Below are 144179 nucleotides of genomic sequence, written 5' to 3' on the forward strand. Positions count from 1 at the left end.
GCCTCAGTCCTAATGGATATACACAATAGCACCCTTTATAGACACCAATGTACTTTTTCCTTATCCTCAATCCACCACCTACATATACAGTCTCAGAATAAAAATACCATTGACATTGTGATTACTAAAAACTTTTTTCTGGGGGAGGGAGGAAGATAAAGAAGGCAGGGTAGGTCTTTTTTGTATTTTTTGGTACAGAGTCAGTACTTTAAAATCTTGTAAAATATCCACTGGGAACCAACTTATTGAATGGTTCAGTTCATTTGCTTTGCTTCCAATTTTTTAGGGATTATTTTCTGAAAAGTTAATTTTGCTTACTAATCATGTAAAATATTAAAATGATTCCAAAATAAGGCCCTTTCAGATAAGTTTAGTTTTTATCCAATCTTCCTCCCTTGCATGGTAGGTAGATATTAAAATATGCATCATTTATTTTTCCATTTAAAAAATATAAACATATTTCTTCGTTTTTCCTAAGATAACTGATAACATACTATGATGGTTAATTTTATGTGTAAACTTGACTGGGTCATAAAGTACTCAGATATTTGGTCCAAAATTATTTTGGATGATCCTATACATGTAGTTTTGGAAGAGACTGACATTTAAGTTGGTAGTCTGACTACAGCAGACTGCCCTGCCTACTGTGAGTGGGCTCATCCCATCAGTTGAAGGCCTGAACCAAAAAGCCTGGCCCCTTTTCCCTTACAAAGAAAATTTCTTGTGCCTCACTGCTTTGAACTGGAACATTGTCTTTCTCCTGACTTAGGATGTGAATAGAAACATTGGTTCTTCCTGGCCTACAGCCTGCCTATAATTACACTGTCAGCAATCCTGGGTCTTTGACTTACCTACTCATCCTGAAGTCATGGGGGTTTGTCAACCTCTTGAATATCATGTGATCTAATTCCTTAATTTAGAGAGAGAGAGAGAGAGAGAGAGAGAGAGAGAGAGAGAGAGAGCGAGCGCATTCCTGAGATAAGACCAAATAAGAAATTATGAGCCAATTAGGAGAAATTAAAATATATGTTTCATGACTTAAAAGAATTAGTTTAGCTTTACAAAGGGTTTGTGTTCAAAATCAAATCGGTACTTGCTGAAATTATTTTCCATCATCTGGGCAAGAAAAAGTGAGAAGTAAGGTTTAAAGCTATTATGTAAAGATGATTTTATGTTTTCTTAATTTACATTTTACAAAAAGATTTGCCACCTCCCACTGTAGATCTCATCTTACACAGTAAATAAGATGTAAAATACACTAAAATGCACTACCCTTGACTTATGAAATGATCAAGTTTCAGAATAAATTAGTGAGCTTCTAAATATCAAAAGCATGATAACATATTAAATAAATCAACATTAACAACTGCTTAACAGTGATAAAATATACTTTTATTTACTTTGTTGAGTCAGAGGGTCATAAAAAAAATTATTGCTAAAGTAGATATCAGGCAAACAGACAGGTGCTTTAGAAGTCCAGTTACCTTGGAATTTATTTAAACTAAGAGAAAAAGGTCATAATGTTTTCATGCAATACACACTTGGTTCTTTAAATAACAATTGTGACAAATAGCAGAAAGAATTAGGAATGCTGCACTGATGATCCATACAAAACACCAACATTTTAGGTTGTACATAATCAAAGAAATATCTTACTTTTCGAAATACTGTAATAGCCAATACACAGAGGCATGCCTTAGGTGGGCATAGGAATGCAGTTTTAATAAGGAAAAAAAAATCACACTGGAACTACTCAATTTCTTTTAAACCACTGAGCAAGAAAAGCAACATTGAACTTCCATACTGATTTTACACAATTTCTATACAGTACCTTGACTTAAATCCAAGAGCAAAAGTTAAAACTCTCCTCCTCTATTTTTGGTAAACAACTGCACGGTAAACTTAGATGACTTTTCCCCCTGGATTTTACCTGGGAGTGGCCTTTTTAATATTTTATTTAAAAGAGGGCAGGTTTGGCACTTTTATACTGATGTCACCAATGTTAATATTTCTTGGGATCTCAGGAAGATTCATATTCTTTACAGCTGATACAGCACGGGCTGGAGCTCCCGCTAAGCCAGCCTGCATACAGAAGTAAATAAAAGAAAAAGAAAATGTACAACTCAGGTGTAGTTCATCATAAAACACTTATAATGGAAGACAATGAAAAAAGATTTTCACATAACAAGTTTAGAAACCAGATGGTAGTTTGAACTGATATGAGATGGTTACTCTGAATACTAATCTATAAAGAGAAAACAGTTGACACATTTAAAAATACAGTGAATACATGCAATAATAACAATGTAAAGATTTAAATACAAATTAATGGGTACTACCTAGATATGCTAGGCAATATTCACAAAACAAAAGCTAAATCTTTACCTATATTTTGATTTAAGTGACATATAAGCCCAGAGCATAATTTACATTAGTTTCCTTATTAAACATCTCTTGCAAACAATCATGATTTTTTTCTTTTAAAATGGCATTTACTATCAATATGTGCTTCAAAAAATTAATAAATTATACTTTAGTTTCATTATTCAGGGCTAAACCCTTACAAACATTTCAAAACAACAAAATTGTTTTTTTTTAATTGTGGGGGTTCTTCTAAACTTTTATAAAATTTCTAGAACACTAAAAAGGAAAAAAAAATCAGGATTTTTAAATGAAGTCTGAATCCAAAGATAAAAGTTTTACCTAAAGATGAAACTGCAAAAAAAACAAAAGATTTTAACTTTAATGCATCAGTAAAACTTCTAATGATTAAAAATGTTTTATATAGATTCAACATCATATTTAATTTGTAGCATACAGTTATAGAGAAGGAAAAGCATATGTAAATGAATGAAATTTAAAATTTTCAGTCAGTACCACTAGTGCACAATATTTGGCTTTCCACTTAATAGGAATACTTAAAATTTTTGAAATAATTTTGGAAGAAACTATGCTTAAAAATAAAAGAAAAATTCATGTATATCATTTTTCTGAATGTGAAAATCAATAGCATTCATATTTCAGGTATAACTTATATACCAATAAAATTTCAGTACTTTTATGTAGTAAAACATAATAGCACCACTTCAATATAATAAAGCAAAGCCAACAAACTCAAGGGAGTTCAGTGGTATCATCTTGCACAAAAGTAGAAAATTAAGTACTAACAAAAACAAATCTTCCAATTTGTTTAGATTTCATATATGTAAGATAGTATGAGAAATTACGTAGTTTTTAAAGTCCCTTTTCATAATTTTATTTTTTCTTTTATGTAATCCTACCTCTTTTGCTAATTAAAATAATAATAATAATAAAGCTGTTACCTGAGAAAAATCTTGACTGATACAAAATAGGCCAGTGTAAACTATTTGCTGAATAAAGGATACAAACATTGTTAAGCAATGAAATAAAAGCCATGGATCATCAATTCAGAATTGGAAATAGAAAAGTTAGTAAAATAGTGTTAATAATAGATATGGTGCACATAGGCAATAAGAGTTATCTAGATGAATCAAAAACTCCATACCCAAACTAAAGACTATGCAGGGCTGGATAATTCAATTTTTATTATTTAATGGAGTTTAGCTGTTCTTAATATACAACTAAAAATTCGATTGACTTCTATATTTATACCTACCTGAAGCAGAGAAATTTATGTAATACCCCACTTCCCTCCTATTCCTTCAAAAAATGTTTACTTAGGGTAGTAAGCACCATATTCAAAAGTTTCTTTAATTTAATCATTTCAAGTTAAAGGTGTAGCTACCAAAATTTAGAATAGATAGACTACGATCAAAGAAGAATTCAGCTCAAACAGGTTTACCACCCTGTAAACATTCTTTTACCAGAAAGCATGTTGTCTGCCAAAGGAACAAAAATTATTTTACAAACTGCAGACATTATGGAATTAGCATCATTTTTCCAGGTAAAGGGATTTTGTAATTTTTCTAATAAAATGCCAATATTTTTACTTTGCAATTTCCATAAAGATACAAATTATAAGTGGACTATAGAATATATTGATAAAATATTTGGACATAATTATTTTAAAAGTTATGAAGTATTAAAGGATGTTATTGTGAAAAAGAATATGTAGGTGTGTATTTACTGGATTTTATGGTTTACATTTATAAATAGTAAAACATAAATATTTTACTATTAAATTAAATGTCATAAAGCCTTATTTTCCACAATATCCTTTACCATGTATAGCTAAACTAAACTTAAGCAAGGAAAATGAGAATTAAAAAAAATTATCTTGTTATTTCATTAGGTTAAATTGTTTCTTTTTGACTAAAAATGGAGTTTGGTTGTGGATTATTAATAAGAATATATAAATTCAATATAGCAATTGATTTAAATAGCATGTATGTGCCATGTTCTTATTATATACAATCAGAAGTTTCTAAATACAACAATCTATAATTCTTCTAAACATAAGCAGCAAGCCATAGACATGCAAAGGATGGGAACTATTTAGAACACGCAGATGAATTAAGAGAATCAAATTATTTCTCAAGCATGTTCAATACGTTTGTGTAGTATATCATAAATTGAAGTAGTAAGAAATTTAAATATTATAACATATATGTTAAGTTTTATTTGACATTTTAAGAAATCAGATTGTGAAGAATATTAAATGTGAAGAAGAAAAAATAAAGACTGTTGATCAGAAAGCAGATGCTTAAATAAACTGTCAATTTTGATATATAAAAACTATGGCTTAAAAAAAAAGGACTATGTTACTCAGGCAATCAACATCAAAACAGTCATGAAACAAATTTTGTTTTCAGACTTCCATCAAAGTAAAGTCTGAAACATTTTTATTAAAGCATAAAATGTAAAGGAAGTAATCTGCGATTAGAAAATCCATTTGCTAACACTGAGGTATAAAGTAATTTTTATCTTGGTTAAATTTTTTTTCTAGTAAGATATATGCAGAGCAATAGGATAACTTTTACTAAAACTTAACTTTTTTAACACTAAAATTTACAGAAATTATTTACCTGACTTGTTAGTAGTACACACAATTTAAAAATATAAAGGAAGATATTCCTGACAGTACAACATAGTTCTTAAAGATTTAAGATTACATAATTGACATAAAGCAAAAAGAAAAAGAATGAAATTCTACTAGAGAAATAACTTGTTTCGTCTGTTATACTTGAGCACCACCATGGCAGGTAAACTGCAGCAACTCCACTAACAAAAACAAATATATGAATCCAAAGCAGTTAAGAGTATGAAACTGGATGAAAGAATGAAGTACAGTATATAAAAGAATGGGCATGTTTTCTCTCCCATGAGATTAAATTAACAGAATTAAGAGAAAGAAAACAAAATGAAGTCTGCAAGTATACCAAAATGAGGCCAAACAGATAGAAGACTTATACAGACATACTCTTGGAAATTTCAAGCACTTGAATCACAAAGATAGTAATGGATGGATATGATTTGTTTTTTATTTTCTTTTTAAATTGCCAGACCCAAAAATAAACAAAATATGAGCAAGCAAAACTGAAAAAGCAGCATTGCTAAAATATATTTCAAAGAACTGGAAAGCTCCCCTTTCCTCATGCAATAAGCAATTAACTTTCCTGAAGGGAAATGGGAATTAATAATCTTATTTCATCTAAGACATAAAATACCATCTACCACCTTAAAATAGTTTTTGCAAGCTTGAAATATAGTATAATAAGATGGTAGCTGGAATCATTTGTACATACTAAATTCTTTTCTCAACCTTCTGCTGGAAATTGCTAAGTGCGTATTCATAACTTTGACCTAACAGGAAGGTGAAAGAACACCAACATTAATAAATATAATATTAAATGGTTTCAGACTCAAAATCATTAACAAAATAATGTCAGATTTTGAATGCATGCTTTTGAGCAAAACAGAAATTTCAATGTTTTAATTTCTGAATATGAGGCATAATAATTTTTAATCAGGATTTACAATAGGCTTGTTCTGTACTTCAAAGACAGTGCTTTAACACTGTAATTATAAACACATTAAAAATGTTGGTGATGTGAGCAAAAACTAAAGGATTTTATAAACAATTTTATCAAAATTAGAATGTTCAAAAATCTTAAAAAATTACTAGTCATTTTATAAATTATCTTCAGTTATAGTTTTAATTTCTAACAGAATTTGCCTGTATGAGTGAAATAAATATAGCAGACTAATGACATTCCTGGATTTATTACAACTAGTTTGATCGTAAATGGATCTTAAGGGTCCCTCACCATGATTCTGTAGAAGTACAAAATAAATGTGCACATCAAGGGAGAGGGGCAGAATCAACTCATGGCAGACCTTCCCGCCATCTTTATCTTAAGGTCACTTTTCCTACTCTCTACTCTTTGAAATTAATACCTGAATTTTTAAAAAGCCAATTAATAATTGTAACATACCCAAGTGGTTGATGGTTTCTTTGATAGAAAATTGCAGATTAATATAAACTAAATACTGCAACATAGAAATTGGCAGTGCTCTCAATTTATAGAGTGAATAGGTTACCAAGTATTTTCCATAACAGAGACAAAATAAAATTGAACACTGGAACCAAAAACGGTACTCCAGCTTCATGATATAGCCCATAATCTTATTCTAAGATATTACAAAGCCACCTGTATGTTGCTACTTCTCAAACACAAATAATGCAGTAGCTGAAAAGCATGCCAAATTCTCATGTTTTTTCTAATTAGTCAACTGGATAACCTACCTTGTTAAATTTATAAACTGTTTTTCCTCCATAAGACTCAAGTAAGGTATTTTCAACTGAAAGTTCTTATTGGAGGCATATAAATATTTTTATCCTTTCCTGAAATTTCTTGTTGCCAAAAAAACTGCTCATCACCATCTACACAGAACTTTCAAAAATGTAGTTTACTCTAATTTATGGTATGAAACATATACAAAAAACTGAAGAAAAATAATTTTGTAAAGCAAGGACTCTATTAAAAACACTTCCAATATTTGCCAATATACTTTGCAAAATTTTTCAAGCTTCAAGAAATTTAATTGATTCTAATTAGGATATGTTTGGATGTCAGAAGATTTGCTACAGCAGAAATCCAGTGTTTCTTGGTAATATATTTAATCCTATTTTTAGAGCACTTCATCAAGTTTTAAGAGATTTCTGATCTTACTTTTTGTTGGCCACTATTAACATGCACCTGCAGGTCAAAAACTCTAAAGGCAATTCTGTTAAGACTTTGGAACTGAAAACCATTTTGGGGGGAAGAAGTACTATTTAACAGTCATTATTCTAAGACTTTACTGCTTCCCACTTTGTATGCAAAACTCTAAAAGTTCAGCTTTGGGTTTTTAAATTCACAGCTTCCAAAACCCAGCAGGCAATTTTATGTTAGAATCCTAATTTGGAGATGGATAAAACATTTGAAAGTTAAATTAAGATTGGTTCTGTCACATCATGCTCAAAATATACAAAGTAAATTGTCATTTCTACAAATGCAATTTGTCAGTTAAATGACAATATTTTAAAAAGGAACAAAAAATTTAAACTTTCCTTTTACAATGCAGGCAGACAAAACAGAACAAACATGACATCAATGATATACTAGTAAAATACACTAAGTCCAATAAAAGATGAAGAAACTACAAGGAGAAACTAGAATGGAAAATAGGCTACAGGGACTATATGGGTTCATTAACACAAAGAATTTTTGAGTCTGGCCTAAATGATTAATTGCCTTTGACATCATTTTGCTTTCCCTTTGGTAAAGTACATTTTTCTCAAAGTCAGCAATACCTTGTCTACCTGTCCTGTCTGGGAGACTGAAAGATAAAGGTCTGTAAGAGAGAAGAATGGAAAGAGCTAGAAAGATCAGGATGTTCAGAAAAAAAGAGGACTGATTTTTAAAAAAAAAATAGTGACTAAATTCAGACTCATTTATCCATCTTAAGATAACATGAAATATATAAAAGCTAACAAGCCTCCCCACCTCACCCTCTACCTCCGCCCCCAGATAGTCATTTCATTTTTAGGCAGATTCCTGAGTACCTCTTAAACTTACCAAATCCCACCAACCTCCCAGCTTAAACCCTCCTCTCCCAAGATCCCAATGTTATAGTAAACCAGAATAGATGAAAATACATTCAGAGTATTTCTGTTTCTCCTCTTTGAGGATCTGGTAGATCTTTGTTTTTATCTGTTTAGGTGTTGGGAATTAAACTGGAAGTGTATGACCTTTGAACCAATGTAATAAAATCTTTTATTTCTGACAAGCACCTAGATAAATCCACATTATATTCAGAGTGGTTTTTTAAAAGATGAATGCTACTCCTAAAGAACTGCTTAGAATTTTAAAAATATAATTATCAGTTCTTCTCATCAATCATGATATTCAGAATTTTAATTTTCTTTCTTCTTCAGTTTTTGCTTTATAAAAATTATAACAAATTTGGTAAGAGATTAATAAGTCTATACTTTGCTCTCAAATAATTTGGGTTCATCTATAGAGTTATATTTCTTGATAAATCTAACCAGTTGAAGTAAAATAAAAATTAAAAATATATGAAAACTTTTCTCATTTCAATGTGTCTGGAATAAAGCTCAGCCATCTAAACATACTTAAAAATACACACATTGCTGGAAGATTACATTAAGTTGATATATTTTTCAACACTATTTCTTAAACTATGATAAGGACTAAATGGTCTCACTTTGACACACAAAAAGGTATTTCATCATTAAAATATTAGCAGGTACCCTGTGTAGAGAAACACTTGATAAATGTACAACTTTGTGGTTTATTCCCAGATTTAAAACATGCCTTCCTTTAAAGTACAAAAAGAAAAACTAATATGGTCACAGATAACAACAGGTTATATGTGTTAGAATATGATCAGTAGATAAATAATAGAAGCATGCACCAGTGTCTGTTTAAATAGTGCTGTTTCTGCAAAATATTTTTTTAAGTTAGGGCAATTTCATAACTATAATATTCCCATCAAAATGTAAACTGCACTTCACTGCTCTTTATAGATAAGAAAAACTGTTTTATTAAAATATTTTTAATGGACAATCAAAAAGAAAATGCCTATAATGCATTACAGGCCCTTCATGACTTTTGTAAAAACTATACATAGTTAACGCTAAAGAGCAAAAGAAAAAAAGGGGGGGACACCACCAATGGGAGGAGGTAAGTACTTAAAAATGTGAAAATTCCAAACAAGTGGTCAATATATTTTTACAGATAATTATACAAAATTCACAAATTATTCATTCACGTTAGACCTATTATTAATGAATCATGTCACTGCTCCTTTGCATTTAAAATTTATAAGGTACAAGCTTTTTGAAGCAATGTTTAGTAATTTACATACATTTCAAATTGTCATTTTAAGACTTTACAAACTGTAGTGTAGATTTTGCAATGAGTCTTTTACTATACTAAATAGTATATTCAATTGTACTAAATATTTGGAGTCCTTTTCTTTGTTCTAAAACAAAATTTTCTCTATTATCCTACATTATGCTTTCTTCATTCAAACTCCAAAATTTTAAAAACTGGCTACAGAACATACAAAATATATACAGTCACTTAAAACAGTCCTAAGTTTAAGCTCTTTGTCATCACTACAAGCCTCTCCCCTTAGGAAAGTCAATGGGAATTAGCCACTTTAGATGAGGAGAAATACAGGACTATTTTTACTTTAAGAACTCTGGAAAGGGTTTTTCAGAAAGCCTCAATTGTTGCTAACCCTCAAATTTATTTTAATCCATCATCTTTTATTTCCATAATTCAAATGAGCCAGAATTGTGTCAAACTGATTCTTTAAAATGTCAACAGAAAATTTTTCAGAACTCACCTTTTGTACATTAATGCTAGTGTATTAATTAATCCTTTGCTGCTTTTATAGCAATATTTACTTTAAACCAATCAAACATGTGAGCTAAAAGTAGAAAATATAAGAGTATGAAAATTTTCTGATGAAATTTCTAATACAGCATTGAATGAGATATCAAGACACTTTACCTTTCTAAACTTTGGCTAAGATAATAAGACAGCACCAAAATAATGTGAATTTGAGTGGCCTAGCCACAACATGTTCTGCTGACATTCAGCCTAGTTTTTGAGGAAATAGTCACTAGATTTCTAAAGTAAAGTAGGGTTTTATATAACACAGAAGTGTGAGTATCCTTAATTCATGCATTCTAATACTGAATCAAATAACACAAAGTTAGCAAAGTAAACCCAAACTTTCTTTTTATAATGCCATAAAAATCATAAATATCTGTATCAATGTATTAAAATGTGTCTTAACTAATTTGTCAGTGACCTTTGAGAAAGTCCAGAATCTAAAAATTGAGGTACTGAATTTGTTTTTTCAGTGTGCACTCAGACTTTCCAAGCACATAATCTGAAATATTACTTCCTCATAAGAATTCCATCACCTCTCCTTTCCCTTTCCAGAAAGAATTTGGAATTGTGTTTATTAACCAAGGCAGTTACAATTGTGGCTAAAAGAATAATAACATAAAGCTAGTTGTTGGATAATAGTCACAGGACATTTAACATACTAAAATGTGTATATTCCATTTCTAAAACCTGAATAAACAAACCAGCTGTACCTAAAGGGTGATATTGAACGACAAACGGTGAAAGTTACATACCATGCATTATTTATGATCATGCTTAGAACCTTCATTAACTAGAGCAAAATTTTCCCTTCTTACCTCAGATTTCTCCAGTTTATTTTGTGCATCAATTTGTGTAACAATCTCATTCATGTTGGTCTCCAATACCATTCCCCCCATCACCATTTCTGCAAGAATATTGTGAACCTAAAAGAAAAAATATAAAAACATAAAGAAAATCTCACAAATGTTTCATAATTTCAGTAACTTTTGTTTCAAAACTGCTGATTCTATTTTATAAGTAGTAAAAATAATTGAGGGCTCATAATCCACTTTCATCACTCCTGTGAACCTTTAGGCAGTTATATAAGCTCTTTAAGTCTTAGTTTAATGGGCTGAAAATCAGAAACAAGAATATACATTCTACAAAGGACTGTTGAAAGGATTAAATGAGGAAATCCATGGAAATACCCGAAACAAAGTAACTGATAAATACTAACTTTAGTAGTCTTCCCTTATCTATACTTTCACTTCCTTGGTTTTGGTTACCTGCAGATCACTTTGGTCCAAATATATTAAATAGAAAATTATAGAAATAATTTGTAACTTTAAAATTGTATGCCTGATGAAATTCTTAGGCACTCCACTTCATCCTAGCCAGGATGTAAATCATCCCTTTGCCCAGTGTATCTATGCTGTATTATGCCACCCACCCAACATTATGACGACTCTATAATCCAGGATCACCTGAAACAGTTCTGACTTCAGGTCAACAGATCAATAGTAATCTAATGCTACGTCACAACGCCTACATCATTCACTTCATTAAATCTCATCATATAGGCACTTCATTAAATCTCATCATCATAAGGGTGAGTACAGTATATTTTCAGAGTGTTACCATAATAACTTTTATCACTGTATATTGTTATAAGTGTATTACTTTAATATTATAGTTAACTGCTTGTTGTGCCTAATTTATCTTAAATTAAATTAAACTTTATCAAAGGAATGTATGCATATGAAAAATGTAGTATGTAATCTGGATCTAGATTATCTCCCAAAGTTCCACGTATTAAAGGCATATGTTAAAGGCACCAGTTTGTGGCACTTTGGGGAGATGATGCAACCTTTAGGAAGTAGGACCACCTGGAAGGAGGATGAGTCACTAGGGGTACCCCCTTGAAGGGACTATTGGGATCTAGCCCTTTCCTCTTATTCTCTTTGCTTTCTGGCCACCAGGAGGTAAAGAGGTATCTTTCATCACACAATCTATCATGATATACCATGCTGCCACCGGCCCAAAAAATTAGAGCTGAGTGTTCATGGACTGAAATCTCTAAAACTGTAAGCAAAAACCAAACCTTTCCTCCTTTTTTAATTGATTATTTTGTCACAGTGATAGAAAATTAACCAACATAGGTAATATCTGTGGTATAAGGCATCTACTGGGAGGCCTTGGAACATGTGTGAAAAGAGGAGCTACTATGCCACTATTATGATAATATCAAAATGATATTTCAATCAAGGTCAGAGCCAATGAATAGATATTCATTAAAATTTCTATTCTAGAAGTAGAAATACCCCTTCTCTTTGTAAAACAAATTCTTATGAGCACAATTGATAAGGCTCATAAAAGTGCAGTAATTCCCCTACCTATAATAATGTCATATTTAATACTCAAAAAATGATATAGGAAGGCTTTTTATATCAGATTCTTAGTTAATAATTGTTAGGTTACAATATTATACTGTAGGCAATTTAAAAAACAATGAACACACTGGGAAAAAAAGAATTTTCTTTTTATTGTAAGTAATTTAATAGTGTACCCTCAAAACACTCTACATATAAATATTCAGAACTTTTATTATAAATATATCTGAAAATGACTAAAAATAGTGTCTTCCATTTGAAAGTAAAAATATAACCCAGATATTTTTTCATAGTGTTTACTGGACAAAAACATAATGTGATAAGGTTAAGAGTACAGACTCCAAAATTATATAGGTATGAATACTGACTCTACCACTTATTTGTATGAACTTCAGCAGTCACATCACTTCTGAGTCTGTTGTTACCTTATTGACAAAACAGACAAAAACAATACAGTGTTTATAGAGATGAAAACAGTATAGGTATCTTCTAGGGTTAGCCTAACAATTAAATGAATGAGTCATGTAAGCACTTAGCAAAGGACCTATTACATATTTTTTAAAAATTAAGAAAAGCTTTAAATATATTATTCAATTTTAATTCTTGTATAAGATTTCAAACTAAAACTATCCTATCATTTACTCAATTTTCCTTTTACAAAGAAGAACAAATGTACAAATTTTGAAGAAAGATTTATATAAATTACTTTTTTTCCAGGAAATAAAATCAAATCAGAAACCACAATTTTTTTTGAAACTAGTGCTAAATACTATCACTTCTACTACCATCAATACTGCACTAGATATCATTTTTTAAAGAAATGTTCTGATGCTATACTTATGTGATATGATTTTATTCTCACATTTGGTTCAGTTGAGGCACATGATCTAGTATTTGGCAAACCAATAATTCAAACCTAAGTCTAAGCTACCCAAGTCCAATTCCCTGCTTTCTTCACTAATAACTAACAATAATGATTGTAATTGATATAGCTAATTGATTAAAGGTCAAGGTGATTAAACATATAATAAAATTATCTTAATTAATTGCTAATAGGTAGAGGAAAAGTGTTCAGAAAGGCTAGAGCCAATGAATAGATATTCATTAAAATTTCTGCTTTAGAAGTAGAACCACCCCTTTTCTTTGTAAAACAAATTCAAATTCTTATGAGAAAGCACAATTGATAGGCTTATAAAACTGCAGCAATTTCCCTATCTCCTTAGCTCAGTCTCTCTGTGGGTTCATGACCTTCTTATACCTTTATACATTGCACTACTGCTTTTCCAGAAACATCCCACAACACAAGTGATAGATTAGTTAAAAAAAAAAAAACTATACATTTCAGTATTATAGGAAAAATCAAGGAGGTTTAGAATATGGGTGGCCTAAAAATGGGGGTAATGCCCAAGAAATTTGAAGAATATGTGTCAATTTAAGTGATAGGAACTAAGATGCAAATTGATTCTCAAGGCAAAGGCAAAAACAACTAGGACAGCAAATTTAGAAATCCAGAAGAGACAGAAAATAGAAAAGTAGGGTCCAGTGAGTTATATCCTTAAAGAAATATAATCCTATTTATTATTAAGGGGAGGAGGGACAAAGTTTATTATTCCTATAATCTCAACTACACTCCTGTGTCCAAAGATAGGGGTGTGTGTGTGTGTGTGTGTGTGTGTGTGTGTGTGTGTGTTAGATAGGTGGGTGGGTGGTGCAGTTCTTCCCATATGATCAAAGCAAGCATGAATTCCGCAACAACACAGCTGGGTGTCCTCTAATTCAATGCAATGCCGACATCATCTACTGTCAGAGCTCAGTGTATTCTAAAGGGAAAGGGTTCAGTTCCACAAATCAGCCCTCTATTTTAGATGCTTCTGACTGACTGACTATACACTGAGTGTTATGGTTTGAATGTGAGGTGTCCCCCTAAAACTAATGTGTGAGACAAAGTTCAGAGGAGAAATGACAATTATGAGAGTCTTAATCCAATCAGTGAATTAATCCCTTAGGATTAATAGTACCTGAAAGTGGATAGGGTGTGGCCGGAGGAGATGGGGCATTGGAGGTGTGCCTTTGCACCTGGAGAGTGGAATCTCTCTGCTTCCTGATCATTTTGTGAGTTGCTTCCTTCTGTCATACTCTTCGCTCTGTTCTGCCTTACCTTAAGCCCTGAGAAATGGAGCCAGCTGTCGAGACTTAGACCTCTGAAACTGTGAGCCCCCAAATTAACTTTTCCTCCTCTATATCTGTTCTTGTCAGGTCATTTAGTCACAGCAGTGAAAAGCTGCTAAAACCACTGGGGTTCCTCACTACCCTCTCTTGGAGTTCAACTATTTGCTAAAGCAGCCCAGAACTTAGGAATGCACTTTACTTATACTTACTGGCTTATTATAAAGAATATTACAAAAGATATAAAGAGATGGACAGGGAGTTAACAGTACAGGAAGGGCTGCAGAGCTGCTTTGCCCACTATAGGTGCACCATCTTCCAGGAACCTACATGTGTTCATTTATCTGGAAGTTCTAGGAACCCTGTCCTTTAGCATTTATAAAAGCTATATTATGTAGGCAAGATTGACTAAATCTTTGGCCACTGGTGATTAACTAAAACTTCAGTCTCTCTTCCTAAGCTGAAATTATCAACCCTGATTATGTATGGTCTTTCTGATGACCATTCCCCACCCCATCCTGAAGGTAACTAGGGTCTGCAGGGCACCAGTCATCTTACCAATATACAAAAGGCAGTCATCACTCTGGAGATTCCAAGGTTTACAAGAGCTATTTGGCAGGAAAAGAGAACCATGACCAAATACAGTCATCCCTTGGTGTCCTGGGGGTGGGGTGGGGAGAAGGCTGGTTCCAGGACACCTAAGGAAACCAAAGCAGAAACTCAAGTTTTTTGAATAAAATGTAAAAGTATAATCTAGGTACATCTTCCTACACATCCTTCCATGTACTTGCATCATTTCTAGATTACATATAATAATTGATGTAATGCAAATGTCACATTAATCATTGTTATACTGTACTGTTTTGGGAATAATGGTAAAAAAAATCTAAACATGTTAGATATAGATGCAATAAAAAATATTTTGGATCCACAACTGGTTGAAGTCAAGGATGGAACTCATGGACAAAGAGTATATATATCTGAATGTGTTTGTTGTGTGTGTGTGTTTACTATACATCACAATATCACAATTATAAGGATAATAAATGCCTAAAGACAGTATTCTTAATGAAGAGGTAATAAACATTACAGAATATGAAAATTCAGGGGGATAAGCATGTACCAAATGAGAATTATTCATTAGAAGACTATTCCAGTATTATTAAGCATATAGTATCCATAGTGATATATGTCACAAGGAGGAAAAATTGAGAAACTGAATATAATATGTCTAGGGACAGATGAATTCATGTTCCAAGAACTGGAAAGAATTTTTATAAATTTAAATAAGAGAAAGAGAATGACAAAGGATGTGCTTTTAGCTCAGTCCTAACTTATATGGTTGACAAGAGTCTGGTAGTTTGTAATTTTATTTAAAACAGATTTTTGTGGAAATAAAAAGGACAGAGTGGTAACATCTTTATATTAAACTCATATGTTAAACTATTTGGATATTCAGCTAAGATAAGTTAAATGAGTTTTTACCCTTTTTCTGAATTTTTACAAGTTCTCAATTATCTAAGAAAATAGTGCAGTGAGTAAGTTATGTCATTGTTCTAGACTGATATGTTTGTCTTTCCACAATGACAAATTTACTGAATATCAATAAATTCATTAGCTATGTCAGTTTCATCACCTGATTTCACTTGGAACATGAATTCTTCTGTCACTGGACATATTATATTCAGTTTCTCAGTCTTGACCATAGCAACTACAAGTTCTTTATTCCACTGCAATCTTAATTACTAATATCTATAACATTAATACTTCATACTTCACACATCATACTTCAAAAAGTTGTTATTAGGCCACAGAGAGGCTGAGAGAGGGGTAAGATGGCCAAAAGACTTAAAATAGGCACAGTAAAAACAAAGAGCCCACACAAATGAAATCACTGTAGGTGGTTCATATAAGAGGGAAAACCCAAACCCAAGAGTGAGATGTCAAGGCAAAAGGGTCCTGAGGGAAATTTCCAAGTGAGTAGTATTAAAATGGAAGGGGAATGAGGTGAAGAATTGGGACAGAGCCAGTTCATTGCCATGATGATCTTTTGGGCACAGGCCATGATACTTAAACCAGAAAGTAGGATGGGTGAGCCATCTCATAGTCTCAGGCATACCACCTTTTATGGGTTCTAGATGAGGTGATCATATCACCCACTGGTCTGATGTTTCTGATAAGCTCATATGCCTGGTTTCTTTAGTTGATCTTGAGAATCATGGGTCTATGTGCCCCTGATTCTATTTGGTAAGTTCACAGATGACAACTGTTTGTTAGCACAGGTAAGTTATTTATCAGTCTTTGACTTATGATTTGTGACTATGCAATAAGTTTTGTGTGCCCAACATCAAGATGTTATCTACTTGCACAAACAAGGTGCCAAGTCACTCTACCTTAGCATTTGTATTCAAATTGAAGTAACTCAGGGCAAGGCACAGCCTGCTCTTTATGAATGGCAAATATCACATTAAGAATGTATTTCTACTGTGTATGTATGTTTTAAATATATGTTCCATCTACCCACCACATAGCTACTTCTGAACATAGACATAACTTCTGAGTTTCATTTCTATGTTTTAAAAAAATAGCAATACAAGCAAATGATAAAATATTTAAGCCATACAGAAACTTGTGTCAACAATCATAGTCTCTAACACACTCTGCATCTGTTATTAGGTCTCTCTATCCAAAGATATTCAATTAGTTGTATCTTATACATCCTCCTACTAAACTTATTATGTGTGTGTATGAATAACTAATTTACACTAGTGAGATCATACTACACATATATACATATTATACATATATACATATTCTTTCCTACAAGAAAATAAATATGCTATTTTAAGGAGAGAATGAGAAGCTGACTTAAAATTAAAAAAAACTGGTGCCTGATATATGTACAAAAACGATCAATGAAACTGTGTTGACAAGAACATATAACCAAAAAATACAAAATATATGATGGGGACTCTAATCATCATAAAACTAAAAATAGGAGAAATCTATAGATTTTTAAAAATATGACCACTTAGTAAAAACCAATGGAATCAACCAATACCAATGATATGTTCCCACTGAGATTTTTTTTAAAATTATATGATTACAAACTTGGATATGTCCAGAAATGTTTTGGAAAGGCACCCATGCATACCTTTTAATAGCACTTATCTTAAGGATCAGACTAAAGGACTGAGTGAAAAAACACCTTTTATTTTATAGTTTTCTTTTGAAAAAATTTTAACATGTGCACCTATTACTTTAAAAAAAAAAAAAGCTTGCAAAAAAGTAAGAGAGATCACAGCAGTAATTCAGAGGAACAATATAAAGGGCCTAAACTAAAGCAGTGGCCATGCATATATTGAAGTTATTTATAAGGTAGTACAAAGGAGCTGAATATTTGTTGTTGATAAGAAAAATGAAGCATGCCACTTTAAGTATGTCTATGAAGAAAGTGGAAACTTCTGCTTAAAAAACTATATTTAAAGACTAAATGATCTCAATATTATTTTATTAATATTTATATAAAGTACATTTTGGGTATCTAATAAATAGTAAACTTTTTTCTTTTCAAAGTTATTTTTATCAATTAAGTTAAAATTCAAAAGAAATGAACATGGTATTTACTTGTATTAATTAGTTGTCACTACCCCACAATCAGTAAATAATGTGTATTAAATATTTAGATGGAATGCTTCCAGACACTTGAATAAAGCCTACATACATGGTCATTGGACAGTAGAACAAAAGCTAATCACATATATTTCACTTTAAATAGTCAGAAGCCCTCCACTAGACCAAATCAAGAATCTGAAAAAGGATAAAGTAGAAGATCCTATTATACAGATTCCTTTCATTACATTATTACCCATTTTCACAGCCTAAAAGCTATGCACTTTGCTATAATTTTAGCTAAAAATGAGGTCCTCAATACAACAGTGTAAAATTTTACTATTTTAACACCTGACTATGGGGTGGTCAAACAAAATACAGTATGTGCATTCTATTTAATACTTGCCTTAAAAATAAAGACAACATTATGCATTGATATTAAAGGATCTAGAGATAGATGAGTTTAAATAAAGTACGGCATAGAACATAGAAAAAAAGTCTAGAATCCTACCCTTGCTCAAACATTAAGAGATTAAACTTAAGAGATGAAACTTCAGAGAAGCAGTGTGGGTGGCAGTAAGTAGGTATGAGGAGAGGGGAACAAGGTGAAAATGTTCATATTTGATCAAACAGTCTTCAGTATTATTTGACTCTTTCTAAACAAAATACTACTGTTGTAATTTTAAAATAGTAAAATATCTGACTAGGTAACACTAATTTTTCTTTTTTTAAATTCTGGAAGATAAGAGGAAGACAGAGACAAACAGACATTAAAGTTCATGAAACAACAGCAAACTATTTAAGGACAGAGATAAGTCACGTCCTTCACATAATCCTGCTGTATTAAGCATTCAATAAATATTTTAAGATGTGTTTTGCAAAGAACATTTCATTTTGTTTACACAAGGAAACTAAATAGGAGTTAAGAAAAAATGAGACCAAAGCAGAGTGGTAAATCTACTCTAAAAACTAGTAAAGCACAATGCTTTTATTATTAAGACAGAATAGCTAAATGTTATTTTAAATTATTAATTTAAATTACTTATTTATTTGCTTCTGTAAGTCATGACCTTTCTAAATAATCTGATGATAAATGTTTTTAATACATATATACTCATTTGATAATTAATGAGAACTTGCATTTATAATTGTAAATGATCTAAATATTTTTCTTCATATTTTGGATTTTCTTCAAAATCATGCTACCACCGATGATAAAAAAATTGCACCAATTAAATATGGCCAATTAAATCATTACAAGTTATAGAATATAATATGTACCCTAACCTCAGAATATTAAAATATGGAGTAAAATACGCATTTTAGGATCTCAAAATATGGTATTTTTCATGCTTCTTTAGCTCTATAAGAGTTAACAGATGAAATAAAAGCTATGATGAAAAATATTAATAAGAAAATGGGTGTCTTTGGGTTTTACTAAAGTCACTACTGATATTAAGAAAATGTTTAGTTTCTAAAATATATCTCCAAATATCTTTACCTGAATTTTGTTAAATAAAAAAATATTTAGGGCTGGGGATGTGGCTCAAGCCGTAACACGCTCGCCTGGCATGCGCGGAACGCTGGGTTCGATCCTCAGCACCACATAAAAATAAAATAAAGATGTTGTATCCACTGAAAACTGAAAAATAAATATTAAAAATTCTCTCTCTCTCTTTCTCTCTTCTCTCTCTTTAAAAAAATATTTAAAATTTCAGTGTAATTGTTTTCCAAGAAGATACTGGACATATCAAACTGTTACACAACTCAAAATTTTTACTTAATTATGTTTTTTTCAGTACCAGGGATTGAACTCAGGGGCACTCAACCCCCGAGCCAATTTTATATTTTATTTATATCTCGAGATCCTCCTGTTTCAGCTTCCTGAGCCTCTGGCATTAGAGGCGTGCACACTGGGCCCAACACTTAATTATGTTTTTAATTTTAAGAAAGTGTTTGCTAAGTTGGGCATGGTGATGCACTCCTATAATCCTAGGGGTTTGGGAGGCTGAGGCAGGAGGACCATGAATTCAAAGCCAGCCTCAACAACTTAGCAAGACCCTGTCTCAAAATAAAATAGAAAAGGATACAAAAAGCAAAAAGGGCTAGAGATGTGGCTCAGTAGTTAAATGCCCCTAGGTTCAATCTCTAGTACAAAAAAAAAAAAAAAAAAAAAATCAGTTCTATAAGTAACTTGACTAATATTATCTTTTTTCCCCTAGGGCTGAGGATTGAACTCAGGGTCTTGCACATGCTAGGTATATGCTCTGCCACTGAGCTAAATCTCCCAACCCCTTGACTAATATTATCTTGAGATTAATTCAATTTAAAAGGATCTAGTAAAAGATGACTACCCACCCCCCAAAAAAACCCTATATTTTTATTGAGTATTATATTATGAAAGAAACTCCAAGGTATAAAGATTTTGAAAAAAATCCAAAAGGAATCTAAGACTATATTTTATCATTCTATCAAAATTCTGGTAGTATTTTTTTAAAAAAATAGCAAGGGAAAATATATAAAACAGTGGCAATAGTAATAATGAAGACATTTACTAATAACTGAGTGAAGGAAAGCAGAGGGAGACCAATTCAAAGTAACAGATAAAATTTGAAAATGCAAAATATTTAGGTATGACTAAAAAAACTAGAAAGCTGTTCTATTTTCTATTCTGTATCCTGAAAAGCTGCTTATTTATTATGAAAGACACAGGTGTCCATTAAACAAAGAAACAAACAAACAAAAACCTCGGAATATGCCAGCTCTATTTCTACACTTTCTGGCTTATGTGTTATTTTTCACTTATATTTAACATTACAGGTTTTTTTTTTTTTTGCTTGTTTTAATTGCACAAAGGCTATAACTATCAGGGTTCAGTTAGATTATCTACAGATTTATGCTTTCTTTACTCTTCATCTTTTAATATGCTTCTCCTTCATCGCTTGACCTCCTCTGTGCAAATTACCCACTTTAGAATTTCCTTTAGTGAAGACCTACTGGTGGCATATTTCCTCACTATTTGTTTTCTCCATATTCTTGAAAGATATTCTTCTCAATTCCAGAATCACAATTTGGCAGTTATTTTCATTGAACACAATGTCTTCTAACTGCTATTGCTGCTGCTGAGAAATTGGTTGCCAATTTAATAATTATGTCTCCTGTGAAGGAAATTAATCTTTTATTTCTAGGTGCTTTTAGATGCTCTTTCTCTTTTATCCAACTTTGCCATCATTAGTCTAAGTGCAGGTTTCTTTCTATATAGTCTAATGTGATTCTTTTACCTGCAGATTATTATCTTCCATTAATTCTTGAAAATATCAGACTTTAGAAACTCAGATAATGAATGTTTTATTATTTTCTTTTTCTCAAACAAAGAATAAATGTTGATTAGATCTTTCTCACTCTATCCTCTATGACACAAAGGCTATCTTTCACATTTTCCTCTTTTTCTTTTTTTGGGGGGTTCTCTTTATGGTTCATTATAGATAATGTGTACTACTTACTCAAATATGTCTGATATATCACTAAACCTATCCATTGAAACTCTTGTGATATTTCCTCTTAAAATTTTATAAAGTTTTTTTTTAATCACTTGGGTCACTTCTTATACTTTATTCAGTGCAATCTTTATCAGGATTAACACTTATACAGACGCTTCTTTCTCTTCCTTCTTTATTGGGAGTAAACTTTAAAAAAATTATTTCTCTATATATTTTTGGTTGTTGATGGGCCTTTATTTTATTTGTTTATTTTTATGTGGTGCTGAGAATTGAACCCAGTGCCTCACACATGCTAGGCCAGTGCTCTACCAACTGAGCCACAACCCCAATTGGGAACTAAACTTTTTAACAACTTGCTTAGCAGGCAGGGTAGGAGATGGTGTTTCTGTGGTCAATTTTCTGTGCTGGGAGAAAAGGATAGAGACTGGCATACTGACACTAAGCTATCAGGAGTTTGATTACAGAAAGGAAAGACTGAGTAAAACACATCAAAAATAATGGGAATAAAAATATTTATGATAATCAAAGTAAGTTGCAAATATGGCAAAGAAGGTTAGAATAAATTATGTAGTGTTGTACTAGATGGTGAAGTATTAAGAACTAAATGGGCTTGTTTGGTTGGTTGTTTTGTGGTGCTAGGTACGGAATCCAGGGCCTTATGAATGCTAAAACATGTACCTTACCACTGAGCTACAGCCCTACTGCAATGACTTTTAATATATATAAATTTTTTAAAAAGTTTTGTATGTGTGGCATGTGTACATATAAATCTATTTTCCAGCTCAGTACACTAAGAACCAGGAATACCATCACCTCCATAGCAATGAGCAAACATGGTGCCCACATGGTCACTTCCGAACATCCTTTTCCAGTAAGAAGAACCAAGATTCCTTGAGAAATGGCTGTTTGAGGTCTGGAGCAGAAAATATACAAGATACTCCATCCACTGAAAAGGCCTACAACAATGGCCAGCCTTGTAATTATGAACATCTGAAGACTATGGTTTCAGTATATTATCTCCCTGCTAAAAGGAACTAGGGCTACTAGAAGACACAATGGTTCATCTGGAAAAGGGAATGAATAAAACAAGTCTAGAACATCTAACTGTACCAGAATACAAAGCAGCCATCAAGATCTGTGTAGGATCAAGTCAAAAGAACCCAGAGGACAATCTGAAGGGAGTTCTCATGGGTCAAAGATGGACAGTATGAGCACCAAAAGGAATGATATCAGCATTTGATTAAAATAAATTAAAATTAATTAAAATTCTGTCACAAGGACACTAATAACATCAATTATAATGTTTGGTGGGTATTAGGAAAGCAAACCATTAGGGAAACTGTTAAATATAAAGTGAAATACTCTAAAATTTATCCTTCCTTTCCTATATAAACTGTGCTTTTTAAACCCATCATTTCTGCCTTAATGTATTATTTCATTCAAATCACTTTTAGTGTATTAATATTCATATTTTTAATTATATTTTCTCTTTTTCCTTAATATACTTAGTTTGGTTGCATTTTATTTGTTCTATTCCTTCCCTTTTAAATAAGAGATTTTACTGTACTTAAACTTTCCATTAACAATTACTGTCTGGCCTCTCTCTACTAATTGAACACATAAGATTTTATTATTACTTGTAAAACAAATATTAAGTCTTTCTTCACCATTGAGAAATCTTGTTTTCCAACTAAAATGCTCTAGTCATTCCCTAATCTCCTTTCTCCGAAGTGGATAAGATCTTCAAAATACTTTTACAATATACAGTAAATGTACTCTTCAAAGTCTCTACTCTTTTCCTTCATGTTTTCTATCTCTTCATCTTTCAGTCCTGCTTTGAGGTTCTTTCCTCCATCCGATCTTCTAATTTCAGTCTCAATTATGCGACTGTCCTCTTCTTTTAAACATTTTAGTCTGAAAAACATATTTTTAAAACCTTGGAAGAGTTTTCTAGTCTCCTTAAGTACTTTTTTTTTTTTAATCATTTTTAAAATGTCATATGAGTCCCTCTACCTCCTCCAGGAGTTCTTTTTCAATGAAGCCTCTGTTCTGACTGACAGTTTTTCCCCTCTCTCTGGTTGAGACAGTAGTCCTTCTTCTCTGTTGAATTACAAGTATTCAGCTCTAGTTACCAAGCTATTAGTAATGGCTAGACTCCTTTAGAAGTCTGGCCTGTGATTTAAGATCAGGTTGTCAAAACTCCTTACTCACAAGAAATCAGGCTAGAAGAAAACACTCTGCTCTTAAGTCTAAATTTCCCCTGCCTCAATGGTAGGAAAGACACTTATGCCACCCATTAGATCGCGTTCTCTGATCATACGTGAGTGGGCGGAAGAATGCAGATCAGAGAGAGAAAATATATTCAAAGCTGCCACTGTCAAATTCATACACCCTTCAAACCAAGCTCATCCTAGAATTTTCAGCTTTCTTGCTCAATCAACCTGATTTTTTTTTTTTTTTTTTTGTCCCAAGTAGGGGCAACAACCCAGCGTTTTCCAATCAGAGCCTTACTTTTCAGGACATGGGCAGATAACTCAGCTGAGAAAATAAGCAGAACCTCTCAGCAATCTTAAAAGGGACATGTAGTATAAAAAAGAAGGTAAATCAAGTTATCCATATTTGTAAGATTGTAGAGGTTATTAACAAAGCATTAACTTAAGTGTAATAAAGATCCTGACTCAATTCTTTATTTTTAAATATTTTTTAGACGTTGATGGACCTTTATTTTATTCATTTTACTTATATGCAGTGCTGAGGATCGAACCCAGTGCCTCACACATGGTAGGCAAGAGCTCTATTACTGAGCCCCAGTCCCAGCCACCTGACTCATTCTTGATGTTTGATGGCTCATAGCCCTTGAGCCTCATCAGCCTCCCCTCCTCTTTTGTCTACTTCTGGACAAGCTGATTAGGCCTGGGTTCTCCTTCCTTTGCACTGATGGGAAAGCTAAATCACCCAAAACTTGACCCATATGCAGAAACTCTTACTCCAGCCTCATCCCTAACTACCATAAAACTCCTAGCCAATTGTTCCCTGCTCTTACCATAGAACCTCATTATTTGAGTAATAAACTTTTCATATCCTTTCATGCATCACCAGTCTGGATACCCAACTAATTTTGAGTGTGTATGTGTGTGTGTGTGTGTGTGTGTGTGTGTGTGTGTAGTCTGTTCTACTACTTCATGGTGAATGTTAGCTTTTGTGACTAATATAGAAATTAATAAAGATTTTTTTTAATGAGAAACTGGTAACCATCATAAAAGAAAATACATAACACTGGCTTAGGGATTAGGTAGAAGGCCACATGGAAACAGTTATATTGGAGGCTACAAAGTTAGTGATCCATGTTTGTAGTGCTAAACTAAGGGAATGAATTCTCTACAACTTCTCCCTTTCATCCATTGAGTTGTAGCTCAGAAGCAGCCTGAGATGGTATGCAAAACTCTATATTTACCTCTAAGAAAAAACTGAGCTGAGCCAGTGAGAAGATCCCTAACAGATGGAAGTCCAAGGCTGCTTAAAAGTGAAAACAATCCCATTTTCAGACAGAAAAAGTTGAGACAAAAAGTATCTACTTGACTAGTCTCTAACTCTTGGCATCCTGAAATCTACCTCAATACATTGAAAAAAACATTAAAACAAGAGCGCAGCCCAAAGAGAAGAGACACAGCTAATTTTGGCAGGTACCAATACACTAGCAGATTGTTAAATGAAAGGAGAATATATACACAATATATGTGTTCCCGCCTTACTTTTTTTTAAAAGATACATTTGTTTCTGTACATTTGTACAAAAAAATCTAGAAATATATATATTCTACAATGCTAACACTAGGCAATCTCTGTTATCCAGATGGCTTCACTTATTTTTCTCATCTTTATTTTCTGATCTAAAATGAAATCATATTAACATAAAATAGAAGTTTTAAAAACATTGTAAGTCATACATATTAGATATGAGAACTTAATTTCCTTACGGAAAGCTTTCATTCTCTAGTAACAAATATAAGAACTTTACTACTACCACACTTCATAAGAAAATCTTCAATTTACTTAAAAATTGCTAATATATTACCTAAGCTGATGACTTGAGCAGCCATTTTAAATTTTTAACTATGTGCCGGAACATAATTTTGATTACTGTGAGCCCTAAGACCTGAAAACAACAGTAGCCTTTTTAAGTGTGAAAAAAACTTGAGATATATTAGAGAAAAGCAGAACACTAAAAGTAGATTTCTAAAAATATTAAGTTATCTGTTCAAAGTGAGTTCATGTATAAAATCAAATCATTTAGTAAAAGAGAAATTAAAAATTGTATTCTTTTGATTATCACAAATAATAATAAAAAAAATTCTTGTGCTATATCTTGATTGTGGTAGTGGTTACCTAACTATATATATTTGCCAAAACTCAGTTAACCACATACTTATAACTGCTGACTATTAATATATATGTACTACACTTCAATAAAGCCAATGTTTTGTTTTTTGCTAAAAATTTTTATTATTTATAATTTTTATTCAATGGCTTAATCATTCAAAAAGATCAGATTATGCAAACTTAATACAAATAAAACCCTATACCTAAGTAGAATCTCTTCCTACTAACCAATACCCAGCAATATTGTTTAGAAACCTCAGTAAGATTTTTTTCTCATCTTCAGCTTTCAATAAGTCATCAAGTCCTATCAATTCTTTCTTTCATCCCCATCTTAGTGCTTTAGTTAATTTCTTTCTGGAATTTCCAAGAGATTCTTACTCGACTTCCCTATCTAATCTTCTCATTACCGATTCAACCTCCATAATGCAGGAAAAAAATCTCTTGCCAATACACTCCCAAAACAACAATAACAACAAAATAATAATGCCAACAGAAATTTGTTTAAAAGCACCAAATTGTTTCAGAATAAAGTACAAAGTCAATGGCACTAATCATTCTTCAAAATCAGGCCTCTTTCACTTCTCACAAAAAAGCCTGTATGTTGTCTCTGCTGGTAGGGTCATTCTTTCTTTTCGTACTGGTAAGATATCTACTAATTATTTAAAATTCAGTTTAAATGTAATTTCCTCCATTATTTTCTCCCAGACATAGGCAGATAGTGTTCCTAGTAACACTATACACACTTGTTAAAGCCATTTTTTCCTACATTAGATGCAAAAACTCTTTAGGGTCTGAATTTTCACTACCAAGCACAATACCCAGCTCATGATAAAAAATATTTATGAATTAAATAATAAATAATGGAATAAAACAGTATTATTCATTAAGCTCATTTCCACGTTGACAAATACAGATTTATGTTTTTCTTAAAAGTTGAGATTTGACAATATAGAAGTAGTACCTTGTCTACATGGAAAATTAAATCCAGTTCACACACATTTTCAAAACATTTGTCTAAGGTTTCCACGAATACCTACAGAAAAAAACAAAAGAAAAAATGTTGGGTAGGTATATTCAAATTTATTATCTATAAGGCAGGCAATTCTTAATTTCGAACCAAAACTTTTCTAATTATACATTACATTTTCCATTTTAAAACTAAAATCTGTATTAAATATAAAGTTAAAAAACACTTCTTCAAGTAAGCTACATGTAGGCTACTTTTTAATGTACAAATATAAGAAGGATTGGAGGGAAAGAGAGGGAGAATGGGGTTATTAATGATGGTAAAATGTGATGACCATTATTATCCAAAGTACAGGTAAGAAGACACGAATTGGTGTGAATATACTGTGTATACAACCAGAGATACGAAAAATTGTGCTTTATATGTGTAATAAGATTTGTAATGCATTCCACTGTCATATAATAAATATATGTGTATATATATAAATATAAAAACAATCTTTTCTAAAAATTACTAAAACCAAAAAATCTCAGCATCATTTCTTATTTTAAAAATATTTTTTAAAAGTACTTTATACAGGCTCCTTATCTTAAGGTAAACAGGAAAAAAATCTCACTAGAAATAGTTATCAAGAAAGATGAAATTTTTAATTAGCAAATCAGTATAAAATACCACTAAAAATTACATGCAGAAAAGAGTCTAGACCTAAGAATCAGACTTACCTGGGCTTAAACTCTGGCTGGAAAAAACATTATATAACTCGGAGAAGAGTCACCTCAGGAGACCAAGGTTCAAACCCTACACATTTTCCCCAAATGGCCTGTTTTTAGGACTAGACCTTGGCCAACTCCTGAGAACTAATCTGTAAGCATTTGAATGTTCTGTCTAATAAGAGTGTTTTTTTGTATCCCTGAGATCTTGGGCCTTGATGTAGCAGATTGGTGAACACCTGGCTTTTTCTCTGGGGGTCTGGAGCTTAAATAACCAAGATCAGTCCTGCAGGTAGTATACACCTATGTGATTGACACCCAATAAAATTCCTGGACACCTAAACCTGGATAAGCTTTCCTGAATGGGAACACTTTGCACTCATCATCACATATTCCTAAAGGAATTAAGCATGTCCCATATGATTTTTCCAGACTTCCCTGCTGATTTTTTTCTGTAGATCCTTTCATTATAAGAAATCATAACCATTAGTATATAGCAACTTCTGAGCCCTCATAACCTTAACAAATCATGGAGACCCTTGAAACAAACCTTAATAAATTAATCTCTTAAATTCTACCATGCAATGGTCGTCTCTTGACTATTGCATTCCATTTCTATTCCCATCACACCTCTCAGTGGTAGCCTTCACAAGATAGAGTGACTGTACTAGGACTTTATTGTCTATATTGGGACAATATTAAGAATAAACAGAAACAGTTACCAATATCTATTATGCAAACTAAAAATTATGATCACCCTACACAAAGGTGAGCTTATAGGGCAAGGAGTAAAGAGTAGTCTTCCTGCTCTAAGTGCTCCAACCTTAGTCTAATATCCATAGATGCACAATCCAGGGTTCTTTCCTGTCATTTAGGTTGATGAATAAGACAATTCAAAAATGTAGCTATATTACCATCTGACTATAATTAACATTGTCTTAGTCCAGAAGTTGGCAAAGTTTGCAAAAGGCCACACAATAAATACTTTATGCATTGAGGCCCTTAGAGTCTAAAGGCCTCTAAACAAATGAGCATGGTTATGTTAAAAAAACTTTATTTATCAAAACAGGCAGCAGGGGCTGGGGATGTGGCTCAAGCGGTAGCGCGCTCGCCTGGCATGCGTGCAGCCCGGGTTCGATCCTCAGCACCACATACAGACAAAGATGTTATGTCTGCCAAATACTAAAAGATAAATATTAAAATTCTCTCTCTCTCTCTCCCTCTTTCTTTAAAAAAAAAAAAATAGGCAGCAGCCTCAACTTAACCTGCAGGCTACAGTTGGATTTAGACCAGTCACTAGGAGAAAGACAACAACAGTACATAGTTTTACTCATAATTTCATTTGTGAGAAGCAGGTAAGTTATTAAGATAATCAAGAATAAAGAATACACAGGTGCATTCTGAAACTTACTGTTGGTACTCTTCCTTTTACAGAACTCCTAAAACCCTTGAAATCTCCAAAGTGATCTCTCTCTCAGGGATTGAACTCAGGGCACTTGACCACTGAACCACATCCCCAACCCTATTTGTATTTTACTTAGAGACGGTCTCTCAGAGTTGTTTAGAGCCTTGTTTTTAAACTTGTGATCCTCCAGCCTCAGCCTCCAGGATTATACCTGGCTATGATATCTCTTTTTTATGCTAATGAGAGACGAATGGCTGAGGACTCCGGGATGGCCTCAGGATGGGGGACAGGGATTGCAGGAGAACTAATCTCTTGATTAGAGACTTGAAAGTTTCAGTTCCACCCTACCTTCCAATCTTCAGGGAGGTGAAGATGTTAAGCATCAATAGCCAGTGATTTTTTTTTAAATCAATCATATCTACTTATCTACACCAAAAAGAACTGGATTCAGGGATCTTCCAGATAGCTTACAACAAAGAGGAGTTGGAAACTGCACTCCTCCCACAAAACATTGTCCTATCCATCTCTTATCTGTATCCTTCATAATATCCTTTATAATAAGTGGGTAAATGTGTTTCCCTGAGTTCTGAGTTGCTTTAGCAAATTAATCAAAACTCAATTTATTGCTGGTTGGTCATAAGTACTGGTCACAAAAATCTACTACTTGCAACTGGTATCTGTATTAGGGGGTAGTTTTGTGGTCCTCAACCTGTGGGATATGACGCTATCTCCAGAATTGACAGAATAGGACACCTAGTTAGTATCTGCTGCACAACTGCTAGGTGAGTGTGTGTGTGTGTATACGCGCGTGTATGTGTATGTGCGCACGCGTGTGCATTTCCACACACACATAGTATCAGAAATACTGTGCTGAGTAACTATGTTTAATAAAGGGGAAAAATGAATTTGTCTTTTTCTTTTACAACAGTTGGGCCTCATGCTTTTAGATTACTGCAATTTTGCGGTAGAAAATAAATATTATTGAGCAGCCACCCATACTCCCAACTTGATCTTTTTTCTCCTGAAGATTTTGTAGACATGGTCTCTGAAACAACTTCATTCCTTCTATACATTGTTCCATTCTGATACAACAGGTTCCTTTATGAGGACTGAATTGATGCAATGTTGCTTGATCACTGATGAAGCACTTAAATATTAACTTCCTGGGGAAAATAATAAGAAGAAAACTTTTCCCATTGAGAAAGCACATACTTAAGTCAGGAAATTCATCTGGAAAAATAAGAGGCCAAGAATAGCCAAAGCAATCATTAGTGAGAAAAGTGAAACAGGAGGCATCACAATACCAGACATTAAATTATACTACAGAACTATAGTAACAAAAAAGGCATGGTATCGGCACAAAAACAGACATGAAGACCAATAGTACAGAATAGAAGACACAGTGACAAACCCACCTAAACACAGTTATCTCACACTAGACAAAGGTGTCATAAACATACATCAGTGAAAAGATAGCTTCTTCAACAAATGGTGCTTGGATAACTAGAATTCCATATGTAAAAAAAAAAAAAAATGAAATTAAACCCCTCTCACCCTGCACAAAACTCAACTAAAAGTGGATCAAGGATAAAGACATTAGACCAGAGACCCTGCACATACTAGAAGAATAAATAGGCCCAAATCTCCATCATATTGGCTTAGGAACTGACTTCCTCAACAAGATTCCTAAAGCAAAATGAAATCAGAATCAATAAATGGGATGGATTCAGACTAAAAAACTTCTTCACAAGAAAAGAAACCATCAAGAATGGAAACAGAGAGCCTAGAGAATGGGAGAAAACATTTGCCACCTGTACCTCAGAGCATTAATCTCCAAGATACATAAAGAACTCAAAAAACTTAAAACTAAAAAAGAAAACCCCAAATAACTTAATCAATAAATGGGCACAGGAACTGAACAGACCCTTCACAGAAAAACTACAAATGCTCGACAAATATATGAAAAATGTTCAATATATCTAGCAATTAGAGAAATGAGAATTAAAACTACACCAAGATTCCATTTCACTCCAGTCTGAATGGCAACAACTGTCAATAATACAAGTAACAATAAATGTTGGCACAGATGTGGGGGAAAAGGTACATTCATATATTGCTGATGGGACTGTAAATTGGTACAGCCATTCTGAAAAATCAACATACTACAATTCACAATAGCCAAGCTATGAAAACAACCTAGGTGCCACCTTCAACAGATGAATGGATAAAGAAAATGTGGTATGTGTACACTATGGGATATTACTCAGCCATAAAGAAGAACAAAATTATGGCATACTCTAAGTGAAATGAGCCAGACCCAAAAAACCAAAGGCCTAATGTTCTCTCTGATGTGCAGATTCTAACACATAAAGGGGGTTCACTGAATTAGAAGAAGGGGAATAAAAGGAAGGGAGAGAAGATGGGAATAGGAAGGATAATAAAATGAATCAGACATAACTCTCCTATGTTCATATTTGAATACATAACCAGTGTAACTCCACATCATGTACAACCACAAGAATGGGAAGATTATACTCCACGTATGTATAATATGTCAAAATACACTCTAGTGCCATGTATATCTAAAAAGAACAAATAAAAATTTTAAAATAGAAAAAAGAAAAAGCATATTTACTTCTGAAAGTATTTAATTTAAAAATGATCTCAATGCTAATTTATAAAATCATACTTAAAAGTTAGGTAAGTAAAGCCATTTAACTTCTAACTCTCCTTAATAAATTTTTACTGAAGTATAGCATACATACAGAAAATCACACAAATTATAAGACTATACACCACCACAAATTCCCAAAGAGTCAACATAATCTGCATAATTAAAGCCCAAATCAACTTTTAGAATATTGCTAACACTACCAAAGCCCCACTCATCATCCATCGGTACCCAAAGGTTATCACTTCCTACTTTTTAACACTACAGAATCTTTTGCTTATTTCTGAATCACATTTAAAAGGATCATATAATTGGTACTCTTTTGTGAATGGTTTCTTTTATTCATTGGTTTTTTTGTGTGTAATATTCTCTCACATTATTACATAATAAAATGCTTGCTCATTCTCATACAATATGCCATTGAATGTATATGCCACAACTTGTTTATCCATTCTACTACTGACATAAATTTAGTTATACAACATGGGGCTACTACAATTAGTACAATTAAGAACATCCTTATGTCTTAATGAATGAACCTACTGAATGTATATCTAGAGCAGAATTGCTGAGTAAAAAAGTAATGTGTTCAGGTTCAGCATACAATGCGCTAAATAGATTTTCAAACTAAATAAAATTATTCTCAAAATAGCAGTATATGAAAGTTCCTGTTGTTCCAGATTCTTGTCAGTACATATACTGTCAACTGTAATTTTAGTCCTATTCATGGATGTGTGTAGGTAGATCATGATATTAATTTGTATTTCTCTGATAGCCAATGAGATTGTGAACCATTTCACTTTTATTAGATATTTAGATAACTTCTTTTTAATTCCTATTCAAGACTTCTGTTCATTTTTCTATTGGTCTGTTTATCTTATTGATATATAGGAATTCTTTATATACTCTAGATACTGTCGTTTGTTATATGTACATATTACAAATATGTTGTTCTACTCTGCGACATGCCTTTCATTCTCCGAATAAGTATCCTTGGAAGGAAAGAAGTTTTAACAACCAATACAGCCCAATTTTTATGTTTTTCCCCTTTAGGGTTAATATTTTTTTAATGCTCAACTTGAGAAAACTTTGCCTACAATAGGGACAGGAAGATTGTTTCACAAAAGAAAATTGAAGTTCCATTATTTTAGTTTTCATGTTTGTACCAAATCCATCTGGAATTAATTTTTGTTTATAGTGTGCATGGTCTTCCTTAATTCTAAAATAATTTACTAATATCAGAACAAAGATTACTATCAGAACAGAATTTCCAGTATTCCTTCACCAGTTCCACTGCTTTTATTCACTTACATGTACTTATAGAACATTATCAAAATTTACTAAATGAACATACTATGTTGGGAAAAAAAAAAAGAAAAAATATTCTTGAGAACATTAAGTGTGCCACCAGTGAACTCAGAATGGCCAAAACCATGGGCTGCCTACAAAGGCAATATGGTAGAAAGATGAAGACATATGCATTGAAACAAAAGACTTGGCTTTAAACTCCTGCTGTGCTGCTATCTATCTTTATAGCCTTGAGCATTACTTAACTTCTTTAAAATATCAGAACTATAAAATAGTGAAAAAACTACTTAACTTTCTGGATTATCACAACAATTAAGTTAAACCATTTAGATAGAATACCCAGCACAATTCCTGAAGATAGCTAACAAACAGAACCCAGTATTATGTATCTGGCTGCTCAAAATGTGATGACTGTAATAAATACTAAAACAAATAGGAAAGTCTATTCTCCTGGTAAAAACTGATATAAAAGAAAGGTAACTAAATGCTCGGGCTACCAGGATTGGGTGGTTTTCTTGTTGGCTTAGAAAAACACACTGCCCATATTTAAACCAAAATAGTAACTATGAAAAATGTGCATAGTAAAAAAAAAAAAAAGTGCCTTGCAGCAAAATGTCATTATAACTGCATGTTCTTAATTTACAAAAAAGAATTTTTAAGATTTAAAACATAATACTAAGTTCAGGGTTTTTTTTTTAAAAAAAATCAAAGACCTTCTGCAAACAATTTTCCACTCATTTTCTTTTGATTTAGCAAAAATTATTTAATATAATTAGAAACCCAGAGCCCACAAGGTAAATAAAAATTCATATGTTACATGGAGAAGGTCAATACAAAACAAATACTCCTAAAACTTATGAAATTATGTAAAACATTTAAAGTTTCTTAGGAGTTCTAACCAGGACAAAAATAATAATAAAACTACTGTTGTATTATAATTTTATAAGGAAAAAGAAAGAGGTAAATCTAGAAGAGACATGGTAAATAGCACCCTCTTGTGTTTCGTTTAAAGAATGATAAGAGTTCCAAACCAATTTCACTCTTAACAGGTTATCTATCAAGTAACTAGCCACTAAAGTCCATATAACACCAAAGACTTAATTTCTGGCCTCAAGGAATTCAAAGACTAATGGGAGAGGAATTACTCTCCCATTAGTCTTTGAATTTGCTAAAAGAATCATATTTTTAAAGTTTTATTTCATTTTAATAATTACCAAAAATTAATAATGCTTCAACATAAATATAAAAGCTAATCAGAAAAATGCCACATCTATACATAAAAAGGATTCCTACCCCACCCCCTGCCCTGCCCTAGTACTGAGGATTGAACCCAGAGCCTCATGCATGCTAGACAAGCGCTCTACTATTGAGTTACAGCCTGAGCCCAAAAGAGTCCCCTTTTCCTGTTCTTTTTTTTAATCAACAGAATTTTTCCTGTGTTTCATTAAAAAAAAAAATCTATATACTCAGGCACCAAAGGGTAACAGAAAGGCAATTTGGTACTTAAGAGTATTTGAGGCTAGATATGTAGCTCAATGGTAGAATGCTTGCCTAGTATGCATAAGGCCCTGGGTTCGAACTCTAGCATCACTAAAAAAAAAAAAAAAAAATTAAAAAGTACTTAAAGAAAGTCACATATCACTTAATAACAAAGGGTTATAGCTTAGAATTATATCATTAGACAATTTATTCATTGGGAAAACATTGTACAGTATACATCCACAAAAGTGGATGGTATAGCCTATTACATACTGAGGCTGTCTGTACATATACATGGTATACTCCATGTATCTGAACAAAAAAACCTGAGATTAAATCAAACTCAAGAGAAAATGATGCAATTAAGAGAATACTGAGGGTTGACGATATAGCTCAGCATGTCTAAGACCTTGAGTTCAATTTCCAGCACCACAGGAGAAAAAACACATAAATGGTGAATATAAGATATATGAGGCCACTAGAAGTTTAACACAGAATACACTGTTTTACCCTAAACATTTCCCCCCCCTGGGAAGGAGCTACTCTAATGTAACAATGAGTTACAAATAACAGTAAATAATAAATACGTAACAATAAATAATAAGTGACAAAATGAATAAATATAAAGAATTTAGCCAGGCATGGTGGTGCATACCTGTAATGCCTGTTGATTTGGGAGCTAAGGCAGGACTGTGAGACCCTGTCTAAATAAACAGAGCTGAGGATGTGGCTCAGTGGTTAAGCACCCTGAGTTTAATCCCTCATACCAAAAAAAAAAAAAAAAAGACTCAGAATAACATTTCATAAAGAAAGCATTCAATATATGTCAATATTAATTTTACACATTAATTTTACATTATTCCTTTGTTTGTGAAAAATGTGCCCAAGAAAAAATAAAAATAGATGCCAAAATATATCCTTAAGTGGAGTTTCTGAGTTAAAAAAAATAATTGATTTCTGGGTTTAGGAAATTGTTAAAATTCAGGAGAAATAGATCCTGCTGCTCTACAATAATAAATGAAATTATAAAGGGTTAAAATGTATCAGGGTGATATACATAATTTAAACAGATCAATTTCAAGTGATGAAATAGACGACGCCATAAAAAGTCTACCAACCACGAAAAGCCCAGGAATGGATGGATACACAGCCGAGTTCTTAGAGACCTTTAAAGAAGAATCAATACCAATATTCTTCAATTTATTTCAGGAAATAGAAAATGAGGGAGCATTTCCAAACTCATTCTATGAGGCCAATATCACTCTGATTCCAAAACCAAACTTCAGACCAATATCTCTAATGAACATAGATGCAAAAATTCTCAATAAAATTCTGGCAAATTGAATACAAAAACATATAAAAAGGATTGTGCACACGATCAACTGGGATTCATCCCAGGGATGCAAGGTTGGTTCAACATACGAAAATCAAAAATGTAATTCATTACATCAATAGACTTAAAGATAAGAATCATATGATCATTTCAATAGATGCAGAAAAAGCATTTGACAAAATACAGAACCACTTCATTTTCAAAACACTAGAAAAATTAGGGATAACAGGAACATATCTCAACATCATAAAGGCTATCTATGCTAAGCCCCAGGCCAACATCTTTCTAAATGAAGAAAAATTGAAGGTATTCCCTCTAAAAAATGGAACAAGATAGGGATGCCCTCTTTCACCACTTCTATTTAACATAGTTCTTGAAACACTGGCCAGAGCAATTAGAATAAAGAAAATAAAGGGATACACATAGGAAAAGAAGAACTCAAGTTGGCTTATGATATGATTGTATACCTAGAAGACCCTAAAAGTTCCACCAGAAAGCTTCTAGAACTAGTAAATGAATTCAGCAAGTAGCAGGATATAAAATCAACACCCATAAATCAAAGCATTTCTGCACATCAGTGACAAATCCTCATAAAGGGAAATGAGGATAACTACCCCATTTACAATAGCCTCAAAAAAAAAAAAAACTTGGGAATCAACTTAACAAAAGAGGTGAAAGATCTATATAATGAAAATTACAGAACCCTAAAGAAAGAAGTTAAAGAAGACCTTAGAAGATAGAAAGATCTACCTTGCTCTTGGATAGGCAGAATTAATATTATCAAAATGACCATGTTTCCAAAAGCACTATACAGATTTAATGCAATCCTGATCAAAATCTCAATGACATTCCTCATAGAAATAGAAAAAGCAATCATGAAATTCACCTGGAAAAAAATAAGAGACCCAGAATAGCTAAAGCAATACTTAGCAAGAAGAGTGAACCAGAAGGCATCATGATACCAGACCTTTAACTATACTACAGAGCAATAGTAACAAAAACAGCATGGCATTGGCACCAAAACAGACTGGTAAACCAATGGTACAGAATAGAGGACACAGAGACCAATCCACAAAATTACAATTATCTTATATTAGACAAATGTGCCAAAAACATGCACTGCAGAAAAGATAGCCTCTTCAACAAATGGTGCTAGAAAAACTGGAAATCCATATGCAACAAAATGAAAATGAACCCCTATCTCTCACCATGCACAAAACTAACTCAAAATGGATCAAGGATTTAGGAATGAAACCAGAGATCTAAGTCTAACAGAAGAAAAGGTAGGCTCTAAACTCCATCATGTGGGATTAGGCCCCAACTTCCTTAATAAGACTCCTTTGGTGCAAGAATTAAAACCAAGAATCAATAAATGGGACGGACTCAAACTAAGAAGTTTCCTCTCAGCAAAAGAAACAATCAGTGAGATGAATAGAGAGCCTACATCTTGGGATCAAATTTTTACCCCTCACACATCAGATAGAGCACTAATCTTTAGGGCATATAAAGAACTCAAAAAGCTAAGCACACACCCAAAAAAAAACAAATAACCTAATCAATAAATGGGCCAAGGACCTGAACAGACACTTCTTAGAAGAGAATATATAATCAATCAACAAATATATAAAAAATGTTCATCATTGCTAGCAATTAAAGAAATACGAATCAAAATCACTCTAAGATTTCATCTCACTCAAGTCCAAATAGCAGCTATTATGAATACAAACAACAATAAGTGTTGGCGAGGATGTGGGGAAAAAGGTACACTCATACACTGCTGGTAGGACTGCAAATTGGTGCAGCCAATATGGAAAGCAGTATAGAGATTCCTTGGAAAACTGGGAATGGAACCACCATTTGACCCAGCTATCCCTCTCCTCAGCCTATAACCAAAGGATTTAAAAACAGCATACTACAGGGACACAGCCACATTAATGTTTATAGCAGCACAATTCACAATAGCTAATTGTGGAACCAACTTAGATGCCCTTCAATAGATGAATGGATTAAAAAATGTGGCAGGGGCTGGGGATGTGGCTCAAGCAGTAGCTCACTTGCCTGGAATGCGTGCGGCTCGGGTTCGATCCTCAGCACCACATACAAACAAAGATGTAGTGTCCACCGAAAACTAAAGGAAATAAATATTTAAAAATTTCCTCCCTCCCTCCCTCCCTCTCCCTCTCTCTCTCTCTCTCTCTCTCTCTCTCTCTCTCTCTCTCTCTCTCTCTCTTTAAAAAAATGTGGCATATATACACAATGGAATATTACTCAGCATTAAAAGAGAATAAAATCATGGCATTTGCAGGTAAGTGGATGGAGTTAGAGAAGATAATGCTAAGTGAAGTTAGCCAATCCCAAAAAACCAAATGCCAAATGTTTTCTCTAATATAAGGTGACTGATTCATAGTAGGATAGGGAGAGGGAGCATGGGAGGACTAGATGAACTCTAGATAGGGCAGAGGGGTTGGAGGGGAAGAAAGGGACACGGGATTAGAAATGATGGTGAAATGTGATGGTCATTATTATTCAAAGTACATGTATGAAGACACTAATTGGTGTGAATATACTGTGTATACAATTAGAGATATGAAAAATTGTGCTCTATATGTGTAATAAGAATTGTAATGCATTCCATGGTCATATAGATTTTTTTAAAAAGGTAAAAAAATAAAACAAAATGTATGAATATCTTTTTTAAAAAGGGTTAAATTGACATGTTATATGACAGAGAAATTATTCAGTGCAAGAAAAGGAGCCATGGATTTAAAAATACTAATAGTGTTCCCAGAGACCTTAAAAATACCTTTTTAGTCACCAGCAAAATGTTCTAGAGAAATACAACTTGGTTTATTCGTGCAAACAATAAAAAATTACCACTAAAATACTGAATATACCAACAGAGGTAAGGAAGATAGGTTGAACTTAAAACCAAATCAATTGAACAATAGCTATGAATGAAGCCTATGTCATTCTCCAATAGGTACTGTTGAATGTTCTATCTGGAATCTTTAAAGAATGATGTTGAAGGTGTGTAAACAGCACTCAACTCAGCCTATGATGAGTTTATAGACATTCACATGCCAATATTAGTAAAAATAAACATTTACTGTGTACCTCACACATACTCAACTCTTGGCTTCAATATAAGGAAATTAAGAGTTGCTGAAAGGACCATCTACCTTCTATATCATCATAATGATTCTGAAAGAGTTTACATCAATGGCTCTTTTGTGATTTGTTTTTTAAAAGAAACCTAACAAATTAAATATATATTATTGTCACTGTTGCAAGTGTTCTAAATAGATTATTTTACTTGATCCTTCATGTAATCTCATAAGACAGATACTCTTACTATCAACCATTTGCAGAAAAGTAATCTAAAGCAAAACGTTAACTACTAACAGGTAAATGGCAGGGTCCTAATTTAATCTAAAAGGTCTCAATGCAGAACTCACCTTCTTATTTACTATTTATACCCCTCAAATAGCAACAAAAAATAGTACTTTGTTTTTAATGTAGGAAGTAAGAAATTACATTTTTTGAAAAATATAGAAAATTATATAGCAAAAATTTAAAATGTTTATACTTAACAGATAATATCCCACTTGCAAATTCCTTTAAAATAGAAAAATAACAAAAAAGTGGCTCATAGCATTCACTGAACTACATTCAGTAAATTCTCAATGGTTTTACAGTGCTTTAACCATACAACTAGAAAAATCCATGAGAACATAAATTCAATTTATGGGAATTATAAACTAGTCCAGTTGGCAGGGGGACAGAATTTCATCTACCTAAATCAGATGATAAAATTCAAAGAAAACATAAAAATAAGAACCAAATGAAAAGTCATTATGTGTCTTTGGAAACCAGGAGGAAGACATCTGAGTACCTCAAAAAAGCAAAAGAAATGGAAAACACACAGCAGAAGCTGTGTTGTTGGCCATAATGGTAGTATTGTCTTCTGACACTAGAGGGAAGTCATATTATTGAGACTTTGACCTAGGGAAAAGGGTTTTGAGACCAATCCTATATCTATGTAATGGAGTGTCTGCTACAGTATCCTCATTAGTATGTGGGAAAGAATTAATATCAGGATCTGTCCAAGGTTTCTGGAGTCAATAGATAACCTTGGAAACTAAAAAAATGGTTGCCTTGCTAGTGAAATGATTTTTAGTTCAATCAAAGGAGAAACCAAGTCAAGTTAAAAATAAAAAATAAACCAAAATGACCGGGAATACAAATTATGTTTCAATAATAACCCTGAATGTGAATGGCCTAAACTCATCAATTAAAAGTCATAGATTGACAGAGTGGATTAAAAAAAAAGATCCAACAATATGCTGTCTTCAAGAGACTCATCTCACAGGAAAAGACATCCATAGAATGAAGGTGAAAGTGTGGGAAAAAATGTACCACTCACATGGGCCACATAAACAAACAGGGGTTTCCATCCTCAGATAAAGTGGACTTCAAACCAAAGCTAGTGAAAAGAGATAAAGGACATTTCATACTGCTTAAGGGATTCTATATCAAAAGATAAAAAACAACCATAAATATCTATACTCCAAACAACAAGGCAGCTAAGCATATCAAACAAACCCTTCTCAACTACAAGAACCAAACAGAACACAACACAATAACACTAGGTGACTTTAATACACCACTATCGCCACTGGATAGATCTTCAAACAAAAACTAAACAAAGAAACTATAAAACTCAATAATACAATCAATGAGTTAGACTTAACAGACATATATAGAATATTCCATCTATCAATGAGCAAATACACTTTCTTCTCTTCTCAGCAGCACATGGATACTTCTCCAAAATAGACCAAATGTTATGCCACAAAGCAAGTGTTAGCAAATACAAAAAAAAAAAAAAGAGAGAGAGATACTACCCTGAATTCTATCTGACCATATATAGAATGAAATTATAAATCAATGATAAAGTAAAAAATAGAAGGTATTCCAACACCTGGAGACTAAACAATACACTATTGAATGACGCCTGGATAACAGAAGCCATCAGGGAGGAGATAAAAAAAATTCTCAGAGGTAAATGAGAACTCTGATACAACTTACCAAAATCTCTGGTACTATGAAGGCAGTGCTAAGAGGAAAGTTCATCACATGGAGTTCATTCATTAAAAGAAGAAAAAGTCAACAAATAAATGAGCTGACTTTAAAGACAAGCCCTAGAAAAAGAGTAGCAAACCAGCACCAAAAGTAATAGAAGACAGGAAATAATTAAAATCAGGGCAGAAATCAATGAAATTGAAACAAAAGAAACAATTAAAAAATGACAAAACAAAAAGCTGATTCTTTAAAAAAAAAAAACCTGACAAACCCTTAGCAACACTAATGAAAAGAAGGAGAGAGAAAACTCAAATTACTAAAATTCTTGATGAAAAAGGAAATATCACCACAGACACTACTGAAATACAGAAGACAATTAGAAACTATTTTGAAAATTTATACTCCAGTAAAATAAAAAAACCTCAAAGATACCAACAAATTTAGAGGCATATGATCAATCAAACTGAGTCAAGATGATATACACAATCTAAACAGATCAATTTCAAGCAAGGAAACAAAAGCCTACCAACCAAGAAAAGCCCAGGACCAGACAGATTCACAGCTGAGTTCTACAAGACCTACAAAGAAGAATACCAATATTCTTCAAATTATTCAATGAAATATAAAGGAGGGAACCCTTCCAAACTCATTCTATGAAGCTAATATCATCCTAATACCAAAACCAGGCAGAGACATATCAAAGAAAGAAAATTTTAGACCAATATTCCTGATGAACATTGATACAAAAATTCTCAACAAAATTCTGGCAAATCACACACAAAAACATTTAAAAAATAGTGCATCATGATCAAGTGGGTTCATTCCAGGAATGCAAGGTTATAATGTAATTCATCACATCAATAGACTTGAAGATAAGAATCATATGATTCAGTCTCCTTATATCAGAAAAAATCATTTGGCATTTGGTATTTTGGGATTGGCTAATTTCACTTAGCATTAGAAACAGATGAACTCTAGAGAGGGCAGAAGGGTTGGAGGGGAAGAGAGGGGATATGGGGTTAGAAATGACAGTGGAATGTAATGGTCATTATTATCTAAAGTAAATGTATGAAGACATGAATTGGTGTGAATATACTTTGTATACAACCAGAGATATGAAAATTGTGCTCTAAATGTGTAATAAAAATTGTAATGCATTCTGCTGTCATATATAAAAAAAGAATCATATGATTATATCAATTGATGCAGAGAAAGCATTTGACAAAATACAGTACTTTTTCATGTTCAAAACACTAGAAAAACTAGGAATGGTAGGAACATACTTTAATACTGTAAAATATATCATCATTCTAAATGGAGAAAAAATAAAAGCATCCCCTACAAACTGGAACAAAACAGTGATGCCCTTTTTTACCACTTCTATTCAACATCGTCCTTGAAACTCTAGCCAGAGCAACTAGACAGACGAAAGAAATTCAAGGGTTATGAATAGGAAAAGAAGAACTCAAAACTACCATTATTTGCTGATGTCCTGATTCTATACGTAAAGGATCCAAAAAACTCTACCACAAAACTTAATAAATGAATTAATAAATGAATTCAGCAAAGCAGAACAATATAAATCAACACCCATAAATCAAATGCATTTTTATACATCAGTGATGAATCCTCTGAAAGACAAATTAGGAAACCTACAACATTCACAGTAGCCTCAAAAAAAAATTAAATTAAATACTTGTCTTTCACCTCTTTTGTTGATTCCCAATTATTTTGTTGATTCCCCTCTACAATGAAAACTATAGAACACTAAAGAAAGAAATTGAAGAAGACCTTGCAAGATGGACAGATCTCCCATGCTCTTGGATAGGCAAAATTAATATTGTCAAAATGGCCATACTACCTAAAACACTATGCTGATTCAATGTGATTCCAATTAAAATCCCAATGTCGTTCCTTATAGAAATAGAAAAAGAAAACATGAAATTCATTTGGAAAAATAAGAGACCCAGAATAGCCAAAGCAATTCTTAGCAAGAAGAGTGGAGCAGGAGGCATCACAATACCAGACCTTAAAGTGTGCTACAAAGCTATAGTAACAAAAACGGAATGGTATTGGCACAAAAATAGACATGTAGAACAATGGTTCAGAATACATGATACAGAGACAAACCCACATAAATACAATTATTTCACACTAGACAAGGTGTTAAAAACATACATTGGAGAAAAGATAGCCTCTTCAACAAATGGTGCCAGGAGAACTGGAAATCCATATGCAGTAAAATGAAACTAAACCCCTATCTCTTACTATGGACAAATCTCAACTCAGAGTGGATAAAGGACCTAGGAATTAGTCCAGAGACCCTGCACCTAATAGAGGAAAAGGAAGGCCCAAATCTTCATCACATCAGATTAGACCCTGACTTCCTTAACAAGATTTCTATAGTGCAAGAAAGCTGGGAATAGAACTACCATTTGATCCAGTTATCCTACTCCTTGGTCTATACCCAAAAAACTTAAAATCATCATACTATAGTAAGTAACATAGCCACATCAATGTTTATAGTAGCTCAATTCACATTCCTAATAATTATACTGTATTTATGGAAGATATTAAATTTGAGGAGTCTGGGTGAACATATATGGTATGTGAGAATTCTTTGTATTATATACTCCATTCTTTTGTAAGTTTAGAATAATTTCAATAAGGAATTTTTTAAAAATTCTAAAAAGAAAAAAGAATTCTGTTGGTAATAGGGATTGAACCCAGCGGCACTTTACCACTGAGCATGTCTTCAGCCCTTTTTATTTTTTATTTTGAGAAAGGGTCTTGCTAAGTTGCTTAGGGCCTTGTTGAGTTGCTGAAGCTGGACTTGAACTTGCCATCCTCCTGCCTTAGCCTCCTGAATTGCTGGGATTATAGATATGTGCCACTGCACCCAGCTAAAAAGAAAAAAAAATTATATTAAGCTCAAAGGTCACTTTCCTATTACTTCCTTATAAACAACCATTCTACACTAGGAAATGACCAGTTTACCTTAAATCAAAGGAAAACAGTATATCGTAGGCTTAATTTTTCTCTCCTAAACCGATATTATGGAAGAGAAAATAAATTTTAAATGCTTCCCAGCTCCAAAATTCTGACTGTAAGTATCTAAGTTCCAAAATATACCCTTTATCACTTTGAAATCAGGAATAATGGGTCCATTATATTCTATGCCCTATGCCGGCTGCTTATATTCATTAGCTCTAATTCTTAAAAAAAAAAAAAAAAGATGGCAAGGTAGATATAAATATTTCATCAGCTCTAATTTTTACAAAGTGCTGTCAAGATAAGGATGTATATCATCACTTACTTAAAAGAAAACTAGGAAAAGAAGAAGCTAAGTAATTTTCCCAATTGTTAGATTGTAGACCTAAGGCTCAAGCTCATACTATCATCTGACTCTACCTTGACACCAACTTGACACCATGATGCTGCCCAAGACGACTGCTGAGATAGCAACAAAACATGTAGGTATCATCAAATTTTATACCAGGATTAATCATGAAAAAGTGGTAATAAAAAAATTGGAAGCAATTATTTTATTTCTAATTACTGGAAACTGAACTTCTCAACCATGAAAATAAGAGAAAAAGATTAATACTAGGCAACTTTAATAGTCTCCAAATTGTTTGTAGAAATATTTTCCTGGTTTCCCACATATACATGAGAAACAAATATTATTCAAAATATTCTAGAAACAAGAATATGGTTAGTAGACAAAATCATTCTAAAATGATCCTGGGCATTCACAATTCACTCTAGAGTGCCTAGAAAAGAAGTCTGCTGGGCCAGATCTCCCTCTTTTTCCATCAGTCGGAACTGCACAAGAACTCAATTTCCCATAGAACCAAAAGTTTGTTTCACCTCCACAGAGGAGCCACAACTTCCCACAATCTCCAAGGACTGGGTAGGTTTTCCCAATTTTTAAAACCAGGTGGCAACTAATCCTAGATATCCCAGGCTTAAACAGCATATCTGTCACTCCACTACGGACAATCCTTTCAAGCCTATTCTGATAATAAAAGGACAATGATGGGCTGGGGGTGGTTCCACAGATATACTACTCTATGTTCAGTAGGTCCATAGCACCTGCCTTAGCATTAATTTGCTATGGGATAATGGGAAAATCAAGGGATCTTTTCTCATTTAAATATTGTTGGCTTACAAGTTTCCCCAATTCAGCCTATTTCTTATCATATAAATGTGCTACCATGTAAAATTCACCCCATGCTATCACACAACAAATAGGATAGCATGGCAAGGTAGATATAAATATTTCTTTCACAAAAATTTCTAAAAATGAGAAAGTTAGAAAAATAAAAGGAATCCTTTATCTAATTGGATAGTAATAAAATAGTTCATATGCCTTTCTTAAAAATATATACTTTAATAAAAACGTTAACTGAAAAACCAGACTACCATACATCAATGATCTAGTCACAATCATCTATACAATATCTTTTTTTTTAATTAATGCTCACACCTACTTTATGGGTTGATATTATTACCTCCACTTTGTAGGCAAGGAAAATTAGATAGGGTCAAAGAGGTTAAAATAACTTACCACAAGTTATATACCTAGTATATGACAGAACCCAGATGGATTTAACTACTACAAGATACAAAATTGCTTTTTTTTTTAAAGAGAGAGTGAGAGAGGGGAGAGAGAGAGAATTTTTAATATTTATTTTTTAGTTCTCGGTGGACACAACATCTTTGTTGGTATGTGGTGCTGAGGATCGAACCCGGGCCGCACGCATGCCAGGCGAGCGCGCTACCGCTTGAGCCACATCCCCAGCCCACAAAATTGCTTTAATTTGCTGATCTTTCTAACAACCTTAAAAGATCTATAGGCAGCATGTTTGAAACAAGCATATTTCAGACAGAGTTGAACAATTTTAGGCCTATGAAGATGAAATAACTTGGTCTATATTATACTAAATTAGCATAGCAGCCATAAATAAAACAATTTTACAAAAGTTATATTAACAGTAATATAATAATAACAAATACTATACACAGTGCTTTGATTTAAAAACATATTCTAACACTGTAGTCAAAACATCTTTCTAAACATAAAGAAAAGTTTAGCTGTTAATTTTTTCACTACAAATGAACAAGTCTGATGCTGTGATAATTGTTACACATAATATAGAAAACTAGTAGGAATTCAGAACGAGCCAGTGAACATTTTATGCTTCAACATTATCAGTATGGCATAAGAAACTAATTGGAGACAATATGACCTCTTATAAATAACTCAAACAACCTAACATTAATATTTAATGAACTTTTATTCTAGGTCTGTAAATATTTTAACACTTCCAACGAAGACATGCTACAACAGAAAGGACTCCTCAAAAAGCTAGGTATTATTTCTGAAATTTGCTTACATGGTAATCAATATCGCAACAAAATGGTATATATCAAGAATAAAAAAGGAGTTTTCTTTTTCTTTTCTAATTTATGAAGAACTGGGGGATAAAGCAAACAGAGCTGATTATTCATTTGGGTTCTACGATATTAAAAATTCCACATAGAATTTACTTATAATGCCTTCTCCTAGATACAAGATATAAAGTAAAATCTCAGACAACATATGCATACTTTAGGAACACTAACTCTTTGCACAAAAATTTTTGCCTCCAATTATCATTTGAATGGTATCATTTCAAACACCTAAAATATAACAATTATAAATATATTTAGTAGTTATACATTGATACTTTCTTGATCTGTTCTTAAAATATGTAAGACAAAGAGATTTGGATCTAAATTTTTGGTTTATAAATTTTTCACTTTTACTTTTTACATGAAAGTTGCCTTTCTCAAAAACCAGAACATGAACAAATCAAGAAAATCAATTTTAAATAAGCTCTAAAAGCTGTCTGATGAAAGAGAAGCAAACATAATAAGTTTTTCACTTGCATCTTTGTTCATTCAATGTTTTTAGAGTGACTGACTCATGCGTGCTCAGCACTCCCTCTTAAGTATTTAATCACTTTAAGTAATCAAGGTGAAAGACAAAAACTACAGAACTTCCAATATGTTCTTTGTAGTGATAGACTTGGTAATTGTAAGGTAGACTATAGACTTATTTCCAATCGACTCCCATAGAAACACTCTATAAGGTCTTTTGAAAATAGCTTTAGTTGACTTTTGCAATGGGAAAAATGACACAATTCTCCTGAAATTCTGTTTTAACTTATTTAATATCAAAACAAATTCTTGGAGGGGAGTAGCTCAATGGTAGAGCATATGCTTAGCATGTGTGAGGCACTGAGCTCAATTCCCAACCCAAAAACAAAGAAAAAAGATATTGTCAATGTTTGAACATTAATGGCTAAAAAATTCTGCAAAACACAAAAGATAGTTTCCACTTTCCACATCACAGAATGTACTTCAGATACACGTAGGAAATATGTAAGATATTTGTTCTTTGACAATTCCCCTCCTAATTTCCCTCTAAGATATACCAACTATTCTGTCTTAATAATTAAGTTGAGACACAGCATCAAAAAAATAATCAGAGGTGACTACTTACTCTCAGGACACAAGACAAAAAAATTTTTTTTTTATTTACTTCTAGGAAAATTCACATGTATTTTAACTGTTCTTAACTGCAATATTTCTCTTCAACAGTACAGACTGAATTTGAAATGAAATACTTTCTCCTCTTTTACCTCTTAACACTTCTAATGGTTAGCTCAGATAAGTAAAAGACAGTATGTGGAATGTAGTGTTTATCTACCATGTATATCAGTCAGAGACAACTGAGTTATAAAAAGCAGAATTCCATATTAAAAAATCTTGTTCTATAGAAATACAAAGATACCTTAAAATAAAATGTATATAATCAATTAACTACTCCATATATGAAATAAATAAAAAAATGTAATAATGAATGAAGTTAGAAGGCAATGGCAGTACATAGTCCTGATCAACATTTAACTAATCCATATGTAAGCCAAATGTGGATTCCATTTCTTTATAAAAAAAGAAAAAAAGGGGGCTGGGGCTGGGGCTCAGCAGTAGTGCGCTCACCTAAGCACATGCAAGGCCCTGAGTTCGATCCTCAGCACCACATAAAAATAAATAAATAAAGATGTTGTGACCAACTAAAAAATAAATATTTTTAAAAAAGAAAAGAAAAGAAAATTAGGAAACCAAAACAAAACAGTATTTTTTAAGTAGTGGAATAAAATGAACATACGTTCAAGGATCTTGGGGCTTATTTAATATCACAAGTTCAAAAATTTTTTTGAATTTTCTTAGAGCTTTACATATTAAGAAAAATGTATATTCTACCTCATTATATTTGTGCGCACACACACACACACATTTATCTTAGAAGTGTAATTTTCTCACCCCATCACCTCCGAATTAAAAAAAAAAAAATACCCTTGGAATATTTCCCACAATTATTTTGTTTCATGTAATTCTGATACCTATCCCTTCCTCAAAACCTGGAATTAAAGATTTGAGAGTAATCGGGTAATATTAATAGGTCCAATTATCATTTAACTACTTTTTATTCTTTGCTTTATTGATAATTTTTAATATCTAAAGCTTTAACTACTTCTGATATTTCTAAGCTTGGTTTCTCAGAATTTATTATGTTTTCTGCTTCTGCATGGGTTAATTTCTCATTTATTCTATAACATTAGAGATCAAACCATGTCTCCTTACCTGATTTCAAAAACGTAAAACTTATTTGACAAAGAAAACTTCCTTTTGACATGCAGTTTTCTCCAACTTATAATTACCATCACACCTTTACATTTTTGTACTATTCAGAAAGAAAACATAAATTCTGTGTGTTCCTTCATAATAATCTTAATTCAGTACAATTATTTCTAGCAACTACATATTTTGTAAGTTAACTTTTTAATAGAAGGTATTATAAAGAGGAAATACAAAAATCCTAAGTGTATACAGAACTTACTGGTTTTCATAAATTAAACATAACAACTTAGCTCAGATTTTTTAAATGGTGTTAGTAACTATTATATTTATTTAGTAACTTCTGTGCCATTTAGTAACTATTATATTTTAAGTTCTAGCTAACTCCTTTAACCTTTGATATTTTACATAGAATGCTAAATATGAGGCTTTAATTGTACTCACTCATTCACTAGCTCACTTACTCTTTCAGCAATAATTGTTTGAGTACCCACTATATGTATGAAGCCACTCTATACACTAGGAATAAATAGGTAAACAAAATAAATGAAAACCCTAGCCATCACAGAGCTTATATTCTAATAAGGGTAAATGATAACAAAAACAACAAAGTAGGTCAACTATATACTATATTGGTGATAGGTGCTAAGGAAAAGAATAATAAAAACAGGCAAGGGGTTAGGAAATGTAGAATTTTTAGGAAGAATGGCCAGAGAATACCATATTGAGAAGGTTATATCTGGGTCAAAATCTGAAAGAATGATGGAGCTAGCAATGGGAGTATCAAATAGAAAAACATTCTAGGTGCAAAGATCAGCAAGTACAAAAGGCTCTGAGATACAGGCATGTCTAGTATATGTGAGAAACAGCAAGGAGACTAAGCAAAGCGGAAAGAAATTTTGGATGACGAAGGAATTAGATGATGAAGTAAGATAAGTAACAGGGGACAGGAGTCAGATCATTCATGGCAGCATGGTTAAAGAATCTGGCTTTTACTCTGAGTGAAAAATGAAGTCATGGAAGAATTTTGGATGAAAGAGCATAAGGCATGCACTTTAATAATGTCACTCTGGTTGTTGCACAGAGAAAAGACTAAAGAGAAAACAGACAAAACAGTGAAAGCAGGGAGACCAATCAGAAAACTACTAATATAATCCAGGCAAGAATTATGATGGCTTGGACCAAGGTGGTGGCAGTGCAGAAGGAAGTAATCAGTCAGATCCTGTGTATCCAATAGGATTTGTGGAAGAAACATATGTGGGAGGGATCAGAAAATCAAAGTCAAGGAAAAGCCAAGATTTGGCTGGTTCAACTGTAAGAGTGAAGTTACTATTAAATGATAAGGGAAAAGTGCAGGAGGTACAGATTTTTGATGGACTACTACAGTTTGGAATATGTTAAGTTTGAGGTCTTTATAAGATACCCAAAGGAGCTGCCCAATAGGTAGTAAAAGAAAGGTCTAGGCTGAAGACTTAAATGTTGATGTCATCAATACATAACATTTGGGTAAAATCACCTAGCAAATGAATAGAGCCAAAAAAGTGAAGACATTCAAGGATGGAACCCTAGGTCTAAACATTATCAAAGTTTAGATTAGATAAGCAGGTTGTCCTAGAAACCAAGTAAAGCAAGTATTTCATCAAATAAAGATGAGAACACTTGGATTCAGCAACAGTAAGGTTAGATGTCTGACTGGAGGGCTTAAGAGAGAAGAAGAAAAATCTGAGATAGTATATCCTTTTTAAAAAGTGTTTTATTCTCAAGGGAGGGAACAAAATGAAGCAATGGCTGGAGAGTGAACTAGGGGAAAGATTCTTTTTTTTAAAAAAATGAAAGAACATCTTGTAGGTTGGTAGGAATGATTTAAAAGACAGGAAAAAATAAAGATATAAAAGAAAAAAAGGAGGATTGCTAGAATGATGACAAGGTAAAAACTACTATATGAGTGCATGAATTGTCCTTAGCAGAGATCATGGTGAGTTCCTTTCTCACAGAAGACAAAGAAAAATACATAGACATAGATGTAGATAGCTAGGTAGATAGTGGAAGCCTGCAGAAATTCTCTTCTGATTGACTCAATTTTATCTTTGATCTAAGCAGCAAGGTGGAAACAGTGCTACAGGTTTGAACAGAAAGCAGGATACATCAGAAGTCATATAGAAGTATGAGAGTAAATAAAATCTGATTACTGGGTAGCATTAAGAACTCATGAGATTAGGGATCATGAATTAAAAGTGAGACCAGGTGTGCAACAAAATGAAATTAAATCCCTATCTCTCACCATGCACAAAATTCAAAGTGGATCAAGGACCTAGGAATTAGTTCAGAGACACTGAATTTAATAGAAGAAAAAGTAGGCCCAAATTTTCATCATGTTGGATTAGGCCCCAACTTCCTTAATAAGACTCCTATAGCACAAGAATTAAAATCAAGAATCAATAAATGGGTTGGATTCAAATTAAAAAGCTTCTTCTCAGCAAAACAAACAATCATTGAGGTGAATAGAGAGCCTACATTTTGGGAGAGAATTTTTACCACATGTACATCAGACAGAGCATTAATCTCTAGGGTATATAAAGAACTCAAAAATCTTAACACCAAAAAAACAAATAACCCAATCAATAAATGGGCCAAAGAACTGAATAGACACTTCTCAGAAGATGATATACAATCAACAAATATATGAAAAAATGTTCAACATCTCTAGCAATTAGAGAAATGCAAATCAAAACTACTCCAAGATTTCATCTCACTCCAGACAGAATGACAGCTATTAAGAATACAAACAACAATAAGTATTGGCGAGGATGTGGGGGAAAAGGCACACTCATACATTGCTGGTGGGACTGCAAATTGGTGCAGCCAATATGGAAAGCAGTATAGAGATTCCTTGGAAAACTGGGAATGGAACCACCATTTGACCCAGCTATCCCACTCCTCAGTCTATACCCAAAGGACTTAAAAACAGCATATTACCAGGACACAGTCACATCAATCTTTACAGAAAGAGATAATATTTTCCTGCCAAACAAAGCAGCACAATTCACTATAGCTAAATTGTGGAACCAACTTAGATGCCCTTCAGTAGATTAATGGATAAAGAAAATGTGGCATATATGTATACACACACACACACACACACACAATGGAATATTATGCAGCATTAACAGAGAATAAAATCATGGCATTTGCAGGTAAATGGATGGAGTTGGAGAATATAATACTAAGTGAAGTTAGCCAATCCCCAAAAAACAAATGCTAAATGTTTTCTCTGATATAAGGATGCTGATTCATAATGGAGTTGGCGGGGAGCATGGGAGGAATAGACAAACTCTAGACAGAGCAAAGGGGAGGGAGGGATGGGGGGGCATGAGGGTAGGAAAGATGGTGGAATGAGATGGACATCATTACCCTAAATACATGTATGAAGACATGAAAGATGTGACTCTATTTTGTGTAAAATCAGAGATATAAAAAATCATGCACTATATGTGTAATACGAATTGTAATGCATTCTGCTGTCATATATAACAAATTAGAATAAAAAAATAAAGGAAAAAAGTGAGACCAGGAAGTATGGTTGTTTCTTTTCCTCTAGATATTTTCACATGTGTGAATGCAGGCAAGGAACTAAGAGTACAGAGCTAAGATTATAATGACAGACTGGAATTTAATCTGAGGAAGGAAAGGTAGGATGGCAGGATCACAGAGTAAAAAATTTTTCTAATTCAATTTTTAAAATGAAGGGACCTGATAGGCCCAAAGGCTTGTTGAAGGAACTAATATGAAAAGATAAGAGGTGTTGACAAAAGAAAAAAAACTGAAATTGAGATTATGAAATGACTGAAGTCCAGATAAAAATAAGGTCTAGGAATTATTAGTAAGATGATTTAGAAGGCAAAATTCTTTGGAGGAAGAGTACCAGGTTTCAAGAAGACACCAGGCTATTGGAAAATTTATACACAGAAACATTGAAATCACCAAGAATTATAAACAGTCTTGGAGTTCATTTTCAGTGAACAGAAAATAAAATCTGTTAGGAGACAATTCTCTGTGTATTTCATGTTTCTGCAGATACTGTGAGTGGAAACACACTATCTTTGTTCTGGATTATCTTTTACAGCATGCTATATACCAAACACCTTTAGAAAACTGAGAGCATCCTCCTCCAGAGAAAAACACGAAGAAAAAGACAATATTTTCCTGCCAAACAAAGGCAGACATGTTCTGTGCCCCTTATCAAAATTCCAGATCCCTAAGCTTGAGGTTTCTTGTATGTAATTCAATATACTGTATACACACACGTCTCTCCTGGCCCTCTTCATGGCACTCCTCAAACTGAGGAACAGCGAAAGCAAATGTTGTTATTTTAACTGATTTTTTTTTTTAAATCATGTTTTTGCCATTAGTAATAAAGTCTTTTATCTCTGGCCCAGAAGTTTCCTATCTTATGCCAACATCCATGAAACTATGAAGGTTAACTTGTCAGCTTGCAAACAAAGTAAAATCTCAGACCTTTGACAGTTAACAGAATCTCCAAGAAATGGGAGATAGAAAGAAATGACTGCAACCAAATGCAGAAAAGGGATAATATACGATAAAATCTGGAGTTATTTTAGAAGAGAGAATGTTCTGGAAAAAGCAAAGAGCATACCTCCAGGCTCAGTGATATAAAAAAAGCAAGAGAAAACAGCTACTACTTGAGAGGGTTGAAGGTAGTATCATAAGAAAAGGAAGATGTAACTTAGAAAAAAAGTGAAGTAATATAAATAAGAGATTAACGATAAAAGTTGTAGGGACGTTAGAAAAGATTTTTCAGGAGACGGGAAGTAGGTTTTAGAGTCAGATTTGGATACATGTGGTGAGAGATCCATGAGTTTTTGGCTCCTCGTGGTAATTCACATGAACAGGAAAAAAGCATGATGAAATCAGTTGAGATTAGTTTTAATCAGATTAAATTAGTCTGCTTATTTCTATAGTCTCTATTCTTTCATCCACCCAAAAGCTTATGAAACAATTTTTTTTTTTCTAATCGTACAAAACATCATTCCAGGGGGAAAAAAAAATCTTTTCAGTGCTATGAATTTAATCCAGGGTCTCAGCATGCCAGGCAAGCATTCTACCAATGAGTTACACTCCAGTTCTTAGAAAATTTTATACATAAAAGTTTCAAAAAACATAAAACTGTCACTTAAAACATTAAGAAGCAGCTGTTAACTTACTTGAATTAGATCTAAAATGCCGAGTTCACTTTCTGAAGAATCCACACAGAAGACAAAATATAGGGTGGCATAATGTCTATAAATCAGTTTGTTGTCAGATCCTCCAATTAATCTAAATGACAAAACAAAACAATTGAAATGTTAAGGGGAACAAAATTCAAATCATTTGCCTTAGTTCAAACAAAGTAACAATATGTTTAAAACCTCTTATAAAATGAAACATTCAAATGAATTTATTTCAGAAACTAAGTAAATTAAGATGACTATTTTCCTCAGAAATGTCAAGTGAAAGAAGCCAGTGTTTAATTTTAGTTCATATATTCAGTGAACTATTCACTGATTACTAGGTGCTAGGCACCGAAAGTACATAAAGATCAACAAACAAATAAGATTACCAGATGGTAGATGACCCTACATATAAAATCAAAATAGGACAATGTCATACTGAAGGGTTTACTACTTCAGACTAAAGATTAAGAAAGAGTGACATTTAGGCTGAAATCTACTGACTAGCAGCCAGCCATGAAAAAACTTAGGGATGAGCATTCAAGCTAAGGTAACAACTAATAAAAAGGCCACTTCATCAAGAACAAAGAATGTATGTTTCTGAGAAGAGAAAAGAAGGCCAGTGGGCAAGAAAGGATTAGTGAACAGTGAGGTAAAAGAAGGAGGTAGAAATTAGATCACAGGACAATTTAAGTGCTTACTAGATTTAACTCCATAGGTCACAGTAAATTACACAGCTTAAGACTGATTATCAGCTAGGAAAAAAAAAAAAAAAAGAATGACATTTCTTAAGTTTTAGATTTACAACCAAGATCTTAACACCAACAAATTAAAAAAAAAATCAAGGCAAAATGTAATCAAAGCTAACTGAAAATTCAAATAGAATACAGGAAAACAGCATGTGTTTAGTAATATTAAACTTATGAGTTTTGTAGAAATGACTTCCCTAAGTACATGTTTCCTGTGTCCTCTAATAGCAAAGATGAAATGACCTCTGAAAATAGTTAAGAATTCCTTCTATGCTAGACAAGATATTTAGAAGTCTACTTTAAAAATTCTGAGATTATATTTATGATTATAGCCACAATTGTTCCCTGAAAGGAACAAAAAGAACACAAACAGCAGGCTTCATTTCTTTTAGAATAAGTAGTATAGTGATTTTCTAAAATTTTTCTTTTGCTTTGCTTTGAAAGAGGTCCAAGTTTCTGAAGATTCATAGTTGCCAAATGGCCATGAATCTTATTAAAAGAAACCAAAATTAATAATATAGTAAGTACATATTTTGCTTTTAAAACCATAATTTCATCTTTATAGTACAATACTGATAGGAATGCTCTGTGAATGCAAATAAAACACAAAATTTTAGAAATATTTGTAGTCCAAGTTGCCTCATTTTAGGAGATAAACTGAGGTCCAAGAATATGAGCAAGCTGATTGAGGAAATTAGCTTGTCAGTCATGAAACTAGGACTAAGCTAGATGTGTACAGCTTTGTCTCAGTTATAGTATCTGCTTTCTACTCCTATGAGATGAGAAATTAAGAGGCTGAGATGAGAGCAAATTATAATAATAGCAAAAACTACAAAATTCTACAAAAGTTTATGAGAATAACTACAAATAAAATTTAAATATGGAAGCAGGTACATTTTATCTCCATCATTAAATCAGAAATTTCAAGTTAGCAGTAAAACTTAACAAATTATAAGTATGCATTATATATTTAGGTGTGGCATGATATAAACTTTTAAGAAATGCAGGCAAACTTTCTACATGATAAAAGTAACTTTTGGTCAGATAAGAATGAATTCCATTACCCAAACTACTTTTTCACAGTATGAATCATATATACTAAGATAAAAGTCTAGGTTTTGCCTAATCAATCTGTGAATATTCATACTGAGACTAAGCCACCATTTAGTTTGACTTCTCAACCAAGAAATGTTTTTGTTGTTTTGTTTTTTGATACCAAAGCTTAAACCCAGGGATACTTAAACATTATGCCATATCCCCAGTGCTTTATATTTTTTATTCTAAGACAGGGTCTCCCTAAATTGTTTAGGGCAACTTAGTGGAGGGCTGGCTTTGAACTTGCAATCTACAGCAACCTCATATATGTTAATGGCTATAGAGTACTTCTTAGGGTGAACATTAATAAAAATTTGGAGTAAGTCAGGTACAGTGGTTTGGAGGAACGTTGGAACCTAAGGCAGGAAGATCCAAGTTTCAGGGTTGCTTGGACAACCTAGCAAGATCCTCACTAAGGGCTCGCTTTGAACTTGCGATCCTCCTGTCTCAGCCTCCTGAGCCACAGGGAAGAAATGTATTATTAAGTATATTAATTACATAAACAGGAGGAGAAATATTTATAAAAACAGTGATGAGCAAACTATTTCGATAGTATCTATTAATTTAAAAGAATTTATAATACTTGAAAAGCTAATTACAAGTAATTTTTATTTATTCATTTTAAAAATAGAGAAGTCAGCTGAATTCTAATTTATACTATAGGTATGTAGACAGACACATAGATTTATTTGAAAAACAAACTTTAGTCTTTTTTATAATACGAGAATAAAGGATAAAACTAAATTTTTTTGTGGGGGGTATCGGGAACTGAACCCAGGGGTTTGTGCATGCTAGGAAAGCACTATACCACTGTGTTCCGCTCTATCCCTATTATTTTTATTTTAAGACAGGATCTTGCTAGGTTGTCCAAGCTACCCTGAAACTTGGATTCTCCCGCCTCAGGTTCCAACGTTCCTCCAAGCCACTGTACCTGACTTACTCCAAATTTTTATTAATGTTCACCCTAAGAAATACTCTATAGCCATTAAAATATATAAGGCTGCTCTAGATTTGTTTATATAAAAAGTTTTTAAAAATATTAAGCAATAATAAGCAACATGCCAATAAGCATGCTTGCTGGTATAAAAGTATAATTTTTTGGTAAATGCAAAATGAATTTTCTAGGATATATATAAAACTGGGAAGGACTGAGATTGGGAGAGGGAGACTCAATTAACATTTTATACTTCCCTATAATGTTTCAATTTTTACCATAAAAATAAAATTTATGTAAAATGTCCTTACAAAATTTTTTACAACTTAAAAGATTCTTTAAATTAGACTTATAACTAATATAGGTAGTAATCAATTATCTAAACCAAATGATAAAAATTAGGAATCTTTTCCCATTTTATTAAATAGTATATATTCAATTACATAGTTAAAAAATTAGAAACACTATAAATGCTTTACTTACAATCCTCCTTCTAGGAAATTACAAACATTTTCATCTCTTTTAGATACCAAATGGAAAGTCTCCCGGATGATTTGCTGTTGTGTATCTTCACTCTGAGAAAGAATAAGTCATATACATTAGGATTGAGTTTATAGGTTTAACAAAATCTTCAGAATTTTTAAAAATAAAATACAGAAATATTGGAGTGAGAATTCCATCTAAGAGAAGTCCTTGGAAAAATGACTTGAGTTATACTTTACAGAAGCAAAACCCAACTTTTTTTGATGAAAAAAGAAAAACAAAAAACTACCAGTATAGTAAAAGTAGCTTATTTCTAAATTTCAAAAACTAACAAGAATAACAAATAAATTAGAAATACTAGTCAAAGCAAAACTAGATACCAACTAGCCAAAGCCCACTGTTTTACAAATTAGTAAAATGAAGAAGTAAACAGAGATGTTAGAATTAATTCATGTAGCCAATCTATATTTGAATGAAAAAATAATGCAGAAGTTTGGAGATAGACTGAGGTAAGAGTTCCTCCACTTTACTTATCTTTATATAACCATAAGCTAAAACCAAGAATTGGTTAATTAAATATTTATTAAACTCAACCAAGTAATTCACATTCCAGTTTTAAAAAAAAATCAGCTTCCCAACACTGCGAGAACTGAGCAAAATTACCTCAACATGCCTCATAGTACAAAAAAAAGTGTAACACTACGTACAAAAAGAGCATAAAAATATGACAATATCCAATGTTGAGAAAGATGTGGAGGCAAACTCTCATCCCACATATGTTAAAGTAATGAGTACAATCACTTAGGAAGTTTATTTACAAGCATTTATTTTTGCTCCTCAATACTATTCTACACCATATGAAACCCTTGGTTTTGAAAGTCAGAAACACTTAAATATTGGTAATTACATATCTAACAAATTCTTTTTTATTGATTTTTTAATATATTGACAGTGGAATGCATTACAATTCTTATTACACATATAGAGCACAATTTTTCATATCTCTGGTTGTACATAAAGTATATTCACACCAATTTATGTCTTCATACATGTACTTTGAATAATGATGTTCATCACATTCCACCATCATTTCTAACCCCCTGCCTCCTCCCTTTTCCTCCCACCCCACTGCCTTATCTAGAGTTCATCTATTCCTCCCATGCTCCCCCTCCTTACCCAACAAAGAATCAGTCTCCTTACATCCTTACATCAGATAAAACATTTGGCATTTGTTTTCCTGGAACTGGTTAACTTCACTTAGCATTATCTTCTCTAGCACCATCTATTTATCTGGAAATGCCATGATTTTATTCTTTTTCATTGCTGAGTAATATTCCATTGTGTATATATACCACATTTTTTTTTACCCATTCATCTACTGAAGGGCATCTATGTTGGTTCCACAGTTTAGCTATTGTGAATTGTTCTGCTATAAAGATTGATGTGGCTGTGTCCAGGCAATATGCTGTTTTTAAATCCTTTGGGTACAGACCAAGGAGAGGGATAGCTGGGTCAAATGGTGGTTCCATTCCCAGTTTTCCAAGGAATCTCTATACTGCTTTCTATATTGGCTGCACCAATTTGCAGTCCCACCAGCAATGTATGAGTGTGCCTTTTCCCCCACATCCTTGCTAACACTTATTGTTGTTTGTCTTCATAAAAGCTGCCACTCGAATTGGAGTGAGATGAAATTTTAGAATAGTTTTGATTTGCATTTCTCTAATTGCTAGAGATGAGAATATTTTTTCATATATTTGTCAATGGATTGTATATCCTCTTCTGAGAAGTGTCTGTTCGGGTCCTTTGCTCCTTAATTGATTGGGTTACTTGTTTTTTTGGTGGTTAGCTTTTTGAGTTCTTTATATACACTAGAGATGAGTGCTCTGATGGATGAGGGGTAAAAATTTGCTCCCAAGATGTAGGTTCTCTATTCACCTCACAGATTGTTTCTTTTGCTGAGAAGAAACTTTTTAGTTTGAGTCCACCCCATTTATTGATACTTGATTTTAAGTCTCGCACTATAGGAGTCTTATTAAGGAAGTTGAGGCCCAATCTGACATGATGAAAATTAGGCCTACGTTTTGCTGATGATATGATTCTATACTTAGAAGACTGAAAAAGTTCCATCAGAAAACTTTTACAACTAGTAAATGAATTCAGCAAAGTAGCAGGATATAAAATCAACACCCATAAATCAAAGACATTTCTGCACATCAGTGACAAATCCTCTGACAGGGAAATGAGGAAAGCTACCACATTTACAATAACCTAAAAAAAAAAAAAACTTGGGAATCAAAACAAAAGAGGTGAAAGATCTATACAATGGAAACTATAGAACTCTAAAGAAAGAAATCAAAGAAGACCTTAAAAGATGGAAAGATATACCTTGCTCTTGGATAGGCAGAATTAATATTATCAAAATGACCATGTTTCCAAAAGCACTATGCAGATTTAAGGCAATTCTGATCAAAATCCCAATGGCATTCCTCATAGAAGTAGAAAAAGCAATCATGAAATTCATCTGGAAAAATAAGAGACCCAGAATAGCTAAAGCAATCTTTAGCAGAAGGAGTAAAACAGGTGGCATCACTATACCAGACCTTAAACTATACTATAGAGCAACAGTAACAAAAACAGTATGATATTGGCACCAACTAGACTGGTAGACCAATGATACAGAAGAGAGGACACTGAGACTAACCCACAAAATTATAATTATCTTATATTAGACAAATGTGCTAAAAACATGCATTAGAGAAAAGGTAGCCTCTTCAACAAATGGTGCTGGGAAAACTGGTAATCCATATACAACAAAATGAAATTAAACCTCTCTCACCATGCACAAAACTCTAATAATTCTTAACCCATGCACCAGGAGATACATAGACTATTAATAAAAGCAATGTTTGTAACAACAACAAAAAAAGCTGAAAACAATTCAAACGTCCACCATTTGCAGAACAGATAAATAATGACATAATAAGATCTTATAAACTATATCCTTATATATGAATGATTCTTAAAAACTTAATATGGTAAAGAAAGTTTTAGCTTAATCCTCCATGACAAAATTCCACAGACTGGATGGCTTATACAACAATATTTATATTCTTACAAGATTCAGGAAGCTATCAGTCCAAGACCAAGGTGCCAGCATGGTCATGTGTAGAGAAGTGCTCTTCTGCTATCCTATAATTGACCACTTTCTCACTGTGTCCTCACATAGCAAGGAGAATAGAAGAAGCAAGCTCTCCAGTACTACTTCTTATAAGGGAACTAATGCCACAAAGAGGGTCCCACATCATGATCTCAGTTAATCTAATCATTTACAGAAAAGTCCATTTCTGACTACCATTACATCAGGGTTGGAACTCCAACATTGTGGGTAGACATAATTTAGTCTACAGCAGAACAGAAAAGCAAATACCAGAACAATAAACCATCCCACTAATATAAAATTCAAAATTAAGCAAAACTAAACAATATGTTATTTTAAAAATATACATAGACTATAGGTGATAAAAACAAATTATAAAGTAAAATCAAAGGAATGAGTAACACATATTAAAGGATTAGTTTCACAAAAATTATATTCTCCAACCACATTTCAAATAGGTGAAAAAATCAAACTACTTTCCAGATAAACTGGAAAGGAAGAAGTAAAACTATCTCTTTTAAGAGATAATAAGATTTTATCCCCCAAAAGCTGTATAGATTAAAAAGAAAAAATTGACAGAGCTAATAAGCAAATTCAGCAAGTGAAAAGATACAAAATAAACACACAAGAAACCATTAGCAATAAAACCTAAAAAAAAATTAAAAAGCAAATCCCATTCATATTCCTGATACTGTCCAAGAAAATCCAATAAAAATAAAAACACAATACTCAGGAATACATTTAATCAAAGATGTACAAGATTTGTACACTGAAAACTAGAAAACAATGCTGAAAGATACCCATTCATTTTATAAGACTAACTTAACACTCATACCAAATCAGACAATGAGAAATGAATCATAGTACAATCTCATTTTCAAACATAAACAGAATTTATTTTTAAGGGATTTAAGTATTTTATTAAAATAGCAAATAGCAACAACATTCCTTTTTGATCACTTCAAATATATACCTATTGCTCTAGCACGTGTGAGGGCGCTGGGTTTAATCCTCAGCTCCACATAAAGATAAATAAATAAAATAAAAAATAATTTTTTAATACACTATTGGACTGGGATTGTAGCTCAGTGGCACAGCACTTGTCTAGCACTAGGTTCCATTCCTCAGTACCACATAAAAATAAATAAAATAAAGGTACTATGTTCATCTACTTAAAAAATAAATACTATTGAGATACACACATTTAAGTATAGGAAATAAAGTAAGAGCCACAGTTTCTGAATCTTGTTAAATCAGATGTAATAGGACAAATTGATATTCAGGTTTCAATAACATAGAAGAACACATCATTGCTTAGTTATCAACAGTCAAGGCAAAATGAAATAAAAAGTAAAGCATGATACCTATCTACTCATGAACATACACTAGTTTTATGTACAGTTTGAGCTATATTTGTCTCCCATCCTCTGTAACCCCTAATAGGGTATTTCAGTAGACTTTCTTTAGCATTCTAGAGAATGAAGTCTCTTCTACTTATTGTCTTCCTTCAGTAATTCCAGGTTATTATGGGCATTGAATCTGCATTTACTAACTTCTGTATACTTAAAGCTGATAGAGCATTCCAATAAACAAAGCATGGTTCACCTTCAGTAATACACAATGACCCAACAACATCCCCAGTGAAAATCAAGGATAGACAGACATTCCTATGTTCATTTGTCAAAAGAAAACTTTTTTGAGATCGCTCGCTGGCCACCATTGACTGCCCACCGTTTGCCTGTTTGCCCGGCGCCTTTTGCCCGCCCATCACCCATTGCCCAATGTCCACCTGCTGATAGCCGGAAAACTGCCTGCAGACCACCTGCAGTTCACCCACTGCTGCCTGGAAATCCATTGTCAGGGTACTCGAAGGTTTGGTTACATGTGGCTGCCGCCATCTTAGGACACTAGCCAGGGCCTGGGATGAGAGTCGAGGGCCAAGTGACCTGCAGGTTTGCTTCCACCACTGCAATCATATCAGGGTGCAGCAGCCTCTGTCTGGGGACACTAGTTAGGGCCTGGAGATATAATGTCGGGGTACCTAGAGGTCTGGTTGCACCTGAGGTCTTTCTGCTGGGTGTGCTAGTGGCCGCCATCTAGCTGCCTCTTTGTAGTGTTGTACCTTTGTGTAAGCACATCCCTGGTGGTTTCTCTCCGAGCTGAAACAGCATTCAGATCTTGGGAGTGCAACAAGTAAGAGCCTGGGCAATCTGGAGCCCAGATCAGATTACAGCTGGGTCTGCATGGGCAAGTCTGGGCCTGGAAAACCTGTGCAAAGCCAGAGACCAAGGGCAGTTCCCTGGGCAGAGAACAGGTTGGAAAAACTGGGCTCTCTCCAGCTCAGTGAGTCCTGAAGTGCAGGGACAGAAGAGGCCAGCTATAATAGGTGGAAAGACTGGAAAAGGGTGTGAGGGCATCTTGCTATTGGCTCACCCAGCCAATCATCCAGCACCCACTGGACTAGAGCTATCATCAAACTTCAGACAACCCCACCTTATCAGCAGAGAAAGGAAACGGAGAAAATGTTTGAAAGCCAATGAAAGCAATCGATGAATTTTCCATAGAGACCACCCCCACATCTCTACCACCTTGAAATCCAAATATTTTTCTTGCATAAATTTATTGAGGAATGGGATGTCTGAATAGTATATTACAGTTTTATTTTGTATTCTTATATTTTTGCTTTTTTTTATCTGTATATATTTTTTATCTCACTTATCTGTCTCCCTGGATTCTCTTTCTCATTTCTCTCATGCTAACAGCCAACCTCTATTAATTCCTCCCTTGCTCTTTCTATAATTTTTTAACTCTATCTTTTGTCCTTGTTCCTCATAAACATCACACCCTATACTACTTCTGTTCCTTTTTTTCCATCATTATAAACCCTTTTAGCAAACTTATCGTCAATATTGTAGACAATAATTGAACACATCATTTCTGTTTATTGTGACAAAACTGTAGATGCCTTAATAGGAGCTATGTGGTTTAAGATTGTATATTATTTGCATTGGGTGCTGTTAATACTGATCTCCCACTTAAAGATGAGGTACTGGAAGCATTCAGGGACACTATAAAACTACACGGTAGAAACTGTAGGGCCTTAGATCCATACCGCTAATGGGAAGACACACAAACAACAAGACAAAACAAGGGAACAAAGTGCCCCAAACACATTAACATGTTCCAACAATAAAACCCATAGACAACACAGTAGAATAAATGTCAGAGAAGGAGTTTAGAAGGTACATAGTTAAACTGATCTTTGAAATAAAGGATGGTATGAGAGAAAAAATACAGGAAGTGAAAGATCACTTCAATAAAGAGGCAGAGATTATAAAAAGAAAAATTTTTATTTTTATATTCTCAGCAAACAATGAACCAAATTAAAAACTCAATGGAAAGTGTCACCAACAGACTAGACCACTTGGAAGATAGAACCTCAGGCGATAAAGACAAAATACATATTCTTGAAAATAAAGTTGAGCATACAGAAAAGATGGTAAGAAATCATGAGAAGAACTTCCAAGAAATAAGGGATAACATGAAAAGAGCAACTTCAAGATTTATCAGAACAGACAAAGGAATGGAGAACGAAAATCAACTACAAGAGTTATAGGACTCAAAATGTACACATTTAGGCACATTATAATGAAAATGACTACCATGCAGAAAGGACAGAATTTTAGAGACCACAGAGAAAAAAATAAAATTACATATAAGGGGAAACCAATTCAGAGTTCAGCTGATTTCTCAACCCAGACCCTCAACACCAGGAGGTCTTAGAATAATATATATCAAACACTGAAAGAAAATGGATACCAGCGGGAATTTAATATCCAGCAAAACTAAGTTTCAGGTTTGAAGATGAAATAAAAACTTTCCATGATAAACAAAAGTAAAAGGAATTCACAATTAGAAAGCCTACACTACAGAATATTCTCAGCAAATAATCCCTGAGGAGTAAATGAAAAAAACAATGAAACCAGCAAAGGGAGGAATTACACTAAAGGAAAAGTCAATCAAAGGAGAAACAGTCAAATTAAAACCAAAATAAACCAAAATGACCAGGAATACAAATCATATTTCAATAATAACCCTGAATGTTGATGTCTTAAACCCATCAATCAAAAGGCACAGACTGGCAGACTGGATTAAATTCTTAAAAAAACAACAATATGCTGTCTTCAAGAGACTCACCTCACAGGAAAAGACATCCACAGACTAAAGGTGAAAGGTTGAAAAAAATAATATTACTCACATGGACAGCGTAAACAAGTGGGGGTTTCCATCCTCATATCAGATAGCTAGTCAAAATTGATAAAGAAGGACATTTCATACTGTTGAAGGGAATTATACATCAACAAGACATAACAATCGTAAATATTTATGCCCAAACAATGGAGCATCTATATACATCAAACAAACCCTTCTTAATTTCAAGAATCAAATAGACCACAATATAACAATACTTGATGACTTTAACAGACCTGTCTCACCACTGGATAGATCTTCTATTCAAAAACCAAAGAAAACTATAGAACTAAATAATGCAATCAGTGGTTTAGACTTAATGGACATACATAATTTCATCCATCAATGATCAAATACACTTTCTTCTCAGGAGCACATGGATCCTTCTCTAAAATAGACCATATCTTATGCCACAAAGCAACTCTTAGCAAATACAAAAAGTCAGAAATACTACCCTGTATTCTGTGAGACCATAAAGCAATGAAACTAGAAATCAATGATAAAAAAGAAAAAAATAGAAGCTACTCCAACAGCTAGAGACTAAATAACATGCTATTGAATGACAAATGGATAGCAGAAGAAACAAAACAATACTTAGAGCTAAATGAGAACACCAATACAACATATCAAAATCTTTGGGACCTATGAAAGCAATGTTAAGAGGAAAATTCATTACATTGAGCTCATTCATTTTTAGAAAGTCAATGAATAAATGACCTGACAATACATCTCAAAGCCCTAGAAAAAGAATAAAAAATCAACACCCAAAGCAGCAGAAAACAGGAAATAATTAAAATCAGCATGAAATTGAAACAAAAGAAACAATTCAAAAAATCGGCACACAAAAAAGTTGTTTTTTGAAAAAAAATAAATAAAATAGAGAAACCCTTAGCTACACTAAGAGAAAAGGAGAGAAAACTCAAATTACTAAAATTCATGAAGAAAAATGAAATATCACAATGGACACTACTGAAATACAGAAGATACTTAGAAACTATTTTGAAAATTTACACTCCAATAGAAAATCTCAAAGACACAAATTTCTAAAGACCTGATCTACCCAAACTGAATCAGGAGGACATACACAATTTAAACGGATCAATTCCAAGCAATGAAATAGAAGATGCCATCAGAAGCTTACCAACCAAGAAAAGCCCAGGACCAGATAGATTCTCAGCCAAGTTCTACAAGACCTTCAAAGAAGAATTAATACCAGTACTCCTCAAATTATTCCATGATATAGAAAAGAAGGGAACCTTTCCAAACTCATTCTATGAGGCAAGTATCACCCTGATACCAAAACCAGACAAAGACACATCAAGGAAAGAAAACTTCAGACCAATATCCCTGGTGAACATAGATGAGAAAATTCTCAATAAAATTCTGGCAAATTGCATTTAAAAACACATTAAAAAGATGATGCAGCATAATCAATGGGGTTCATATCACAGGGATGCAAGATTGGTTCAACATATGGAAATCAATAAATGTAATTTATTACATCAATAGACTTAAAGACAAGAATCATATGATCATCTCAATAGATGCACAAAAAAGCATTTGACAAAAATATAGCACCTCTTTATGTTCCAAACACTAGAAAAACTAGAGATAGTAGAAACTTATCTCAACATAGTAAAATCTATCTAGGTGCTAAGCCCACAGCCAACATCATTCTAAACGGAGAAAAATTAAAAGCATCCCCCTAAAAACTGTTCAAGACCGTGATGCTCTCTTTCACCACTTCTATTCAACATTGTCCTTGAAACGCTAGCCAGAGCAATCGACAGACCAAAGAAATTAAAGGGATATGAACAGGAAGAGAATTCAAAACTATCAATATTTCCAGAGGACATGATTCTATATTTAGAAGATCTAAAAAATTCCACCAGAAAACTTCTAGAATAAATGAGTTCAGCAAAGTAGCAGAATATAAAATCAATACCCATTAAATTAAATGCATTTCTATACTTCAGCAATGAATCCACAGTAAGAGAAATTAGGAAACCCACCCTATTCACAAAACTCTCAAAAAATTAAAAAAAAAAAACAACTGGGCATCAACTTTACAAAAGAGATGAAAGATCTCTACAATGAACACTACAGAATACCAAAGAGAGAAAATGAAGAAGACCTTAGTTCAAAAAGATTTCCCATGCTCTTGGATAGGCAAAATTAATACTGTCAAAATGGCCACACTTCCTAAAGCTCTATACAGATTCAATGTGATTCCAATTAAAATCCCAATGTCATTCCTTACAGGAATAGAAAAAGCAATCATGAAATTCATTTGGAAAAATAAGACACCCAGAATAGCCAAAGCAATCCTTGCAAGAAAAGTGAACCAGGAGGCATCACAATACCAGATCTTAAACTATACTATAGAGCAGTAGTAACAAAAACAGTATGGTACTGACATCAAAACAGACAGGTAGACCAATGGTACAGAAGAGAGAACTCAGAGGCTAACCCACAAAATTACAATTATCTTATATTAGACAAAGGTGCCAAAAACATACATTGGAGAAACATTGCCTCTTCAACAAATGGTGCTGGGAAAATTGGAATCCACATATAGCAAACTGAAATTAAACCTTTATCTCTCACCCTGCACAAAAATCATCTCAAAGTGGATCAAAGACTTAGGCACTAGAACAGAGACCCTGCACCTAACAAGAAGAAAAAGTAGGCCCAAATCTTCACATGTCAGCTTAGGACTGGCTTCCTCAACAAGACTCCTAAAATACAAGAAGTAAAATCAAAAATCAATAAATGGGATGAATTCAAACTAAAAAGCTTCTTCTCAGCAAAGGAAACAATAACATGAAAAGACAGCCTACAGAATGGAGAAAATCTTTACCACATGAATATCATATACAGCACTAATCTCCAGTATATATAAAGAACTAAAAAAACTTAACCTCAATAAAATAAAATAACCCAATCAATAAATGGGCTAAGGAACTGAACAGACACTTCTCAGAAGAAATATAATCAATCAACAAACATAAAAAGTTCATCATTTACAGAAATGCAAATCAAAGCTACTCTAAGATTTCATCTCAATCCAGTCGGAATGGCAATTATCAAGAATACAAGCAATAATAAGTGTTGGCGAGAACATGAGGGAAAAGGTACACTCATGCATTGTTTGTGGGACTGCAAACTGGTGCAACCACTGTGGAAAGCAGTATGGAGATTCCTCAGAAAACCTGGAATGAAATCACCATTTGACCCAGTTATTCCACTCCTCAGTTTATACCCGAAGGACTTAAAATCAGCATACTTCAGTGACACAGCTATATCAATGTGTATAGCAGCTCAATTTACAATAGCTAAACTATGGAACCAACCTAGATGCCCTTCAACAGAAGAATGGACAAAGAAAATGTGGTACACAAAATGAAATATTACTCAGCATTAAAGAATGAAATTATGGCATTTGCAGGTAAATGGATGCAGCTGGAGAATATCACACTAAGCAAAATAAGCCACACCCCAAAAAAACAAAGGTTTAATGTTTTCTCTGATTAGCAGATGATGCAGATGTGGGTTGGGTAGGGAAGAATGAAGGAACTTTGGATTGTGCAGAGGGGAGTGAGGGGAGAGAAGGGAGTGTGGAAATGGGAAAGAAGGTGGAATGAGATGGACATTATTATATGATTCCACTACCAGTGCGACTCTGCACCATGTACAGCCAGAGGAAGGAGAAGTTGTGCTCCATTTATGTACAAACTGTCAAAATGCATTCTACTTTCATGTATAAATAATTAGAATGAATGAAAATGAAAATGAAAGAAAAAAGAAACCTTTTCAACTCTATAGGTTATGAATTCATAGCATAAATTAGACAAAAGTATAAGAAAAGAGGGAAGACTATGGGGTACACAAAGCATATATTATTTTAAAGAGTTAAAACTGTTTATTATAAGAAGAAAATGAAATAAAGTTGTTGAAATATGTTAAACACTTTGTAAAAGTAAAGTTTTGCAAGTTCTAAATACAAGGTAGTTTGGGAGAAAAATTAAGTACAGTCCCTGACCTTGGACACACACCTGAAAATCAACTACATCTTCTTCTCCTCCTTCTGTGGACATCTTTCTCAGGAGAGATTATCTATAATTCAAGCCAATATCTTGAAATTCTGTCCCTGATAGTCTGTCCTCTAGGGGGCAGTGACCAGGAATCTGACAGTTTAGATAATACAAGAGAAATGGCCCTTAGGGGCACTAAGTGTAATGTTCAGGCAGTTCTGAAAATCCAGGACATTTCCTGGCTTTCAAGGTACCCAGTGTTCTCTCTGTATATCTTCTAGCACCCATACATCAGAGCTAACAGTCTCCAAAGCATAGGAGATGGAGCCTAGAAACCAACCCCAATAATCAAACACAATTCATTTTTTAAAATGTGCATAAAGTATTACTAAAGTGAGTTGATTCTATCAATGCCAAGTTGATTTAATATTATAAAACTGATCAATGTAAATCTCTGTATTAACAGAATAAATAGTATGATTATACATAAATTTGGTTTATTCATGCAAAGAATAAAACACTGTATTAAAAGTGATTATAACTGAACCTAATATGTCAAAAGTCAATCTCAATTTTTAAAAAATTTAAGTTCCAAAAGAATATATACACTGTGACTATCTTTGTAAAGTTCAATAAGATGCAAAACAATAATTGTTTAAGAACAAAAAAAATTGGGGCTGGAGTTGTGGCTCAGCGGTAGAACGCTCGTCAAGCATGTTCGAGGCCCTGGGTTTGATCCTCAGCACTACATAAAAATAAAATAAAGGTATTTGTCCAACTACAACTAAAGAATAAAAAAAAAAATTAAAAAAGAACAAAAAATTATATCAAAATGAAAAGAGAATATTTTTAAAAATTCAGTGGGGTTGGGGTTATAGCTTAGTGGTTGAACACGTCCTTAGCACGTGCAAGGCCCTGGATTCAATCCCCAGCACCAAAAAATTAAATTAAAAATTTAAGATAGTGGTTATCTCTGAATAGAGAGGAAAACAGAAAATCTTCAAAGGTATTAGCAATTTTTCTTAAATACAGCAATTAGGTTATTATTGACTATAATTTACATATATTTAACATGTAAATATTCTTTTATATATACTCAGCATTTCACAGAAAAGAGGTAGGAAGAAAAACAAAAGCAATGTGTGAGTCAGCTGCCCTCTTCCTTCCTTATGTGTGCTTAATCATATCCCACCCACTTCCTTCTAGTCTTCATGTAGAGCTAAATGCTCTACATGGATCATCGTATCTACCTACTCTTGTGGTTTCACAACAGTAGTATGTTACTATCTTCCTAATTTTTAATTCTCCTATGTTCCCAGTGCCTAAAAGAAGATTGTCCTTTTTTCTGAGTTGCTCACAAGGTACTTCCAGCTTCCAGACAGACATCTCTACTTATTTTCCACAAAACCATATGAAACATTACATGTTAAAGACTAAAAACATTACATTTTTCCTAAAAATATTATTACTATATTCTAGTCTCAGTTAATAACATCACCAATTATCATCTTCCATAAGAAAAATCTTGATAATTCCCTTTCTTTCACTTCCCATGTCCAGATGCAGGTAAATTCTTCATAAACAACAGTAATGCTAGATTCAAACACATTATTTCAACTCAGATTTTTATTTTTACTCAGAATACCATATGAACCACCAAAATGTTATTCTGCTACCTGTCTCCCTACTAACTGACCTACACACAGCACCAAATACATTACCTCCTTTAAAACAAACAAACAATATTTACTTCCTTTCTTAAAGATCTCCAAGGTCCATATAACCTAATCTAGGCATACCTTTGAAGTTTCATTATTTATTTCTTCTCCCTTATCCAATCTCCTCTAACCACACTGCATATCTCACCATTCACTCCCATTATATTTTCTCACTTCTGTTTTGAAACACCTTTCTCACTCCATTTGCTAACAACACCCTTTTTAGACACACAGCTTAGTCATTACCATTTTTTTAAAGTCATTACCATTTCTATGAAGTTTTTTTTTTTTTTTGGTTTGGTTTGGTTTGGTTTTTTTAAAATTTTTTTTTAACTATGTCAGGTAAAATTAGTCTCTTCTTCCTTTGGTCCTGTTGATATTCCTTTTAGGTACAGAAAATAATGCGTTCAACTTTCCTTTGTAGGCTCTAAATTCTAATATGGGAATCTGAACTTTGTATCTCAAAAATTCTCAGGAGAGAAACACACTACATAAAATACAATAATAAAATAGCAACTAGTGGAAAGTGAAAATATGAGGAGAAATTTTTACATTTAGAGAAAAATTAGAAAATAGAGAAGTATCCAAAAAATAGAGTGAAAGGGTAAAAATACAGAAAATAGAAAAGAAATGATAAGAAACATAGAATAGTTCAGAGTAATGATGAATAAAAGGAGATTCAAAAAGAATACAGAGAAAATTGAAAAATGTTCCTGAGGAAAAAGGAGAAGAGTTTCCAGAATTAATGAAAACAGATCCACAGCAGTGAAACTGCCATACAACTGAGACAGATGGTTCCTGTTCAAGATTTCAGGAGAGATTTCTTAAAGACATGAAAATAACAACAGATGCATATAATTTAGACAACTGGCAAAGATGTAAATTAGTGAAAACTGAATGGAAAAAACTAGATTAAAGGAAAAAGCAATTATTTTCAAGGAAAATAAAATGTCAGGAAATAAAAAAAAATCTAAGCACAGTTTACAACATGGCTCACCTAAAGGCATTTTTCCATAATAAATTAATGTAAACACTGAATACTGGGGAAGTGAGGGGAGATGGAAAAGCGAAAGACAGTAGAATGAATTGGACATAACTTTCCTATGTTCATATATGAATATACAACAAGTGTAACTCCATATCATGTACAGCCACAAGAATAGGAAGTTATTCTCCATGTATTTATGCTATGTCAAATTACATTTTACTGTCATGTCTAACTAAAAAGAAAAAATTAAAAAATTAAAAATTAACCCCTTCCAAAAATAATAAATACTGACCTCACCCAACAAATGAAGTAAGTATGAAGGCACTGGGAATCAGTTGTGGGAGAGCTAAATAATTATTTTCAGTAGCAGAAGCAAAGAGATCACATCAAGTGAAAAGTCAAGCAGCAAAATAAGCATGTTATTTAGAGACATGTACAGAAATACTACAATAATCAACTAAAAGTAGTTATTGGTAGGAAGGGGCAAGTTAGGGAATGATATTTTTCATAATAAACCCTATAAAATAGAACTATTGGATTCTTTAACCTGTGTGTACTTATAACTTGGGAAAACAAACTAAAAACTAAGATGTGGGGGAAAAGAATACAGAATCTGCAACCAGACTGTATATGTTTATTACTGGATGTTCCCAGTGTTAACTGTGAGACTTTAAGCAAATCACTTATGCTTTCTATGCCTGAGTTTTTCTTGTCTGGAGCATGGAGAAAATAACAGTGTCTACCTCATGGAGTTGTTATAAGGACTGAGTTCATATATAAAGCTCTTAGAACAGGACCCACACATAGAAAACACATAGTAATGACTTATTTTTAAGTATTTACCTCTAAACTTTACACCTGTAAAATAAGTTCTAGAATTCTCAGGACAGTTCAAAAATTTTATAGGGAGGCCAGGCATGGTGGCACACACCTGTGATCCCAGCAACTGAGGCAGAGGCAGGAGGACTGCAAGTTCAAAGGCAACCTTAGCAACTTAATGAGGCCCTAAATGACTTAGAGAGACCCAAAATAAAAAATGAAAAGGGTTGTGGGTGTGGCTTAGTGGTTAAGCACCCCTGGGTTGAATCTCCAGTATCCCCTCCCCCCCAAAAAAAATTATAGGGAATTTTTTTTGAGGAAAGTTATCCTTTTACATTATATTACCATTTGTCAACAAATAACAAATGTGTTAAGTTTGCTGTTTCATTACTTTAACAGTGAAAATAATTTTTCATATGAACATCAAGATTGCCATCTGGAATCTTCTCAGAATGCTGGCAATACTCAACTAAAGAGAATTAATATGAGTGGTTACCAGAGACTGGAGGAAGGTATGAATGGGGAAGGATGAAGAAAGAGGTAGAGATCAAAGAGTAAAATCTTCAGTTAACACTGGAGGAATAAGTTTTAGTATCCATTGTACTGCATGATGATCACAGTTAATGATGTTTCAAAAGTTCTGATAGAACAGATTTTTAAAGTTCTAATCACAAAAAAGTAAGTTGATGAGGTGATATGCTAACTAGCTTGATCAATCTTTCTAAAAGATATAAATAGATCAAAACATTGAATTACTGAATTGTACCCTATACACACAATTACTATCAATTAAAACAACATTTTAAAAAAATGAAAATCAATGTGGGAAAGAATGCCTTAAAATTTTAATCAAGCAAGCAAATTCTATGCTAAGGTTTCCAATGACACAATACAATTGCCCTCTCTTTAATAATCAATTTAATTTAACAGCTTTCATAAAGAAAGCCGGAACTTGCTTTTAGGCTGATCAACTTTCCTAACTCCATAGTTTCATAACAAAAGTCAAAAGAGATACATTTCAGTTAGTCATAACTCGTACATTATATCAGTTTAAAGATACTGCATTACATAAAGGCAATAACCTATTACTTTAAATATTTCTTAAATTACTACTGAAAAATAAAGACAAAGAGTTTGTCTTCAGAATTCTAATTCAGAAATCTACTAATACAACTTTCTTTTCCTGTGTTCCCTTCCTATCCTTTTGCATGTCATAAAAGGTAAGTTTAAAATTAATGCTTTTTCTGTAATTAGACAGTTAATATGTCATTATCCTCATCAATCGTAACCACTGAGCCTCATCCTCAGCCTTTTTTGTTTTATATTTTATTTTGAGACAGGATCTTGCTAAGTTGCTTAGGGCCTCACTAAGTTGCTAAGACTGACTCTGAACTCAGGATTCTCATGCCTCAGCCTCAAGAGCCATTGGGATTACAGGCTTGCACTGTTCCCAGCCAGAATATATAAAGAACTCTTCCAGCTCAATAATAAAAAGATAACTGGACATGCCTGTAACTCCAGTGACTCAGGGGCTGGGGTTGTGGCTTAGTGGTAGAGTGCTCACATAGTACATGTGAGGCACTGGGTTCAATCTTCAGCACCACAAAATAAGTAAAATAAAGGTATTATGTTCATCTACAACTTAAAAAAAAATTAAAAAGAAGGAGTTCATTCCAAAAGAGAGCCCAAATAATTTAAACACTGGGCTCTTTGTTTAGAAAAATAAAAGAGACAATTCATTCTGAGAAAATAAGAAGTACTTGAGAAAAATCTCTGGGATTTTCTATAGTCCCCTGGCAACAAGATTTTCCAACCAAAGAAAGCAGCAAATAGTACTAATAATAAAAGTAACTCTTATTATTAATTTTAATAACAATTACTGAGTCTTAGGTGTCAGGTTTTACAAGTATTTTCTTAGTTAATCCTAATCTAAAAAATATTATTCAAAATAAAAGTACACAGAAGATTGTTTAAATAAATTACCGTAAACTATACAATAAATTACTATTTGTCATTAAAAATAATTTTCTGGATATGGGTACCCAAAGCACAAGAAAGTACAGAAAAACACAGATAAGGTGAAACTCATCAAGATTTAAATTTAAATTCATAATTCTTCCACTGAATGGAAGAAAATATTTGCAAATCATATATCTGATAGAGACTAACACTCAGAACATATAAACTCCTTCAATCAATAATAACAAAACTAGATTGAAAAATAGACAAATTATTTGATAATAAACATTTCTCCAAAGATACAAAAAGGGCCAATAAGCACATGAAAAGATACTCCTCATCACTAGTCATTAGAGAACTGCAAATCAAAACCACAAGGAAATACCACTTCACCCCCATTAGAATGGCTAATACAAAGAAACAGAGACTAGGTTGGGGTTGTGGCTCAGTGGTACAACGCTTGCCAAGCACATGCAGGGCCCTGGGTTCGATCATTAGCACCACATAAAAGTAAATAAATAAAACAAAGGTATTGTGTCCAACTACAACTAAAAAATAAATATATAAAAAAAAAAAAAAAAAAAACAGAGACTAGCAAGTGTTATCAAGGATTTGGAGAAACCAGAATCCTTGGGCATTGCTGGTGGGTACGCAAAATGGTGCAGCCTTTGTTGAGAACAATAGGGTGATTCCTCAAAAGAAGTAAACACAGAATTACAAGAGAGAGAGGAGGAGGCAAAGGGGGAGGTACCTGAATGAAATCAACCAAATTATATCATTACCTTGTGTGAACACATGAATATGTAATACCAAATCCTGCTATTGTGTATAATTATTATGTATAATTATAACACACCAATAATTTCTTTCTAAGAATTACCATATGATCCAGCAATTCTACTTGCAAGTATGCATCCAGAAGAACCAAAAGCAAGAACTTGACCAGATATTTATACACCTAAGTTCATAGCAGTATTTTTCACAATAGCCAAAGGTGGAAGGAAGCCAAACATCCATTGCTAAATGAACGAATAAACAAAATATGGCATTTACAAACATGCAATGGAATGTTATTTCACCTTAACATACTACAACCTGGGTGAACCTTGAGGACATTATGGTAAGTGAAATAAGCCAGTCAAAGAATGGCAAACTTTCTGTGATTCCTCTTATATGAGGTAGTCAATTTTGTAGAAACAGAAAGTAGGAGGAAGTCTGCCAGAGACTAGGAGGTGAAGATGAGGAAAGCTATGATGGTTTGAATATGAAATGCCCCCAGAGACCATGTGCTAAAGGCTTGGTTGCCAGCCTCTGGCACTATCCGGAGATGGAGCAAATTATAGGAAGTAAGGCCTAATGTAAGATAGGTTACTAGGGGTACACCCTTCCTCTCTCTCTTTGGTTGCTGGCTGCCATGAGATAATCGGTTTTGTTCTGCCACATGCTTTCTGCTATGGTGTTTGCCTCGCCACAGGCTGAAAAGTGACAGAATCAACCAACCTCTGAACTTTGAAAAACTTTGAAACCATGAGCTAAAATAAATCTTTCCTCTTTATAAATTGATTATCTCAGAATTTTTTTCACAGCAATGGAAAGACTAACACAGGGAGCTAGTGTTTAATATTTATAGAGTTTCTATTGGGAAAGATGAAAAATTATAGAGATGGAGGGCGGACAATGGCAAAACAATGTGAATATACCTAATGACAGAGAACTACACACTTAAAAATGGTTAAAAAAGTTTTGTATTATACATGTACTACTACAATAAAAACTATTTCATTGCCATTTTATACCACATTAAGACACATTAATGACAGAAAACAGGATATACACAATGAGATAAACTGGTACAGTTCCCCACTAAGCACATAGACATCAAAATACTGAACAACTGAAAAAGAACATTGGGAAAAAAGCCTTTTCCTCCTGAGTAGCAAAATGAACTGTGACAGCTAGTGATTTTTGTAATTACATTGGGCTTCAAGCAAGGCAGGAAAGACACAAATGCTTCTCAGCACAATAATGGAGGTACTCTAGTAGGTTTCACACAAACTCTGTTCACATGAAATTAAGACTGTGAGAGGTTTCAGAAAAATACATTCTTTTCTTCTTGCATTTTGTTATTTCACAGGCAACAAGAATGGAATCTGTTTGATCAAGTCTCATTGGTATAGAGAATGCACAGAATGGGAACATTCACTTTCACCTTCATTCACAAGACAAGCACTCCTCTCTCTTCAGAGCCTAAGGATAACAGGAGAAAATAAACTGAGCAGAGGACAAAACCATTAACTTTTCAGCAGAGGCACTATTTAATTGTGCAGATCACAAGTAGGGTTCAAGCAGAAATAGCTCCTCTTGTTGGCATGTGGGGATGATGTCATCAGACAGAAAGTTGTGAAGAAGTGGCAGGCACAATGAGGCATACAGGCATGATTTGGCCTTATCTTTTCCTCTGACTTCATCTCCTGCCACTCAGGTTGCCTTTTTGTTAGACCTGAACACATCACATCTGGCCTCATTCAGGGTGCTTTCTGCCTCTTTCAGCCTAAAACATTCTTTCCTCTGCTGTTCTCAGAACTCTCTCCTCATTCTCTTTTCAAATGTCAGGTCCTTAAAGAGGCTTTCCCTGATAATCCTACCTAAAACATACCTCTGCCCCATCACTCTTCATTCTCTTCCAGTGATTCATTGTTCTTCATATACAGGTCATAATCTTACATAATTTTTTTTAATCTTCTACCTCCTATCACTAGAATGTGAATTCATTGAGCAGGAATAACATCTGTCTTACTTATCATTGTATTATTAGTGCTTAGAACAGAACCATAAAAACAACAATACTTTTTGGAAGAATATGGGCAGGGAACGAGAAAACAATGCCAAGTAAGAACATGTCAGGTAGTTTCCCCACAGGCCACTCCTCCTTCCCAAGGCCAACTCTAGAAGTGCCTCCACTTGGAGTCTTACAAAAACACCTGTTAGCTAAAATTATCTTTATTCCTCTTATAATGAAATATTTTTCTAAGAGATGCTTGATCCTTCAGAAAAATTTACCTATATTGTAGTTCAAAATATTTGATAAGAAGGCTGACAGGGTAAAAATAATGAGGAAGGAACAAGTGTAACTTATTCTTATGTAACAAGAGGCAGAAGGGGATTGGACTCTGAAGATAGTCTACAATTCAGAATTGCCTTGGATCATAAGCAGCAGTGAAGAAACTCATAATCCACAAGTACAAAGACTCCAAGTGCTAAAGACAAGAATGGGTGCTGACTTTCCAACAAAAGTTAGCTAAGACTTACCCTTGGAATCATAAAAGGGAAGGGCCCTGATAAACTTAGGTTATATGTATGAGTTCAGTTTTCTAAAAAAGGTATATATCCTTCATTGAGAAACTGAGGAAAAATTAATAAACACTGGAGGAAATATGCTACATGTTAATAATTATCTGTGTATAATGGAATCAAGGATGACAGTGATCTTAACACAAGTATTTTCTACATAATCTTAAAAAGTTTTATTTAAAATGTCAAACAATAAATAATTTAAAAATCAATGATGTGGATAAAGAATTTCTCCTTTACAATATAATTTCTAATAGATTTAATCTTAACTTCTTAAAAAGCAAGGCTTAAGGCAAATTGTATACAAAAGTTGGGACCATATCAAAATTTGAATTTTCCAAAGACTGCTTTATATAAGGAATACCTTGAACTAGGATTTACTGTGGCACATGTTCCAGACTACATATGACAAAGAACCATTCCTTGATATCAAAAACTTCAGAAGCAAACTAAAATTAAAAAAAGAAAAAATATTATTTATTGAAAGGAAAAATGTACGCTAATAAAGAAGGAAAAGTGGTGATATATATACTAATCACTAATCAGCTTAATTTACCCATTTATATGTATCTCAAAACATCATGTTGCACACCATAAGTATAAAGTGACAAATTTTTGTCACCTATACCTTACTAATAATAAAATTTTTAAAGTTTTTTAGAAGAGGAAATAGTGGACCCCTGGATGATCAATGCAACATCCACTACTCTATTCCAACTTTCCAAAATGTACAAATTTTATCTGTGTTTCCACCCTTCATGGTTAGAAGTAATACTGGTGTTGGGTAGGACTAACCAGACTAGAGAGAAAAAAGATACATTCCCAGAAAGAAACAGATCACTGTGTCTTTCTGATTTAATTGACAAGGAAAGAAACCAGCCTTTGGATAACAGTAATTTTATGATGAGTAAAACAAAGAAAGAAAAAGGAACTCGATCTATAAGGAAGTCATTGATTTGCTGATGCAAATAAATTTGTAATCTGTCTACTGCTCTGCACTTCCTATAATGTATACAGTTCTTTTTTAGGCATTGGAGTGATGCAACATAAAACCCAATTTATGTAGTCAAAAGCATTCTACTAAATATTAAAGTAAAACAAAGCATTTGTAACTTCCTTCTAAATAAAAAAGCTGAAATACTATGTTAATATATACTAACACCTTAATACTCAGAACTGTTAATAACTACAGCTTGATCAGAGAGTAAGTTTAACGATCACATCCACCACACTTTTGTAATAGTCACTAAAAAAATACTATAAAAAATATAGATATGTCTTTCTTAAGGATTCTTTAAAAAAGAAAAAAATTATACATTCAATTTTTTTCATGATAATTTTTTTTAAAAAGGAAAGAACAGTCTTACAGTTCCTTCTAGGATTTGTTTTTGGCAACAAACAACAAATTAGACATAGTTGATAAGAAAACTGAGGCAACTCAGGCATTTTAGAGTTTGGAAATTTTCCTGCTTGCATTTTATATAGGGGTGGTATGTGTGTATGCATGCATATACACATCTTGATCTTTTATATCTGTGGAAACAAATAAGGCAACTCATATAAAATAATGCATTTCTGGGGCTGGGGTTGTGGCTCAGTGGTAGAATGCTTGCCTAGCAAGTGTGAGGCCCTGGGTTCAACCCTCCACACCACATAAAAACAAATAAATAAAATAAAGGTATTGTGTCCAACTACAACTAAAAAATAAATATTTGAAGAAAAAAAAAGAAAGCATTTCTACTTGGAGTGACTCACCAAAGAACACTAATAATATAGGAATCATAACCCACAGGGTTTTTTTTTCTCTTATTTGATAGCTCTGTAAAAATATAACTGGCTTATGAAACATATGTCTCAATAACACACAGACATTGCCAGGTGAATATTAAAAGAGTAAAGGTTAAAGTTACTGTGGCTAAGCATTAAATAGAAGAGACAAAAACATTTGAACTTCTGCTATAATGGCTCAAGTGTACAAAAGGGAAAAACAAAAAAGGATACACCTTCAAATTCTTAATAGTAGAATGAACCAAACTTAACTTCAGTGAAACAGATGTGTGACTTCATATGTTTCACACATGACAACAGCTTGGATGCACAATCAAAGCTAAAAATCTATTGCAGCATGAAATGGAAATATGCACTGCTAACAGAAACGAACGTATAAATTGTTATATCATGAGGAAAAATAAATGAAGAATGAAAATCCAATGTAATAGTATTAACTTGTTGACAAAAAGTCAAAACTGCTCAGTGCTAAACCAATGTAGCTGGACTCAAACCTCAGCGTACTGTCAGTGTACAGAACTGTTGACCCAGTCATATCCCTAGATATTACTTAAGTTAGACTTGAAACTGTCAATGTTACTGGAGATTGACTGATTGATTGATTGATTGATCAGACTTCTTTCAACTTAAACAGAAACTGTTGAAGTAACAGCTATTCTACGTTTGTAACAAAGGAATGGATTCATAAAACTTCTGGTTAATGAAGGACTAAGAGAGTTGAGAGTTGGAAGGAAATTTAGGGAGTCAATTCTAAATCTTAACTATATCCCAAGGTAGGTTCTAAATGAATGTCTTCAGCAAAGAATCATCAAGAGTTTTTTAAGTTCAAGACTTAATGTAAGCTGGGTACAGTGAGACATGCCTATAATCCCAGCTACTCAGGAGGCTGAGGCAGGAGGATGGCAAGTTTGAGGCCAGCCTGGGCAACAGAGACCCTATCTCAAAAAATAAAATAAAATAAAAAGGGCTAGGGATATAGCTCAGAAAAAAAGATTCATTGATGATTGCTTGGGGTGACACCAATATACCTAAACCCTAATACCTCCCTTCAAGGATATAGGCTGTAAAACAGAATACTGTACCTTTAAAGGATAAAAAATTAAATCCTAAGAACCAGGAGGAGTCTTACAGCAAGATAAAATACTTCAAGGAACACTTATGAGATGCTTAGGCTGGGTCTAGAACAAGGAGTCAAATTTGGACACGTGGCAATGGAAGAGAAGGACATTCCAGGTAGTATGAATAGAATGCACTCCAATACCCTATGCAAACAAACATCATTTCCAACAATTCTTCCCTGACACAGTCTGCTCTTGTTATACCAGTCTTCTTGGTTTTCTTCAAAGAGGCATTCTCTCCTCAGGGCTTACACATTTTCCTGGAATGCTCTTCCCTGATATCTGCAAGGCTTGCTTTCTTATGTCCTTCAAGTATTTTTTCAAATGTCACGTTCTCAAGAGAACTTAACTGGCTACCTTATTTAAAACTGCCATCCTTACACTCCCTATCACCTTGCCCTGTTTTGTTTTTTCCACAGCATTTATTACTACCTGGCACACTATATAGTCTGCTTCCTATTAGCTGTGTCTACACCCTTCCCACAAGAGCAGAAGATAGATATATTTGTTCATCTTCAGTGTCTGCACACATAAGTCATGAAATAAATATTTACTGATAAACTGATGGAATAAATGAATGAAAAAGATATCTACCCTCAAATAGATTACAATCTACTGGAGAAAGCATATTATTGGCAAAAATCCAACTTATAAAACTAATACACAGAAACAGCTTCTGGTACCCCACTTCTTCACAACCAATAAACTGACCTTTTATACCTTCTAGCTACATTTCCCCATGAAGCCTCTTTCCATATTAAGCTTCAGTGCTATCTAGTGAGTAAATGTATCACCCTGTAATATTTTTATTACCACTGTTGAACAAGAAACATGTATTTCCAGATTTCCTAATTAAATTCATATTTTAGTAGATGGTTAAATTCTACACTACGGGGTGGTATACTGATTACTGATCAGCCAGGGAATATTAAATTGAGATACGGAAAAATAAAATTTTGAATTCTATTTCAGTATTGGAATATACTTTTTCTTCACTGAAAATGGCACTGGTAAAATGATTAAGAGAAACGTTCCTTTGACAAAGGGTATTAACATTTTAAAGAAATGGTTAACAACGGAAAGTTAATGGTATTTTTTTTTATTCAGAAGGATCAATTAGAATTATATTCTGGATTAAAGAATAATGTAGAATTTTTAAACGGAGCATTCATATTTAAGTTACACTAAACTAAAACTACCCAGGATTAATGCAAAATATTCTCTATCACCAGCAAAGGCAAAACAACTTAAGGAAATAAATAAGCTCAAGATTTCTCTTCAGCCAACACCTCCACAGACTATATTATCATTTTAGACAAACTGACATTTTCACATTTAATTTTTAATGGCAAGAATGAGTTCCATCTGGGACCTAACTGCATAAAAGTATTAGTCTTGGCACAGTTTCAATACTGAATTGAAAGTTCATTTCTGGCTACAAGCAAAATGCCCCAATACAACACAATAGTTACATCTCACATTAATCCTATCATCCAGAGCCCAATTTTATGTATTTAACCTAGAGGTGAATTTTGCCCCAAGGTAGGCACATATGTATATAACCCTTTCACAATCATTTATAAATTACTACCTAAAAGCCTCGAGCACTTAGGAATATTAACAGCGATGCAGTTTTAAAAGAGAGATTTTACAAATATTACTATTCTTTGGAAGTAGAAGAGAAACTAAATTCCCTTGAAAAATGCCCAACCGGAAGCCGAAATCATAACTTCTAGGTATAGAATCACCGTACTTCAGCCATGAAAAATGTCAACAGCTATTTCAAGAGTAAGTAATTCACAATCAGGTGAAAAGCATGATAAAACTATCAGCTCCTCACTTATCTTCCTCTTTTGTAAGGAGACACCTTGAAAGTCACACTGGGCAGTTGATCTCACGGAAACATCCATGGGAGACTGTACAGAGCGTGCAGTCACCGAAACGCGGGAGGCTAAAGTTCCTCCGCTATGAGAGGATTACAGCGGAAAAACAGTAGCCCATCTGTCCACTGGCGAACATAAAGAAATCCACCTGGAAGGGTTGGAAGTAAGGGAGGTGGGGCTGTGAGAAGAGCGGGGCCAACCCGAGCCGCCCACAGCACGAAGGCAACCGCGCGGGGTGAGCTCCCGGGACTTAGGGCGCGGGGCTCGGAGCGGGCGCAGGTGGGCTGCGGATGCCCGACCCCTGAGGGCCGGGCCCGAGCTGCCGGGAAACCACCCTGCCCACAGACGGGCGGAGGAGCCGCCCCGCAGAGCCACGTCGGAGGCTGGGAGCCCGGCGAGGAGGTGGGCACCTGGCTCACACCCACTGGAAGATGACAGCCGGGAGCTCGAGGCTGCCAGGGCGCTAAAAGGGCCGCAGCGCGCCGGACGGAATCGCTCCGAGGAAGCCGCGCTGGGCGCTGCCCGCCGTCAACGACTCCCCCTCGCCCATGATCGGCGGCGGCTGGATACTTACGTAGGGCTGGTAGAACTTGGAGAGCCGCGGCTTCCCGTGGTTGTTGAAGATGAGGATCGCCTTGATCATGGCTGGGCCGGGCCGACTGGGTGGGCGCTGGGGGCCAGGGCGGGGGCGGGCACGCGAACCTCGCCTCGGGATCTTGCCAGCGATCCTTCCCCACCCGCCCCCTCCCGCACGCGCTCGCGCGCGCTCCCGAGCCGCTGGGCGGGGGGTTGAGGGGCGGGGCCAGGGCGGGGCAGATGCGGAGGGAAGCGGAAACATTTTCGGGCCAGAGCCGACTTACCGGAGGGGTGCTTTTCACTTGGCCGCTCATGGGAATGTTGCCCATGGAACCCGTCCTTAAGTTTATCGCAGTAAGAAAACACCAGATGCCATAGTAACAGCCAGGGGTCCTAGACAGTTTCCATATGGAGAGCTAGCCGGAAGCTCCAACGTTCACCGTTGGGTTAGATCCCCCTTTGGCGCCTCCTTTGCGATTCTCCTCAGCGCTGAGCCCGCCCTCTGCACGCTCTCAGCTGCCACTTCCGCTCTCGCTTTCCACCGTGCAATATGGCGGAGGACCCTGAATCGGTGTTGCAACTCCCTTCAACTGCTGCTGCTGGCGGTGAAGGACTTACGGATGTCTCCCCAGAAACAGCCACTCCAGAACCCCCATCTTCTGCTGCAGTCTCTCCGGGTACAGAGGAGCCTTCAGGCGACACCAAGAAAAAAAGTAATTTTGAGAGCAGTCTGGGCAGTGAGGTGGGAGGTTTAGCTGCGGTCTCTAAGGGTGGTGGCCAATAACGAATCGAAATTTGGAGGAAGGCGCGAACCAGAGGTACATTTTTGGGGGTCCGAAGAGAGGAAGCGTGCTTTCATTTTTCAAACCTTGTCGAGTGCTTCACGAGGAAGCCGTCTCCGGACTCACCATTGTGCTTGCTGGGCTACGTTAGGTGCCTTGGTTATCCATGTGGTTCCAGGTACTTAGCTGCCTCCGTGCTTTTTACAATATATTCTAATCTACCTGTGAGTTGGCTAGATTACAAGTCTTGAAGGTGAGATCCGAGTGAAAGTTCAGTAGCTTCCGGTGCTTAACATAGGAGCTAATTATTTGAATAATGATTTAAAGTAATAAGGATGGTCAGATTGGTCAGAATATGGAGAAGTACTGGCGAACGAAATCAACCAGATTAAGGATGGTCAGTGGCAAGGCCTGGAATTAGATCGCTGCTTTTGTCTCTCCTACAACAGAGTGTGAATGGACTCCTTGAATCGGAAAAAACTTGAGGTTTTACTCAGTATGGACATTGCTAAGGGAAATTTGAAAATACAGATATTACCTTTTTTTAAAAATTTTTTGAACCATTGTGAATCATTTCATTGCTTGAACCTATCAGTCCTCACGGTTTACTGCTTGAGAATTTGTTCTTTGTTGGAAATTAATTTCTAATGTTATTTGTTTTGAGCACTCTGGAGAGTTGAGAGTTGCTTGTGAGCAAAACATCTGCAAAGAGACTGAATTTCCTTAGACAAGTTTTCTCTCCAGAGTCTTGAACGGTAGATAAGTTTTCTGATCCATGATCTCACTGGCCTTTCATTGAACTTTTTTCTGCTGCTGTGGAGAAAAATTACCTCTCCCAGCACTGCTTCCCTTTTAAATCAGATTCATTTGGGGCTGGGGATAAAATGAGCTCGGTTGTAAGATAAATGCTTGTCTGATAATGTAAGCCCTAGTTTAATCTCCAGCACCACAAAAAGAAAGAAAAATCAGACTGCTTTTACCTCTGGGAAAAAAATCTGTTGTCATTCCACCTGATGAACTGTGATTACTTGTACAGATTAATCACCAGAGTCTTTCTTCAAAAGAATCCTATATGTTTTACAGACTGTTGTTGGATTGTTTTTTTTTTTCCATTTTGCCTACATTGAAAGGATTTTTTTTAAAGGTTTAGTCAAAATTTACTACTTAAAGCCAGGCATGGTGGTGAATGCATGCCTGTAATCCCAGCAACTCAGGAGGATGGCAAGTTCAAGGCCACCTTCCAATTAGCAGCAAGAGACCCTGTCTCAGAATAAAAAATAAAAACACTCCTGGGTTCATTTACCAAAACCAAAAATTTATCGCTTGACACTCAGGATATCTTCGTTACAGAGATGGAAAACAGTGACCTAGCACCCAGAAGGTGTGTTTTCTTTGGTATGAATAATTTTCTTTCTTTTTTTTTTTCTTTCTTTTTTTTTTTTTTTCACAAACTGAACCATCCTATTGAATTCCTATCCTGATTGTGATCCTTTTTGAGGAAGATCTGATGAAAGAAACTTGAATACTTCAATCTCTGCAACTTTAAAGGATTGTGGAAACCTATCAAGGTTGTAGGCCCTGAGATCACCTTAGGCTCAACTGGGGAATCTTTTGAACAAAACTGTGCTAAAGTCTCTACTGTCAAAAGATTCTCACTTAATTGATGTGTATACCTGTATTTTAAATGTTCCCCCAGTTGATTTTAATGGGTAACTAGAGTTTGGAACTATTGGCAGATCCCCTTAAGAATTGCAGGGTTATGCAGTGAAAATTTCTTCTTCTTGCCCTCAGGCTCTTCTTCCTTCATCAGTACGACTGGGTCCCTAATTACAGCGCCTGGGGACTGAGGAAAGAGGGAGGGAAGTGTGGAAGCCAAGCTAGCCAAAACCCCATCTAAATTCTTCCAAATGAAGAGGAAGATAAACTATGTGCATCATATATTTTAATTGCCTTCATTCCAGGGGTAAACTAGAATAAATTGATCTCTGATTCCAATAGGCCCCAAGCTTTTAATTCCAAGAATGGCCTAGGGGGTAATAGAACAGAATTAACTGTAGGGGGCAGCAGTATGCTATTTTTCTTTCAGTATTGCTTACTTTGATTATAGGTGTTTTTGATTTTTTTTAAGGGACATAACTTCAAAAGACAGAATCATAGTCTTCAGGTTTGCATTGCTGTATTTTGGATCATTGAAAGGATTTCTCCGAACCTTACTTTTGGCCCAAAATTGTATTTTATTTTTAATAACATGGTTTTTCTTTATTAAAGAGTTTATTGTAGAAAACTCAGCAGTTACAAAAAGCCTAAGTTACGTCAAGTAATAATTGCCTGTGTCACTACTGAAAAGTAATATTTTGTTTAAATTCCTTAAACTCGTGGCCTTGGAACAGTTGGTATGAAACTAATAGTGATTATTTTCCCTTAGAAGTGTGTAATAGTTCCTAGGCATCAATGTATAAGTATATAGAAGTACACATGGAGCTACATTTTACTTTATTATCCATTTTCTATAATCATGTGAATATGTGTTCAAGATGCTTTTAATGAAATTGAGACAATATATATACTGTTTACATTAGGTTTATTTTGCTAGCATCACTATGTTGTTAAATATGCTTTTATAATGTCTCTTTAATATTTAATCTTAAAGTTCAATAAGAATGACTTATGTGCTGGATACTGTTATAAACATGTTAATTCATTTAATCCTCATTACAACCCTATGAGGTAGGTGCTATTTATTATCTCCCTCTTACAAATGGAGAAACTAGCATGGGGAGATTAAAAAGTTTTCCATGTGTATATACCTAGCAAGTGACAGAGCTAAGAGAGTATAGCATCTTTTATTTAATCAGTATCTTTTAAATATCCATGTTGGATACTTGGTTTTACCAGTATTTTTCCTTAAAGATGCTTTAGTGAAGGGGAAATTCTTCTAAATGAGTCTTTGCACATCACATATTTTCTTCAATTATATTCCTGGAAGTATTACTGAGTCAAAAGTATGTCTTCAAGTATTGGATATGTATTACCAAGTTGCTTTCCAGAAAGGGGATACCATTTTTTATTCTCAACAGTAGTAGCCACACGAATACTCTAATCTTTGTAGTTTGCTAAGTAAAAAACAAAATGTGAGATTAAACTTTGCTGCTGTTACACATCTTTATGGGCCATTTCTGTTTCTTTTCTTTTACAGTTGACATCCTACTGAAGGCTGTGGGAGACACCCCTATAATGAAAACAAAGAAGTGGGCTGTAGAGCGAACCCGAACCATCCAAGGACTCATTGACTTCATCAAGAAGTTCCTTAAACTTGTGGCCTCGGAACAGTTGGTATGAGACTAATAGTGATTATTTTTCCTTAGAAGTGTACCATAGTTCCTAGGCATCAGTGAATAAGTATATAGAAGTACACATGGAGCTACATTTTACTTTGTTATCCCTTTTCTGTCTTTTTTGTTGGAATTTATATACTTTATTGAAGGATTCTTTGGGAACTCTAAAATAAGATGAATTTGAGATTTGCTTTACATTGTAAACCAATTTTTTAATCTGAAAAGAACATTGTTTTGATTCCAGTGTTGCTTTTGTCCCATTCTTCTAAAGGTAAGCAATATGTCTGACATGTGCTATGAAAGAACTAAGAAATTTACATTTAAACTTATGTTGTAGTATACCTTACTCACTTCTAGGAAGGGTTAATATTTTTAATGCCACTGGTTTTTATTTTGGGCAGGTCTGTCTAAAGACTGTAAACTTTAATTACCATACTTTATGACATACCTAAGGAGAAAATGTTAGCAAAATTTATTCATGTTATAGTTAGTGATCAAAATAACATCTGAAATGATACTGTTAAAAAAACACTGAAACATTGAATAACAAATTCTTTAAAGAACAGGATTGTAAGGGCCTTGGGTTTTAATTATATTGCCTAGCCCCCTTCTTTTGCCTGGAAATGACTTTATGGTAGCAACCGGCCTGAAGTAGTTTCGTACCTTTGAAAGTTTTTTTTTTAAAGGTAATAAACATTTAAAAAAAAAAAAAAAAAATTAACCATGAATGTCACACATTTAACCAAGAAAAATGCATGCACAGACTATCTTGAATATTAGATTTATTGATTTGGGGCTGTGTGCGAATTTTTTAGAAGAAATTTTGTCTTTATGGTTAGGTGCAAGTGTAGAATTTTTTGTAATACTGATTTCTTGGAAAGCCTGAACAAACTATTTATAAAAATGATTTACAAGTTTTTAATTACTAAAAGCTGGAAACTCCTTTATAGAAGCAAAAATTCTGTTATTCTTCTGGAAGAAAGATAATTTTCATAAAGTTCTCTTTAAATGGATGAATTAATTATTTAGGGGAGCTTTGTTCAATCTAAAGACAGCTTAAAATAGCTTGATTTGATCCAAAAAAAAATACAGGTTAATCAGTGTACCATTAAAAATGAATCTGTATTTTCTTCTTTTCTTTCTTATAGTTTATTTATGTGAATCAGTCCTTTGCTCCTTCCCCAGACCAGGAAGTCGGGACCCTCTATGAGGTAAAAAGTTACTTTTTTTTTTTTTATCTTAATGGAGTATGCACATGTGCGTAATATGCATATAATAGTGTATAGCATGAATCATTCATATCTTTAAGAATTGGCATGCCAAGCACATTGGCACCTTCCTTTAATCCCAGTGACTTGGCAGGCTGAGGCAGGAGGATCATAAGTTCAAGGCCAGGCACAGCAACTTAGCAAGAACCTACCTCAAAATTTAAAAAATACTGATATACTAAGGATGTAGTTCAATGGTAAAGCACCCCTCGCTTCAATCCTCAGTACCAAAAACAAAAGAATTGGCATGCCATTCTTAATTGTCTGTGTGGGGAAAAAAAGAAGAGATGACATTCTCGCTCTCTTGTTTCATCTTTAATACCTTGAATGTAGTAGGACTTTAATAACTTATACAGTGATTGAAGGATCAAGAAATTAATTGTATGTCAAAATAATCTTTTCATATTTTTAGAAGTTATATCCAGTCTCTCTACATTGCTCATGTGATCTGTAATCCAAATCTGCCTCCAAGAAATTGAAAAACTACATAAGAACCACTTTACTCAACATTCTTGCAGTTCTATGGCGATAATTATTAGAGTGTACTTACAAGCACTAGTAGAGAACATCTAAAAATACATACTTGACCATCAGAGCAAGATGAAAATATATAAGCCCATTCATACCCAATTTGCTTAACTGATGGATTTTTGTGAAACATTTATGATTATTGGTTACATGTCTGGTAAAAAAAAAAAAACAGGCATTTTTTTAAAAGAAAGTTACCTTATGACATAGGTAACTAACATGAACATATATGGATATTTGTGATACATATGACTTTTTCTTAGTTTTATTTAACAGTAACAGAAATGGAGTTTAATTTGTTGCGATTTTTCTTTTTGTAGTGTTTTGGCAGTGATGGTAAACTGGTCCTACATTACTGCAAATCTCAGGCCTGGGGATGAGCCACAGAGAAAAACAGCTTGCTACTCAAGATGATGTTTTCACAGAGGAAACAGCTCCATAAAGTTCTTATGCTGTGACGAGACTTAACAGATATCAACTACTCAGCATGTGTCTACTGTAACTCATATTTATACATAAGAAAACCTCTGTAGAGTGAATAGACTAACAAAAATATGATTTGTGTTAATACACAAGTCTTCATAAAAGATTGACATCACAGTATGCCTGTTACTTCTGCGTATTACTACCATTGTTTCAGATCTGCCTCCAAGATTGAGAAGATTGAAACTACATGAACTTTCATTACCAGTTTTCAAAATGATTGAAATTGTTTACTTATAGAACTAGTACTCTGCTGATTTCTTTCATGGTAAAAATTAATTTACTAATAGGTTTTTCTATTTCTTTTTAACTCATTCAAGGAAACGTCAGGGATATAAGAGGTTTATATTTTTTCTGTTGAATTACCTTGTCAAACAAAGTCGCATTGACCTCTTAGCTGAATACCTTACATAGTCCATTAGAGGGCAGTCCAGCTGATAAAAAGGATTTGGTTAATCCGGTTCTACATCTTTGCCGGGTGAAAGGAAATACGACTTTTCTTGTTAATTTCTGGCCAATATGTAGCCAAGAAAGTAAGTATGTTGACAAACTGGAAGACTTTGAGAAAATAATCACAATTTAATTATGCTGGGAAACAAACAATTTTACAAATTCTAGACAAATGAGTTTTATAGGATTTTTTTTTTTTTTGGTACTATCATTTAAGATTGAGTTCCAGTGTTGTGCTGCTTTATCACTTATTTAAACAATGTCCAAAGAACTTGCTGAGTAAACCTAAAATCATTGTGTACTTCATTTTATATTCAGATTGAAAGTATTCAAAGAATAATTGTAAAATAGCCTCAAATTTTATGTGTATGTCATGCCTTGACTAAAAGAGTACCATTTTTACTGGTGTGGTTAGACTGCTCATTGCTTGAAGTGAGATTTAACTTTTTTTTTCTTTTGTACTTTATTTATCATGCATAATATTTAAAGCCATTCCATAAATGGAATAGAATGTTCAAACAGGTTTTGTGACATGTACTATAATTTCAAGTGTTTGTTTTCAAAGATAATATGGTAGGAAGGATGTGGTTTTTATGAAAGTACTTGAGCTACACTTACATCCTTTAAATCCCAGAGTGCACTTTATGGCTAGGGTTCAGCCACATATTAGCATGAGGATATGCTAAATAACAATTCACTTTACAATGAAGAAATTGCTATTCATTTCTCATTTTCTGCCTAAGAATGTGAATTCTTGATTTCCCTTATACCAATGACCCTTTATAATAAATGAATATGGCTAATAGCAGTGGAAAATTATTGACAGGTTAAATTGTACAAAATTATGAGAAATGTGTATATATGTTGAAAGATGGAAATGAATTTTCAAGTCAATTGGGTTAGATATAAAAAAGATATTCTCTAGTTTTGTCTGCTTATAATTCACTCAAGGAAGGACTATATTACATGTGTAAATAGAATTTATGCATTATTTTTGCTGTTGATGTTTCAAATAGAAACTACCTCAACAATGAAAAATATTTTGAGTTTGAAATTTTTAACATCAGTGTAATTATTTTTTAATCCAAATAACAGTAGTCTATTAAACTAAGATTAACTAAATGTATACTTTATTTTCTTCCCTAATAACTTTGAAGAACATACAAGGCTTTACACATTTTCAAATTATATTTACTTTTTTTTTTTTTATCTTTACCCAAATAGTCATTCTTCATTAACTTTGCAATACTTAACTTATAAGCCTGGAGTCTCTACGTTATTGGAACTTAAATAACTAAAATTTAAGTTAGAACCTAAAACATAGTTTATTCACAAGTTTGCAGTTCATACTGTCTTAAATGTGATTGAACTTAGGGGGAAAAAACTGAACCCTTAGGTCATATTTTAAATTTTCTGTGTATTGAGAAGAAAAGTGTCAGTTTGTCATCTTTAGCTTATTGTACAAGTATGACCCACAGCATATTAAATAATATGATATTAGAATCTTAGAGGTATATGCGCCACAAACTTCATAACAAGTTCTCCATGTTTAGGGCACAAGGTAACTTAAGAATATTTTATCTGTAATCAAAATAAGACTGGATACTTACCGAAATCTGATTTCTTGAAGTCTTGACCTAAAAAGACTTTAGAAAGCCTGTGTCCTCTAATCAAATGAGAAAACTAAAAACTGTAGGATATGCCTCAGATTATAGAACATTAGTCAACCCATTTACTTATTTAGATTGTGTAACCCAAAGTAGGAAAGCATTAAGTATTGAAAGAGTGGTGAAAATGAAAATTGCCTTCCATGCAGCTTCTGCTTTATTTTCCTGGAATTATAACTGGTTGGGTAAGCTTTTAACACCACAGGGAAGCCAGCTATAGGTCACATAATGACAGGGAAGGTGTTTAGAAAACAGTTTAGTGGTTTAGTCCTACAAATATTATTTCCTTACAACAGTTTTCAGCCCAAACTGGATTGTTCACTGTTCCCTATGGTTTTGGTTTCCTACCTCTGCTTATGCAGTTCACATACATATTTACTCCTTCAATGGTTAACAATTCTTTTATGCCTAAATTCAAAGTTGAACTCTTACAGCCAGTCTGAATTAGAGAAGATACCCTCTTCAGAAAGACACCGCAAACTATAATAGCATATAACTACATGTGCCTATTACTCCTTCATGAATGTCGTTCTTAAAAATAGGATGTTTTGGGAATTTTTTTTTAATTTGGCATTTGGGCATATTGAGGGAATGAAATTGTGATAACAAGGTGATTTAGTGTAGGAAATCAGCAATGTGTAAAAAATAATTATATGGCAGAAGGTAACGGAAAATATTTACAATGTATAATAGCATTTTAATGCCTATGAACTTGTTTCATCTGATAAGGCCAACTAACTGGAAAATAAGCAAAAAAAAAAAAAAGGCAGGAGGTGGGGTTAGTTCAGTGGTAAGAGTCCTGGGTTCAATCTCTAGCACTTAAAAAACAAAAAAATCTAATGGGATTCACAAAGGAAGAACAAGTGGCCAATAAAGTATGAAAAACCTAACCCCTTTAGTTAGTACTTAAAACATAAAAAGATGCTGGTTATCACCCATCCTTAAATTAAAAACAAATCTTGATATTGGCAAAGTTGTGGGGAAATGAGTCCTGTCATTTTCTTGGTGAATGGAATGTGAATTTGCACTTTATTCTTAGGAGCCAGTTTGGCATTACCCAAAAATCTTGTAAGTATAAACATCTATTATTCATTAATGTTTTCAGTACTTGGTCTGTCCTCAACATTGGAATAAGACAATTTTATTCTAATGACAAGTTGGGGAGTAGACTTTCAGATTTGAATTTAAATTGAAGACTTTTTTTTTCCTTTTAGTACCCAGGATTGAATTCAGGGGCACTCCACCACTGAGCTACATCCCCAGCCCTATTCTTTGTATTTTATTAGAGATGGGGGTCTCACAGAGTTGCCTACTAGTGCCCTGCTTTTACCTAGGCTAGCTTTTAACTCTAGATCCTCCTGTCTCAGCCTCCTGAGCCACTGGGATTACAGGCATGTGATGTTTAGAAATAACGGAAAGTAAGATATTTGATAATAGGGGTTTTACATTATGTTGTATTAAGGATATTTTGTGTTGTAACAGATAATCATGATTCTTAGTATTGGTTACTTGCGATGGTGACGAGAAGCCTGTGACCATCTGTTTTGAAATGACGTTTATTTCTAGAATTGTGATCATCTGTTTTGAAATGGCTTTTATTTCTAGAATCGTCTTCCTTACAGTCTTCAGCCCTGTCTCTTCCAACTATCCGCTCCCACTTAAAGTATCTAGATCTCCAAAGCATATCTTTCTTCCTCTTCCAGTTTCATTTTCTCTAACCATTTCAGTAAAATCCATCCAGTTGCTTAGCTGTTTCTTGACTCCTCTTCCCACCCAGTTCCAATCTGCATCAAATCCAGACAGATTTACCTTGCAAACTTAGAATTCAGCTGTCCCTCAGCTCTTCTGTTATACTTGTGGACAAAAGCCACCATTAAATACACAAAATCTCCATTCTTAATTGTAATAGCTAATTCATTCCCCTGCATCTGTACTCATCTGACAAAAACTCTCCAAAGACATCCCATATAGGAGTAAAAGCTGAAGTCTGTGATGTGCAGTCCCTAGTACACATTTCTGCCACTCATCTGTGCTCTTATTCCAATACTTAAGGTTGCACCCATTCCAAGGCCTTTGCACTTATTTCCTCTATCTGGAAACTTCCATTTCCCTCATTCTCTGCTCAAACCTACTTTAAAGAAGTCTCTGAATTCCCTCTAAAATGTTTTTTTCCCCTGCTTTATTTTTCTCCATTATACATTGTGTACAGGTGTTTTGTATCCATATGGCATACAATATTTGTGTGTCCTTGCCTGCAGCCATTGAACTATAAACTCCCTAAGGGCAGAGATTTACTTTTGGAATAGTGCATAGCTCATAGTACTTTTTTTTTTCTTTTTTCTTTCTTTTTTTTTTTAATGTGCTAGATGAGCTGGGAGTTATGGTGCATACATGTAATCCCAGTGAATTTGGCTGAGGTAGGAGGCTCTCAAATTTGAGACCTGCCCAGAAAACTTAGCAAGACCCTGCCTATAAATAAAAAGTACTGAGGAGTGGCTCAGTGGCAGAGCCCCCTGGGTTCAATTCCCAGTACCACACACACACAAATCTTGGCTAGATGTTATTTCCAAACATCTAGTTTTAGTTGCCTTCTGGATCTTCTGGATATCTGCTCCCATGTCAGTGTCTTAAAATGTGCCCATCATTGTCTGGGCAATTCAGAGTACAGTAGAATTACTCTCTGGGTCTTGGTATTTTACTTTTATTAATAAAGCCTATAATGTTTATGGCTTTTAATGATGAATAGGTTACAATGTGAAGCTCTAGAGAAGAATTCTGAGGTTCTTTGCTGGATTTGAATTGAACTCCAGAATCTCCAAAGAAGTATCAATTGAATTACTCTAGCAAATTACCAACATATTTTCCCTAACTTCACCATTTATGCATGCACTCAAATATTTTGAGTGTATTACATAACAAAGTTGTGTGTGCTAGGAATGGATGTAGATATAAAATGCTGCTAGGCATGGTGATGCATGCCTATAGCCCCAGCTGCACAGAGGCTGAGGGTGGCTTGAGCCTAAGAGTGGAAGGCCAGCCTAGGAAACCATAGGGAGGCTTCATTTCAAAAATACAATGTAAGTGGAGCCTCTCTTAAAGGTTCTCATTATCAAGGTGATTCACATAAGTGACTGCAGTGCATGCTGAGAAATGCTAAATGCCATTAAAAAAAAAATGATTATAGCTCCAGTTGTTCCAGAGGAGGAAAGATGGCTCATTTGAAAGGAAAGCAAAGGGTGGATTAAGGTTTTTGGACATGCTGAAATGACCTAGAATCTATGTAGAAAGAAAAAATTAATCAAAAATAGATTTAGTGAGCACACAAAAAAGATAATGACTTATTCAATTTGGCTGGAGGATATATTTGTAAAGAATGAATGATAAAGGGTGAAAGACCCAAAAATGGTGGTTTAGAGCAAAACAGAGAGCTATTTAATGCCTATCTGACAAAACCTGTTGCATTGGAAAATCAGCATTACTGAAAGTTTGTGACCAGAAAACATCAGTTCTATGCTTTGGAGTAATTAATCTATAAGGCTATGCATTAAGGATTTGCATTAGAAAAGCTGGAACCATTAATCCAGTCTAGGAGGTTAGAGCAGTGACCCAGCCACATCAGAATAAGTGGAGTAACAGGATAGAAAGGAGGTAAAAACAAAAGATAAGGAGAAATAAAACTTGGTAGTTAGTTAAAAGGGAAAGAGTTGGCAGTGGTGGTTGAGGGCTCTGAGCCTTTGTACCTCAATGCAGAAACAACCTCTAAGAGTTAAAGAACATGCTTGAAAAAAGTTTCTAACATGCTACATTTGAGGTGCCAAAAGATGTTAGTGCACTAAGCATGTAAAACTAGAGATGTGCACAGGGGTGGTCAATGAAATCATGAAAGTAGGGAACAGAAGGTTTAGGGGATTAGACCCACGACTTCAGCCATACTAGGCAAGCACTCTGCTACTGAGCTACATTCCCATGTCTTTTTATTTTTATTTTTTTAGACAGGATCTAAGTTGCCCAGGCTAGCCTCAAACTTGTGATCTGTCTGCCTCAGCCTACTGAGTAAGGCTTGTGCTACTGTGCCTGCCAGACAGAGATTTAGAGAAAAGAACAACAATGGATAAAAATGTCTATAACTATATTAGTAAAGATCTTTGAGTTCTTTGAAGATAGAGTCAAGAAAATAGAAATTTAATTGGTAAATGTAAGATGTCAACCGTGAAATACAGAGAAATTAAGGTTGGCTTGTATCCGATTTTTGTTCATTCCAAATATTAATGGCTTAGAATAGCTGAAATGAAGTAATTAAGAGACTCAAAATATTGACAAGCTGAGCACAATGGTGCATGCTTGTGATTCCAGCTAGCAGGTCAGCTGAGGCAGGAGGATCACAAATTTGAGGCCAACCTGGGCAACTTAGTAAGACTCTTGTCTCAATTAAAAAAATAAAAATAAAAAAACACTGGGAATGTAACTCAGTGGAAAACACTTGCTTGCTAGCATGCTGGAGTCCCTGGGTTTGATTCCAAGCACTGCAAAAGGAAAAACACTGACAAAAATAAAAAGTAATTTTTGAGTAAATAATGAAAAGTGTACACATTATTTGATCTCCATATACTTAAATTACCTCCCAGTTAAACACCCTACAAATATTGGCTTCTGAAAAGCTTTCTACTTATAGCCCTTTTTGAACAATGGTGATGGAGTTATTGTTTTTCTTTCTTAACAACATTGTTAGAATATAGTGTAATAACATTAACTAGGAATGTTAAAATAAGACTGCCGGTGGCACAAGTTTCATTTTATGGGAGCACGTGCAAAGTCTAGATAAAGCCAGACAGTTCTTCCAGAATTCTATATATTTGATAACCTTGAATCCAGGTTATTCCCTGGATCCTATTTATACTAAGAAGGAACCTATTTTTGTATTTTATTAGTGATAGTGTCTCACTGAGTTGCTTAGGGTCTCACTAAATTGCTAAGGCTGGCTTTGAATTCGTGATCCTCCTGCCTCAGCCTACAGAGTCGCTAGGATTACAGTCCTGTTTTCTCATTTTCAGCCAAACTTGATTCATTTGCATGGTTTACCAAGGCATGTTAGTTGCTATGCACCAGGTAGAAATGGTTTTTATTTGTAAGTACCAGGAGGCTCTTCTCAGCACACGCCTAAACTTGAAGGATTCAAATAATCTAATTAAAATCTTTCAAATAACTGCATAATTACTTTATTTTTCGGGAGGGGGTGTCTTATTCTCACCATCAATTAAAACATTAAGTTCTTTGTACTGGATATACTATTTGAGGCACTGTCACACATGTCTAGAATGAGTGACCTATCAGTTCACTAATTATATTTACTAGAAACCAGAGTTCCCTTTGTTAAAATGTATTTAACAATACAAAATATTAAGGAAAAAAAAAAGGCAAAGTCACCTGGCCTGGGCATATTATCGATAGTTTCAACCTATAAAACAGTCCTTCCTGCCTGGGAAAAGAATCCATCTTCAATCTTTGCAGGGTCCTCACAATTTCTTAGCTGTATTTGGAAGCCCAGGTTCCTTTCCATCCCCCTCCTCAGCATAACCCCAGAGGTCTCCTTCTGACCCTTTCTGTCCACGACCCCGGGATGCGATCCACAGCGGAAGAAGTGGCGCGGGGAGAAAGGTTGGGATGTTCCCCCAAAACTACAATGTTAAGGTCCGGGAGAGATTGCGCAAAGCCCACGGCAAGCACTGGGGACACGGGAGAGAATGGGGCCCTCGTAGGTCAAACGGAGCCAAGGGAACGCGCAGGAACGCCTGTGTGTGTTGGCCTTTCCCTCAGGCTGTCCCCGCCTCGGCCACCTTCCTTGGGTGGCTCTCCGCTTCACCCCACCCCCTGAGGGCCATTGGTACATTCCCGGCCGACTCCAAGAGCTTAAAAAGGGCCCGGGAGGGTGATCTTTTGCAGATTTGGTCCAGTCTTGTTCGCGCAGCTTGTCTATAGCGACCCTCCTACCTTCCACGCTGCCTGCCGCGAGTCCTGAGAGCTTTAAAAAGGGTTTCTTTGCGTTTGGTGTTCGAGGGTCTGTGTGTGTGTGTGTGTGTGTGTGTGTGTGTGTGTGTGTGTGTGTGTGTGGTCTGCTGTGAAGGTCCTTCGCCCCCGCCGCCTCCACTCGCTCAGCGACTCTACTGCAGCCAGCTCGGAGCGGTATGGAACAGACTGAGGTGCTGAAGCCCCGGACCCTGAACGATCTGATCCGCATTCTGCACCAGCTCTTTGCAGGCGATGAGGTCAATGTAGAGGAGGTACAGGCCGTCTTGGAAGCCTACGAGAGCGACCCCGCCGAGTGGGCGATGTATGCCAAGTTCGACCAGTACAGGTGAGTGCGCCGTCTCCTTAAAGCCGAGCGACACTGACAGGAGTCTGTCTCGGTGAAGCCCAGGCCGCACCGCGCCCACCGCGCCCACCCTCTCGCCCCTGGATAGCGGGTGGCTGGGCTGGCGCTCTGCGTTTGGGGCTGTGCTGCAGCCATGCATGCAAAAGGTGGATCCTACTGTCGCCACAGCCGGGAGACAGACAGCAGGCAGCCAAGAGAGGGAGGCCACTTTTCAGCGGAGGTTTTCTTCTCCCCGACAAACCTCTCTGCTCCAACCCCAACTGCTCTGGTCCTCAGCCTCAGGAACAATGCCCTCCGCTAGGGAGCGATTGTCAATCCCGGACTCAGAGGCTCGGGGGCATCCCCACAGCCAGAGGAACTCAGGCTCTGGCTCGCTAGCAGCCTGGAGGAACTGACTGGCTGGACTAATAGAGGTGTCTGGAGTAGACAACTACATCTGCTATCGGGGGGGGGGGGGGGGGGGGGGAAGGGGTGATGGCAGGGAACACAATTCCCTGACATCAGTTTTCTATCACTATGCCTTCGGTTGCCCCAACCGGGCACCAGAGTCTTGAGTTTGTCAGTTGCTACTATTCAATTTCTGCTCTTCCCTCTTCCAAACCAATTTAACTTTTCCACTGTGGGTTTATTCAAATCCACTAACTGGCTTCGCAAACTAAAAATAGTGTCGCATTTTCTGCTCTTTGGCTCTTTCTTTATCCTAGGGGTAGAAAGTAAGTTGAAGACTCATACTTCAAGGAGGAGCTTGAGGGAGATGTCCTGGTAGGTTGAGAACTTTAAAGGCCCAGAATAGTTGTTAAGTAAAAATGATTAACTATACCCTAGGGGCAGAAATAAAATTTAATCACTCTCACTAAGGGTGAGAGGTTCAGCTTTTCAAAAGGGCAGCCAGGGCTTCAATCTTTAATGGTTGATTGGGTTGAGACTGGCAGAGGGGAGAAACCTGAAAGAAAGGAACAAGGAAAGAATGACATCTCTTTTCTCAGGTAGTAGTTTCTGTTAGTTGCTTCCCAGTAACAGGAAGGGTATTTGGTAGTTTTGTTATCAGGGACATTTCAACTATCCTAGGATTAAAGGTGAAGGCCACTTGGGCTTCCATTCTGTTTGCAAAGTGGCTTTAGGAATTTCCTTTGGTACCTTTCAACTCATTTGATAGTCAAGTCCTTCCATGGCTGTCAACAATCCTACCACATTTTTAAAATGTGCCTGCATTTGCTCTATACAATTGAGAACTTGTTATGGGCTAGATACTCTTCCAAAGAAGTATACAAAGTTACTACTTTACAAAGAATGAGACAGGCATCATTCTTATCCCGACTTTACAAGAAATGACTAGTAGGCTACAAAGAGACTGAACAACCTGAGGAGGACTTCTGTCAAGGTTCAAATAAGATTATTGTTCTAGAGCCTGCACTTTAAACCACTACTCAATTTCCATTGGACATATGACATTAATAGTTTTATTCCAGTAATATATCTGACTAGATATAGTATTGGCCAAGTGAAATTAATTAACCAGGGAGGGCTCTAATAGCTCCTCATCTTTAAACAAGAGCATTTCTAGGGACCTTGAATTAGTCTTGATTGAAAAACCTTTTGAAATACAATTGGTTGGGTTGCTTGAGTTAAGGCAAGGCTCTTTAAAATAATGGTGTAGTCCTGTTTGGGTAGTTGGGAGAACAGAGAAGAAGAAAAAAGGGAGAACAGAAATGAAGTACTTTGCTCATAGCCAAGGTTCCTAGCATTGAAGAATTCTGATGTATGACCTATGGGGGTTGGGTGGACCATGCATTACCAATGCAGAATATGTTCTGCAAAATATATTCTAGTGTGAGCCAGACAGTAAATTCTTTGGAATAAGGCCCAAAGAAACAAGAGATCACTGGTAGAGGGAAAAGTAGGATTCTGGTATAGAAACTCAGTTTACTGGAAATACTTTTACTCTACGTACCACCCCTTTCTAGGTCATAAAGAGCTACAAAGAAAGGGTGTCAGCTAAAATCCACTTACCAAGCAACTCTCTCAAGGATCATGCTGCAAAGCACCTGGCCCTGAGCTTCCAGGAGGGGAAGGACAGGACAGAAAGGGCATGCAGGATATGAGTGACTAAGGGAACAAACACTACCAAAAAAAAAAAAAAAAAAAAGTATAGATCTCTTTCTCTTAAAATAAATAAATAAATATCATAATTATCAAACTTGGCTAATTAGATGGGGGCAATAATATCCCTGGTACCCCCAACTTATTTGCAGAGAACTTTTCATCATGAGTGCTTCTGAATGTGGTTTGTGTTTGGGCTTTAGTAGTAAAATTAAAGAGAATTCTAGAATAGCTATTTAATGAAACCTTGTTTCTCAAGTCCTACATTAGCTACAGGGAAGAAAAATTGCTGAAAACAATAGCAACATTCTTCCCTGGAGCAATTTTCAAATACCTTCTATAAGAAACTTTTTATCAGTTTGAGATTGTATGATGGACCAACATGGAATCTGCTTCCCCCCCACCACCACCACTATAATCTTTCCATGCAATTAATTAAAACTGATTAGCTAACTCTGTAAATGTGGTGCTTCACAATATGATCTCATTCTTCATGGACCTGCAACAAACAATCTAAAACCACAAAATACAGAGGGGAAAAAAAACATTCAGAGTTGTTTTGAGGTAGAAGTAGTAACACAGGTACCCAGGACAATTAGTGTGGCCTAGTGGCCTAAGGCACTAGATCTAGGCTCCAGTCTCTCTGGAGACCTGGATTTGTAAATGCAATGGTACTTTGTAACACTTGTTTTTCCTGGTACTTGTTTCGGTGAATTCAAACGTCTGAATATGTTCTTCTTTTAGGTATACCCGAAATCTTGTGGATCAAGGAAATGGGAAATTCAATTTGATGATTTTATGTTGGGGTGAAGGACATGGCAGGTAATATAATAATTCCCTTTTGTATTTCTTAGAGTATCTGTCCAAGCATATGATAAGTACACAGACTAATCTCATATTTTAGAATTATTTGATCACATGGTCCCCAAATTCCAATAAAAATTTCCATGGAAATTAGTATAAGGAGTTAAGGCATACACTATATATTAAAACCAGTCCCCCAAATGAGGCAAATCAGGTAAGTATTTATCTAATTCAGCGTTTCTCCTGCCTTCTATGTAGTTAAAAAAAAATTTTTTTTTTTAATGGAGTTCTGTTTAAACTGACCTTTGTGGTGTTTGGGGTGTGTAAACATTTGTGGGACCAAAGACCAAATCTTCAAGATTTTGAGCTAGAAAAATATTTACAAATTCAGGAAATTTCTTTGTACTTCATGTTAATTGGTTAGTTTCTTTACCTGTACACAACTAAAACTAATGCTGGTTCTTTAAAAATTGTTTCTGGCTGGGTGTGGTGGCACATGCCTTTAATCCCAGCACCTCCAGAGGCTGAGACAGGAGGATTGTGAGTTTAAAGCCAGCCTCAGCAAAAGCAAGATGCTAAGCAACTCAGTGAGACCCTGTTTAATTAATTAAAATAAAAACTGATTCCTGTCTTTAGTTTGTACATGTGCCAGTCTTATTACCAACTGAATACTTTTTAAACAAGTCCTTCCTAGTATTTGAGAGTGCTAAAAAAATTATTAGAGAAAGGAAATATAAATTTACATGACTCTAGAAAGTTAGGTCCCTAGAGTTTATTTATTCATATAGAATGGAATTGTATTTATTCATCCAGCATTTTTTTAAAGTGTATTTATCAGGGATTATGACTAGACTGTGAATGTAGTTATAGAATTCAAAGTACAAAATATATACTAAAAACATATATAGGTATGTATATTTTAATCAATTCTGTAGTTAGTTCTACTTCAGATACCTAGATACCATTTAAGATTGCATGAATAAATCCATTCTTTCCTTAAATGTAAAGGAGAAAAGAGGAAAGGCCTAAATAAAATATTAAGTGATCTTTTCAGTGTGGTGTAATTATTATTGATGATTATCTTTATTCTTTTCAGAATTTCACTAATGTACTTTTTGTTGTTTCGTGGTGCTGGGAATTAAAACCAGGTCCTTGCATACTACTTTGCTATTTCTAATGTGCCATCATAATCAAATTCTAGCTCACTGTGAGTTATTTAGAGTTGTATTTGGGAAACATAAAAGATTTCTGGTTTTATGTTCTTGTTGTCAAATTAGTATTACAACAACGTTAAAAAAATTAACTGCTCTTTGGTAGAGGTATGTATCAAAACTGTGCCCCATAAATGCCTTGAGATGGATGATACATTATTTTATTACTTGGCCCTGAACAATGTTGCATTATAAATTGATGACATTTTGAAAATTTGGCAGAAATTGATTTGGGCCTGGGAGTTGTCCTCTGGACAGTGTGTACGTGTCAGCTCTGGGCAGACTGGGTACTTGACCAGCTACTGAGTTCAATTGTCCTTTTGTGTATATATAGCAGTATTCATGATCACACGGACTCCCACTGCTTTCTGAAGCTGTTGCAAGGAAATCTAAAGGAGACTTTATTTGCCTGGCCTGACAAAAAATCCAATGAGATGATTAAGAAGTCTGAAAGGACCTTGAGGGAAAACCAGTGTGCCTACATCAATGGTAACATCCTATCCTTTCCCTAAGGACAAGTGGGAAAAACTATGGTCTCTTATCTAAAATGCTGGTTACTTACATGCATCTTTTGAAATTTGTCAGAGTCATGATTTAAAATACTTGGGTAATGACCTAAACACAGTGTGTTTTATTTTTTAAACTTTGCTTTTGGGTTTGAATCGTTTATTAAAAATATGCAGACTACTTAAAGGAGTGGTAAAAGGTGATTTACCTGCCAAAACTTGGGAAGATTAGAACACACAAAACAGACCAAAAAAAAAAATTAGAAAAACACATTAAGTATAGTCTTTCAACAAAAGAGATCAAGTTGGAAATAGTAATCTTTGTGTTAGAAAATGTAAAGAAATGTTCTGGAAGTGATTAAGAACACCAGCTAGTCTCTGTTTTTCTAAAATGCAAACAGCATGTTTAAAAGACTCTCCTCAAGGAAAAGAATATATTTGGAGGCAGTGATTTATTATAGCTTATGTCTTACCAAGAATTCATTCTTTTCCTGGGTATGGTATAGGAAAGCCAAATACTTTTCAGAAGAGGTAGTGATTTAACTTCTATTTTCCCAAAAGGGATGGGAACTTTCCAAAAAGCTCATTAAAACATTCTTAACTCATCTTCTCAGATATTTGAGGGTTGCTATATACAAGGCATACCACATTTATAAGACAGTTTCTTAACTGTACCATACACAATAAAGCCAAAAGCCTTTCAGAACAATCACTTGCAGCAGGAGTGAGTCTTTGAGAAAATAGATTAGATCTTGAAAAATAGATAAGCCTTTTCAGGGGTCCTCCAATGTAAAAGGCTGTAGAAGCCAAGCATGTAGATAAGTGAGTACTGCAGCCTGGGCATAAGGCTGTGGTGAGGACCTGATAACTGAAGTGTGCAAGTCACACTAAGTGGATAGCAGTGATTGCCAGCTCCAATGATATCATCTGATTTCTTTTTCCATAGAAGTTGGAACTTCTGGTTTTTATGTGAATTTTTGTCAATCAATAAAATATTGGGTGGGATATACTAAATCTTTCTGTAGACTACCCCAAACACTTAAAAGCTGCAGATTTTCAACCTCTGATTTGTACAGATGCAAGATTGAGGATAGAGTACAAGAAAGAGGATGAGTGAAGGCAGTCCTTACAAAGACTGGAAACTTCAGGAATGGGGAAACAAAGAAGGAAGAATGGGCTTGGAAGGCGGTAGTAAGAGAATAGAGAGATACTGGGACCTGGACTTCCAAAAAACAGATGAAAGTATAAGCTTTCTTTAGTAAATAGAGTTGTAATTGGGAATATTTTGATCAATTTGGTAACACATGCTGAAAGAGAAGGGAGAACTGGGATAAAGAGACCAAGTCACCTATTGTAATGTGTGAAAAATCAATAGTGCATGGGTGAAACTAGCCTTCCTAAATATCACTAAGAAAGGCAAGGCACATCATGAACATAAAGGAAGAGAAGGCAAAAATCAAAATGCAGTAGTGACAGTGCTGGGATTATTAACAGTAGGGCTCACACATGATACTGAAACTAAGGGCTTCTCTAAAGGATGGTGACTTATTTTTTCAGGGTCTTTCTCTGCAGGATTTCCATAGTGGATTGGATGGTATATGTGCCTGCAACTGGAGAAACAAAATTATTTGTATCCAGGGCAGTTAATTCTTAGGAATGCTGAGCATTTATTCAGAATTGTGCTTAAAGCATTACAAAAGCAGTAAGCTATAGAGTCAAGGCACTTTTAGAAATAGGGAAACCCTTATTTCTAAAATAAGAAGATTCTCAAAATTGTGACTTGTTCAATGGTAGCCTAGCTTGTCACTCTAGCTAGAAGTAGAACCTAAGTTTTCTGCTTCTAGATATTATTCTTCATTGAGTCTTTTGGGGTTTTGTTTTTTAAAATCTGGTTGAAAGTATTTCTCCCAGGGCTTTTTGACTACTTCAATACAAATGGGATGATCTCTAAACCATGGCTAGGCTGTCAACTTGAGATTCCCCTTACAACATCCCAAGCATCCCTTTGCTCCTTTGTATTGGTTCTCTGTTTCCTGGTCTCCTGTTTCCTTTGTTCTTGCTTCACACCCTTATTTTAGTGAACATATCCTCCAGGAGTACTGTGAGAAAAGAATCATGGAACGTAAATTTTTGAGACCTCAAATATCTAAAAATCTGTGTCTGCAGTCCCTGCAACTCAATTGGTAATTAAGCTGGATATAGATGATGACTTATCTGGCAAACATCATCCCTCAGAACTATGAAGATCATCATTTTTGTCTTTTGGTTTACCAGTGTTCTTGTCAAAAGTCCAGTGCAATTTTGATTCTTAAATCTATGAAACCTAGACATTGTTTGCTTTCTAGAAATTTTTGGAATCTTTTCTTTCAGTGCCATCATTTTGTGTTGCAAAATGTCACACAGATGCATCTTGCTTGATGACTTCTTCATTGTGCAGGGTACTTAGTGGATTCTTTGAATCTGGACATTTGCATCCTTCAATTCTAGAAAATATCCTCAGGTTATTTTGTTTGTTTGTTATGTTTCTGAAACTCCTGTTGTTTAAATTTTAAATCTTCTCAACTGTTCATCTGATATTTTTCTTTTCTATTTTTTCTTTGTCGTTTTGTTCTTTGAGTCTCCCTCGGCTTTTTCTGTCCACTCTTCTATCCAGATTTTTATTTCTAAATCCCTTTTCATTTTCTGATCCCTTTTATTTTTTTTTCTTTTTTGATCCCTTTTATAAAATTTTATCTTACTGAGGATGTTAATGAGAGGCTTTCTAAAGTCTTTTCCTGAGTAAGCATTGTTTGAAGTTGCATTTTTCAGGTTGCTCTAGCCTATGTACTAGAGGCTAGCTCAAATATCCTGTGGCCTTGGCCATGTGCTAATGTGTAAAAACCAAGGGAGAAAAAAGTTAATAGATAGCTCTAAACTATCTAAACTACCAGGGCTTGTCAACTGGATTTCACTCTGTGGTAGTCTGACAGAGCCCTTTCCTTTAGAAACTAACAATGAAAATATACTTTAGGATATATATATATTTTTTTTTTTTTGAGCCAATAAAATTCCTTGAGAAGCAGCTTCCCATCTCCTACCTGGAGAGAAAAATTCTGTCCAGCAGCTAGGTAGTTATAAAAGCAGGGATCTTATCATTCAATATGTAAATTTTTGTTTAATTCACCTGGTTTTTTTGTTTTTGTTTTTGTTGTTGTTGTTGTTGTTTTACCTATGGTCCACCAGTCCCAAGTTCACCTATTATACTTTCTGGAGAATAGATCTGTCTTCTACTGGAAGGAAAGGGAGAGAGAATCGGTAAAAGATTTGAGACTCTGCTTCCTAAGTAGTCTTTCAACCATTGGTGTATTTTAGCCCCATATTCACCCTAATTTCCAGAAATAACTGGTGCTGCCAATTCCTAGTTATGTAAGAGCTTCAAGACATAAATCAGTTTATTCCTTGACTTTCCTCACAAGTGACTGAGGATTTAGCTGTCCTTTGCAAAGACATCCATCTTTCAAGCCTTCAAATATTTACTAACATTTTCTCTATTACATTTTTTTGTCTTTGTATGTTGATTTTTTTTAAAAATTTCTTTACTGCAATAGGAGGGGATTTTCAGGAAGGAATAGAAGCTAATGTGTCTGAGTAACCATTGTCACTAACCATCGGTCACTGTCTTTAAATAGTTTAATTCTAACTAATTTCTGTTAGTTCCATATGTATCAATATTGACTCAGAATCAGGTGATTAACAAAAGATTTTGCCTGTCATCTAAGCTCTTGTATTTCTTCTTTCCTCTTTGATATTACTCAGATTCCATTGGCTTACATCGAGTAGAGAATATCAGCCATACAGAACCTGCCGTGAGTTTGCACTTGTACAGTCCTCCTTTTGATACGTGCCACGCCTTTGATCAAAGAACAGGACATAAAAACAAAGTCACCATGACATTCCACAGCAAATTTGGAATCAGAACTCCATTTGTAAGTATAATTTCTGTTTTCTGGGTTTTTACTGCTTTGTGGGTTGGCAATATTACACTGTATGCATTGCTATTGTTATAAATATTATTTGAAGATCTTAAGTTTTAAGTATTCTCAAATTTAAAAAAAAATGAGATGAACCTGAGCTCAGGGGGAAGACCCAATATATCTTAATTATATCTTGAATTTTGGAGACTATATTCTCAATTTGTATTAAAAATTAGATGCAAAATATTATTTATTGAGAAACTTCAAAGTGTGAGGTCATTCCTAAAGAAAATGTTTTCTTGGGGCTGAGGCTAGGGCTCAGCCGTAACGCACTTGCCTGAGATGTGTGAGGCACTGGGTTCGATTCTCAGCACCACATATAAATAAATAAATAAAAGTAAAGGTCTATCAACAACCAAAAAAATATTTTTAAAAAAATTTTAAAAAGAAAATGTTTTCTCTTCATTTATTTGGGCAATTGAAATGATTTAACATAACTTTCATGACTTACTCTTCATAGATTTCATTTGTTGGAACAGCACAAATAAGTTGCATAGTTAAACTTTATAAAGTTGAGGTTCTATTCTGATGATATAACTAATGAAACTTGTCCATTTTGATTGCTAAATTTGCTTTTTCTTTGAGATGTGATGCTATTTAGATCACAGATAACAGAGTTTGGGTTTTGTGGGGTTTTTTTCTTTTTTACTGTGCTGGGAATTGAACCCAGGGCCTTGTGCATGCAAGGCAAGTGCTCTGCCACTTTCATTCTATTCCTTCTTGAGGAACAAACATTTCCACCTAAAAATAATAGGACAGCTGCCCAATTAAAAATAATACGGCATCTGTACAGCAAGCAGTCTTCTACACCTGGTGAAATAAATGGGCTGTTGAGTGAAATGGTCTCTAATGGTAATTGGAATATCCAGAAATAGCACCTGAAAATAATCCCCTTGAAGCTATCAAAAGCACAGCCTTTGAGAGAAGCAAGAGTGGAATTTTCTCAAGTTACTCCATGTTGTGTCTTTATCTCCCATATTCTGAACCAAGAGATAATCTTATCAGGAACAAAACAACAAGGCTCCACTGCCTTGACAAGTTCTCATCCCCTGCTGCAGAAGCAAGATGACTTTAAATCAGCTGAAATGTCTTGAGAAAAAAATCTTACCCAGCTTTCTTCTCTCCTTTCTTACAGCCAACTTCAGGTTCGCTGGAGAACAACTAAGAAGTACTGAACCCCACAAGGTTTTGCTTTAAGGTCCACGCAACTTTTGCCTTGGACAGGGAGGCTCTCACCAGTTGCTGTCCAGTAACATACTTAAATAAGCCAATATTTAGATCCACTGTAAGGCAGATGTTAATGATAAGGCATTAAACAAGCCATAGTGCCCTGTGCAACTGCAGAAGAAAAATCTCACTAAAGGAAAAAGTCTTGTGATTTTACAGGCCAAATCATGTGCTCTCCTGGTTCTATCCTCTAATTCCATTGAACCTGGCTAGGAGTTTGTTTCACTGAGGGTTTTTTAAATGACTTTCAGAAATACTTTGGTCTCTGAATTGTAATTAGCAATAAGTAAAAACAAGAACCCATAGACATCAAATGCCTGCTTTGCTATCTGGAGGACTAAACGTAGATGTCTTTAATATTCTTTGTATGTTCTTGATATTCAAAGAGAATTTTTTGGATCTGTGTGTTTTATTTTTTCAGCCTTAATTTACAAATTCCTTTTCTATGGATAATAGATAGAGAAACTTAAGGCAATTCTCCTTTAGTAATGAAATGAAGGGTAGAGGATTTAGAAATGTACATGTGCCCAAAACTACAACAAACCAAAACACAGACTCATATCAAATATGTTCCATGGTCATAGTTAAAAGAGTTTGTACTGCTATCAAAATTGCCAAATAATTTTAATAAAATTAGATGTGAATATAAGTTGAAGCTGTCTTTCTGAAAAAAAAATTCATATAAATTATAGCTTCTTAGATTTAGATAGCATGCCAAAAGCACTGTGAAAAATACTTTTTTGTTTTAAGAACATGTGCGTCAAAAAACTGCATTCGAAAGCCACTTACCTGGGGATTGTTAGAGTGCTTGCCTAGAATGCAGGAAACCCTGGGTTCCATCTCCAACATCGTACATGCATATATATATTTTGTAGAAAAAGGTGAAGATTTCTAGCTTCTTGAAATTTTTAAGTATCTGGCAACACTGGGCCTGCATTACATATTCATTACTATCAGTTAGCTAGGCTAGTGTCTGCCCCTTAAAGGACCACTCATCCCACCTGCTGCAGCCCTTAACTCACCTGCTCCTTGTTTGTGTTACATGCAAACCATACATATTTTTTTTTTGAGTTTGCTAGGCAATTGTCTAAGGAATATCTATCACGATCTTAAAGTGTATTATCTCTGAAAACTCAATTAGAAAGTAGTATTTTGAAAATTTCTGATTGGCTCATGATTATTTACATCTTGGCTTCCTCTCATCTTCAAGAAGGATATTAACATTTAATAAATGTTAATAAATGCTGACAACATAGTAGGCCTTATTATAGTTGGGCATACCGACAAACTTCTGGAAAACAAGCTTAAGGAATCAGATGTTGTTGGCTGTCTATTGTTGTTGTAACATCACAAACTCCATGACTTAAAGCAATGTAGGTTGACTATCCTATAGTCAGAAGTCTGACAGCTTCGTAGCACAAAAATCAAGGTGTTATCAGGGCTGCCTTCCTTTCAGTAGGTCCTGAGTAGGATCTGTTTTCTTGTATTTTGGTTTTCCCAGCCTCTTAACTGGCCCCTTCCTTCATCTCCAAAACCAGCAGCAGCAGCCTGGTGGCACATGCCTATAATCCCAAAGACTAGGGAGGCTGAGGCAGGAGGATCACAAGTTTGAGGCCAGCATGGGAAATTTAGCAAGACCTTGTCTCAGGCAGCACTGGGGATGTAGTAAAGTTCAATCCCCAGTACCACAAACAAACAAAATTCCAGCAGCGGAAAGATTTAGTTCTACATGTCATCACTATGATAGATTCCTCCCTTTTTTACTTCGAGAATCATGGTTAGTAGTCTCCATCTCAAGACTGTACTCTCACTCATACAGTCTTTTTTCCTACCAAGGTAACATTCATAAGTTATGGGGATAAGGTATGATATCTCTAGTCCCCAGTGAACCATGTCCGTTTCACTTGCCAAAGACTCATGCATCCCTAGACCCCAAAGTCTCATTCTATTATAACTTATAGTCCAAATCTAAATCTCACCTAAATTAGATATGGGGGAAGATTCTTGTTATAATTCATCCTGAGATATTCATCTCTACATGCAGACCAACATACAAACATGGTTAAGAAATTTACTAAAGGTAGCCAGGCAAGATATGAGAAATCTAGAATTTAAATTCAGTATTTTATCTCAAGCATCCTTTAAAACTCATTATATTTGGGTCTTTCAGGATAAGAGAAACCTAGACTACTTCCCATTTCATTGTATCCCACTATACAAAACCAAAACATTATGGTATAGTTAATATTTATATACTATATACATATAATATGCTTAAATTTTTAATAGATGGCACCTTAATGCACAAATAAGGTAATACCCTTTGTATGGCATGTATGGCAACATGTAGACTTGAAGATACCTGTGAATGTGAGGGTCAGCCCACAAGGCCACACTGGTAGCATTGCCACCCCACCCCCAGCTTCTGTGATTGTCTCTGCTGTCTACCACCATCACAATATTCCCACAGGAGCAGAGTTCCTGCTGTTTCCCACAGTGTTCTGTGTTCACTTGGGTCACCTGGGGTGTTTGTACACAAAGCAGGGCAGTGACAGAAACAAAATCTGAAGTGGGTTTTGTAGGAGTAAGGAAATGTGGGGGCTGAAAGCACTCTGGTTGCTGAAAGATGGGCGAATGTGAAAGGATGCAAAGGCTCTCAAAGGCCCAAGGCTGGAAGATGCAGAGGACCTTGAGCTCCATCCCAGCACTCAGTACCTCTCAGCTCACCTGTGGCTTAAACTTGTGCACCTACTGTTAACTCTACTGGCAATGACCCTTTCCCATCTCTTTACATGGCTGGTTTATTCTTGCCCCTCAGGTTTTAGTTCAAATGCCCTTCTTCACAGAGGAATTCCCAAGCACCCTAAATATAAAATCTCCAGGTACTTTCTATTCAATTCCACTGAAGCACTTACCTGATGTACTAATTCTACTAATAAGATTCAAGTAGAGACATGGTTTCATTTCCTGCTATATCCTGGACACTTACACTGTAGATGACTCAGTGGGTGCTTTGTATCTATGAAATGAATGGAAAAAAAAACCCCACCCCCTTACATGATAATTTGTAATTTTCTTGCTATTATCTGTCCTGTGAGCCACAAAATCGAATATGCCATGTTATTTTCATTAAGTATGCCAATTCTAAGGATTATTTTGTTATTGTTGTTGTTGTTGTTGTTTTGGTACTGGGAATTGAACTTGAGCACTCAACCACTGAGCCACATCCCCAGCCCTATTTTGTTTTTTTATTTAGAGACAAGGTCTCACTAAGTTGCTTAGCGCCTTGCCTTGCTGAGGCTGGCTTTGAACTCAAGATCCTCCTGCCTTAGCCTCCTGAGCCACTGGGATTATAGGCATGCGCCACTATGCCTGGCCTAAGGATTGTTTTTTAAGTCCCAGACTTTTTAAGTAAAACCCATGTCATAGATTTGTCTTTTGATGTAGGTTCATTAGTCATGCATGTAGTCTACTTAATGAACAAAGGGCTTTTTCGTACATTTCATGGGAGGGAACAGCATTATTTATTCTATTTAGCAATGGTGCTTAGCACCCTCGCCCCTCTTTTTTTTTTTTTTTTTTGATCACAGATCACTTTGAAAATCTTTTCATGCTGAGGAGCATTTTTTCAGAAAGCCATCACCAAAAAATTTGCACACAATTTCAGAAAGGATTCGTGGATCCCCTGAAGACCTCTGGGGGTCCTGGTTAAATAACCATCTATGAGCCAAGGTTCATGGGAAGTGGTGACTACATGACTTTATTTTATGTGATTAAGAGGGTATTATCCCACAGAACCATCCGTTAATCTTTTAAAGGTTATGTAGGGGTTCCTAGGAAACATGAGGCAGGAACTACCTTGTCCAAGGCATGTCCACACATTTTACAAGATTTTTTCTATTTCTAAAGATGTTTGGGACTTTCACAACTTTATTTACCCAACTGATAGGTGGACTAGAAAAAAATATATGTGGAAGAGTGACATAAGCCAGACAAAGAAGGATAAATACTATATCATTCTACTTGTTTAAGGTACCTAGAATAGGCAAATTCACAGAAAGTAGAATAGAGGTTATGGGAGATTATAATGAGGGGATTGAAGAGTTCTTGTTTAATTGTACAGAGTTTTTGGTGGGGCTGATGAAAATGTTTGGGATATATATGTTTTGGGTACGTGATAGGTACACAGCATTATGAATGAATTCAATGCCACAGAATTATACATTCACAAATTGTTAAACTTTATATATACATTTTCCCACAATCACAAATTATTTCTAAAAATGATGTGTGAAAAAACTATGTGTGCATGTGCTGGAAAAGATTAGACCTATTCATCATAGAAAACGCAAATGGTTGTGCATGCCTGTAATCCCAGCTACTCCAGAGGTTAAGGAGGAGGATCAGTTCAAGGCCACCTTCAGCAACTTAGTGAGGCCCTGTCTCAAGATAAAATATTTTAAAAGGGCTGGGGGATCAAACCCAGGGCCTTGCATCTGCCACTGAGCTAAAGCCCCAATGAGCAATTCCTAGAGAATCCCTGGGTTTAATTCCTAGTACCTCCCCACATACACATACACACGCAAATACTGCAAAAGATATGAAAGGCATATGGCGAAAATTCTCCTTCCATTCCTATCACTGGGTGCTCAGTTTCCTTTCCTAAAGGTAGCCAATATACCACGTGTGTGTGTTTTGCCAGGGATCAAACCCAGGGCCTCCTGTATGCTAGTAAGTGCTCTACCTCTGAGCCACATCACTCCACAATGTGCCATTCTCTTGAGTTTTGTTGTTTTTGTCCCATACTTCCACCCCATTTTTCACACCCCCACAGTATTCTAGAGTTATTGGTGTGCATTAATAAGACTTTTCCATATCAGAAGCCAGTCATGTCCATCATTCTTCTCTGACAGCTGCTTGGTATTCTTTTATAGGAAAGGACCATAGTTTAATTAACCAGTCCTCCATTGATGGCTATTGCCAACCTTTTACCATTACAAACAATTCTACAGTGAAAACCACATACATAGTGTCATAAATATCAGTTGCTGTATTTCTCTATTGCAAGGCAAGCAAGAAAATAGGCCTCAGGAGATGAGGTAATGGCAGAGGGTCACAGCAAGTTGTCCTTGCCGGAAGCCTCCCTTAGTGCAGAGCCTGCCACTCAACGTCCTCACTCCACCCTGTCTACAGGCTAAATGAGGTCACACGAGTGCTTTCAGAAGTTTGTTACCCACAGAGAGATCACATATCACAACCGAGGAAACCCAAAGGAAGTCCAAGTTCTAGTAAGAAAAGTAACAATCTAGTCATGATCAGTTTCGAATTCTTCCCTGCTCTCAAGACGAGAATTGATGCATTCTCGACGATTTCTTCATGTTTTACTTGTTCTTTTTAGATTGTACATGACAGTAGAGTGTGTTTTGACATACTACATATACATAAGTATAACTTATTCTAATTAGGATCCCATTATTGGAGTTGTATGTGATGTGAAGGTACAATGGGCATGAATTCATATATGGACACAGGAAAGTTATATTGGATTCATTCTACAGTCTTTCCTATTCCTCTCCCCCTCCCTTCCCTTTATTCCCCTTTGACTAATCCAATGAACTTCTGTCCCCCCACCCCAGCCTGTTGTGTGTGAACATCCACATATCAGAGAGAACATTCAGCCTTTGATTTCTTGGGATTGGCTTACAATATGTGTTTTTTATCATTAAGCATTTTATGTGGTTGAAGATGTGACAGTTTTATGGGCGAACACATGATGCTTCATGTTAGTGAGAGGTGTTTGGTTTATTTATTTTATTTTTGTGGTGTTGGGGATCAAACCCAGGGCCTTGCGTCTGCCAGGCAGATGATCTGCCACTGAGCTAAACCCCAGTGAGCAATTCCTAGAGAGATTTCAAGCAACAAGGAGAGAGCGAATTTCCCTCAGAAGTCTGGGGAGCTTTCTTATACATGCTCAAGGAATTGGTCATCTGCTTAAAACATCTGTAGCGAATATCCACATAGTGAAAACACAACCACAACAGTTTCTTTCCAGAGGAAGAAATAGTACAGAATTAGAACTGATGAGGAGGAAAAATATTATCGGAAGAAAGTAATCTAATACAATCGAAGATTGATTGGCCTTTGATGAAATGTACTGGAGTAAGAATATGGTCAAATAGGTGTTCTGATAAATGAGGAAACTGGGGCAGGTGAGGTTAACCAATGTATGTAAGCAAGGTAGTGCTGGCACCGACTCATACAGCCCCCTGAGGGCTGATATTCAGGAATTTGGCAAGCAAATTTGTAGATTAAAATTTTTAAAAAGGCCATATCGCAAGTATTGGTACCATGGAAATTAGTCAATGCTCTAAATTGAGGTATTTTTTTCCTCTACAGAAACTGTCATTAGAAACTGACCAGCAGATCAGTGTGCTAGGGTTTTTAATCCAAAGTAAAGATTTGCTTTATACTATTTGAATCTGCATTTTGTATCCCTTTTTTATTCAACTTCAAAAATTTTTAAATGTTGTGTATGTGTGTATGATTGTATATGCATACATATGTTATTATCACATTACAGAAATAGATCTTTTAACTCAAAAAACTTAACACCTAAAAAACAAATAACCCAATCAACGAATGGCACTGAACAGATACCTCACAGAAGAAGAAATACAATCGATCAACAAACATGAAAAAAATCAAGACTACTCTAAGATTTCAACCCACTCCAGTCAGAATGGCAGCTATTAAGAATACAAGCAATAATGTGTTGGCGAGGATGTGGGGAATAAGGCACACTCATACATTGCTGGTGGAACTGCAAATTGGTGCAGCTAATATGGAAAGCAGTATGGAGATTACTTAGAAAACTTGGAATGGCACCATCATTTGACCCAGCTATCCCACTCCTCGGTTTGTACCCAAAGGACTTAAAATCAGCACACTGTAGTATGCAGCCACATCAATGTTTATAGCAGCACAATTCACAAAAGTTAAGCTATGGTACCAACTTAGATACCCTTCAACAGCTGAATGGACAAAGAAAATGTGGTATATATACACAATGGAGTGTTACTCAGCCATAAAGAAGAATGAAATTATGGCATTTGCTGGTAAATGGATGGAACTAGAGAATATCATGCTAAGTGAAATAAGCCAATCCCCCAAAACCCAAAGCAGAATGTTTTTTTCTGATAAGAGGATGCTGATCCATAGTGGGGCAGGGGATAAGAAAGAATGAGGGAACTTTGGTTTGTGTAGAGGGGAGTGAACTTTGGTTTGTGTAGAGAGGAATGAGGGGAGGGGTGGAGCTTGGGGATGTGAGGGACAGTAGGATGAGACAAAAATAATTACATCTATGATTACACTACTGGAGTGACTCTGCACCATGTCCAGCCAGAGGAAGGAGAAACTGTGCTCCATTTGTGTACAATATGTCAAAATACATTCTATTATCATGTGTAACTAATTAGAACAAATAATAATAATAAAGAAATAGATCTTTTAAGGTAAGACAGTAGATATCATTTTTCCCCATCCCATTTCACAGATGAGAATGTTTAGGAACACATGGATGAAATATTTCGCTCAAGGACACACAGCTAGGTAAAAGAAAAAAATAGATTCAGTCTGCGCAGGACGTGGTGAACCTTTGGCAAAAGAGAAAACTATCAAACAAGGACAGAAATTCAACAATGTGGCCAACTCAATAATGACTCCATGCCTTCCTGTCTGAAATCTGTCAACTGGTTTCTGACTTCATAGTTTAAAAAAATATTCATGAGGTACTCAGGGTGGAAGAAACAGAGAGTAGTTTTATTTTTTTCTGAGTGGATTCCATTAACTATATGCCATAACATAGGCTGGTATTGGGCTGGGCTTTATTGCTGCTTATTTGACAGGGTACAAGCAATAAACCTGGGATGCTGTTCATAGCTATACACTGCATGGTACCAAGCCAGTATTCTGAGTTGTTTCAATTTGGACTTGCTCAGTTCCAAATGACACAATGTGACCTAAACTGACCAGAACAAAACAAACTTGTGTCATTGCAAAGTCCAGAGGGTAATCAGATCAGGGTAGACAAAGGGCCTCAAACAGCTTATTTGGACTCCATCTTCCTTACCCCGGTTCTTGACTCTAAAAATCTGTCTTTGTGGTTAAGATGGTCCCCAATACCTATAGGCTTGCCACCTGAAATCTCAGTTTCAATTTTGACAAGATAAGGGAGTTTTCTTCACCATCTTTCTATGTCAGTTGAGGAATCCAGCTCTACAGGGCCTTTCTGGTTGCATCACAAGGGCTCCCTGACACACTTGCTGTGACCGGCAGGGCTTGATCTCTGGCCTGGCCTGCACATGTGTGTGCCTCTGGAGTCAAGGCTGGAACCTGTCCCACTAAACCAAACAGACCAAGGAAAATCAGAAGAGGAAAGTGTAGACTAGAGGCTAAACAGGCAAAATTAGTAGATTTCCACTATGTAGGAGCTCCATTTGTTGAATGAATTAATAAAAAAAGGAATTAAATAAAAGACCAGGGCTGGGGATGTGGCTCAAGCGGTGGCGCGCTCGCCTGGCATGCGTGCGGCCCGGGTTCCATCCTCAGCACCACATACCAACAAAGATGTTGTGTCCGCCAAGAACTAAAAAATAAATATTAAAAATTCTCTCTCTCTCTCTCTCTCTGTCTCTCCTCTCTCACTCTCTCTTTTAAAAAAAATAATAAATAAAAGATCATAGCAACTAAATCACCATGACCTTTTTGCCCTTGATAATGCAAATTTTAAAAATGAAAAGCTAGTTGTTTTATTTCTGTTCTTTTATTATTAAAAACACCCCTATTGCTCCAAAGACAGAGGATTTTACACAGAGATTCATGGTTGCACTGCAAAGAAAGTTCTAGTATGTAAACATCCTCCATCTATTCTGCCCATCTCAAAATTCTCCCACCAGAATTAAAGCTTTGTAGCAGGCAACAGCTGAAGCTTTTCCAATGTCATAGAATCTAGCTAAGACCCTAGACTGAAAACAGAATGTGCCATATACTCTCCCTCCTCCCACTCCTCTCTTTCTCTTTTTTTTTTTTTTTTTTTTTTTGCACCAGGGATAGAACCCAGGGGCATTCAACCACTGAGCCACATTCCCAGGCTTTGAACTCGCTATCCTCTGGCCTCAGCCTCCCTAGACACTGGGATTATAGGTGTGCCCCACCACTGCCCAGCTCAAATATCCTCTTATCATAGAAAAACAGATGAAATTTCTAAGTGCTGGAGGTCAGAAACTTCCCTTAAGGACTTATTAGAGACTACTCTCCTAACTGCACCCCTGCCCCAAGGCTGTTTTTGCATTGCCATATGAGCTACTCAAACCTTCTCCTAGTGAGTCCTTAAGATGCATTGGGTCTGTTAAGGACCTCATCCAATTCCTGCAGCATCACATCTCACATCTCTCTAGTCCACCCTCACACTCTGTTCTCCCCATCTTGCCCAGTTGAACTAGGTTTTCACTTCAGTTCTTAGGTTTCCCTGTGTTCCAGCCAAATAACACTTTCCTACCTCACTGGCTCTGTTCTCCTGCCACCATCTGCCTAAAATGTACTCTGCCTCACTTTGCTGCCTTCTACCAATAACGACTCCCTCCAAGGTCCATCTTAAATACCAGTTCTTCAGCTCTTTCCCCATGGGGATGGCCTCTCTCTACCTTTGGACTTCCATAGAGCTTTCTTTCTTTCTTTCTTTCTTTCTTTCTTTCTTTCTTTCTTTCTTTCTTTCTTTTTTTAATTACATATAATTTTATTTTCAATTTCTTGTGGCATTTGCCATATTTTTCTCTGAAACAAGGATTATTTGTGTTTGCTCTGCTACCAGATAACAGGTTGTTGAGGTCAGAACAGGCCTTCAGAGAGAGCTCTGTTTAGTAGGCCCCAGCCTATTCTTGTTCTATGGAGTTGTTGCAGGACAACTTTAAAAAAAAAAAAAAAAAAAGATGCAATTTGTGTCTTAGTTTTGCTGCTTTAGAGAAATCAGAAAGATTGCAGCTTTTGAAGGTTTTTTGGGGTTTTTTGTTTTTTTTTTTTTTTGTTTTTTTTTTTGTATTTTCCTTGCCTCAGTCTACGTGTGAGAACTATTTCTTTGTGTTCTTTTGCCTCGGGGGGGCTAAAAGAAGCTGCTCCAGGACAGTTTCTCCTCCTGTTTTTTTTTTTTTTTCTGTTTATCAAAAGCCTAAAGTGATTGAAGAGATTATGGTATTCAGGGGTTGGATAGGGTGGGGAGGCAAGCTTCTAGAAACCTCTGTAGATAGTAAAGGAAAGGACATGTTTTTTGTGGTAGGGATCAGTGCCCTAACCCTTGGAAGCATTTGAGAAAGAATGTAAGGCTGGTCTCTGAGCCTCTGTCTCCAGTCTCAGCACAAAGTAGGGTCCTGGAAGGGACTATGCAGATTTAAGCAACAAGTATATCAGTGGCTACTGATATGGACTGAAGCCTAAAGTTATTTTCTTTATTTTCTCAGCATATGTCTTTTTATTTTCATTGCATTGGTTTCCTGATTTCTTGTATAATTCTAAGAAGGGGAAGGAACTCCCTCCTCCAGTAAAAAAAAAAAAAAAAAAAAAAACTAAAATTAAATTTACCACAAGGTTAATAAGATATTGGCCAAGAGTTGAAATTAATTTGAGCCACAGAAGATAAGTAGTTTTCAGTGTTGTATAAGATCCTTGATCCTGTGAGCTGGGTTCAGATTCATAGGAGATATGGGTATGTGTCATAGAATGCCCTGATATTTTCAGAAACTTTGATGACAAAAAATGATGAGTCAGAAGTGATTAGTGTATACCTGTAATCCCAGTGACTTGGGAGGCTGAGGCAGGAAGATCTCAGGTTCAAGGCCAATCTCAACAACTTAGTGTGCTCTTAAGCAACATAAAGAGACTCTGTCTCAAAAGAAAAAAGAAGAAGCAGGAAGAGGAGGAAGTAGTGCAGGAGGAGGAGGAGAAGAAGAAGAAGAGGAGGAGGAGGAGAAGAAGAAAGAGAAAAGGAGGAGAAGAAGAAGGAGAAGGAGAAGGGTTAAAGGGCTAGGGATATGACTCAATGGTTAAGAACCCTTGGGTTCAATCCCTGATATCAGGAAAAAAAAAAAGCTGGTGAAAAATATGTCTTAAAAGCTATACGTGGGTCTGGGGCTGTAGTTCAGTGGGAAAGTACTTGTCTGGCATGTGTGAGGCACTAAGTTCCATTCTCAGCACCACATATACATAAATAAGTAAAAATTTAAAAACATTTTTTTAAAAAAGTTGCAAGCACCTTTTGAATTTACTTTTGGTAATTTTTTTTTGTTGTTCTGAAGAAACATTTTCAGACAGATTTTTAATACCATAAATATGAATCGAAGAATCAAGAAGCCCCCTACCCTTTTGCTTTTAGGAAAACTGATGTCATTGTTTACCTCTGTACAGAATGTTAAAAAAAAAAAAAAACCAGCTAAATTCTCTGGATGGTCATATGTATTGGATTCTTGCTCTCTGGACTTTGTTGTTACTTTGGAATAAATGGTTCTTTGCTCTCTATGAACCCTGTGTATTCTAGCTGGGGCCACAGGAGACTAGTTGCAGAGTCTTACAAGATGGCCCGATGGTCACCTCACTCTGCAGAAGACTGTGGAAAGGGTCTGGACTGATGTGGAACATTCCTTTCTTGGTGTTGTTCTAGAAAGAATAAGCCAAAACTTGGGAAGTTATTGATGTCAGACAGTTTTCTTTATGAATATCCTGCTGGAACCAAAGGACCAGACCACAGGGTGAGTGGAAGAAGGAGACTGGCAGATATCCATAAAAGGTGTGACCCTTTTCTCCTAGTCATTCTGGAAAGAGGCAGGTTCTGGCTGAGTTAAAGAGACTTGAAGCATAGACTTGAACTAGAAGAAAATGTTTTCCTCTTTTCCAGCAGGATAAAATAAGAAGCAGTATGAGCATTTTTGTGGAGGAGCTAGGGCTACTCTCCATGTTATAGGAGTAGAAAATGACACTTTTAAAGACTCTGAGCCTGGGGACTCAGAGAAGCCATATCTAAAGGTACTATGAGTTTCTGTACGACATACAGTCCACCTCACTGTTTGAACACTCAGTGATATATCATTCACTTCGACTTTGTCTTTGTGGGGCTGTGAGGGACCAATGGAAAGGTTGTGCTGGGCTCACAACAGGGAATGTGGTATCCTCCCCCTCAGGAGATGCAGTGACGGGCTCCAGGATCTGTCATTCTCAACACTCCTGCCTGCAGTATTAAGCTAGCAGAGAGGTGGAACAAAGGGGACTGACTGGTTACACACATGCAAGACATTCTTAAAATATGTGGGCGTTGTTCTAGAAGGACCTGGGTTCCAAATCCTGCTAGTGGGGTCAGGGAATCTTACTATGAAGATATTTATTAGAAATGTGATGATCTCAAGTTACAGTTGCAGGTAAACGACCAAGAGCTTTTTCCACCAGAAACATCTCCAGGTGAGCAGCTCTTTTTTTTTTTTTTTCCCCAGGGGTGGGGGTTACTAGGGATTGAACTCAGGGGCACTCGACCACTGAGCCACATCCCCAACTTTATGTTGTATTTTCTTCTTTTTAAATTTTTTAAAAAATTTTATTTATTATAATTAGTTATATATGAGAGCAGAATGCAATTCAATTCATATTACACACATAGAGCACAATTTTTCATGTCTCTGGATGAACACAAAGTAGAGTTATACCATTCGTGTTTTCATACATGTACTTAGGGTAATGATGTCTATCTCATTCCACTGTCTTTCCTACCCTCATGCCTCCCTTCTTCTCCCTCCCCTTTGCCCTATCTAAAGTTCATCTATTCCTTCCAAGCTCTCCCTGACCCCTATTATGAATCAGCATTTAAATCAGAGAAGACATTTGGTATTGGGTTTTTTGGGGATTGACTAACTTCACTTAGCATTATCTTCTCTAACTCCATCCATTTACCTGCAAATGCCATAATTTTATTCTCTTTTAATGCTGAGTAATATTCCTGTGTGTGTGTGTGTGTGTGTGTGTGTGTGTATCACATTTTCTTTATCCATTCATCTACTGAAGGGTATCTATGTTGGATCCACAATTTAGCTATTGTGAATTGTGCTGCTATAAAGATTGTTGTGGCTGTGGCTGGCCTTGTAGTGTGCTGTCTTTAAGTCCTTTGGGTATAGACTGAGGAGTGGGATGGCTGGGTCAAATGGTGGTTACAGGGCTGGGGATGTGGCTCAAGTGGTAATGCGCTCGCCTGGCATGTGCACGGCGCTGGGTTCAATCCTCAGCACCACATAAAAATAAAATAAAGATGTTGTGTCCACTGAAAACTGAAAAATAAATATTAAAAATTCTCTCTCTCTCTCTCTCTCTCTCTCTCTCTCTCTCTCTCTCTCTTTTAAAAAAAATGGTAGTTACATTCCAATTTTCCAAAATGCATCTGGAAAAACAAGAGACCCAAAATAATCCTTAGCAAGAAGAGTGAAGCAGGAAGAGTGAAGAAGGTGGTTTCACTATACCAGATCTTAAACTATACCACAGAGGCATAGTAACAAAAATGGCATGATATTGGCACCAAAATAGATTTGTAGACCAATAGTACAGAATAGAGGACACAGAGACAAACCCACATAACTAAAGTTATCTTATATTAGATAAAGGTGCCAAAGACATATATTGGAGAAAAGATAGCCTCTTCAACAAATGGGGAAAACTGGAAATCCATACGCAACAAAATGAAATTAAACCCCTATCTCTCACCAGGCACGAAACTCAACTCAAAGTGGCTCAAGGACCTAGGAATTAAACCAGAGACACTGCACCTAATAGAAGAAAAAGTAGGTCCAAATCTCTATCATGGAAGATTAGGCCCCAAATTCCTTAATAAGGCTCCTATAGAGTAAGAATTAAAATATATAATCAATAAATGGGATGGATTCAAACTCAAAAAAGCTTCTTCTCAGCAAAAGGAACAATCAGTGAGGTGAATAGAGAGCCTACAGAATGGGAGCAAATTTTTACCACATGCACATCAGATAGAGCACTAATCTCTAGGGTATATAAAGCACTCAAAAATCTTAACACCAAAAATCCAAATAACCCAATCAATAAATGGGCCAAGGAACTGAACAGACACTTCTCAGAAGATGATATACAATCAACAAATATATGAAAAAATGTTCAACATCTCTAGCAATTAGAGAAATGCAAATCAAAACTACTCTATGATTTCATCTCACTCCAGTCAGAATGGCAGCTATTAAAAGAATACAAACAACAATTCGTGTTTGTGAAGATTTGGGGAAAAGGACACACTCTTACATTGCTGGTGGGACTACAAAGTGGTGCAACCAATCTGAAAAGCAGTATGGAGATTTCTATTTTGTATTTATTTAGAGATAGGGTCTCAATGAGTTGCTTAGTGCTTCGCTTTTGCTGAAGCTGGCTTTGAACTCACAATCCTCCTGTCTCATCCTTCTGAGCCATTGGGATTACAGGTGTGCACCACTGGCCCAGTGAGCAACTCTTATTTTGTGCATCCAAGTTCTGCCTTTAGGTGAAGCCTCCATACTGATTCCTGTTACCTCCTCCCAGACTAAAGGATGAATACCTGCAGATGTAAAAATCACATCCCACATGTATCTCAGCTGAGGGAAAGACTACGAAAAGAGACCTAAAGCTAAGGGAAACTCAAGAATAGAAATGAGCCAGTGCTGTGGCACTTGCCTGTGATCTCAGCAGTTCAGAAGGATGAGACAGGAGGATCACAAGTTTGAAGGCAGCCTCAGCAAAAGTGAAGCACTAAACAACTCAGTGAGACTCTGTCTCTAAATAAAAATACAAAATAGGGCTGTGGATGTGGCTCAATGGTCCAGTGCACCTGAGTTCAATCCTGGTATCCAAAAAAAAAAAAAATTATATATATATATATATATATATATATATATATATATATATATATGAGTGAAATGCAATAAACTTTGTCAGAATATTGTTAAATCCCTAGAGAGATTAGGATACCAAATAAATAATCATCTAAGCCTAGTTATCAGAGGACAATGCCCCTTCCATCCACTTTTTCTCACACTCCACCAAAATAACTGTTTCTTTTCCATTTCACCCTCCTCAAAGTGATGTCCCCGATGAACTATCAACTTTAAAGCTGTGGTGTGGACAAAGGCAATAGTCTTTGTATGGAGGACACACAGGACATTTAAAAGATACCATTCCACTCTGAGAAGCATCACATCACCTCAGGACAAGATCAGATGGTCCCTCTGAGTTATTTCTCTCTGTTCCAGGACAATGTGCTATCATGCCAGCAGGGAGACCCTTGGACTGGGCAATCAAAATCAGCAAATAAGGGAGACATCTTCCCAAGTTGGCAATGATGGCAATGTTCAGGGTAACCTGCTAATCAGAAAGGCTAAGGAACCTGCTCCTTGGCAGCAGCATACAAAGTGACTAGGTTCTTCCACTGGCAAAAAGGGCCATATATAGGTATAAGCTGTGACTAAGAAAAACATGATGTTTTACTGTAAAACTTTCCTACCTCACTGGCTTTGTTCTCCTGCCTCTATCTGCCTAAAATGTACTTCTGCCTCACTTCATTGTTTTCTACCAAAATAACGACTCCCTCCAAGGTCCAGCTCAAATACTAGTTCTTCAGATCTTTCCCCAGTGGGATGGCCTCTCTCCACCTTTGAACTCCCATAGAGCTATTTGTTTGTTTTTCTTTCTTTCTTTGACTTTCACATAACTTTATTTTCATTTTCTTGTAGCATTTGCCATATTTTGCTCTGAAACAGAGATTAGTTGTTTCTGGCCATTCAATTGTATTCTGAATTAATATACACTCTTGCAGTTGAAGTTGGTCTGGCAGAGGTCAGGAAAATGGAAGAAATACTGTATGTGCAGGCATTTATGTAGTTGCATGATGAGGAGTTTGTACTGTCAGATACTTAAATTGATAGTATAAAAAAGGTACTGCCTCTGGTGTGAAAGAATATCAGGACACTAGAAGAAAGGTTAAAAAGAGAGAGAGAGAGAGAGAGAGAGAGAGAGAGAGAGAGAGAGAGAGAGAGAGAGAGAAATCTAAATCCTTTTGATCCAATGCTAGCAGGCCAAGCACGAGGGCTGCCCAGCCCCAGGCAGCCACAGATCATCCCATGTGGGTCAGGGACACCAGCCCTGGGCTGGGGCAAAATCCCAGAAAAGCTGCCTGAGCTGTAAAAAAAATGGGCAAAGAGGTTTTGGCCCCTGCCCAGCCTTCCAGCCCCTTTTGCCCATGGTGACAAGTGCTGCTCATCAAAAAGGACATGGCAGTGCAGTGGGTATCAGCACTGCTGGATTATAACCTGGGAAAAGGAATGGTTTCCTTGTTTAAACTTTGACAGGACGCCTCATTTAGCCAGGGGACATCTGTCATTGGAGCCCAGCAATTCTTGCTATAATAGTATCCCATCAACCTAAATGAATGGTAAGACAGGAAAGATAAACAACTGCATAGGGGATCTGGCAGGATAAATAACTACATGCAGGAAAAAGAGAAAGAAATGGCTAGAAAACAGATGGCTCTAGTAGAGAAAAAAACCTGCTATTTTTTTTTTTTTTTTGGCTACTTGGGCTCTGGACAAAAGCAGCAGCTACAAAAATGAGCTGAATAACAGCAGGGGCCTAAGTTCTGACTAAAAAAAGGTAAAGTTCCTGGTTTCCCACTGCAGCTGCCCCACAAGTGGCAGGGGCCATGCCAATGTGGAGATAAAGAGCAGCCACCTGTTATCTCGGTGCCCAGGACAAAGACCCCCGGAACCTGACAATAACCTGAGGCCAGAGTAGCCAGAGAGAGGCAAGACTGCCCTGGCTTGTTCCCCAACCTCCCGGGCTCTGAACCACTTAGCTTCCCCCTGACAGCAGACAGTTTCTGGGTGATCCCTGCTTGCTGACCTCAAAGCTGAGCAGATACAAGGTCCTCCTGGAATCCCCAAGTATGCAGGCACCTGCCTCTTGACTCTGTTGAGTCTGTTGAGTCTGAGTGCCCTGGACATAAAGAAAAGCTTCAGTGGATGGAGGAGCCTAATTGACACAAATATCTCACAGTTTCTTGATATTGTATTTAAAGTGTATAATAGAATAGAGGAATAGAACCCAAAGCCAACTCATATTTTATTGGCAACCCCTACAAATGGGTCTTTAAGGAAGCCCAAAGAAAAGGATAGGAAGGCCTCCCTCCACTGAAAACCAATATGTCTACTCTAAGGGAAAGGTCCAATAAGAGACTCTGGGTACCAGAGTGCCATGTTAGTCTCAGTCACATCCTGTGCTCCAACCTCTTGAATGTGACCTGGGAAAATGAAGATTAAATCATAGTTTCTTATGCCTGCCAGACTGTCCAATCCCTCTCCTGGGTTGAGGTTGTTGTGTAAATTAAATACTTGGATAACCTCACCAAAAAAGCAATGATTTCATCTGCAAGTGCCACCAGAACACATGCTCTGATTGCAGCTTTCACTTACCATCCAGGGAAAGGAAACCAGCCTGTTCTGCTGGAAAGCTACCAAAAAGTGAGTAAGGCTGTGTGGGCTTATGGGATCCCAGGAAGGGAAGTCAATGCTACCATAATCTAGATATTATTTAAGGAGGAGGTAGCCTGCCCCAGGAAGGAACAAATCATCCCCCCCACACCACTTTAAGAGAGACACTGATAGGAAACCAAACTTCTACACAAATTTTTGAAGCATGGATTGATTTGGCCATGCTGGTTCCCCTACAATATAACCATTCTGCCTGTTAAGAAACCTCACACTGATAAGTACCATTTTGTGCAAGACCTGAGAGTTATAAATAATATTACTTAAGATATTCAGCTCACAGTACCAAATCCATACACCCTGCTAAGTGTCATGCCAGGTAACTGACTGGTTCACAGTGCTAAAAACAAAAGATGCACTTTTGCATATCCCTGGAAGGAAGTCCCAATTCTATTTGCTTACTTACTGATACCAAAGTAAGTATGCAGTATTGTTGGACTGTCCTACCTCAGGAACTTAAAAACTCTTTAACTCTGTTTAATGACAGTCTAGCAAAAGACTTGGGAATCTTGATCTACAGCTAGATCAAGGAATTCTTTTGCAATATGTAGATGGCCTGCTTACAGCTAGACTTGACTATGAACACTGCCTTTCAAATACTATTACTGTATTAAACCATCTAGCCTCATGTGGATATGAGGTATTCACTAAGAAGGCTCAGATTTGTAAACAGCAAGTCACTTATCCAGGATTCCAGATTAGCAAAAATCCTGAAGTTTGATGTCAGATCAAAAGCAAGCTATCTTGAGCTTTGGAGAAGCCAAGAATTACAGTCAAGATATGTGTGTTATTGGGAATGTCAGGATTCTGCTATATACTTGGATCCCTAATTTTGAATTAATTGCTAAACCCCTGTATGAAGGCATAAAGGGTACAGAAATAGCACCTTTGACTTGGACCCTGGAAGAAGAAACTGCCTTAAAAAAGTTAAAACAAAGCCTGGTGACAGGCCCTGCCCTAGGTTTGCTTGACTTACAAAAGGAATTCAGACTATATGTTCTTGAGAAACAAGTTACAGCCCCTGTAGTGGCCTATTGATTGAAATGGCTTGACCACACAGCAAAAGGATGGCTACTGGTCAAATGCTGGAAGGATGGGGACATAGCAGGCTGACCTATCAGACAATCCAGATATCAAGCATACAACAACAATAACAGCAAAGAAACAAACAAAAACCCCCAATGGTTTTCCCCTTAAAACCAGCAACCCTGTTGCTACCATATGATAATTGGTTAGTACAACATGACTGACTGGTCAGAGATCTTGGAGACTGTTCATTCTAGCACCTTGGATTTGCTTGATCAGCCTGTCACTGAACCAGATGGGGGCCTCTTCACTGATGGGGGAAACCTCGTGGACAATAGCCAGCAGATAGCTGGGTATCTGTTGTCATGGAAAACTTCTAAAAACATCGGCCTAGAAAACCAAGCTAATTTCTCTGATAAGAGCTCTGACCATTCAAAGAAAGGTAAGCATTTATACTGACTCAAAATATGGTTTCCTGACAGTACATGCACATAGAGCTACCTGGAAAGAAAAAGGACTCTTCACAGCTAAGAACATGCCCTTAAAATACTGGCATTAGAATAGCTGTGGTCAAAGTTAAGCAGATGGCATTCATGCACTATTCCAGTCATCAGAAGATTGATACTTACTTGGCCAAGAGGAATCAGGCTGCTGGTAGAACAACCAAATGGGCTACAAAGAACAAACGTTTTTCAGGGACCTAATCCCTCAGTTTGAATCAGACCCCCACCCTCACCTGCCCTGCTGCCCTGCCAATACAAACCTTGTTATACTGAGGAGGATGAGAATGGGCCAGATAATGGGAGTTTAACCCCTGGGACAGCATTGCCAAGTGCAGATGGAATTCCCCTAGGATCATCCTCCTCTGAAACACTGGTCTGGTCTTGATAAAACACCTACATGAAAGTGTTCATTGTGGGAAGGATACCTTGGTAAATTTCATCAAGCCCCATTTGTGAGGGCCACACCATCAACAGACAGTTCAACAAGTGATTCAGAACTGAGTCTTGCATTTCCAAAACAATCCAAAGACTAAAAGGCAGTCTACTGTAAAAGGGATACATTATATAAAAATATGGCCTTTTTAAAAAAATTGTTCTAGTTAATTATACATGACAATAGAATGTATTTGGGGACATCATACATAAATGGAGTATAACTCTTCATTCTTCTGGTTGTACATGATGTAGGATGTTAAGGTCTGTAAATAAGTCAAAAATAACACCTGGTATTTTGCCAGAGAAATGTTAGAGTTCGTAAACAAGTCTGGATGGTGCCTGGCAAAATGTCAGAGGGAGTGGTTTGAGAAGTAACAAAAGTGAGCCATTAAGTGTGGAGATTCCTTATTGGTTGATTGATGTATCTAGTTTATGCTAATTAAGATAAGCTGTGCAAAATGTATAAATAGCTCTGTTGCCCTACAATAAATGGCTCCTATTCCTGCTGTATCAACGTGCACAAGTTATTCGTCACCCCCCGATTATTTTGCTGCAGCCGGACCCCGGCAGTAGGATTACACAGGTCATGTAATCATATATGCACATATGGTAATAATGTCAGATTCATTCTACTGTCCTTCCCACCCAAGTATCCTCTCTCCTCCTTTCCCTCCTCTCTCTCTAATTCAAACTACCTGTATTCTTCCCTAGCTCCTCTTATTGTGAAATAGCTTCTGCATATCAGAGAAAACATTCAGCCTTTTGTTTTTTAGGATTGGCTTATTTTGTTTAGTATGATATTCTTCAGCCCCATCCATTTACCGGCAAATGCCATAATTTCATTCTTCTGTAAGGCTAAGTAATATTCCATTGTGTATATCTGCCACATTTTCTTTATCCATTCATCTGTTTAAGGGCACCTAGGTTGGTTCCAGAGTTTAGCTATTGTGAACTGACCTGCCATAAACATTGATGTGGCTGTGTCACTGTAGTATGTTGAAAACATAGTCTTTTCATGATTGACAAATAGATTTTACCCAATGGCTTATGCCACAAGAAACTTCAGATAATTGTATGGTTGATACCATCTCTAGGTGAGTTGAGGTTTATCCTATCAGAATAAAAATGGCATTAGAAATAACTAGAATCCTTTTGAAGGAACTGATAACCAAGACATGGGATCCCCTTGTCAATGCAAAGTGATCTTTCATTGCAGAAGTGACTCAAAAAGTAAGCAAAGCATTGGATAGTCAATGGAAGTTACATGCATCCTGGGGACCCTAATCTACAGGGAAAACAGGAAAAAATAAATCATACTTTAAAAGGACAGGTCGCTAAATTATGCCAAGAAATCCACTTGCAATGGGATAAAATGTTGCCAATTGCTCTCCTCAATAAAGGTATCCCCAGAAGGAGGTTTAAATTGAGCCCAAAAAGAAATAGTATATTAGAGAGCCTTCCTGGTACCCTGGGGGAGAGTGAGAAATTTGGCCATAGCAAAATAAACTAGATTAAAACAGTATGTACCACAATCAAATATTAATTGCTATATATGAGTGTGCTTCTACCAGGCCCGTACAAAGGTTGGAATCATCATACCACTCTATCCCTTCTGGTAAAAGTCCAAAAGAACACAATGACAGCAAATAAAAGCTTTACATTCTAAGACCCCCTTCACTGCCCAATTTCAGAAGGAATCAACTTGGAGATTTTGTTACCCATTTTTTCCTAAAAAGGGAAGATAGAAATTGACATTAGGGAAAATGTAACAGGGATTCACTTCATACTTTGAAAGTAACCTTTGCTGCCTGCCACTGCAGCTTATTTTATGATTGACATTATTTTTCCTTTCTCTTCTCCCTCACCTCCTCTCTAACCATGGGGGAAACAAGAATTTCCTTCCTCCCAACTTTAAAAAAAGTCCTTCAACTTACACACCAGAGGAATGAAAAAATTCAGACTCCGAGGCTGGATCTGTGGATCCAAGAAATGGCTATCTCTCAATGCTACCAGTGAATTATGACTCCTAATAGGCAGAGTTGGAGTGTAGCTTTTGAATTACCTCTTTAAGAGCTCCTGTTCCCTCCTGACATTAGAATCACAGCCTTTGGGACAGGAGTCCCCTGTGTTTCTCCTTTGCTAGCAAAGCAATTAAACCTTTTTTTTTCTTTTTCTCAAAACCTTGACCTCATTATTGGATGGGGTATCGGGGACAAGGACCAAAATTTTGGTATAAATTGTTACCAAGAGAAAAACAAACAGCTATAGTCTATTGTGTTAGATTTTTGTCACTGTAACAAAATACCTGAGAAAATCAGTTTAAAGGAGGAAAAGTTATTTGGGCTCACAGTTTCAGAGGAGTCAGTTCATGATCACTTGGCTTTGTTGTTTCTGGGCCTGATAAAGCAAAACATCATGGTGGAAAGTGCATGGTGGAGAAAAACTACTTACCACATGGCAACCAGGAAGCAGAAGGAGTGAGAGAGGAATGAACTAGGGACAAAATATACCTTTCAAAGACACTCCTCCAGTGATTTACTTCCTCCAACTAAACAATACCTCCTAAAGTTTCCACTACCTCCCACTAGCCCCTTAAGCTATGAATCCACCTGTGGATCAGTCCATTGATGAAGTTAGAGCACTGATAATCCAATTACCTCCCATAGACTTCACCTCTGAACACTGCAGCATTGGGTACCTATGAGCTCTGGGGGGACATTTCAGATTCAAATATATATATATATATATATATATATATATATATATAATATTCAAATATATATATATTATATATATATAATATATTATATTATATATATATGCTGCACAGACTGGCCTTGGCCTTGAACCATACATATATTTATATGTTTATATAAATATATGGTGTGAATTTATTGGAGAATGGAGAGAACCACACACAGAAGGTCATTCTAGAGCCTTGCAGGAATTTGACAAGGGAGATCTGGGACAGGAATTGGTAGTGGGAATGAATATATATATGGCCTGTTGGTATATAATTAAAACTTACTTTATCCATAATGCAATAAACCTTGCCCAAATATCAGAGACCCTGGTAGGAAACTAATCTTTGGAGTTAAACAAGTTGCAGAAACAAATCTTGTTTTGGAGGAAACGGATTCCATAAATGAATTCATTAATTTATTCAACAAACATCTGCTGACTCCTTTTAGGGTCAGCTCTGTTCAAGAAGCTGCAGCAAATCTACATAGAACTCAGCCCTCACCCTGAATGGGAGTATTACACACACACACCAAAACAGCAAGAATGATGACGGATATCATGAAAGATATCTAAACCAAGGACTGTGGGAGTTGAGAGTGGGGATCTTGTCTACCTAAAGGATGGATAGGATTTGTACAGGTAGACCTGAGAGTGGAAGGGAATTTGTTCAAGCCAAGACTCACATTCTTCCACATCCCACATGTTAAGGGAGCCTTCACTATTTGGGAAAATTGTGAATCCAATTTAACTGAAGGGTAGAGTGGGAGTGGAAAGCTGAGCAAAAACAAAGCAGAGAGCAAAGGTTGAAGGTTAAAGGCTGAAGGTTGCGAGTTTTATTCTGGACCAGTAGAGAGAGGTCCTGACAGAGCCATCATACGATCAGAGCTGGGTGTCAGGAAATTTCACAAGGCTCTTGGTGTGAGTTTATTGGAGAATGGAAAGAATCACCCACAGAAGGTCATTCTAGAGACCTGCAGGAGCTGTGACAAGGGAGATCGGGGCCAGGAATTGGTAGTAGGAATGAACAAACGGCAAGGGATAGCAGAGCCACTGCTGAGGCAGGATCCACAGAACTGGTCCTGGCTTGGTTGTAGGGAACAAATGACCAAGGATAACTCAAATCTGTGCCAGGCTCCAAAGAAAGTGGATCTGATGCATTTAACACAGACAAGTCAGGAACAAACACATTTTGGAAAAAAAAAAAATATATTTTGGGTAATGTCATAGGGAAATAGAATTTATGAACTGTCTTGATTTATATTAATTCTCTTATCAGACTGTACCTCTTATCATTTAAATGTGGCCTGAATGGAAACTAAATGAGAAGTGATGAGGAAAATGAATGCAGCTAATGAAGATCAAAGGTATTTTACAGGGTATGTGAATCACCCAAATAACAAACTGCAGTCTCTTAATTTACCTGGGTAAATAGATTGTTACAAAGCAAATAAAGTAAAGTCTTTTCAAGTCCATGGAAGGAAGAATTGTCCTTTTTTTTTCCAGAAAAATATTTCCATGCAAATCAGTAAAGATGCCTCCCTCCCCAGGGTCTCACTTATGCTAGGTAAGGGCTCTATCACTGATCTCCTACCCTTCCCTTTTTATTTTTATGTAGAGACTGGCTTTGAACTTGCGATCCTCCTGCCTCAGTAGAGTTTTGAGGATTATAAGTGTGTGCCGCTGTGAAGTTTAAAGGTAATTTCACTGCTTCATGAAAATCTCATTCTACTTATTTTGTTATGTTTTATATCATTCCAAGATATAAACATGCCTGCATATATTATTCAGCCCTTGTTTATTAGAACATCATTCCCCCTCGCCCATCTGCAGTATTTTAAGATCCACAAAATGAATCTGAGCTAATAACTATTTCAAAGGCTGATGTATCTGTCCTTACCCACACCAGACACTGGAGCTATCCCAATTGGAAAAAATAAAATAATTTTTTTTCAGGAACCTCTTTTAGTTTGGGAAAGTAAAAATAAAAACCAACACTGCAGCACAGCTACTGGTGCTAGACACTGCGCTGCAGGTTCACGTCTTATTTCACTTGTTCTTCACAACAACCTTGTAAGATCAGTGGTTCAGAGTGAGTTGCAAGGTGGCAGCTTTCGGATTGGCATCAAGTTCTGTCTGATTTCAATGTCGGCACTCTTTGCCTCCTGCTGCTCTGCCTCGCCAAAAGGATTTTCTCAGAAACTTGACCAGGAGACCAGGTAAGTGTCTTGATTTCAGGCTGAGCTATTCAAATGCCGACAGCCAGGAAATTGAGGGCTTGAACAGAAAACTGCAGAGGTTCTTCTTAAATTCCTGTCTATTGCCTCTGTTTCAGAGATTCTTATTTGCTTTTCCATTCCATTGAAGGCAATTTTCTGATTTCTCATATTTCTAATAGATATTTTTTTCCACTATTACAGAAAGACAGGATACCAAGGGGCTTTATTGTCCTTCTACTCATCCCCAGGATGTTTTTGCTTCCTCAGTCTCACTAAATGAGAGCTTTAGGCTGCTAATACTTCCCCTGTCTCTGACCCTCTCCCAATTCTTACTTGCTGAGATCTTTGGGTACTTTTATTTCAAAATTATTATTACACTTTTTTTCTCTCTTGCTATATGTCTTCAATTTTAAGATTCTTTATTTATAGATCCCTAATCTCTCAATCATTATTTATTTGGATTTAACAGTACGTCTCGCAGTTCATTGCATGTCACTCCTGCATTAACTGGAGCTTCCCTCAGCTTCAATCTCCTTTTTTAGTTTCTCCCTCAGCTGATTTGCATGTGGGATGTATTATTTAAATCAGCACATAATCACTTTTCACTCTGGGAGGTGAATGGCATCTTCGTGGGGAACAGCCTTCTTAGATTGCATTCCTTTCTTTCAGCACTGATAGAAATTATTCCACTGTCTTCTGGCTTCCATTGCTGCAGCTGAGTAGTCCGAGACCAATCTGGTGCTTTGTCTTTTGTCTGGAAGGATGTAAGATTTTCTGTTTACCCATGCAATTTGGAAAACTTAAAACTTACCAGGATGTACTTAGGTATAGACATTTATTTTTTTAATCCTTCCTGCAACTCAGCAAACTTTTTCAAGATGATGACTTCAATCTTTATTTTAGTCAAAACTTTTGTTCTTTGTTTAGTTTCTCTACTTGATTATCACAGCATCAGTTGGATTCTCAATAACTTCTTTGCTCTTTTCCCATTTTTTCACTGAATTATTCAGCTTGAATATAATTCCTACTTACAGAACGTCATTTTAATACTATAATAGAATCTCCTTGCATTGATTTCTATTTACTGGGTTTTTATTGTTTGTATTTTCTTTTTAACTTGCTAGGTTGCCCAAACTCTTGGGCTCAATCCTTTTGCCTCAGTCTCACCAGTAGCTGGAACTATATATATACATGCCACCACATCTGGCTTGTTTGTTAATTTTTTTAAAAAGGGGCTTCAAGAAATCTGAGTAGTGGCCCATACCTATAATCCCAGCTACTTGAGAGCATTGCAAGTTTGAGACCAACCTCTGCAACTTAGCAAGGCCCTAAGTAACTTAGACCCTGTACCAAAATAAAAAAATTTAAAAGGCTGGAGATGTGGCTTAATGGTTAAGTGCCCTTCCGTGGGCTCAATCACCATTAAGAAAGAAAGAAAGAGGAAAAAAGAAAGAAAGAAAGAAAGAAAGAAAGAAAGAAAGAAAGAAAGAAAGAAAGAAAAAAAGGAAGGAAGATAGATCTCACATAGGTCTTTATTTAATAAAGATCAAATATAATACTAATACTGATATGAATGTGCTTTATGTGTGCTTTATGTAAATTCTGTAGTATAATGTTGTTATTTAATGGAAATCTATAGTTCCTGCTGTAGAAAGTAATTGTGGTGCCAAGAACTTCATTCAACAGATGCAATGGAGCAGAGGGAGGTCACGGCTATTTTATTGGAGATGCAGAACATCTGGGCAAGTTAGCCCATCCCCTCCCTCGAACTCACACAAAGCGGTGGGCAGAGGTCACTTGACATTCACAGTGGTCCCTGGGAATGAAATGGCAGAACAGTACTCCATACGGTCACTCACTCTGACAACACCTACTGGAACACCTCCTCCTGGCCACAAGTTCTGTCCTACCCACAAGCCCTGGAGGCAAGCTGTACTCACACAGCCCAACCCACAGACATGTATACACAGAGCCACAGATACAACGTACACCACAGCTGGGAATCACCGGTCATTGTGAAAGAGGCACTGAGCTCAATGAAGAAAAAGGAAAAAAGAAAGAAAGAAAGAAGGACTCGAAAAGAAAATGAAAATTTCAATGGATAGATGAGAAACATTGATATATATTAAAAAATGCTCAAGGAAATTTATCTCTTTGTCTTTTTATTGTGTTGATCATAGAAATTTTAAAAACTCAGTAAATAAGCCAATATAATGAACAAATCTGAAGACCCTGATGAAGATTTTCTCATAATCTAGTACAATCCAGACATTTGAGGTCTACCTCAGAGAAAGAAGGGAGAAAAGGTTGAGGAGAGAGAGGGAAAGAAAGGAACAGGAATAGGGATAGGGATACAGAAAAGAGAGAGAGAGAGAGAGAGAGAGAAAGAGAATGAGATATGAGAAATTTTTAGGGAAGGTTTCTGAGAAAGTTCTTTCTTAATCTTCAGAGAGAACTAACTATAGGAACCAAATGTCTTTTTCCATTTGGCTCTGGAAATTCGAGAGCTGCTATGTTTGAAGTAGTTTGAGTGTGTTGCCCAAGAGCCCGTGAACAGGCTTGGTCTTCAGTGTGGTGGTACTGAGGTAGTGGAACCTTGAAGAAGTACAGCCTAGTGGGAGGTCCTTTGATCTTTTCTTTACAAAGGGACCAATCCTTGAGCATTTAATTATAGGAATGGAAAATGTACTAATACAAGAGCCTATAACTCTGTGCCTAGCTGTATATTATTTTATGTCCTGAGGTGAAGTGGAGGTTGGGAGGAGTAGGGAAGAGAGATGGAAAGTACCTGGGTTCATGATGGCACCACTGAGCAGATGAGTCAACCAGTTCTAAAGCCTACTTTGTCTTCAGAATCCCAGTTATGTGAGATAAAATTTCCTTATTGTTATAGCACTTTGAATTAGTTTCTACTACTCTCTGACAAATATTACAACTGTTAGTGATAGAGAAAAATAGCCAAACAACAAACAGTTATAAGCAGGAGAATGGTTAAATAAGTTATAGTACATTTATATCATGGAACATGATGCAGCCACTAAAATAAATGCGGTGAATCTGTAAGCATAGATTGGCAAAATTCCCCAAGACACTGATAAGTGAATGTGATATATGTAGTTCCTGGTTTATAACTCCCTCCCAACCTCTAATATTTCTGACCTTTAAGAGCTGACCATACAGAAATTCTCTGACTTCCCTTGTGTGAGAGTAAGTCATAAGACCCTCCTCATTCTAGAAGGGTCCTGCCCCATACCCTGGAAAGGAGGAATTCTGCACAGAGAGGTAAAGATAGTGCTGAACAGACAGGCCTGTCTGGCTTCCCCACTCAGTCTATTAGCAGCCATGTCTATGTGGTGAAGTTTCTGTAAAATTCCAAAAGGATGGGGTTTGGAAAGCATTCAGATAGCTGAACACATGGAGGTTTCTGGAAGGAACAACTTCTGGAGAGGACATGGGAATCTGAGCCCCCTGTCTTGCCCCCACCTTCTGCAACTCTTCACCTGTAGCTTTTGTAATATTCTTTATATTACATAATTTGATATACATAAATGTTTTCCTGAGTTCTGTGAGCTGCTTGAGCAAATTAATCGAAGGGCATTGTAGGAAACCTGGTCTATAGCTGTCAGAACACCAAGAAAAACCAACCTAGGGCTTGTGCTTGACATATGAAGTGATGCTACCTCCAGGTGGAGTGTCAGAACCTGGTTGGATGATGGGACACTTGGCTGTGTCTGCTGCTGCAAAGTTGCTTGCTTGGTGTGTGAGGAAAGTCTACTGGGTATCTGGTGTCAGAAGTCATCTGCGTTGTGAGTATAATAGGAGAAACTGAGTCAGAGTCAAAGTTGATTTTTTTCCTTCTACATCTTCAGAGTGAATAAAGGAAAAGAATGAATTCTGATGTTCTAAAAATTACACATAAATATTTGTATTCAAAAGCATAAAAGTAGAACAAAAAAAGGGTACCTTGCTCTGGGGAAGAAAGTGGGAATGTGGGGATAAGTGAAGGGAAAGAGCACTTTTTAATGTGTTATTTTTCATATTAGGGATTTCTTGAACATTTCATGATATAAATGAAGCCATATATTCATCTGACATTTAAGAAGATTTTATTCATAGTTCATTATACTACATTATTATTATTATTATTTTATTATTAGTTGTTCAAAACATTACAAAGCTCTTGACTACATTATTGATTCTACAATTCTATTCCTTTCTTAGCTTTCACATTAGACCTCATAGGTCCATAAGAAGAATCATTTATTTTGTCTTTTATTTTAATTGATGGTGGCAGAGAACAGGTCAAAGGTATTCAACATAGTTGAGACTCACTAATAATTGCCTACAAGAAAACTTCTATAACTTACTATCAACACTGGTACCTGACTATAAGATCTGTCTTTTCATTGACTTTGATCTCACCATATAATACCACAGACTAAGGGAGATGTGGTTTCCACCCCTGTGACGTCTTTCACTGGTCCAGGATAAATAAAACCAGAAAGCACCATAAGCTGAAGTTATCCTGGAAAATGTTTCAGAGAAAGTTGTTAGTTTCTGATTTCATAAAAAAAAAAAAAGAATTTTAGCTTCTCCTGATATTAGTGGGAATCCTTGCTAATTCTGTAGTTCATCACATAAGAACAAGAATTGCTGCTTCAATAAGTGTAATTTTTTGGGTCCCTTTTGGGGATGCCTACAGCACTAAGGGCCTCACTTTAGACTTTGTAGTTGCCTGAGGAGGTGCAAAGGTCCATTTAAATGTTTGTGGCTCCTGCTAGGCTATCTTCTCCTAGATTATTTATTTAATCACTTATTTATCCAAAAAATGTTTACTATTGGGGGATTGTTTGGTTGTGGCTTAGCCATAGTATCAAATTATTCAATCAAAATCCATCATACTTTCCATTGTGAAAGTATTTTGTAGAGGTGATTAATATCTATAATTAGTTGATCTTAAATCCGGGGCATTTTCCTTAGTAGCCTACATGAGCCTCCCCTGATCAGCTGGACGGCCTAAATAGGGAAATTGAGATTTACCTGAGAAAGAGAAAATTCTGCTTGTGGACGGCACCTTTAGCTCCTGCCAGGGAGTTTCCACTCTGCTGGCCTGGCCTGTGGGTTTCAGACTTGCCTAATCTGCCCGCACAGCTGTGTAAGCCAAGTTCTTGCCATAAGCCTGAAAATCTAGGTGGACAGTGATGCCAGTAATGAAAATGGAAAAACCTATTTCTAGCATACAAAGCTTTATGAGTTTTTGATAAATGAATGAAATGGTGAATTTAATCGCCGTCACTGTGTTTAGACAAAAGGCAGCTACCCTAATGTGTTTTTCCAAGTTTTAACATCTTCAGCTTCTTCAACAAATATTTTTTAACTGGCATAAAGTAAATATGTTATTGATTGGTTTAAGAACTATGTTTTTGATGACTTTACAGGAACTTCAGTTAGATGGAAACCTAGAGGACAGGAAAATTCCACATGCTACCCAGAATACAGATTCTTGGTCCAATAACCACAGAATGTGTTGGGCAGGGTGGCACTTGGGAAGCAGGCTGAGGCAGAAAAATTGAGGCCAGCATGAGCAATTTAGCGAGACCTTGTCTCTAGATGAAAAGGTTTGGGGATGTATCTCAGTGGTAGAATACTATGAAAGAAAGAGAGAAAGAAAGAAAGAAAGAAGGAAGGAAGGAAGGAAAGAAAGAAAGAATAACAACAGGGCTGGGTTGTGGCTCAGCGGTAGCGCACTTGCCTAGTATGTGTGAGGCACTGGGTTTGATTCTCACCACTACATATAAATAAATGAATAAAATAAAGGTTCATCAATATCTAATATATATATATATATATATATATATATATATATATATAAAACAACAACCACAAACCAGAATGGGCCAACATGTATGGCAGAAAACAGGTCTCTTTTTTTGGTTTCTACTTCTTTTTTTTTTTTTTAATTGATTTCTTTTTTTAGAGAGAGAATTTTTAATATTTATTTTTTAGTTCTCGGCGGACACAACATCTTTGTTGGTATGTGGTGCTGAGGATCGAACCCGGGCCGCACGCATGCCAGGCGAGTGCGCCACCGCTTGAGCCACATCCCCAGCACTGGTTTCTACTTCTATTTTAGGTCAGTTATTTACTTTCAATTCTAATTTTAAAATTTCATCTTATTGAAATATTTCAACTTTTTAAAATACTCCAAGATATATTTGTATATTTTTGCTTTAGATCAATTTTTTTCAAACTATTCACCATGGATTATTATTACTTTGGGTTGGAGGTCCTGGAGTAAGGTCTTGCTAAAAGTGCTCATTCCTAGAGCTAGCTCAAATCTGGTGAATCAGCAACTTGGCATAGAACTCCAATCAGCATCTTAACTATGCCTCCTAAGTGATTTTTAAGCACACTTAAAGTCGAGGAACACTGCTATAAAACTATAAAAAAGACATACATTTTTAAAGAATAAAACCACCAAACACAACTAATTTTCATTTCTTTATTTGTTTGTTTTAAAAAATAAATGTGTGACTCTCAAAACTACCCAGGGAGCCCTGGGCCATCCAAGTCCTTTTCATAGAATCCACAAGACTAAAACTGCTTTTATGACAATATTAAGACGTTATTTGACATTTTTATTTTCATTCATTGGTGGGAAGTGGAATTTTCCAGAAGGACACACACAAAGTTTGGATCACCACAAACCAAATCAGAAGCAGATAGGAGGATCCAGCTTTCTTTTATTATATGAGATACTCAAGAGAGTCTCAAAATGTGAAACAATGTCCCATTTTTTATTTCTTAATTTTTTGCTTTAGAAAAGACATTATTTTTTTAAAAAGATGTTATGTTAATGTAATGAATCTATTGTTATTTTAAAATGAGTTAATAAATACATGTTTTAAAATTACAGAGTTGTAATTTCTAATACTGTGTATAACAATAGAAATAATCTACATTTAAAACAATTCTTGGGAGAGTTCAATAATTTTTTGAGGGTGACCAATGAATCCCACCATTATTTACAATTATAATTCACCAATTAAAACAAATGGGATTTTTTTTAAGGGAGAAAGTTGTCCTGAGCCAAAAAATTTGAGAATTATTGTACCAAATTTATTTTTTGCTTTCCAAAAGAATCTTAAGAGGTCAAGTGCTTATGATGCAAGTCTATAATCTCAGCTACTTAGAAGGTTAAGGCAGGATCACAAATTTGAGGACAATCTGGACCACTTATTGAGACCCAGTCTCAAAATTAAAAAAAAAAAAATTTAAAGGCTTAGTGGTGGAGCATCCTTGGATTCAGTTTCCACTATGGGGTAGTAGTGAGGAGGAATCCTAAGGAATATGAATGGGAAGTCTTTTCTGGTCCATGATCACCTTCACATTCTAAATCTCGTGATTTATGATAAAATAACTGATTTACCAGGTGAGTAAATATAGTGTTAGGAATTTTATAAAGTTTTTGTCTATTCAAGGGTAAAAAGTAATGGTTTCCATGAAGACCAAGTAAAAAACTAGAAAAACAAGCTCTCAGAATTCCATTCAAATAGGCAAGTCCAGTCAACAATGAAAGAGGAACAGATGAGGTATTACTAAAACAAAGATGTTTTAGGCATGCACAGTATGACACAACCAAAACAACATTTGTCTTTGAAGCAAATATTCTTGGAGTCAAGATATTTTTTCTTGCTATTTTATCCCAGGCAAATCAAACTTCTTTTGGATTCTGATTTCTTATCCATTGTTTTTCCTGGAATTTAATATTCATTCATTCATTTATTCATTCTTTCTTTTATTTGCAAATACTTATTATTAAACATCTCCTTAGCTCCTGACATGTTGTTAAGCACTGGAAATATAGAGGTAAATGACCTAATGCCTAACTATGAGGTACTGATGATCTATGAGGAGATGAATCTTGGGGAGAGGGAGCTTACTGTCTCATTAAACTTGATCATTCCACTTGGAAGGGACTTCATCTTATTATCCATTTTTATCCCAGCACATGGTTGATACACAGCAATATTTGTTGAATGAATGAAAGAAAAAAAAGGGTGGGGTAAGGAAGGGTAATTTGAATATTCCAGAGTCTAAGAAGGAATGAACAGCTTTGGGCCATCCTTTCACTTCATGACATAGATGATGTGGCTTCTCTGTGAACCTGTCTGGTAGACATATGGTTTTAGCATAAGAAGGCTTTTGGTTATCATCTGACAATGTTAATGGAAAAATTTTATAATTATGGTTAATGTATACTGAGTTCTTACCAAATGAAAAACAATGTTTTATTTCATCTTCAGACAAACTCATGAGGTAGACAATTTTATAAATTCCCATAAAAATTTATAAATTCTCATTTAAATTGCTCAACATGACAGAGCTGGACTACAGTAGCCAGTCGTGGTAACAGAAAATGTACTGAGACTTATGCTTTTTAACAAGATGCCCTAGTGATTGGTATGTATGCACATTAAAATTTGAGATGTGATGACTTACCTGTGTCTGGTAATCACTAGCATCGATCTTTATCTCCATGCTGCGTGTGATACAGCATGCTTTGAAATTCTGGATGATGCTCTGGCAGACACTTCTCATTGGTCTCCAGATAGCCATTATTTTTCACCTAAATTATACTTTTTTTTCCCTACCTGCTCCTTCCTTGCAACAAACCTCTTCAGAAATGCTTAGCTCTGGCTCATATGACTAAAACAAGCCCCTTGCTGTTCCTGCCCAGCCCTCCTGGGCTGATCACAGCCAGAGAGGTTCAGCCCTTGTGGAGGAGCCAACCCACTGGCTCTGAGCCTGGGTTTCTTTGTCTCACAGTCACACTCCGCAAGGCTTCTGGGTAAAAGGAAATTTTTTTCTTATCTGTAGTGATTTGCATTTCTACTTATAAAAACATATTTATTCACGAAACAATTAAAATCCTTCATTTTGTCTGCATCTTTCCAAAGGGGTATACAATTAATCTCACCAGACTTTACATCTCATTCCAGGGAGACAATGGAGGAGTATTTTAGTGTAGAAACTGAAATAAAGAGGGACTAATCCCCAATTATATTTATGTATGGTTTATGTATGGTAATTCTTGATTTTTAAAAAGATACCAGACAAGTGTTTCTCAAATTTGAAAACTATATTAACTTCTAAAGAGAAAAAAATTCATAAACCCCCAAGACTATGTCCAGAGAAATACTACTTTATGAAACAAAAGTTTTATACCACAAGCAGTTTTTTTTCAAATGTGAATTATTGGTGCAAATAACCTTTTTTTATAACACAATGATTTTAAGGTAAGATGATTTTTATATGATCTTCAAAATGAAAAGCTGACATTTGAAATGCTTCAAAAAACCCTCAAGCCCCTCAGAATGAAACCAAGCTGGACCCACAAGTTATTTCTATACAAAAGCATTCCCCATTGCCTAAGGGTCTTTGGATGTCCTGATGGTGTAAGACATTACACCATTTCTTACTGTGGATTGAAACGGGGGGGGGGGGGGGGGGGGGAGTCACAGCATAACACTTCCATTTTGGTAGTGAAGATGTAGTTATCTGCATTCCAATTGTCTGGGTTTGCAGCTGCATGTGTATGAATGGCCCACGTCACATGCACAGGCAAGGACTTTAGTTTTGTTCTGAACATGCTTTAAGCCCCACTTGCATTCTCAAGTGTCAGACACCATCTGGGGTGGGCTGGTAGCCATTCTCCCACCTCCAACCCACCCAGTTACAGAAAGAGCTGAAAGAGCTCCAAGGCCCCTCAACGAGCTTAGTCCTCTGAGGCTGTTGGCTGCTCAGAAATCCAAGCCATATTTTTGTGCGATCTAGCTGCTTGCCATATGGCGTCTCAAGGGGTCTGGGATCATTTTCTGCAAGAATTCAGTGGGATCCTGTTACAGTGTGGAAGGTCTGAGACAGGCACTTGGCATTGACACAAGAAACACTCCACAGCTGCATAGCCTTCTTCAGCACCATATGGAAAGAGTAAAGCAGTGTAGGTTTACATTAACCCCTTCATGGCAAAGCAAGGAGGGGTATGGCTGAGACTCCAACAAAAGCCTCAAGAGTTCAAAGGCCCAGAGTGTGGCTATTCTAGAATGTCAGCAGGAGTTTCAGGGTAATAATGAATCATAATTCTATTTGGTTCCTATACAAATTATCATTTCAATGGGCTGAGGTTGTGCTCAGTGGTAGAGTGCTCCTCTGGCCTGTGTGGAGCCCTGGCTTCAATCTTCAGCACCACATAAAAATAAATAAATAAAGTAAAGGCATTGTGTCCAACTACAACTAAAAAATTTAAAAAACATTATCATTTCAAAAATATTGATCATTAGAAATTGATTACTTGTATTCCCAAAAGGAACAGTATCAAAGTTTTGATGTTGACTTTCAGTCATAGGAAGGCAAGTGATTTTCCTCTCTGCTTTTCTTTATATTTCTGTACTTTCCAAATCAACTACAGTGATGCAAGAGTAGGTCTTCAGACTCAGAATGACTGGCTTCATTATGTCATATGTACCTATGTGGCTTTGGGCAAGTTTCTAATCTGACTCCTGTTTCCTTCTGTGAAGTGGGGATAACATTAATAATACCTGCCTTCTTAAGGCTTTTGTGTGGATTCAATGAGATAATACAAGTAAAGGCTTAAACAGTGCCTGGTACATAGTGATTACCCTCAAGTCGTATCACTACTACTATTATATGTCATATTGACTCTGAGACTCATTTTTTTCTCTTTTTCATTTTTAACTTCTAAAAGGGATCTGTTTTACAATTGACGGTGTGACAGGCCTTAATAGACAGTCTTTTTTTTTTTTTTTTCCTGCCTTGGTGATATATGAAATAGATGCATTTCAAACTGATGGTCTGAGGGAATAGTTATTTCTCACTTTCATATTTTTCTCTATGTGAAGGGATAGCAGGAGAGCAGTAAGCCTAACACTTCTGTCTTTCTCACTCCCTCGCTTCTCACCTGAGATGAGTCTTCCTACTGAGAGCCACCCCTTCCTGGCCAGATCTTTTGGGGCTTGATTCACCTGCAGAAACGCCCACTCCACTTGCCCTTGTCTAGTGTGCAATGGAGGCACTGCAAGCAATGGGTGAGTAAAATGCAGAGAAGTGATGGATTTGGGGGAGTTTGCTGCAAACCTGTAGAAACAGATTAGAGAAATTAATTTTGGTAGCAAATGGAAACCTTAGATGGCAGCTACAGGTGGGGCCAGGTCACAGATTTTTGCCTGTGGTGGTTGGATGCTGTCTAAATAACTATTCAGTTAGGTTTTAACTATTAAAGCTAAGACCAGAAGGTCTATCCCTGGAATGATGTGAATTTTGAACCTGTTGGTTGCTGCTGTTCATGGAGGTTTTATCCACAGGTGAGTGGCTGTCTTTATGGAGGTAGACCCAGTAAATTCAGAGGGTAAGCAGTCAGATGCTGGCCTTGCAGTCCTCAGCAAAGGTGCTGTGCCCCAGTGATGGCTTTACCAGGCAGGCTGCCACTTGTCCTTGCATTACACAGGCTTACTTTCTCTGGCCTCCTGGGCTTCTTGGCACATACCAATGGGCCTCCGAGATCTTAATAGCTGAAGGAGCTAGAACAGTAATCCAATTATAGGGAAAAGAAAATCTTTGGTAATACTTTTAAAGCAAAATATTTTGCTACTTTCAAAATACAATACAATTGAGAGAAGTGTGTGCATATGTGTGTGCGTGTGAGCTGCAGAGCGTTTCAGTTAAGTGGGTCAGACCCTGGTAGGGTGCACTAAATGAGCAACCCCAATAGTATTTTGTATCCAAGACCAAGGAATGAGAAAACTAACCTTGAATTCACAGGATTTGTGTGCAAATTCAAGAATTGCTCCCCCTGTGTGATTGTAATATGGCCCAGATCAGAAACTAGTAATCTAACAGCAAGAATGAAACAACCCCTATGACTAAAGAGGAAAAAGTCTTATTTACAATTGAATAGGAATGTTCTGCAACTTGGCGGTTCAACATTGGGGTGCTTGTGAGGGAAAATATATACTTCAATGGAAAACTATGTCACAGCTAGAGTTGCACAAGTCTTTCATGGTTATCTGATTCTGATTCTACAGGAACTATTTAACAGCTCTACAAGTTGAAACTATATGAAAACAGTTAAATCAATTCTTTTTTGAGTTACTTTTTAGTTGTAAATGGACATAATGCCTGTCT

The 144179-nt window shown here is 35.6% G+C and overlaps 3 protein-coding genes across 5 annotated transcripts; 2 read left to right on the plus strand and 1 right to left on the minus strand.

The window, feature by feature from the left end:
- Positions 1 to 1405: 1405 nt before the first annotated feature.
- Positions 1406 to 82895, minus strand: Ap3s1 (adaptor related protein complex 3 subunit sigma 1). Of its 2 annotated transcripts, XM_026415478.2 has the most exons (7): positions 82693 to 82895; positions 57053 to 57144; positions 53786 to 53897; positions 26881 to 26952; positions 10709 to 10816; positions 7778 to 7818; positions 3344 to 3371 (listed from the first exon to the last, which is right to left on the minus strand). In XM_026415478.2, exons 1-6 carry the CDS (start codon positions 82759 to 82761, stop codon positions 7783 to 7785), a joined length of 489 nt encoding a protein of 162 aa, XP_026271263.2. In that variant the 5' UTR covers positions 82762 to 82895; the 3' UTR covers positions 3344 to 3371; positions 7778 to 7782. The 2 variants fall into 2 exon arrangements, with proteins under 2 accessions (XP_026271262.2, XP_026271263.2); XM_026415477.2 differs by lacking the exons at positions 3344 to 3371; positions 7778 to 7818 and adding an exon at positions 1406 to 2082.
- A 97-nt stretch (positions 82896 to 82992) lies between these two features.
- Atg12 (autophagy related 12) lies at positions 82993 to 90677 on the plus strand. 2 transcript variants are annotated; one of them, XM_026415479.2, is made up of 4 exons: positions 83008 to 83407; positions 86673 to 86809; positions 87960 to 88022; positions 88928 to 90677. In XM_026415479.2, exons 1-4 carry the CDS (start codon positions 83245 to 83247, stop codon positions 88985 to 88987), a joined length of 423 nt encoding a protein of 140 aa, XP_026271264.2. In that variant the 5' UTR covers positions 83008 to 83244; the 3' UTR covers positions 88988 to 90677. The 2 variants fall into 2 exon arrangements, with proteins under 2 accessions (XP_077653022.1, XP_026271264.2); XM_077796896.1 differs by lacking the exons at positions 86673 to 86809; positions 88928 to 90677 and having other exon boundaries at positions 82993 to 83407; positions 87960 to 88021.
- Positions 90678 to 97158: 6481 nt separating this feature from the next.
- Positions 97159 to 108081, plus strand: Cdo1 (cysteine dioxygenase type 1). The gene is made up of 5 exons (XM_026415480.2): positions 97159 to 97559; positions 100422 to 100499; positions 102027 to 102181; positions 105994 to 106163; positions 107347 to 108081. The coding sequence occupies exons 1-5, from the start codon at positions 97390 to 97392 to the stop codon at positions 107374 to 107376; spliced, it is 603 nt and encodes a 200-aa protein (XP_026271265.1). The 5' UTR covers positions 97159 to 97389; the 3' UTR covers positions 107377 to 108081.
- Positions 108082 to 144179: the final 36098 nt, after the last annotated feature.

The sequence above is a fragment of the Urocitellus parryii genome, chromosome 1 (genome assembly GCF_045843805.1).
Source record: "Urocitellus parryii isolate mUroPar1 chromosome 1, mUroPar1.hap1, whole genome shotgun sequence".
NCBI classification, from domain to species: domain Eukaryota; kingdom Metazoa; phylum Chordata; class Mammalia; order Rodentia; family Sciuridae; genus Urocitellus; species Urocitellus parryii.

Bases quoted from the DNA above. Each gene is read 5' to 3' on its own strand.
- Atg12 (XM_026415479.2), top strand. From the start codon at position 83,245: ATGGCGGAGGACCCTGAATCGGTGTTGCAACTCCCTTCAACTGCTGCT. The intron at 83,408-86,672 runs GTAATTTTGAGA...TTTCTTTTACAG, and splicing joins AGGCGACACCAAGAAAAAAA to TTGACATCCTACTGAAGGCT. The intron at 86,810-87,959 runs GTATGAGACTAA...TCTTTCTTATAG, and splicing joins TTGTGGCCTCGGAACAGTTG to TTTATTTATGTGAATCAGTC.
- Cdo1 (XM_026415480.2), top strand. From the start codon at position 97,390: ATGGAACAGACTGAGGTGCTGAAGCCCCGGACCCTGAACGATCTGATC. The intron at 97,560-100,421 runs GTGAGTGCGCCG...TTCTTCTTTTAG, and splicing joins GCCAAGTTCGACCAGTACAG to GTATACCCGAAATCTTGTGG. The intron at 100,500-102,026 runs GTAATATAATAA...GTGTATATATAG, and splicing joins TGGGGTGAAGGACATGGCAG to CAGTATTCATGATCACACGG.
- Ap3s1 (XM_026415477.2), bottom strand. From the start codon at position 82,761: ATGATCAAGGCGATCCTCATCTTCAACAACCACGGGAAGCCGCGGCTC. The intron at 53,898-57,052 runs GTAAGTAAAGCA...TTTGTCATTTAG, and splicing joins AATTTCCTAGAAGGAGGATT to ATTAATTGGAGGATCTGACA. The intron at 2,083-10,708 runs GTAAGAAGGGAA...TTCTGTATGCAG, and splicing joins ATAAACTGGAGAAATCTGAG to GCTGGCTTAGCGGGAGCTCC.